The sequence below is a fragment of the Eschrichtius robustus genome, chromosome 5 (assembly GCF_028021215.1).
Source record: "Eschrichtius robustus isolate mEscRob2 chromosome 5, mEscRob2.pri, whole genome shotgun sequence".
In the NCBI taxonomy this organism is placed as follows: Eukaryota; Metazoa; Chordata; class Mammalia; order Artiodactyla; family Eschrichtiidae; genus Eschrichtius; species Eschrichtius robustus.
This window is the reverse complement of record NC_090828.1, coordinates 145,263,855-145,385,258: the sequence shown is the minus strand read 5'-3', so window position 1 is coordinate 145,385,258 and position 121,404 is coordinate 145,263,855. Positions and strand designations below refer to the sequence as shown.

Here is a 121,404-nt window from a genome sequence, read left to right as displayed (position 1 = left end):
AATCTCTTATCAACATGAAGCCATAAATAACATCAAGCAAGTGCCAAGTCATACAAGGAGGGAGCAAGACATGGACAGCTCCAAGGAAGAGAGACCTGAGCCGTCTGTGTAAGGAAAAATGTCCATGCGTGAGCAGGGTGGAGTAAACAGGGCAAGAGGTCTGGGGAGCTGGCCCAGTTTCATGGTTTATAACCCCTAAATACCATTATTAAACAGAAACACTTTCTTCAATGAATAAATTGCAACAACAACAAAAAGACATGGAGAGAGAATCTATTGATGAAGAGACCTAAAGGACATGTCAATCTATTGTAATGTGTGGATTCTATTTGAATTGTGATTCAAAGTGTCAAACTAAAAAAACATTTTATGACGTTTATGAGACAATTGAGTACCCAGTATTTGAAGATGTTAAGAAATTATTGTAATGTTTTAGGTACTGATTGTGGTTATATTTTTAAAACGAGGCCTTTTCTTTTGGAGGTATATTCTGAAATATTTATGGTTGATACGATGTCTGGGATTTCAGACATCAAAAAAATACAGGGAGTAGAGGAAAGGTAAAGATGAAACAAGATTGGCCATGATTTGATAATTGTTGCGGGTTGGTGTTGAAGGTTCATCATACTATTCTGCCTGTATATGTTTGAAATTTGTCATAATAGAAAGTGTATTATGTTTGAAATTTGTATATGTTTGAAATTAGTCATAATAGAAAGTGTATATGTTTAAAATTTGTATATGTTTGAAATTTGTCATAATAGAAAGTGTAAAGTGAACTATATTACAGTAGGATGTCTAGGACTGAATGTCCCTCGGGGAAGCTCCACCCACTGAGCCTGGTAAGCCCCGCCCCTTCGGCCCCGCCCCGTCAGCTTCAGCACCACCCCCTTAAGCCCCGCCCATTTCAGCCCAACTCTCCCGCCGTCTGCTCTCAGGGTATCCAGTTTATGGTGTGTTCCGACTTCCTCGTGTCCGCTCGGGAATTCATTGTCCTCAGACCCTATAAGTCGCTCTCTTTGTTCTTCCCCAGGCCGCAGAGACTGCTCCGAGTCCCCAGAACTGACCCACGGCCTCCAAACCTCCAGCAGCGGCCGCCCGGGTCCCCCCACGTCCCAGGGGAGTTTGGTCGCGTCCGGTCGTGACCCAGGGAGCGCGTCCGCGTCGTCATGGCGACGCTCGGGGAAGGTGGCGGCGCCCGCGGAATCCCGCCCAGGAACCCGCTCCGGGGTGAGCGGCCTGGGACCTGGGGCCGTGGAGGCAGCCTGAACCCCGGACGGGTGTCCAGCCGCAAGTCAGCCTGGGTGGGGGGCGGAGGAGAGCCCGGGCCCAAAGGGTTAAATGAGGATGCGGGTGGCGCGTGGGTCTGGGTTCGACCCTGCTCTGGAGTAAAGGGGTGCTGAGGGGAGCAGGCGTTTGTCAAGGGTGAGAGGGCCTGCCCCGTAGAGCATGGGGCCGCGAAACCGAGGATGCCTGGGGGTGTGGGGAGGTGGGGGGAAGGGGGACAGCTCACCTTGGGGGTGAGAGACCTGGGATGAGAGCTTGGGTGACAACGGTTTAGCTATTGTGTCTCCCTGAAGTACAGGCAGGGAATGTGAGGGGAGGGGGCTGGAGAGTGAACCGGGGTGGGTGTTGAAGGCGTGGAGGGGAAGGAGTTGGGCGAGGTGAATCTTCAGCCATGCTGGCGAGAGGGGATGGGCCGAGAGTGGAAAGGAGAACGTTCCTTCAGAAAGTGATTGTTAAGCACCTCTTCAGTGTGGTCAGTGTATTTTGCTTGATGCTGTACTCTTTGGGGAATCTAAAGCTATGAGCCTTCTCAAAACAAAAACCAAAAGAACACACGTAAAGATCCACACGTGACTTTACGTGAATCTCAGGGGCTTCACAGAGCAGCCCCCAAGCTTAGAGACGCAGCTGTGGGAGATATAAAGATGCGTGGGATTTGTAAAGTGCCATCACAAGGCAATACATTATTAATGCCAGAAGTAGTGTAGGCAGCAATTGCTAAAGAACGTTAAGGGGCATTGGGATCGGTGTGAACTTTATGAAGGCAAGCCTGGCAAAGGGTGTGACGGAACCGGGGCCCTCGGTCCTAGGACAGAGCTCCTAGGAAGGCGCCCAGTGGCAGGGGAGGAGGTCTATGGCTCTCCACCTCCTCTCCCCAGAGAGGGGCCCAGGAAGGTGGCTCAAAAATGCCAGTGTCTCCCAATGTTGAAGGGTTTCATGGTCATATCCATCTAAGAAACTGATTCGGAGAAATCTCAGAAAGAAAAGCCCTGTTTAACTGCTGACTTCAACATTTGCCAAACTTCATCAACTGTGAGAGCCTCAGGAAGCATCAGGGCTACATTTTGGGAAAAGCTCTTGGGGAGAATTAAGGACCACGGAAGGGTTTTGAGCAATGGCACGGTACTGGGTGCAGCGTGTGACGTGTGACGCAAGATGAGTGGGACGGCCTGCGTGGGGACGGAGCGGCGGGAGAGAGGAGAGGCGGGGGGGCCCTGAGCCGCAGTAAACCACGCAGTGACAAGAAGTACATTTGTCAAGGGTTGAGAAAAAACAGTGTGTGGTTTCCTGTGGATGATTATACGACTACTGTTTTCTTCCCAGGAAATGACCTTTGGCTCTAAAAAGAAGGCTCCATTTTTCATGATAAAATGGCAGCGGTGAAAACCCCCAGCAGAGAAGTAAAGAATGCTGAAGAACCATTTCGTGATGTATCGCCCCTCCTTTTAAGGAGCCTAGTGGAGGAACCCAGGAAACCAAAAGAAGTACCTAATCACCTCCTGGAATCAAGTAGGTGGTTAGGAAACAGATACGCTTTACAACTCACGTCTTCCCAGAGGATCCAAAGTCCAGAAAGCATAATGGAATGTTGGGTGCTGATTTCTCTGTATGGTTTTACAGGCTGGTAATAGTGTTCATCATTAAGAACAATGGTTCCATTTAGATCCATCCACTTCACTGGTAGACTTTATTTTTTTAATATTTATTTATTTTACTTATTCATTTTTTTGGCTGCGTCAGGTCTTAGTTGCAGCACATGGGATCTTCCGTTGCAGCACGGGCTCTTCGTTGTGGTGCTCTGGCTTCTCTCTAGTTGTGGAGCTTGGGCTCCAGAGCGTGTGAGGTCTGTAGTTTGCGACACGCGGGCTCTCTCGTTGAGGCGCGTGAGCTCTGTAGTTGTGGCGCGTGGGCTTAGTTGCCCGGCTACATGGGGGATCTTGGTTCCCTCGACCAGAGATCAAACCCGCTTCCCCTGCGTGGGAGCGTGGAGTCTTATCCACTGGATGGCCAGGGAAGTCCTGTAACTGGTAGACTTTTGTGGTGGAAATTGGTCGCCAAGTTCTGCCACCTCCACTTCCTCAAATATCTTTCCTCTCTGTCCCCACTTCATGCTCAGCAGGTCACCAGGACTATTGCAGGGCCCTCCTCCCTGGCCACACTCTTCACAGCCCTGGCATTGTCCTTCCTAGAATCCATGCTGGCTCCTGCCCCCGTCCTGTTTGGATGCTCTCAGGGGATCCCCTTGTGGGCAGTTCCTTTGCTTGGCATTTGGCCCCCTTTGCCGTCGATCTGAACCTGCCCACCCAGGGCCCCTCCAGTCCCCCAGCTCTGGCCACGCCTGTTACTCCTGCTCCTTCAAGAACACTTGCATTTTACACCTTCTTGCCTTTGCCCATGCACATCCCTTAGCCTGGAAAGCCTGTTAAATCCTATAGCTGTTATGCAGAAGGCTACTCATTTTGCCTACAGTCTTCTCACTGAATCCATCATATCACCATGATACCATCTATTTCCATTTTACTGCTGGGGAAGCTGAGGTGGCCCAGCTAAGCGGAGAGGTGGTGTTCAGCTGTTGCAGCCCGGTATCCAGCTCCCTACGTCCCACTAGCTTGCTTCCCACTTGGCATTCAAGGCCCATCATGAATGCTGGAGATGCAGCATTTGCTGTGGCTCTGTTGTCACTGAAGAACACAGTGCGAGTTAGTATACTTGACTATTTCTGGGCATTAACAGAAAAATGCCCGTTTTACATCTATTTTGTGGCCCTACAAACAAAATCTTCAGTATTAAAAAAAATTACCACGGGACTTCCCTGGTGGTCCAGTGGGTAAGACTGCACGCTCCCAATGCAGGGGGCCCGGGTTTGATCCCTGGTCGGGGAACTAGATCCTGCATGCATGCCGCAACTAAGAAGCCCACATGCCACATGTAAGACCTGGTGCAGCCAAAATAAATATAAATAAATAAATTTTTAAAAAGTTACCAAGTAATGTTCAATACTTAAAGGTAATTACCAATACTTAAAAATTTACCAAATAAACTACGGAGATCATAATCCCCCTGAGACACCACCCTCACCCCAGTCCAGCCCTTCAGTTTGGCCCACAGTTGATGACAGTGACCATTCACCCGCGGAGGAGAAAAACACCAAACGTTTCACACCCACTGTAGATGGGTACAAAACACGACAGGCGAAGGGTGGGGTCAGGGTGTCTGTGACTCTCAAGATTTAGCTATAGCCAAAGGGGAAAGGTTGTCATTTGTAGGAAACTGGACAGGGCATTCATACTGCAGGAGGCAGTTTACTGGTCGGAACCAGGCCTGGGCTTGATTTTTACAAAATGGAAAGAATGGAGGGTTATAAACAAATGCCTGGCATGAAGCACGGAAGGCATGGAAAGGCTTGTGACCCAGTGTCTTCTCCACACATCTCAGTTCCTGCTGCATGAAAAGCCGGGACAAGTTTTGTAGACCTGGACTCTTCTGTGAGCTCAGCTGTCCTAACCTTGTTCTCAAAACTGGGAGCAAAAAAAGACACTCACATGACAAGAGCAGTTTGAGACTTTACCGTCCAGAGGCATAATTTTTCAGAGCCTTAGGATTACTCTGTATTGCACTGTAATTCAGTTCAGAGGAAGTCAAATAATAGCAGTTAAATACACAGTAATAAAATTAAATCCTTGGTGTTTGGATTCTTTGAAGTGGATATTCATTACATAATAAGCAATTGCAGTGTTATACAGAGAAAACACAGGGTGTGTGCTCTTCACAAGCTTGTGTTATTATGAAGACTTGTATAAAATGTGTATAGAGCAAGTTATTTTAATAGATAATAAACAATAAATGTGAATTTGTATTATGATGATAATATCTCCCAAGTGATGTGAAATATAGAGGGAGAAGCAGTCCAGTTCATGTGGAACAATCATTAATCTTGTTGACAGCTGTATCCTCTGTATGAAACTTTCGTATGCTTAAAATACCCTAGATTAAAGGGAGCTCATGTTGATAGGATCTTCTTTCATTTAATATACGTTTTTATGTCTCAACTCATGATATACTTATCTGCATTGTTTCTATAGAGGTTTATGCAAATCTTCTGAATAATAAGGTCATACAGGCAAAACCTGGCATATTGCATTTTGGAGGCTATCAAGTAGAAAAACAACACCAGCAGATACTGGTAGGTACTTTAAAAAAAATTTTTTTTTAAAAATTTCATTGAAATATAGTTGATTTACAATGTTGTGATAGTTTCTGCTGTACAACAACGTGATTCAGTTATACATATATATACATTCTTTTTCATATTCTTTTCCATTATGGTTTATCACAGGATACTGAATATAGTTCCCTGTGCTATACAGTAGGACCTTGCTGTTTCTCTATATAATAGTTTGCATCTGCTAACCCCAAACTCCCAATCTATCCCTCCCCCACCCCTGGGTAGGTACTTTCTAAGTGGGATAATTAATCACAATAATGAAATGACATGCATGTTCTGCATTTATATTAGTCACTCATCTGAAGAGCAGCAAAATCAGCAGAAGTGCAGATGTAAACTGGACCAGAAAGGTAGTTCTAGGATGAGAAATTTTAAAGTTGCGTCAGCGTCCTTGGACAGCTTTCCTCCCCCTGCCAAAGGCTCCTCCCAACACTCTCTCCAAACTGGTGCCGTTGCTGAGTGACCGCAGGGGCCAGGAACTGTGCTTTGCGTCTCACGTGGTCCAGTTTAGTCTTTACACTAGCTTTGTGGAGGTTGTATTGTGGCTCTCTTTGTAGAGATGAGGAAACCGTGATTCCAGAAGGTTAAATACAATACTTGCCTCAGGAACACAGGGACGGAGACAGAGTGACTCTTAGGCTGCCTGCCTCCCAACCAGTGAACTTTTTCTTTTTTTGTTTTTTAGATTTATGTTATTTATTTATTTTTTGGCTGTGTCGGGTCTTTGTTGCTGTGTACAGGCTTTCTCTAGTTGCGGCGAGCGGGGGCTACTCTGTTGCGGCGTGCAGGCTTCTCATTGCAGTCGCTTCTCTTGTTGCAGAGCACAGGCTCTAGGCGCGCAGGCTCAGTAGCTGTGGCGCACGGACTTAGTTGCTCCGCGGCATGTGGGATCTTCCCAGTCCAGGGCTCAAACCCGTGTCCCCTGCATTGGCAGGCGGGTTCTTAACCACTGCGCCACCAGGGAAGTCCCAACCAGTGCACTTTTGCTCCACGCCTCCACCACCAGGGGAGGGGGTGTCCCTTTCTTAGAAGGGCCCAGCAAAGGTTCCGTTTCGCCTGCTCAGGTCAGATGCCCAGGCCTAAATCAGTCACTGTGGCCAGAGACACTCTGGCGTGATCTGGGGCAGCAGCTCCGCTGAAAGGGCTCCGGAAGGGACAGGTGAAAGGGCGCACTGAGGAGTGGCTGAAGCTGTGGGGACAGCAGTCCACCGCAGAGCCACCTGAGTCCTGGCCTTCCTGGCCCCCCTTCCTTGACCCGGATGTCCAGACTGGGGAGGGCTCGGGGTGGCTACAGCACCCCTAATCCGCCACGAAAAGGGGGCCTGAACATTAAAGCAGCTGCACCACCTCAGCGACCCCACCGTGACCCTCCAAAGTCACACTGAGCGGGACGTCAGGACTACGGCAGCCGGCCGTGGAGCCGAGCTAGAGCGGGCTGTGGACATGTGTTGGAGTGGGGCCGATAGGCGTGGGCCCTCTCGCGTGGGCCCTGAGGCTCCGGCTTTGTGGGTGGCGTCCCCTCCCACCGCAGGCGTCTGCGTTTACATGTAGTGCGTTCTTATAAGCCATGTCTTTCACTTATTTATTTTTGTTTTCACATAGCATCTTTTCTAAAATTTTTTTAATTTAAGTTTTATTTTATATTGGAGTATAGTTGATTTACAATGTATTCGTTTCAGGCGCACAGCGAAGTGATTCAGTTATACACGTACGTGTATCCACTCTTTTTTAGATTCTGTTCCCATATAGGTCATTACAGAGTATTGAGTACAGTTCCCTGTGCTGTACAGTAGGTCCTTGTTGATTATTTTATATATATAATGTGTATATGTCAATCCCAAACTCCTCATTTATCCCTCCCGCCGAAACCGTGTCTTAAAGTGGATCATTTAGAGGGAGAATTCCAACTATCGTGTTAGACTCATTCTCAGAGTGAGGAAAATCGCTGGAGGAAACTGACAAGTGGTAAAGCTGTCCGGAAGTGAGGTCAGGTTCTATCGGGCAGACCCCTGCCGACAGAGAATGCAGCTTCCAGAGAAGAGTCCTTACACACCTAACAGGGTGGAGAGAGAAGGGATCAGGAGAGGAACCTGTTAGGTGCCCAATGCTTCCTCTTAGGAAAAGGGTCAGGATTTAAAACTGTGATTAGGAACTTTACCCCTCAATCTATAAGGGCACATTCCTTAGGACACAGCATCAAAGACCAAGGTTAATCATTCATTTTGGAACTTGCTTTTCCTGGTTATTAGGTTTGCTATCTAGATGATGGTAGGGTAAATCTAAAATAATTATTGTTCATAATTACTCATTGTTTGCAATGAGTGAACAATTCACCACCCGTCGTTCCCACCCGCCTCACTCTCCTCATTCCTTTACCCACCCACCCCCACCTAGGCAGCCACTGATCCACCTTCTGTTGGTATAGATTTGCCTATTCTGGACATTTCACATAAGTGGAATCACGCAACATGTGGTCTTTTGCGACTGGCTTCTTTCATTCATCATGTTTTCCAGGCTTGTTCAATTTGTAGCATGAATCAGTACTTCATTCCTTTTTATGGCCAAATAATATTCTGTTGTATGGCTTTATTACATTTTGTTTTGTCTTTTTAATTTAAAAAAAATTTTTATTGAAATATAGTTGATTTACAATGCTGTGTTAGTTTCAGATGCACAGTAAAGTGATTCAATTATACATATCTATATAAATATATATATTCTTGTTTTACAGTCTCTTCCACTAAAGGTTATTGCAAGATATTGAGTATAGTTCCCTGTGCTATACAGTAGGTCCTTGTTGTTTATCTATTTTATATATAGTGGTGTGTATCTTTTAATCCCAAACTTCTAACTTATCCCTCCCCCACCTTTCCTGTTTGGTAACCATACGTTTGTTTTCTATGTCTGTGAGTCTATTTCTGTTTTGTAAATAAGTTCATTTGTGTCATGTTTAAATTCCACATATAAGTGATATCATATGATATTTGTCTTTCTTTTTCTGACTGACTTCACTTAGTATGATAATGTCTAGGTCCATCCATGTTGCTGCAAATGGCATTATTTCATTCCTTTTTATGGCTGAGTGCTATTCCATTGTATGTATGTACCACATCTTCATTATCCATTCTTCTGTCGATGGACATTTAGGTTGCTTCCATGTCTTGGCTATTGTAAATAGTGTTGCTATGAGCATTGGAGTGCACGTATCTTTTCAAATTATGGCTTTCTCTGGATATATGCCCAGGAATGGGATTGCTAGATGATATGGTAGCTCTATTTTTAGTTTTTTAAGGAACCTTCATACTGTTCACATTTCATCTATTCATCAGTTGATGGACATTTGGATTTTGTCTTTGGGGCTGCTAGGAATAATGTCATTGTGGACATTCGTGTCCATGTTTTTGTATGGATATATTTTTAATTCTCTCGGATATATATTAAGTGGGTTGTATGGTATGTTAGTTTTCTGTGGCTGCCATAACAAATTACTACAAATTTAGGGGCTTAGAAAACTAGAAACTTATTCTGGAGACCAGAGTCCAAAGTCAAGGTGTCAGCCGGGCCTCGCTCCTTCCACGGGCTCTTGGGAGGAATCTTTCCTTGCCTCTTCCAGATTGTAGTGGCTCTAGGTGTTCTTTGTTTTGAGGCTTCATGATCCTAAACCTTGGCCTCCATCTTCACATGGCTTCTCCTCCCACTCCCTTTTGTCTTCTCTTCTGTCTCTGAAAGGATACTTGTCATTGGACTTAGGGCCCATCCGGGTAATCCAGGATGATCTCATCTGAAGGTCCTTAACAGCATCTGCAATCACTCTTTTCCCAAATAAGGTCACATTCACAAGTTCCAGTTATTAGGGTGTGGCTGTATCTTTTTTGAGTTCGCCATTCAACTCACTGTTGTTCTATTTGCATTTCCTTAATCACTAATGATGTTGAGCATCTTTTCATGAGCTTACTGGTCACATTGCACCAAAGGCTTGTGGTGGAGAAGCCATTTGGGATAGCCCAAGAGCAAAGTGGGAAGTGGGGAGCGGACACCCAGGGCATAGAGGGAGACGTGGAGAGAGGCTCGGGGGGCAAGCATGTGGCATATTTGGAGACCAGCGTGAGGTCTGCTTTACCCGGATCGTAGGCTTTTTGGAGGGAGGTAAAAGCTTCATTCTGCGAAAGAACAGAGGCCGTCTCTGTCTTTTGTACGACACAATGCCTAACACACACAAGGCACTCAATAAACACTTGTCAAGATATTGAGCTCACTTTACTGGAAGAGAGTGACTTGGTAGAGACTCATGAATTCCAAGTAAATACAGGCTAGAGTCTAAATAATCACACTGCTTCTATCAGACATTGAAACAAACAGAAATGGATACAAGTACAAAATTATTTCATCTTAATAACATTCTGGGAGAGCCAGCCTCCTGTTTCTATCAGCAAAGTTAAGCAGAAGCCTAAGGGAATTACCTTGAGACGCTTGCCAAACAAGGGGGGAAATCCAACTCTGCCTTTATCTTGGTTTTGTTACAGGAAACTGTGTAAATTACCCAAGAATGGAATGATTGAATGTGTGTTTAAAACGACAATAAATTGTTCATTAACATTTGAGATTGATCCAGATCTGGTTAAAGGCTTTAAAGCCTTTTTTTTTAACTTGGATTCATATCAAAATCAATCTTTCGATTTAAAAGTTGAGATAATGGTTCCCACTTTTCTCAAAACCAAGACCTCTTAATTAAAATCCCTTTCCCTCTGCGGAAAGACTTTGTCTGGGAAACTATATTTATTGAGGAAATAATTAATCAGTTTTCCCATGAGACAACCAGTGTTACTGTGGCCGGCCCCAAACAAAGCTGTCAGCCTCTACAGCCTTATCTCATGCAGCGCAGCATTCCCTCCAGGCTCTCTGCAATAATTGTATTAGTTTTCAGGTCCCCGTTGCAGCGTTCAGAGACACCCCTGCCCCAGGATCTGGGTTCTCAAACTGGGGCCGTGAATCCCAATGTCTTCTAGTCAGTGTGCGAGGGGACTTGAAGCTACAGTGGAAACATGGTGCATCCTTCCGGAGCATCAATTTTACTCTCCCATTTTGGAGAAATGCAGTATCGAGCCAAATTTTAGAGTAAAATCCATTACCAACCCGCATTTTAAGGTAAAACTGTTACCGACCAGGGTTCTTGGACTCCGTAATCAATAGAAATTAACAGGAGGCCAGAGGAGACATTCAGGCAAGGCTTTCCTGGGGGCCCTGCTGCAGCGGGGGGAGCGAGAACACGTAGCACGTTCCCTGCTCCCCTTGCTGCTCCTCGAGGCGGGGCGAGCTGGTTCCTCATACGGGGTGAGGCTGGGGGCGGGTTCAGGGGTCGGGGTGGCCTAGGTGCTCTGCCCACCCCCTTGGTGGACTGTGTGCAGGCACCCTAGCAGGGCCCTTCTTTTGCTCCCGGCTCTTCAGAAGCGGCAGTTGCGTTTTTGGTCGTTTTGTGCCTTGTTGTCCATAATTTGGCCCAGCTGCGCATGCACGCAGTTATTTTTAGTCCCTTATAGTTTCTTTGTATCTGTTGCTGCAGGAGATGTCTGTCCAGGTGCCAGCACTGCAGCAAAGGGTCCCAGGTCCCAGCACTGCAGCAAAGGGTCCCAGGTCCCAGGTCCCAGCCTGTCTCAAAACACTTTAAAGAACTTACAGGGCTGCTTGCATTTTGTCCCCAGATCCCTGGCGTTGGGTATTAGCCTCTGAGAAGCCATGTCCCTGACGGGAGGGGTTGAAGGACCCCGACTTGGAGGCTGAACTGTGTTTGGAAAATACTCTGATTAGTGCTTGGGGTTGAAGGTTAGGCCCTACGCTCTGCTCTGCCCGGTGGAGGGGCTGGAAGGGAGGATCAGAGTGGGGAGGGAGGGGAGGGAGCTGTGAGCAGCCCCTGGGAGAGCCCTGTGACCCTTGAGTAAAAGCTGTTCAACGCATGACTGCCTAGTTGGTGGTTCCATGCTTGCTTGCCTGTGCAGGGGGCCGTTCTGAAACACTGAAGCGGGGGCTGTCAGTTGGGGCCCTGGGGGAGTCAGGGGAGGGAGTGTCAAGGTTGTGAGGACCCACGGGGCCAGGAGAAGGTCAGCTCCCAGGGGCGCAGAGAGCTTGGGGGTGGGGGGGAGTAAGGACATCTATTGACCCCAGAATTGCGGGACAGAATAGGGTTTTAGGTGAGTTTATCTTGTCTCGCCTCAAGGGCAATCCTGGGTTGCTCACGTTTTCAAATAAACTTTAAATGTTAATTTAACATACACTTTCTAAACACTTCATCTTACCAAGGCTTTTTTTCCCCTTTCAATGATGATTATTTCCCCCCCCCAGTTTTAGTTATAAATGAAAAGGCAGGAATGCCATTTTAGCCCTGAAAGCATAATATTTTTTAAAAAGAAATCAAACTGACCTGCTGACAAAGTGTGAAAAAAAAGATAGGGAATGCAGTTTGGGTACTGAGACATCCTGAACTCTGAGACGGGAAGAGCCCTAGGTTCCAGGCATCCTGGGCCCCAGCATACCAGTGTCTCCTGGAAGGACCATTCTCCTGGGTAGGAGACCCAGGAGCCCACACCTCACCAAGATTCCCCCATGCAGACCCCCTGGAGGTCGAGAGAGACCTGGGCAACTTTTATTTTTTCAGGCTTCTCACATATTAAAGAGATATACCAGACTTCCCCGGTGGCACAGTGGTTAAGAATCTGCCTGCCAATTCAGGGGACACGGGTTCAGTCCCTGGTCCGGGAAGATCCCACATGCTGCGGAGCAACGAAGCCCGTGCACCACAACTACTGAGCCTGTGCTCTAGAGCCCACGAGCCACAACTACTGAGCCTGCATGTTGCAACTACTGAAGCCCACGTGCCTAGAGCCCGTGCTCTGCAACAAGAGAAGCCACCGCAATGAGAAGCCTGCGCACCACAACAAAGAGTAGCCCCCGCTCGCCACAACTAGGGAAAGCCCACGCGCAACAACGAAGACCCAACGCAGCCAAAAATAAATTTTTTAAAAAAGTAACTTTAAAAAAAAAATTTAAAAATAAAGAGATATGCCATGTTGCTGCAAACGGCAATATTTCCTTCTTTTTTATAGCTGAGTAATATTCCATTATATGTGTGTACCACATCTTCTTTATCCATTCATCTGTTGATGGACATTTAGGTTTGCAGCAGCATGGATGGACCTAGAGATTATCATACTAAGTGAAGTAAGACAGAGAAAGACAGATATTATATCACTTATATATGGAATCTAAAAAAATAATATAAATCAACTTATTTACAAAACAAAAACAGACTCATAGACAAAGAAAACAACCTTATGGTTACCAGAGGGGAAAGGGGATGGGGGAGGGATAAATTAGGAGTTTGGGATTAACAGATACACACTACTATATATAAAATAGATAAATAACAGGCTTTTACTGTATAGCGTAGGGAACTATATTCAGTATCTTGTAATAATCTATAATGGAAAAGAATCTGAAGCTTGAATTTGACACTTGAAACTAACACAGTATTGTAAATCAACTATAGTTTAAAAAAAAAAAAAAAAAAGATATGCCAAAACAGGGTCACAAAAATTGTGGTCCTTTAAGAATATTCACAGGTGAATAGATAACTAATAAGAATCTTCTATATAAAAAAATAAGATAAAATTTAAAAAAAATATTCACAGGCGACAAATGAGAACTTTTAACAAATGCAAGCATCAGTATAATCTCATCAAGAGATTATGCCTTAAGTCTGATTTAGGGCCTCAGTGAACTCGAGGCCTTGGGCAGTGGCCATGTGACAGGCCCAGCCTCTGGCCTGGACTTTGGAGACCAAAGGCCTCTTAGCTGTCCTCTGGCCCAGGTGAAGGCCAGATCCCAGAACCCAAGGTCCTTGCTCTCCTTTCATGTAGAGGAAGGAAAAACCCCTCTACTCAGAGGCCCAGTTAACTGACCCGCCAGGTTGTCCTGCCTTGAACGAGGGCCTCCTCCCGACCCCATCCGAGAACTCCTGACTTTGTGTTCTTTGTTATCAGCCCTCGTGATGGATTGGAGGCTGTCCTCTCCACACTCCTTTTCCTGATTTTTTGACTGCCTTAGTGTCACCAGGTCCCCAGGACAAGTGGCATGTAATTAGAGAAACTGGGAGTGGGTGGGTGGCGGGCTTCTTAGCTCAGCTGAATCACAGGACTAAGTTGAGTTCAACAAAAAGGTGCACAGGTAACCAGTCAGGGCAGGAGGAGGGGAGTGTGCAAGGCCATGCCGGGGGGAACCTGGGGCTGTAGCTCTGGAGAAGTCTTAGGTTGGGCAGAGACACATGGACATATTTCATTACTCTTTAAGTGGTGTTGTGTTTATTTTATTATTCGTTAAGTGGTGTATGATAGATTTTGAATCTCTTGAAGCGTTTAAACGTGCACTGAAGCCAAAGCAATCTTGAGAAAGAAAAAATGGAGCTAGAGGAATCAGGCTCCCTGACTTCAGGCTATACTAGAAAGCCACAGTAATCAAAACAGTATGGGACTGGCACAAAAACAGACACACAAATCAATGGAATGGGATCGAAAGCTCAGAGATAAACCCACACACGTATGGTCACCTTATTTTTGATAAAGGAGTCAAGAATATATAATGGAGAAAGGACAGCCTCTTGGATAAGTGGTTCTGGGAAAACTGGACAGCTACATGTAAAAGAATGAAATTGGAACACTCCCTAACACCATACACAAAAATATACTCCAAATGGATTAAAGACCTAAATGTAAGACCAGACACTATAAAACTCTTAGAGGAAAACATAGGCAGAACACTCTCTGACATAAATCACAGCAAGATCTTTTTGGATCCACCTCCTAGAGTAATAATGAAATAATGCCATTTGCAGTAACATGGATGGACCTAGAGATTATCATACTTAGTGAAGAAAGTCAGACGGAGGAAGACAAATACCATATGATATCACTTATATGTGGAATCTTAAAAAATGATACAAATGAACTTATTTATGTACAAAACAGAAATAGAGACATAGAAAACAAACTTATGGGGACTTCCCTGGTGGCGCAGTGGTTAAGAATCTGCCTGCCATTGCAGGGGACACAGGTTCGATTCCTGGTCCAGGAAGACCCCACACGCCGTGGAGCAGCTAAGCCCGTGCGCCACAACTGCTGAAGCCCACGCGCCTAGAGCCCATGCTCCGCAACAAGAGAAGCCACCGCAATGAGAAGCCTGCGCACCAATGAAGAGTAGCCCCCGCTGGCTGCAACTAGAGAAAGCCCACGTGCAGCAACGAAGACCCAATACAGCCAAAAAAAATTAAAAAAAAAAAAAAAAAACCCTTATGGTTACCAAGGGGAAAAGTTGGGGGAAGAAATAAATTAGGAGTTTGGGGGCTTCCCTGGTGGCGCAGTGGTTGAGAATCTGCCTGCCAATGCAGGGAACACGGGTTCGAGCCCTGGTCTGGGAAGATCCCACATGCCGCGGAGCGACTAGGCCAATGAGCCACAATTGCTGAGCCTGCGCGTCTGGAGCCTGTGCTCCGCAACAAGAGAGGCAGCGATAGTGAGAGGCCCGTGCACCGCGATGAAGAGTGGCCCCCACTTGGCCGCAACTAGGGAAAGCCCTCGCACAGAAACGAAGACCCAACACAGCCATAAATTAATTAATTAATTAATTAATTAATTAATTATTAAAAAAATAAAAATATTAGGAGTTTGGGATTAACATATACACACTCCTATAGATAAAATAAACAGCAAGGATCTACCATATAGCACAGGGAACTCTACTCGATATCCTGTAATAACCTAAATGGGAAAAGAATCTGAAAAAGAATATATATATGTATATGTATAACTGAATCACTTTGCTGTACACCTGAAATTAAGGCAACATTGTAAATCAACTATACATCAATATAGAATAAAAATTTTAAAAATAATAAAAGTGCACCGTATCTCCTCACATCCCTTCAGGAGCAAGGTGAGGTGAAGGTAAATGAGGCGGTTCATGTGCAGGAGGTAGGTAAAGCAGTGGATTCACGTGAATGCTTCTTTTTCTCTCCAGCATGTGGTCAATATTTGCAATGAAGATTTACGCGTTCATATTTTACCCCCCCAAACCAAACACTTTCAGATCAAGTATGTGAAGAAGGTAAGTGTCCCTGGGGGGCGTGTTCTCCCAGGGTGTTCACTGGCGGGCGTGGCTTTCCGTGCCGCAGGTCTGCCCGGGGCGGCATGTAGCGTGTTGTCCCGGTGGTCCTGCTTCCGTGGGCCCTGGGGCTCGTCCGGACAGGAACCCCCGTGTCTTCTAGGAGCCCCGCCTTGTCCCTGGCTTGTCCCTCACGGTCACCGTTACATTTACTCCAGATGAGTGGCGATACTACTATGATTGCATCCGCATTCACTGTCAGGTATGTCCCTTAATATCAGGGGTTTTTGGGGGCTTGGGGGTGGCATCAAACCTCACATCTTCAAGGGAAGAAGAGAGACGGAGTGACAAGTATGAAGTTTCTCAGCCTGATGCCTTGGGCAGCCGGTCTGAGTGGCTTGAGGGTCCTGGTCCGGTGACGTGGGTCCCAGCTGGGGAAGCTCCAGGCTGCCAAGAACTGGGGCAGAGCTAGAGACACTGCTTGCTGCAGGTTCCCACCTGCCCTGGCCTAAAAATCTCATTTATCTTGTGGTGCTGGGAGTTGAGGAAGGCTTTTCAAATAACTTAAACACCCTCCTTTAAGAGCTAGGTGAGAAGATCAGCAACAACCCCGAGTTGTCACTGGGCACCAGCAGCAAATGTCCTCCGAGGCAGCCCTGGGGGTCTGCAGGGAGGATACTTGTGTGGTCTGACCCCAGACGCTGTGCTGTAGGAGTTCTCGCCGGCCTTTTCCAGGTCACCTAATTCATCCCCGGCCTCAGGCCTCCAGCCCCACATGCTGTCAGTCCTTCCCTTAAAACTGGCACCTCCACACCCCTCTGCTCTGGGTTCCACGCCCAGCCCTTACAAGTTGAGAAGCCTTAAGGTTAAGCAAAGTTACCTTTAAAAAATTAAAGTGGAAGAGTGTGCTTTAGTAACGAATGAGTCTCAGTTTTTAAAAAGAGGGGGAAAAAAACTAAAAATGAAAGCAGAATAGTGCTTTCAGGAGGAATATTCTGTACCAAGAACACAAATCCCTAGGACAGGCATTGCATAGAGCACCAGGGAAGGTGTCCCGCTACTTCATAGCAATGCTGTTAGTACCTTGTATTTATGTGGTGCTTTAAACTTTTTAAGGCCAGTGTCTGCTTTAATTCTCAAAAATACCTTTAAAGAAAGGTGGACGTATCCCCACTTGAAAGCAAAGGAAGAAAGGAGCTGTGGAGAGGTCAGAGGCCTTACTCAAGGTCACGTACGGTGCAGGTCTAGAAGCAGGCCTCTGCGCCTCTGGCTGGTCCAGCGTTTACTGTTTGGCGCTGTCTGGGTCAGCTGATTCTGTGCTGGTTTCTGTTTATCTCAGGCCGCTCACGGTTGTGTTTCCCTATAACTTTCTGAAGTCGAAACAGGTGACTGTTTTCACCTCTACGTGAAGGCATCATTAGCTTTCCTGGATAATATTGAATGTCATTTCAGTGAAATAACACTAAAAATTTTCTATACTTTGTTTATAACTAAGAAAACTCATTATTTCAACTGTTATATTTAAGCACTCAGTTGTTTTTTTTTTTTTTTAAGGAAATGTTTTCCCTTTTTTTCTGGAAGTAATTTTTAATGATAGAAAACAAGATAAGAAATAAAGGATCTACAAATTCATCTTTGAAAATTATAGTCTTGGGACTTCCCTGGCGGTCCAGTTGTTCCAAAGCAGGGGGCGTGGGTTTGACCCCTGGTCGGGGAACTAAATTCCCACATGCTGTGAGGTGCAGCCAAAAACAAAGAAAAAGAAAAAAGAAAATTATAGTCTTAAGCATGGTAAACTTGACTTTTTTCCCATTAATTTTAGGGAGGTGAGACTTTGCTTGTCCCCATCCATGCCTATCCTGTCATGAATAGACTGGACTTTCCCTCATTTATAAATCTATCAAATGTTCTACTTGGTGAAAGGTAAGTTATCAAAATGAATTACCAAACTGTCATGGGATGTGAAAAGTTAAGAGAGACTCACATAGATAAAAACTTAGATTTCTGTTTTTCCTAATGGAAAGTTTTCCTTCTAGCTGAGTTAGACTGGACTTGTAGTTGCAAAGGCAAAGCAAACAACCAACAAACAAACCCAACCGAGTCAAAATATCGTTAAGCAAGAAAGGAATTTATTGGGTCATCAACCTGAAAGGAGCAAGATGGCACGCACCTTCAGGCATGGCTGGGTCTAAGGGTTTAACAGGGGTTGCAGGGACCTGACCCTTCCCAGATCTTGGTTTTGCTGCCCTGTGCAGGCTTCTTTCTCCACAGGCTTCCCTTCACAGGGCAGGGTAGCTGCCAGAAGGTCCAAATACTGTTGGCGGTAGTTGGAGGGCCTGCAGGGTTGGGAGTATTGGTGTCGGAGCCCCAGGGAGGCATCTCATGCCTGTACATTAACCAGCATCTGTTTTTGGACGGAATGGCTGCAGGGAAGGCCAAGACCCTGGACAGTCACCATGGAAGCCAAATCTCAAATCCTCCCTCCTTGTTGGGAAAATAGTTGATGACTCTAGTTGTACTTCAAGATGTGTCTTGTTTTAGCAGTAAATATTTACTAAATATCTACTACCAGGCACAGTGCTGTCTGTCCCTAGGGACATAAAGAAGGTAGCTATTGAGCTGTTAGACACCGAGATACAATGGCCATGCCCGTTGTTAAAATCCTGTTAAACGCTGAAAAATTTCTGTACTGGTTGGGAAATATATACTGTCCTGAGCCCCCGATCCCTCCCTGCCAGCTGCCTGGCCCCCCTCCTGCCGCCCCTCCCCTCCAGTGATTCCGTAACTAAGTTGTGAATACCTAGCCATCTGGCGGGGGGTGGGGGGGGGACCTGCAGGACCTGGCTCCAGCTTTGTATCCACGCTAGTGGCGCACTGCCTGTGAAGTCCTGTTTGGGTGATATTTTGAATATCACCTATGGTAAAAAGATGAATAGACAAAAGTTCTCATTCTGAAGGTCTTCAAGTCTGATGGGGACAGAACCACGTCACTGATTAATTACACCGCGTGCTAAGCGTTGTAATCAGGGCCCACACAGGGTCTTGTGCAGGCCCAGAAGAGCGAGCACGGAGCTGATTGGCGGGATGGGGAAAGTCCTCACGCCTAAGCAGGGGACGTCCGGTTATCCTATCCGGTTGTCCACCGTGGGGTGGGCTGTGAGGGTGGCGGTCCAGGCAGGGAAACAGCACGTACAAAAGCACGGTGGCGGCGAAGAGTGTGCACGACGTCTTGCAGGTGATGAAGCCACGCAGTAGCTGGTAGATACTAGATGCCTTGTGGTCTAGGCCCAGACGGTGAGCAAAGACTGTGGGCTTCAGCCTGTGTTTGGGGGTGAAAGCAAGTTCAGGTGCCTGCGGGCAGCTCTGAGCAGGGCATACAAGTTGCTAGTGACTGGGTAGTAGAGGTAGAGAGGGGGCAACTGAAGCTTTCTGGTGGTGGCGGGCGACCAAGGTGTATGAGCTTCAGAGCCCTTGAATGAAACTCACCATCTAGATCTGAACAATCGCGTTGGTTCAGCTGACGTGAGATCCCATCCCCCGCCCAGCGGCTTCGCATGAGCTTCTGATGCACCATCTCTCTTTACTTATTTTTTTAAAAACAACTCTTTAAGAATTGTCAATAAGGGACCTCCTTGGTGGTCCAGTGGTTAAGACTCTGCACTTCAAATGCAGGGGATGTGGGTTCGATCCCTGGTCAGGGAACTAAGATCCCTGCACGGCGCAGCCAAAAACTAAAATAAAAATAAAATAAAATAAAATAAAAATTCTCAAAAAAAAGAATTGTCAATAAATTATACATACAAAAGAATATGTAATAATACATACAGTTTAAAGAATGATAGTATAATGAACATTGGTTTTAAGACATTAAGACATAAAGCATTGCCAGTAATTTTACAACTACTATTCTGAATTTAGTGGGAATCCTTTCTTTCATTTATTTCAATAGTTTCAAGACGTAGGTGGGCACCCCTAAATAACACATGGTTTGGCTCTGCCAGTGTTTGATCTTTATATAAATGGAATCATACTGTATGTCGATTCTTTTGTAACTTGCTTTTTTTCTGCAACATTGTGTTTCCGTGGCCCAGCTGTGTTAACACAGAGCCGTAGTTCACTGCTGTGGGGTCTGCTGCGTGGATTTACCGCAGTTTTAAAACTCTGCTCTGCTGCTAATGGACCCATGGCATTATTGCCACTGTTTTTTTTGCTGCGACCGGCACTGCTGTTGTATATCCTTGTGCATGGCCTGGGGCACATATTCCAGAGTTTTCCAGGTTGTACACCTCGAAGTGGAATTGCAGGTCCACACAGCTTCATTGTCACTATTTAATGCCAAATCGTTTTCCAAAATCGGTGAACCCATCACACACCCACCGGAGACGCATGAGAATTCCTGCTTCCCCTGCATCGTTGCCGACAGTGGGTATTATCAGACTGTTACACTTTGGATGACGTATATTCTCGGCCCCTTGCTCTCCTTTTCTCTACTTTTCCCAAAATGTTCTGCCAGAACGCTTTCCCAGCACTTCTTCACTCCCCTCAACAACCCAGTCTTCACTGGGTCCTTCTCAGCACTAAGTGGGCTGAGAAGGGACGCCAAGGGGCTAATAGAGGTGAATCCCTCCTGGCAGCACCCACTCACTCTATGCATTTTGAGGCCAAACATAGCTATTTCCTTTAAATGGGTAAATAAGCAATTTTTAACCAAAATTGAACTGGCAGGAAACAACTAACTTCCTAGTTCATCTGTCTCCCTCCCTCCCTCCCTCCCTTCCTCTCTCTCTCTCTCCCTCTTTTTCGTTCTTTCCCTCCACAAATCACTCCTTGTTTGGACCATAAGCCAAGCTGTCGAGGTTGAGAGCATGGTCCATAGGCAGGAGGAAATGATGCAGACATCAGCCTTGGTTCTTCTTCTTATTTTTTTTTCAGTGGAGTATAATTGCTTTACAATGTTGTGTTAGTTTCTGCTGTACAACAAAGTGATTCAGCCATACGTATACATATATCCCCTCCCTCTTGGACCTTCTTTTTTTTTTTTTTAACATATTTATTGGAGTATAATTGCTTTACAATGTTGTGTTAGTTTCTGCTGTACAACAAAGTGATTCAGCCATACGTATACATATATCCCCTCCCTCTTGGACCTTCTTTTTTTTTTTTTAACACCTTTATTGGAGTATAATTGCTTTACAATGTTGTGTTAGTTTCTGCTGTACAACAAAGTGATTCAGCCATACGTATACATATATCCCCTCCCTCTTGGACCTTCTTTTTTTTTTTTTTAACATCTTTATCGGAGTATAATTGCTTTACAATGTTGTGTTAGTTTCTGCTGTACAACAAAGTGATTCAGCCATACGTATGCATATATCCCCTCCCTCTTGGACCTTCTTTTTTTTTTTTTTAACATCTTTATCGGAGTATAATTGCTTTACAATGTTGTGTTAGTTTCTGCTGTACAACAAAGTGATTCAGCCATACGTATGCATATATCCCCTCCCTCTTGGACCTTCTTTTTTTTTTTTTAACATCTTTATCGGAGTATAATTGCTTTACAATGTTGTGTTAGTTTCTGCTGTACAACAAAGTGATTCAGCCATACGTATACATATATCCCCTCCCTCTTGGACCTTCTTTTTTTTTTTTTTAACATCTTTATTGGAGTATAATTGCTTTACAATGTTGTGTTAGTTTCTGCTGTACAACAAAGTGATTCAGCCATACGTATACATATATCCCCTCCCTCTTGGACCTTCTTTTTTTTTTTTAACATCTTTATTGGAGTATAATTGCTTTACAATGTTGTGTTAGTTTCTGCTGTACAACAAAGTGATTCAGCCATACGTATACATATATCCCCTCCCTCTTGGACCTTCTTTTTTTTTTTTTTAACATCTTTATTGGAGTATAATTGCTTTACAATGTTGTGTTAGTTTCTGCTGTACAACAAAGTGATTCAGCCATACGTATACATATATCCCCTCCCTCTTGGACCTTCTTTTTTTTTTTAACACCTTTATTGGAGTATAATTGCTTTACAATGTTGTGTTAGTTTCTGCTGTACAACAAAGTGATTCAGCCATACGTATACATATATCCCCTCCCTCTTGGACCTTCTTTTTTTTTTTTTTAACATCTTTATCGGAGTATAATTGCTTTACAATGGTGTGTTAGTTTCTGCTTTATAACGAAGTGAATCAGTTATACATATATATATGTTCCCATATCTCTTCTCTCTTGCGTCTCCCTCCCTCCCACCCTCCCAATCCCAGCCCTCTAGGTGGTCACAAAGCACCGAGCTGATCTCCCTGTGCTATGCGGCTGCTTCCCACTAGCTATCTATTTCACATTTGGTAGTGTATATATGTCCATGCCACTCTCTCACTTTGTCACAGCTTACCCTTTCCCCTCCCCATATCCTCAAGTCCATTCTCTAGTAGGTCTGTGTCTTTATTGCCGTCTTACCCCTAGGTTCTTCATGACCTTTTTTTTTTTCTTTTTCTTAGATTCCATATATATGTGTTAGCATACTGTATTTGTTTTTCTCTTTCTGACTTACTTCACTCTGTATGACAGACTCTCGGTCCATCCACCTCACTACAAATATCTCAATTTCGTTTCTTTTTATGGCTGAGTAATATTCTATTGTATATATGTGCCACATCTTCTTTATCCATTCATCCGATGATGGACACTTAGGTTGCTTCCATGTCCTGGCTATTGTAAATAGAGCTGCAATGAACATTGTGGTACATGACTCTTTTTGAATTATGGTTTTCTCAGGGTATATGCCCAGTAGTGGGATTGCTGGGTCGTATGGTAGTTCTATTTTTAGTTTTTTAAGGAACCTCCATACTGTTCTCCACAGTGGCTGTATCAATTTACATTCCCACCAACAGTGCAAGAGGGTTCCCTTTTCTCCACACCCTCTCCAGCATTTATTGTTTGCAGATTTTCTGGAACTTCTTAACAGATAAATCTGCCCACTTCCCTGGAGGCTCCTCCCAAGCTGTTTTATACATCATGCCCTTCATTTGTAATCAGAATGACAATTTCAGCTAAACAGTTTATGAAGCTGAGTTACTGTGTGTAACACTGTGATATTTTTAAAAATCTTTCAAAAGATAAGCGTGCTACTTTGTTTCTCCAAGCATTCTGGCAGCAGAGCCTTCCCAAGACTTGATGCACTTGACTTAATGGCTTTTCCCCAACTTTTAACTATGCAAACTGCCCAGCACTGCATTCCAGCCGGGCGTTGGGGGGAGGGGTGGTGGTGGTGGTGACTATTTGAAAGGGTTTTCACCTGAAGTCTCCTCTATTAATCCTAGGCTGCCTTGGGGGTTTGAAGGTATTATTTGGGTAGGTTCTTTATTCAACATTCATTCATTCATTCATTTAACAAACCTTTATTGAATGCCTACTATGTGCCAGGCACAATGGTAGGTACTAAGGATGTAGAGGTGATTAAACCCTCATCTCGTGATTAAATAGACAATTCTTTGTTTTTATTTTATTGAAGTATAGTTGATTTACAATGCTGTGTTAATTACTCTACTGTATAGCAAAGTGATTCATATATATATATATACACACACACACACACACACACACACATATTCTTTTTTTTTTTTTTCCCAGCTGCACCACATGATATGCGGGATCGTAGTTCCCCAACCAGGGATCAAACCCGTGCCCCCTGCAGTGGAAGTGTGGAGTCTTAACCACTGGACCGCCAGGGAAGCTCCCTACACACACATTCTTTTTCATAGTCTTTTCCATGATGGTTCATCACAGGATATTGAATAGAGTTCCCTGTGCTCTGCAGTAAGACCTTGTTGTTATCCATCCTCTATGTACTAGTTTGCACCTGCTGACCCCAAACTCCCACTCCTTCCCCCCACACCCCCCTCCTCAGCAACCACAAGTCTGTTCTCTACGTCTGCAAGTCTGTTTCTGTCTCGTAAGTTCATTTGTGTCATATTTTAGATTCCACGTATAAGCGATATCATATGGTATTTGTCTTTCTTTTTCTGACTTACTTCACTTAGTATGAGGATCTCTAGGTCCATCCGTGTTGCTGCAAATGGCATTATTTCATTATTTTTTATGGCTGAGTAGTATTCCATTGTATATGTACTACATATTCTTTATCCATTCCTCTGTCGATGGACACTTATGTTGCTTTCATGTCTTGTCTATTGTAAATAGTGCTGCTATGAACATAGGGGTGCCTGTATCTTTTTGAATTATAGTTTTGTCTGGATACATGCCCAGGAGTGGGATTGCTGGATCATATGGCGGCTCTATTTTTAGTTTTTTGAGGAACCTCCATACTGTTCTCCATAGTGGCTGCACCAATTTACATTCCCACCAACAGTGTAGGGGGTTTCCTGTTTCTCCACACCCTCTCCAGCATTTATTGTTTGTATACTTTTTGATGATGGCCATTCTGACCAGTGTGAGGTGGTACCTCACTGTAGTTTTGATCTGCATTTCTCTAGTAAGTAGTGACGATGAGCATCTTTTCACGGGCCTATTGTCCATCTGTATGTCTTCTTTTTTTTTTTTAAATAAATTTATTTATTTATTTTTGGCTGCATTGGGTCTTCGTTGCTGCACATGGGCTTTCTCTAGTTGCGGCGAGCGGGGGCTGCTCTTCGTTGCGGTGCACGGGCTTCTCATCGCGGTGGCTTCTCTTGTTACGGAGCACGGGCTCTAGGTGCGCGGGCTTCGGTAGTTGTGGCACGTGGGCTCAGTAGTTGTGGCTCGCGGGCTTGGTTGCTCTGCAGCATGTGAGATCTTCCCGGACCAGGGCTCGAACCCATGTCCCCTGCATTGGCAGGCATATTCTTAACCACTGTGCCACCAGGGAAGCCCTGTATGTCTTCTTTGGAGAAATGTCTATTTGGGTCTTCTGCCCATTTTTCGATTGGGATGTTTGCTTTTTTGTTGTTGAGTTGTTTGAGCTGTTTGTTAAATGGACGATTCTAATTTCTAATTCAGTGTGTTCTGAGGAAGGACACGTAACCCAGCTCAGTGTGAAGTGAGTTGGGTGCAGGTGGGAGGGCGGAGCTCAGACAAGACTTCCTAGAGGAGAATGCGCCCGCCCTGAGCTTTTGAAGGACGACTAGAAATCAGCCAGCAGAAGGGAGCAGGAGGGAAGAAGGGTGCTTCAGGCGTGTGGAGGCCTGGGCACAGGCAGAGATGTGGAGGGCACAGCACCCGTGGACTGGTCTGGAGCGTTCGTGAGCCTGGACCTGGGTTATCAGGGCTGTGGCAGGGAAAGGGCTGAGCGAGAAGGGCCTCAGAGGCTTTGCTGGCAAACGTGGATTTCACCGAGGCCACCACTGAACGAGGGAGGCAGAGAAATGCACGGTCGTGTGTACCTTGTAGAAACTGCACTCCGGGGTCTTCCCTGGTGGTCCAGCGGCTAAGGCTCGGTGCTCCCAATGAGGGGCCCAGGTTTGATCCCTGGTCAGGGAACGAGATCCCGCATGCATGCCGCAGCTGAGTCCACGTGCCGCAACTGAGACCAGTGCAGCCAAATAAATAAATAAATATTTTTTAAAAAGAAACCGCTTCTCTTTGAAATTTGGGGCATATTATATTGCATTTGATTGTCAGACTTTTAAGAGTTTGACTTTTCAAAGCTTACATTCACGTCATATTTGTGTGGGCTTATGTGACTATAGTAAAACTGTTTTGTACCTTTCTTTTTTTTTTTTTTTTAATTGATTTCTCTCGAGTGGGAGGCAAAACCCTTCAGATGCAAATGAAGAAAGGGGGAAAAATGCAAGCCAGGCAGGAGGATTTGGGGAGAGAACCACAGCCTTGCTTCGGTTTGGAACTGCGGGTAGAGAAAGGCTCAGGCGTCCATACCAGTTTGGCTGGGAAGGTGCTGCCTTTCTGCCCAGAATGCCAGCATCTCCCCCCTCCCCCACGGTTGCTGCCCGCGGGAGGGTGGCCCCCCCCCCAGACGTCCCCTCTAACCTCCCCAGGTCTGGAGGGCCGCGTGCCAGAGAGAAAAGGGGCGCTCTTTCTCCTTAGACAACGTGCCAGACTCCGCCAGTTCACGCTCCCCCTCCCCCCTCCCTCCGGCCCTGCCCTCCTGCCCGACCCCCCACCCCCGGGAGGACAGCCGCTTCCCGGTGACCATCTCTCACCCCACTCCCTTGGCTCTTGCATCCTGCGGAAGCCCAGGGGCGAATCCTCACTCCCCCTCCACTTGCGAGTCCTGTTCGCCACCCTCCCCTCGCCGCTCCCAGGAAGGCAGCAGCCCCCAGGTGCCCACCTCTCACCCCCTTTCCGGCCCCTCACCCAGTCCCTGCAGTCTCTTCCGGCTTTGGGGAGCGTTCTGCCCGCTCCCTCCACGTGCGAGCCCCGGGCAGTTAACCCCTCCTTCCCGGGACCCGCACCTCAAGCCCGGGCTCCTCCCACCTCGCCCAGGGCGCTCGCCCAGGGCACCTGGCCGCCCCTCCCCCGGCTCCGCTCCCTTACTCGCCCCCGCCCAGCGCGCCCGGCTCCGCGCCCCTGTACCTTTCTTCAAAATTTGCTTATAAGAGGTAAAAATACTACAACGATCATCAGAAGTATAATCATTTCACTGGCGTCTTTGATCTAATGAATTGTATCTGAAAGCTATGTGAAAGCCAGGTGTTGAATAGTAGAGATTGTGAATTGAAAGTGTTTTTATTTATTTATTATACAGCGGGTTCTTATTAGTTATCTATTTTATACATGTTAGTGTATATACGTCCATCCCAATCTCCCAATTTATTCCACCACCACCCCCCGCCCACTTTCCCCCCTTGGTGTCCATACGTTTGTTGTCTATATCTGAAACAGTGTTTTTGATTAATTATAAATGTTGCTGACATATTGTTTATTTTAAAATTTGGATCTTTTTATACTCTTTACCTACCTCAGTTATCAGTGAGTTTCAGAAGGGGGCTTTGAAATATAATCTTATGTTCTACTTGATACCGTAGCAATTTCTATATATAGTATAACAACTCTATTGAATAAATACATCATGTACTTAACACTGCTGTGGAGAGGGGCCTGGAACACCTCAAAAACAGGCACTGATTGCAAGTATTTAAATGTAGTAGTGGGGCCTTAGGTTCGTTAGAAGCAGAAACAAGGGTTCATTGCGCCTGACTTATTAAAGCATAACCCATAAAGGAGTGCAGGACAGGGATGGGGGTGCCCAGCCCCTCAGCCAAGGGCACTTCTCTGGAGAAGGGCAAGGGGAGAGTCCTCAGTGCCAGCCCTCCCAGAGCTGGGCGATGGGTCCGCCAGCTGGCCAAGGGGAGGGCACACAGCGTCACCACGAATCCGCAGCCGGCGGGCAGGCCCTCGCTTCACACACCCGTCTGTCCGCCCCCCGTCCGGCTTCATCGGGCGCTGGCATCGTCCTTCTCTGGAGTGATGGTGTGGATGTGTGCGAGGGTGAGCTGATGTGAGCTGCTGCCTGGCAGAGGTGACGGTCTCCCGGTGGACGATGTCACGATGGAGAGTGTGGGGTGACTATGTGGCGGTCCATCTCTGGGCTGCCTTCCCTCCCTGGGACAGAGGGGCGTTTGAATGTGACCACGCACTGTTCAAGGGTTATTTATTGTTTTAGCTGGTACGACACTTGGGTAGTTGCTGCATTATTCATGTAGATTTTTCTTTTTTACATTACATGTCAACGTACACTATTCCGATACATATAGTACATAAAATAAGATTCTTTAGAACAGTTATGCACAAGACATGCAATACTGGATTTATACATTAGGTCCCAGGATGTGATTAATAGGAGGAAAAAAACGTTGGACTAGGCATTTTGACTAAAGGAACCAGAAGTTACATAACAGAGTAGACACACATCTGGTTTGAAGGGCAGCTACTAAGTATTATCCGTGAGAAAACACTCCTCCCACAAGGGCGGGCTGGCTGCAGCCACCGCTGGGTGCATAAGAAGCGGCGATGCCTCGTCTGTGACCTCCAGTCTCACTGTGGTCCCAAGGTCCCAAGCGTGCCACTCGCCTGGGAGCCCATCAGCCCTCGCCCTCGAGGCTGCATTGCAGTCCGGCTCCTGCTGTTTCTCTGCCTCAGGCCCGCAGCCCCCAGTCCCACGTGCACACGAATACCCCCGCTCTGTTCCATCACTTCTTCAGGGGCTGCTTGTGAGGTCCGGCTGCAGGACCAGGAACGACGCACCTGCAGGCGCTGCCTCTCTGCGCTTGTCCCAGCTGCTCGGCAGCTTCTGCGCCCAACCTCACCCACTGTCCCCCCCCACCCCGCCCACCCAGAGGACCAGCACGCCCTCCAGCTGCACCGCCAGCCTGTCACTGTGTCTTACGAGGTGGGCGCCTGGCTGCTGGCAGCTGTACCTCTGGCTCCTTCTCCCATCTCATCCCCTCAACCTCAGTCTTTCCCGTTGTAGCTCCCTGTGGGGAGTAAAGCCCACGATGGTTCTCTGAGGAGTTTTTGGATTGTTGGGGAGAGTGGGGAGCGTCCCACCAATCCTCCTGTCTTGTCTGGTGCCAACAGTTTATCCCTCAGCCTGCCACCCATCCATCCGTTCTGAATTTGTGGCTCTGATTTCATTACACTGCTGACCTGCTCCATTTGGTCCACATGGTTGGGGCCCACATGATTTATTTTTTGTAAACATTTCAGGCTTGTGGTTGCCAAAGGGGAGAGGTGGGTGTCGGGGGGGGGGGGATGGACTGGGAGTTTGGGATTGGCAGATGCAAACTATTATGTATAGAGAATAGATACACAACAAGGTCCTACTGCAGAGCACAGGGAACTACATCCAATCTCCTGGGATAAACCATCATGGAAAAGAGTATGCAAAAGAATGTATACATATGTATAACTGAGTCACTTTGCTTACAGCAGAAATTAACACAACATTGGAAATCAACTAGACTCCAATAAAATAAATTTTAAAAATTCCAGTTAGTTGCCAACATTTAGAAATCAGAAGATTGCACATGAAAATTTAGATTTCCACTTTTTGTTAAAAAAAAAAAAAAAAAAAGAGGAAGATCCAGCAGTACTAGGCACACATTCCTGCATGACCACAATCAGTTCCTCAGGGACAGACTGGAAACTGCCCCTTCAGAGGGCAGTGCCTTTGCCAGGCCGCCGCAGTCCCCACCGCTCCCTGTTACCTCACACGTAGCCCTCTCCTCTCACTGTTACCTGCCTGGCCTGTGAAGACCCTCAATAAAGAATCTAAAAAGGAGACGAGGCAGTGCAGTGTCTAGATTGCAATCCAGGCTCTGCTTCGTGATGGCTGTACGACCCTGAAAGTGACCCAAAAAATTAAGTTTTTTTTTTTCAAGTTTTTCTCACAGAATGTTGAATCCCAGACTTTTGACTCCTGGAGAAAGCCATCAAAAGGCTGAAAAACTGAAATCTGGGGAAGCAATACTGACCTTATTAGAGCCTAGCTTGAAAATTGTAATACTCTGCTTTTCTCCCTTCGATTTTGTGCAAAATTTTTTTAAATTTCATTTGTTTATTTATTTATTTATTTATTATTTTTGGCTGCGTTGGGTCTTCTCACTCAAAATTCTTACAGACTGCAATTTCAGAACCGAAAGTATTTGAAAATACGCTGCTTTGCTTTAAAAGTTCATTTCTTATTCCACTGCCAAGTGAGTTTTTGTCCTTATAATTTCTGGTGGGTGAGCGGCAGGGACTTGGAGCTGCAGCCGGGCGCCCGGCCGGCAGGACAGGTCATTCATCTCCAGCCGAGTGTGTTTTAATACCTTCAGTGTGGGCTTGCTTCTCCCTTGTCTCCTAAAAGAGGAAAAGGCCGTCAGTAGTTCTTAGTGTATCCTCTTATCTTCTCCCAATAAGTGCTATATTTTTCTCAACTAAAAAGGAAATCGATCTGCAGGAGGCTTTTCAAGCCTTTTCAAGGCCTTTTTGGTGATGGTTGCATAACAGTGTGAATGCACCTAATTCCACTAAAGTGTACCTTAGAAATGGGTAAAATGGTAAATTTTATGTTATGTACATTTTACCACATTTTTTAAAAAGGTGTTTAACCAGTATGAATAGGGTACGTACTGTCTCTGCGGACGACATGTCATCTGGTCACCTCTAACTTTTCCAGAATTCAGTTCCCTTCCACCCCCCAGAGAAACACCGTAACTTCCTTTACCAAGTATGCAAAGGGGACCTCATTTAATTCCCATTGTTCCCTAGTGTTTTCAGCAGAACTCCACCTTTTCCTAAACTACTGGGGTGTGGGTGAGGGTGAGGTTTTACCAGTAGGGAGAACTAAGTAGGGTTGGGGAAGGAATTGAAGTAAGGGCAAGAAAGGAGCTTGAAGGCCAGGCCAGCAAGAGAAAAAACATCAAACCTCCCTGACACTTTGATTCTTTATCAGTCTTTGCCTCTAACACTGGTCTAAGCCTAGTCTAAAAAGAGTGTGGCGTTTAATTCTATAAGGGCAAAAGAATAATTAGACGCCTATTCCCTGAACGTTTCTTTATGTGAATTTGTGCTTGTCTTTATTTGACTATATCATTACGGATCATGGGTCCACTGTGCTTCTGGATTCAGGCCCCAATCCCAGTGAAGTGAATTGTGTCTTTGAAAACAAGATAAGCAGCCTATGAAAGTTCACAAGAACATAAATCATCTGAGATAAAAGAGCATACTTTGAAATTTGAAACATAATTTACTCTCCACTCTTTGTATCTTTTCAAATTGTGGCCCATTCGTTTGGGGGTTTGGGGGTCTGGCTTATCCGGCAACTAATCATTATGTCTGATTTCTTTCTGTTTTTGTTGGTCACATTCTGAATACAGCAATGTACATCTCAAGCTTAAAGGAAAATAACTGGCCAGGCCCCAGATTCCCCCCTTTCTCTCTACATGCATGCCAGGACTTGAGGGGAGGTGGGTAACATCTGAGAAAAGGTCTTGGGACTTTATAAGCCTTTGTTGCTGATGGGCTAATTAAAGGACACGTCTTTCAAAAACCTCAAGAAATAAAGCACAGAGGGATCAGGGTTTTTTGTTTGTTTTTTGTTTTGAATTTTATTTTATTTATTTTTTTATACAGCAGGTTCTTATTAGTTATCCATTTTTTACATATTAGTGTATATATGCCAATCCCAATCTCCCAATTCATCACACCACCACCCCTCCCCCCCTCCCCCCCGCCACTTTCCCCCCTTGGTGTCCATATGTTTGTTCTGTACATCTGTGTCTCAATTTCTGCCCTGCAAACCGGTTCATCTGTACCATTTTTCTAGGTTCCACATATATGCGTTAATATACGATATTTGTTTTTCTCTTTCTGACTTACTTCACTCTGTATGACAGTCTCTAGATCCATCCACTTCTCTACAAATGACTCAATTTCGTTCCTTTTTATGGCTGAGTAATACTCCATTGTATATATGTACCACATCTTCTTTATCCATTCTTCTGTCGATGGGCATTTAGGTTGCTTCCATGACCTGGCTATTGTAAATAGTGCTGAAGTGAACATTGGGGTGCATGTGTCTTTTTGAATTATGGTTTTCTCTGGGTATACGCCCAGTAGTGGGATTGCTGGGCCATATGGTAATTCTATTTTTAGTTTTTTAAGGAACCTCCATACTGTTCTCCATAGTGGCTGTATCAATTTACATTTCCTCCAACAGTCCAAGAGGGTTCCCTTTTCTCCACACCCTCTCCAGCACTTATTGTTTGTAGATTTTCTGATGATGCCCATTCTAACTGGTATGAGGTGATACCTCATTGTAGTTTTGATTTGCATTTCTCTAATAATTAGTGATGTTGAGCAGCTTTTCATGTGCTTCTTGGCCATCTGGATGTCTTCTTTGGAGAAATGTCTATTTAGGTCTTCTGCCCATTTTTGGATTGGGTTGTTTGTTTTTTTAATATTGAGCTGCAACAGCTGTTTATATATTTTGGAGGTTAATCCTTTGTCCGCTGATTCGTTTGCAAATATTTTCTCCCATTCTGAGGGTTGTCTTTTCGTCTTGTTTGTAGTTTCCTTTGCTTTGCAAAAGCTTTTGTTTCATTAGGTCCTATTTGCTATTTTTGTTTTTATTTCCATTACTCTAGGAGGTGGATCAAAAAAGATCTTGCTGTGATTTATGTCAAAGAGTGTTCTTCCTATGTTTTCCTCTAAGAGTTTTACAGTGTCCAGTCTTACATTTAGGTCTCTAATCCATTTTGAGTTTATTTTTGTGTATGGTGTTAGGGAGTGTTCTAATTTCATTCTTTTACATGTAGCTGTCCAGTTTTCCCAGCACCACTTATTGAAGAGACTGTCTTTTCTCCGTTGTATATCCTTGCTTCCTTTGTCATAGATTAGTTGACCATAGGTGCGTGGGTTTATCTCTGGGCTTTCTATCCTGTTCCATTGATGTATATTTCTGTTTTTGTGCCAGTACCATATTGTCTTGATTACTGTAGCTTTGTAGTATAGTCTGAAGTCAGGGAGTCTGATTTCTCCAGCTCCGTTTTTTTCCCTCAAGACCGCTTTGGCTACTCAGGGTCCATTGTGTCTCCACACAAATTTTAAAATTTTTTTGTTCTAGTTCTGTAAAAAATGCCATTGGTAATTTGATAGGGATTGCATTGAATCTGTAGATTGCTTTGGGTAGTATACTCATTTTCACAATGTTGATTCTTCCAATCCAAGAACATGATATATCTCTCCATCTGTTGGTATCATCTTTAATTTCTTTCATCAGTATCTTATAGTTTTCTGCATACAGGTCTTTTGTCCCCCCTGGTAGGTTTATTCCTAGGTATTTTATTCTTTTTGTTGCAATGGTAAATGGGAGTGTTTCCTTAATTTCTCTTTCAGATTTTTCATCATTAGTGTATAGGAATGCAAGAGATTTCTGTGCATTAATTTTGTATCCTGCAACTTTACCAAATTCATTGTTTAGCTCTAGTACTTTTCTGGTAGCATCTTTAGGATTCTCTATGTATAGTATCGTGTCATCTGCAAACACTGACAGTTTTACTTCTTCTTTTCCAATTTGTATTCCTTTTATTTCTTTTTCTTCTGATTGCCGTGGTTAGGACTTCCAAAACTATGTTGAATAATAGTGGTGAGAGTGGACATCCTTGTCTCGTTCCTGATCTTAGAGGAAATGCTTTCAGTTTTTCACCATTGAGAATGATGTTTGCTGTGGGTTTGTCATATATGGCCTTTATTATGTTGAGGTAGGTTCCCTCTATGCCCACTTTCTGGAGAGTTTTTATCATAAATGGGTGTTGAATTTTGTCAAAAGTTTTTTCTGCATCTATTGAGATGATCATATGCTTTTTCCTCTTCAGTTTGTTAATATGGTGTATCACATTGATTGATTTGTGTATATTGAAGAATCCTTGCATCACTGAGATAAATCCCACTTGAACATGGTGTATGATCCTTTTAATGTGTTTTTGGATGCTGTTTGCTAGTACTTTGTTGAGGATTTTTGCATCTATATTCATCAGTGATATTGGTTTGTAATTTTTTTTTTTGTAGTATCTTTGTCTGGTTTTGGTATCAGGGTGATGGTGGCCTCATAGAATGAGTTTGGGAGTGTTCCTTCCTCTGCAATTTTTTGGAAGAGTTTGAGAAGGATGGGTGTTAGCTCTTCTCTAAGTGTTTGATAGAATTCACCTGTGAAGCCATCTGGTCCTGGACTTTTGTTTGTTGGAAGATTTTTAATCACAGTTTCAATTTCATTACTTGTGATTGGTCTGTACATATTTTCTATTTCTTCCTGGTTCAGTCTCAGAAAGTTATACCTTTCTAAGAATTTGTCCATTTCTTCCAGGTGTCCATTTTATTGGCATAGAGTTGCTTGTAGTAGTCTCTTACGATGCTTTGTATTTCTGTGGTGTCTATTGTCACTTCTCCTTTTTCATTTCTAATTTCATTGATTTGAGTCCTCTTCCTCTTTTTCTTGATGAGTCTGGCTAATGGTTTATCAATTTTGTTTATCTTCTTAAAGAACCAGCTCTTAGTTTTATTGATCTTCTTTGTTTCTATTTCATTTATTTCTGCTCTGATCTTTATGATTTCTTTCCTTCTACTAACTTTGGGTTTTGTTTGTTCTTCCTTCTCTAGTTCCTTTAGGTGTAAGGTTAGGTTGTTTATTTGAGGTGTTTGTTGTTTCTTGAGGTAGGATTGTATTGCTATAAACTTCTCTCTTAGAACTGCTTTTACTGCATCCCATAGGTTTTGGATCGTCGTGTTTTCTTTGTCATTTGTCTCTAGGTATTTTTTTATTTCCTCAGTGATCTCTTGGTTATTTAGTAATGTATTGTTTAGCCTCCATGTGTTTGTGTTTTTTACGTTTTTTTCCATGTAATTGATTTCTAATCTCATAGCGTTGTGGTCAGAAAAGATGCTTGATATGATTTCAATTTTCTTAGATTTACTGAGGCTTGATCTGTGCCCCAAGATGTGATCTATCCTGGAGAATGTTCTGTGCGCACTTGAGAAGAAAGTGTAATCTGCTGTTTTTGGATAGAATGTCTTATAAATATCAATTAAATCTATCTGGTCTATTGTGTCATTTAAAGCTTGTGTTTCCTTATTATGGATGATCTGTCCATTGGTGCAAGTGAGGTATTAAAGTCCCCCACTATTATTGTGTTACTGTCGATTTCCCTTTTTATAGCTGTTAGCAGTTGCCTTATGTATTGAGGTGCTCCTATGTTGGGTGCATATATATTTACAATTGTTATATCTTCTTCTTGGATCGATCCCTTGATCATTATGTAGTGTCCTTCCTTGTCTCTGGCAACATTCTTCATTTTGAAGTCTATTTTATCTAATATGAGTATTGCTACTCCAGCTTTCTTTTGATTTCCATTTGCATGGAATATCTTTTTCCATCCCCTCACTTTCAGTCTGTATGTGTCCCTAGGTCTGAAGTGGGTCCCTTGTAGACAGCATATATATAGGTCTTTTTTGTATCCATTTAGTGAGCCTGTGTCTTTTGGTTGGAGCATTTAATCCATTCACGTTTAAGGTAATTATTGATATGTATGTTCCTATGACCATTTTCTTAATTGTTTTGGGTTTGTTTTTGTAGGTCCTTTTCTTCTCTTGTGTTTCCCACTTAGAAAAGTTCCTTTAGCGTTTGTTGTAGAGGTGGTTTGGTGGTGCTGAATTCTCTTAGCTTTTGCTTGTCTGTAAAGCTTCTGATTTCTCCATAGACTCTGAATGAGATCTTTGCCAGGTAGAGTAATCTTGATTGTAGGTCCTTCCCTTTCATCACTTTAAATATGTAATGCCACTCGCGTCTGGCTTGTAGAGTTTCTGCTTAGAAATCAGCTATTAACCTTATGGGAGTTCCCTTGTATGTTATTTGTCGTTTTTCCCTTGCTGCTTTCAATAATTTTTCTTTGTCTTTCATTTTTGCCAATTTGATTACTATGTGTCTCAGTGTGTTTCTCCTTGGGTTTATCCTGTATGGGACTCTCTGCGCTTCCTGGACTTGGGTGGCTATTTCCTTTCCCATGTTAGGGAAGTTTTCAACTATAATCTCTTCAAATATTTTCTGAGGTCCTTTCTCTCTCTCTTCTCCTTCTGGGACCCCTGTAATGCGAATGTTGTTGCGTTTAATGTTTTCCCAGAGGTCTCTTAGGCTGTCTTCATTTCTTTTTATTCTTTTTTCTTTATTCTGTTCTGCAGCAGTGAATTCCAACATTCTGTCTTCCAGGTCACTTAGCCGTTCTTCTGCCTCAGTTATTCTGCTATTGATTCCTTCTAGTGTAGTTTTCATTTCAATTATTGTATTGGTCATCTCTGTTTGTTTGTTCTTTAATTCTTCTAGGTCTTTGTTAAACATTTCTTGCATCTTCTCGATCTTTGCCTCCATTCTTTTTCCAAAGTCCTGGATCATCTTCACTATCGTTATTCTGAATTCTTTTTCTGGAAGGTTGCCTATCTCCACTTCATTTAGTTGTTTTTCTGGAGTTTTATCTTGTTCCTTCATCTGGTACATCTGCCTTTTCATTTTGTCTATCTTTCTGTGAATGTGGTTTTTGTTCCACAGGCTGCAGGATTGTAGTTCTTCTTGCTTCTGCTGTCTGCCCTCTGGTGGATGAGGCTATCTAAGAGGCTTGTGCAAGTTTCCTGATGGGAGGGACTGGTGGTGGGTAGAGCTGGCTGTTGCTCTGGTGGGCAGAGCTCAGTAAAACTTTAATCCGCTTGTCTGCTGATGGGTGGGGCTGGGTTCCCTCCCTGTTGGTTGTTTGGCCTGAGGCGACCCAACACTGGAGCCTACCGGGGCTCTTTGGTGGGGCTAGTGGCGGACTCTGGGAGGGCTCACGCCAAGGAGTACTTCCCAGAACTTCTGCTGCCAGTGTCCTTGTCCTCACAGTGAGACACAGCCACCCCCCGCCTCTGCAAGGGACCCTCCAACACTAGCAGGTAGGTCTGGTTCAGTCTCCTACAGGGTCACTGCTCCTTCCCCTGGGTCCCGATGTGCACACTACTTTGTGTGTGCCCTCCAAGAGTGGAGTCTCTGTTTCCCCCAGTCCTGTCGAAGTCCTGCAATCAAATCCCGCTAGCCTTCAAAGTCTGATTCTCTAGGAATTCCTCCTCCCGTTGCCACAGCCCCAGGTTGGGAAGCCTGACGTGGGGCTCAGAACCTTCACTCCAGTGGGTGGACTTCTGTGGTATAAGTGTTCTCCAGTTTGTGACTCGCCCGCCCAGCAGTAATGGGATTTGATTTTATTGTGATTGCGCCCCTCCTACCATCTCATTGCGGCTCCTCCAGTGTCTTTGGATGTGGGGTATCTTTTTTCGTGAGTTCCAGTGTCTTCCTGTCGATGATTGTTCAGCAGTTAGTTGTGATTCTGGTGCTCTCGCAAGAGGGAGTGAGAGCACGTCCTTCTACTCCGCCATCTTGAACCAATCCTCAATAGAGTTTTAAATCGAGGGATCAGTTTTAAAGAGAAAGTCAATAGGGAAGAAGACGGCCGTGCTAACAGTGAGATGTTCTTAGCTCTTGGCTGCTATTAGAGACCGAGAAGAGAGGTATAGTATTGCAGTTAAGGGTCCTGGGGTCCTGGCTTTAATTTCCACCTCATCTCTTATTAACTGCATGTCCTTGGATGGCCCTACAGGTCAGTTTATTTGTCCATGAAATGGGCATAGTAATAGTACTCACCTCACAGGGTTGTTAAGAGGGTTAGCTGAGGGGCAAGCACAGTGTGACCGGGACATATGAAGGGCTACTACCAAAAAGAGAAAAAAGACTTAAAAATTGCCAAATTATTATTCCAACCAGAAATGGGGTAAGGTAATCATTCACTAAAGGAGAAATGAGACGAGGAAGAGAGAATGCTGTTTGGGTCTGTTTTTTCCTTACTGCTGTGTAACAAAACACCCTACAAGTAGTGGCTTAGAGTAACAGCAGTCGTTTGTTTTGCTCCTGGATCTACTATTTGAACATGGCCTGATGGAGAAGCCTGCTTTGCTTCGTGCAGAGTTAGCTGGGGGCTCAGAAATCCACTTCCTGAGATGGTCCACTCACACTCTGGCCATTTTCTGGGCTCAGCTGGGTGGAGGGCGGGAGCCTTGGTTCTCTCCACGTGGGCCTCTCCACAGGCTGCTTGGGCTTCCTGAGGGCATGGCAACGAGGTGAGTATCCAGGAGGAGCGAGAGATGGCAGTTTCCCGGGCGTGGCCTTTAGAAAGCAGTACGGCATCATTCCACTGCATTCTAGTAGCTGAGTGGCCAGAGAGCCCAGATTCCAGGGAAGGAAACCTCTCAATAGAAGAAATGTTGAAGAGTCCCTAGACTTTTTTGTTGTCGTTTGTTTGTTTTTTAATATTTATTTATTTATTTATTTGGCTGTGCTGGGTCTTAGTTGCCACGTGCGGGCTCTTAGTTGTGGCATGCAGGATCTAGTTCCCTGACCAGGGATTGAACCCGGGCCCCCTGCATTGAGAGCACAGAGTATTAACCACTGGACCACCAGGGAAGTCCCAATAGATGTGTTTTTAAACTGCCATAATATGTAGTCCCAAAGCTTGCTCAGACTTGATTTTCCCATGAGTCTTCTGTACATTTGGAAGGGAATGGATGTCACACCAACATCATTGCTGTCCACATCTTCTGATCTATAAATGGTTCCTGTATCAGTGAGTAGTTGACAAAGGAGAAGTCCTGCTAAATTGACATGTTATAGTCTATGTTATAGTTTAAAGTATACATATGTCTCTGTGGGAAGGCTTCCCTTTATCTTGATGGTGTTTCTCTCAAAGATTTGTACATGTGTAATAGCTAATGATTAATTTATTGTGCTGTCTGAATCCAGCATCTTGTAATAAGTTAGCATTTGTCATGCTTATTATTGTTACCGAACCAAACTTGGGTCTGCTCACCCATGTGCAGCAAAGCCAATCTACTGACACCGGGTCGTGGTGAAGGAAAGTGCAGCATTTATTGCAGGTGCCAAGCAAGGAGTCCAGGCAGCTAGTGCTTAAAAGGGCCAAACCCCTTGAAAGCTTTCAGGGAAAGTTTTTTTAAAGACAGGGTGAGGGAGGGGGGTTGTGGGGTGTGTGATCAGCTCGTGGGCATTCTTCTGCTCGGCTGGTGGTGCGGTGATTGGGAGTCAGCGTCATCAACCTTCCAGTTCCAGTGAGTCTGGGGTCTATGTGCTTGTGGGCAGCGTGTAGTTAACTTCTCCCACCTGGCGGGGGTTTCAGTATCTGCAAAACAGCTCAAAGGACATGGCTCAGAATATTCTCTACAGCCCTTGAGGAGGAACTAAAGGTCCTTGAGATTGTATAATGGCTAAACTATTATTGTTTTGTGTTGCTTGACGGTTTTCCTTTCTTTCTGCATTTTCTCACTTCTCTTATTAAATTTACTCTTTGGAACTCAGGGAAGGCCTAGGAGGCTACAGGTTTTCTACAGCAAAGAGGCAGGTAGAGGACGTGAGTGGGGGGGGGGGGTGTCTGTTCTGGGAAGGCCCCACGGTGTCCTGCTCACTTACATTATCAGTTATGACCATAATTCTCTAAGAAGGAGTCCAGCGCTATTGATGGCAAGATGGTTCACTCATTCCACTCTCTAAACATTGAGACTTTTTAATTAGGGAGGAAATTTGATTTTATGTTATATACAATAAGTTCACAAGATCATTCATTCTCTCAAGAAATCCTTGATTACTCCTGAGACAAACACAATGTGAGATTTTAGGATAAATGATAAAATAAGATCAGAGTAAAGTAAAAACAAATGTTATATAATTTACTAGAAATTACTATGGTGTCTGGCCCTCTACTTGCATTTATTTAGAGAAGGGACAAGAAAGAAATTTGAGTTTATATTAAGTTATTTTATAATATTTACTTTCTATGAGGCAAATTTATACTCTTTTCTTCTAATAGGCACAGAGTTTGTACATGACCATAATATAAGTCTAGTATTTAAAAGGTGTGGGTTGGATTTTACTAAAAATAAGGAATAATTCTTTAAAAATACTTAATATATTTTTATACATAGCCTTAGCATGTTTGATTAAATGTTTAAATACTAAAGTAGCAGGGGACTTCCCTGGTGGTCCACTGGTTAAGACTCTGCACTTCCACTGCAGGGGGCGCAGGTTCAATCCCTGGTCAGAGAAGTTCCGCATGCCTCGCAGTGCGGCAAAAAAAAAACCACATAAAGTATCAGGGATAAAAGTTGTCATTACCTCCGAAAGGACTAACTTCTGTCTGCTTTCCTATTTTAATTGACTGCTTTCTATAAGTTATGGAAGAACTCTTAATTCAGGCTCCAATTTGCATCTGAAGATTAATAGGCATAAGATATGTATATTTATTCACGTTTCTTCACTGCAGATCAGTTTTAATTGTATTTAGCAATGGGGATTCAGTTGATAATTTTTAAGTTCCCCCAGAATTTAACGGTATTCTGTTTCCTGACATATGGAAAACTTCTAAAAAAAATAAACTTCATATTTGCCAAAAGTGCTCTTGACCCAAATTAATCTAGACTGTCCTTGATTTATGGTGAAGGAAGCCAGCCACACTAATTTGACATCCGTGATGTGAACAGCAGCAATGAAAGCAAAGGTCAGTGCTTCCACTGAATTTGCCTTCCTTGCCCTGCTGTGTCTCTTTCTGAATCAAGGCCCTTGGAATTTTGCGCCCTTAAGGAACTGTTTGTTTTTCCAACTGATTAATGCATCAGGAACTTGGCTTCATGTAATCATCATTAAACAAATGCTCTGACACTTTTTCTATGGGGATTATCAGAGCTCTGAAATTAGCTACAGATTAGGCATACATAAAAAGCCCTAGCAGTTTTTGTTTGTTTGTTTTAGTTCAGGAACATGCAAGCATTCAGCTTCTAGCAGGAGACCCCTGAGCAGCTGCTGGGGCAGCTCTGAGCAGACCCCCGGGGGTACTAACTGGAGGGGCAGCTCTGAGCAGACCCCGGGGGTACTAACTGGAGGGCCACGTAGCCCAGGTGGCCTGGGAGTCACTGGTCTATCTTCAGGGACCAGGTTCGGGCAGCTTCATGCTTCACGTTGACCATTACCCAAAGCTGCTTACATCTTGAGAGGCATGTGCAATTTGTAATGTTAGTTTTATCTACCCAGTGCTGTAAAGGACCTGATGCTTAGTGGGGCCTGAGTGTCTGTTAGGCTGAATTGCCTTGAAAATGTAACGACTTTTATGTACCCTGTATTTCCGAATTAGAAAGCATCTCAGAGTGTTAAGATGGATGAACTGATACTTCTAGTAGAGCCTGATTTAGGACAGAGTCTATGAGTTTGGTAAGACAAAACAAAACAAACAAACAAAAAAAACTATGAAGTATTCATCTCACTGTTGGCTGAAGTGAGTACTCTGTATAATGACCCTTATCTAGAATTTATATCAGTGGATGTAATTGCCAAAATGAATATCTAGAATTTCCAAATTAATAAGAGAACAGAACAACCCAATAGAAAAATGGGCAAAGAATATGCACAGGCAGTTCATAGGAGAGGAAACCCAAATGGGTACCCATGAGTAGAAGCTCAACCTCAAAGAAATGAAAATGAAAATAAAATGAGATACCATTTCACCCCCATCAGGTTGGAAGAAGTTAAAATGTCTGAGAATGCTGTGCTGGTAATCAGATGCTGCTTGTGGAAGGATAAATTGGTCCAAGTGTTTTGGAGGGTGTTTTGGCTGTATGTAGTAAAGCTGATATTTTCACTTTGCTGCTAACCAGTAATTCCACTTCTTGGTTATAGCTAGAGCAGCTCTGGTCCAGATGCATAAGGAGCCCCACCCAAGGACTGTCCTCACCACATTGCAGTAGTGAAAGGGTGCAAACAACCTAAACGCTTTCAGCACGAGAGTAGAGAAACAAGGATGATGTCGTCATACAATGGACTACTCGTCACTGGTTAAATCGAAAGAACAGAACTTCATGGGTCAACCTCAAAAGCATAGTGCTGGGCAAAACTAGCACGTTTTAGAACCATATTGTTGGAAACAAATAATAACTATTATACATTTTATGGGTACATACATATGCGGTGATACTATAAAAATCCATGGATTGATGGTGAATCCAGGTGCGGTCACCCCTGGGAAGGCAGGAAGGAGCAGAGGTCCAGGGAGAGGTGGGCAGGGAGCTTCAGCTGTTCCGCGGTGTTTTATTTCTCTAAGAATATGACATGGATTTACCCAAAGCAGAAGATTTAATAGAGGTTGGTAGTGGATAAAGGGATCTTTATTTTATTCTTCTCAATATTTTTCTTTATATTTGGAATATTTCAGAAATGTTTAAAAGATAATGAGTTTAAAGCCAAATAAAAACGCTCTTGGCATCGTTTTTCAAACCATGTTTGCACTATTACTGTATCCCCCAAATTCCTCCTGACAAGGGGTGATTTCACTTTGCTCCAGCAAATACTCGTTGGGTTCCTCTGTGCAGGACTCTGGGGCTTGGCTGAGGCTGTGCAGGAGAAGCCAGTGGACTCGGCTGTGCCTTCATGGGACTTGGAGCTCCCAGGCAGCCGGGCGCTGGCCGCTGAGGGTGTGGGCCGTGATGGGAAAGCCCACAGCCAGCCCGGCGGGGACGGGCACCTCCCAGAAGGCAGCACGAGGGCTGCCCAAACCCCCTGCGATCTCGCTCTCCCGGAGTTGGAGCCGGGCGCGAGGGGCAGCGCAGCGGGCAGGGGGTCCTCGGAAGGCGGACAGGTGGGGGCCGGCGGCCGGGCGGGCTGGGCGTGCAGAAGGGCGCGCGCAGCCCCGAGAAGAGGGAGGAGCTGCTGGAAGGGGCCCAGGTGACCTGCCCCCGCCCCTCGCGGGATGCCACCGATCGCCTGGAGGGTTCTGTTCTCCCGCAGACTCGGGCCGCCCGGCGCGCCCCGCAGGAGGAGGGGCCGTCAGGGGAAGCGCAGGGCTCTCCAAGAAGAGCAGGTGGCCTTGTCCCCGTGAGAGCATTTCTCTCCAGCTCCTCTGCTGGTTTGCAGCTTCTAACCAAATAGCCTCCAGCATATTTCGGCCAACGAAACCCACCGTGTGGTTTCTTCAACACGGGCCAGTTCCAGGCGCTGCCGGGGCCAGGGCTTCCCAGGCTGTCCATGACGCCTGCTTCTGCGGCGTCCCCAGGCTCCCCGGGGCCCGTCGTGTGGCAGAGACGCCCTTTGCCTGGGACTGAGCACCTGCAGGTTAAAGCTGCCCGGCTCGACAGGTGGCAGACAGAGCTGTCGTCGGGACAGTGGACCTGCACTGAATCCTGGTTCTGCCGCTAGCCAGCTGTGTCCCCTTGGGCAGGACAGGAGCCTGCGCTGCGCCTTGGTTTCCTCTTCTGTCAGTGGAGAAATCATCTTACCACCTGATAGGATTAGACTAGTTTACTGTCGGCTAGCTGGCACCCGGGAATTATTGTGTGAGCGTTGACTGTCCTCATGGTTGTGATTGTTTATTACATAACCTGAGTTTCTTTTCCTTGATACCAGAAGATCTAGTTAAAAAGAAAAATAATATTTTCCGTTTTTCTTTCCTTTTCTTTTTTTTTTTTTTTTGCAGCAAAAGCTATGTGATTCCTTTGCAATGCAGTTGCCCTGTAGATTTTGAGTTTCATGTTGCTTTGGTTCGGTCTCATCAAGCCTTTACTGTTGAGCCAACATCAGGTAAGGAGAATTAATTCTCAAGTTGCCAGAGTTCTCAGATCGAAGATGATTTGGAAAGTAGCTCTCAAGTTATGGAAAAGAATAAGCCACATTTGAATATATTATTTTCAAATGTGTAAGAGTAACAGACTTTTTACATGTCTGACATAATGTATATTGGAACTGGAAATTTGGGAGTAAAAACAGTTTGGGATAATCTGTGTCATGCAGATAATTTATAATAATGTCCAGGTAAATTTCTCCCAGAGTCAAAACTGGGAAATCAGAAGTTAATCCATTCTAATTCTAGTATTGACTCTTGGTACATCCTTGGTTTTGTAGTCACCTTTAATTCAGGTTCAAATAAAATGAGAATATTATTTCTTTCCAAGCCTTCAGAATCTTAGTGAAGGGTCTAAGGAATTTGTCTCACAGGTGGCGTGGACCATCTGTCTTTGCACACCCCAAAGGATATAGATCCCAAAGATGCTCTGGACCTCTGAGAGTGAAATCTCCACCTGAACTGATTTCTGCTTCCCAGTTTCTGTCTCTTGACGTTTAGGTTTCAGATTTAAATATCTGCCCACTGTGATCTGCTGTGAATGCTAAAATAGTTTTGTGTTTATTTTGTATTTTTTTCTTATTTTTGAAGTATAGTTGACACATAAAATTATTATCTTTTTAAAGTGTACAATGTGATGATTTGACGTATATACACATTGTGAAAGGATTCCTTCATTGAGTTAATTAATGTATCCATCACATCACATAGTTACTTTTTTTTTTTTTGGTGAAACATTTAAGTTCTACTCTACTCTTAGCAAATTTCAATTATACAGTATGATGTTACCAACTATAGTCACCGTGTTTTACATTAGGTCCTCAGACCTTATTCACCCTGCAGTTGGAAGTCTACACCCTTTTACCAACCTCTCCTTTTTCCCTCACCCCTCAGCCCCTGGAAATCACTTTTCTACTCTCTGTTTCTAAGAATTGGACTTTTTTTCTTTTAGATATGCATATAAGCGATACCATGCAGTCTTTGTCTCTGTCTGGCTTATCTTACTCAGCATAATGCCCTCCAGGTTCATACATATTGTCGTAAACGGCGGGGTTTCCTTCTTTTTTAAGGCTGAATAATATTCCATTGTATATGTGTACCACATCTTTTCCATTCAACTGTTGATGGACACAGATTGTTTCCATACCTTGGATATTGTGAATAATGCTGCAATGAACATAGGAGTACAGCTATCTTTTCAAAATAATGATTTCATTTCCTTTGCATATTATACCCAGATGTGGGATTGCTGGACCATATGGTAGTTCTATTTTTTTAACGTTTTGAGGAACCTCCATACTGTTCTCCGTAGTGGCTGTGCCAGCTTGTATTTCCAACAGTGAACAGGGCTCCCTTTTCTCCACACCCTCACCAGGATTTGTTATCTCTTCTTTTTGATAATAGCCATTCTAATAGGTGTGAGGTGATATCTCATTATGTTTTTTATTTGCATTTCCCTGATGATTAGTGTTGTTGAACACGTACCTATTGGCCATTTGTATATCTTCTTTGGAAAAATGTCTATGCAGGTCCTTTGCTCATTGAAAAAATTGGGTTATTTGGGTTTTTCTGCTATTGGGTTATATGAGATCCTTGTATATCTGGGGTATTAATGCCTTATTGGATATGTAGTTCACAAATATTTCCTTCCATTTCATAGGTTGCCTTTTCATTTTGTTGATGGTTTCCTTTACTGTGCAGAAGCTTTTGAATTTGATATAGTCTCACTTGTTTATTTTTGCTTTCGTTGCTTTTGCTTTTGGTATCAAATCCCCAAAATCATTGCCAAGACCAGTGTCAGGGAGCTTTTTTCTGTGTTTTGTTCTAGGAGTTTTATGGTCAGGTCTTACATTCAAGTCTTTAATCCACTTTGAAATCATTTTTTTAAATGTTTTAAATTTTTATTGAAATATAGTTGATTTACAATGTTGTGTTAGGGTAGGGTGTACAGCAAAGTGATTCAGTTATACATTCATATATATATTCTTTTTTAGATTATTTTCCCTTATAGGTTATTACCAACTATTGAGTAGAGTTCCCTGTGATATACAGTAGGTCCTTGTTGGTTGTCTGTTTTATATACAGTAGTGTGTACATGTCAATCCCAAACTCCTAAGTAATCTGCTTCCCACATTCACTTTTGTATGTGGTATAAGATAGTGGTTCAGTTTTGTTCTCTTACATGTGGCTGTTCAGTTTTCCCAACACTATTTATTGAAGAGACTGTCCTTTCCCCTGTGCATGTTCTGGGATCCTTTGTTGCCAATTAATTGACCACGTATGCATGGGTTTATTCCTGGGCTCTCTATTCTTTTCCATGAATCTATTTATATATTTTTATGTCAATATCATTCCATTTTGATTACTGTAGCTTTGTGATAGGATTTGAAATCACAAAGCATGATGCTTTAGCTCTGTTCTCTCCCAAGATTGTTTTAGCTATTCTGAGTCTTTTGTGATTCCATACAAACTTTAGGATTGTTTGTTCTATTTCTATGAAAAGTACCGTTAGAAGTCTGATAAGGTTGCATTGAATTTGTATATCTCTTTGGATAGCATGGACATTTTAACGATATTAATTCTTCCAATCCATGAACATGGAATATCTTTCCATTTATTTGTGTCTTCTTCAATTTCTTTCATCAATGTCTTATAGTTTTCAGTGTACAGGTCTTTCACTTCCTTAGTTAAATTTATGCCTCATCACAAGAAGAATTTTTTCTTTTCTTTTTATTGTATCTATTTGAGATAATAAACGTTAATTAAACCTATTGTGGTCATCGTTTCACAAATATGTAAATCAAACCATCATGCTGTGTACCTTAAACTTATACAGAAATGTATGTCAATTATTTTTCAATAAAACTGGAAAAAATTTATTCCTAGGTATTTTATTCTTTTTGTTGCTATTGTAAGTGGGATTTTTTTTTTTGGTTTTTGTTTTTAATTTTTATTTTAGTTTTGGCTGTGTTGGGTCTTTGTTGCTGCACGTGGGCTTTCTCTAGTTGCGGCGAGCGGGGGCTACTCTTCATTGCGGTGTGCGGGCTTCTCATTGCAGTGGCTTCTCTTGTTGCGGAGCACGGGCTCAAGGGCGCGCGGGCTTCAGCAGTTGTGGCATGCGGGCTCAGTAGTCGTGGCTCGCGGGCTCCAGAGCGCAGGCTCAGTAGTTGTGGCGCACGGGCCCAGCTGCTCTGCAGCATGTGGGATCCTCCCGGACCAGGGATCGAACCCATGTTCCCCGCATTGGCAGGCGGATTCTTAACCACTGTGCCACCAGGGAAGTCCCCAGTGGGATTGTTTTCTTAATTTCACTTTCTGATGGTTTGTTGTTGGTGTATAGAAACACAACTGATTTTTCTATATTGATTTGTATCCTGCAACTTTACTGACTTTTTAAATTAATTCTAACAGGTGTTTTTGGCAGAGTCTTTAGGGTTTTCTGTAGTTTTCTGAAGCACCGTGCCTGGGATCTGGGAAGATAAAAGAGCTCTGGGGCCTGTTGTCTGCCTTAGGGGCTTGCAGTCTAGTTGGGAGACTGGTAGACATAGCAGGGTGACAGCTGGGGTGGCACCCGAGGACCGCAGGGTGATGGAGTGTCGGGGGTGGAGGCTCTTGGGGGTGGAGCGTCAGGAGGAGTTTGCTGTAACACGTAGGCTGACGCAGGCTTTGAAGTTTTATTTATTGAGCTGGGAACACCTGTAATGAGCAGGCGCTTGCTTTGGTGAGACTTAGTAGGGGAGACAGACGGCAGAGAGATGGTTTCAGGGGTGGGAATCAGCAGCTGAAAGAAGACTTGGAGGAAGGGCTTTCCAGGCTGGGGAACGGCGATGCCAAGGCCCTGGGGTGCCGGAGCCCGTGTCTGGGGATTGGAGCAGAGGCCGCTCTCCTCCACGTGAGCCCGATGTCCCCGTCGCTCAGACAGCTCCTTGTGCTTCACTTGCCTCCCCAAGGCTTGCTCTGTATTCATGCCACGACTTGAGAGTTTATCTTCACTTGCTTATTTCTTTTTGTTTGCTATCCCGACTAGCATGTAAACCCTGGGAACTCCGGGACTTTGCTTTGTTTATTGCTGTATCTCAAGTGCCTAAAAGAGTGCCTGGCACCCAGCAGTGCTCAGTGAATGCTTGGATGGCTGAATGAAAGGGCTGTGCGGTTGGCACAGAGAGCAAGGCAGAGGGTGGGCCAAGATTCAGAGGCCATGGATGGGAAGGGGGTATGCCAGGCATTTATGAGGGTGTGTACAAGGCCTCTGCAGGGACCATAGAAAGACCCGATGCACCGGGACAGAGGGAACCACCTAGAAAGCAAACCAGAGAGCCTTCAGTGGAAGTCAGAAACATTAGCCCCTCTCACACTTAGGGCATTGACCCACCCTCCCTCCCTGCCTTTTATTTTCCTTTCCATGTTTGTTGAACACTTACTGGGTTCCAAGTGCTGCTGGCACCAGAGATACAAAGGAGAAATAAACATCGTGTGATATCTGACTTTGGAGAGAACAGTCATCCATCCTGAAGATTTGAAAGGAGAGAATCAAATTACACAAAAATATAGGGAACTGAATAATTTGGACACAAACTTTTATGTGTGTTCCTTGCTTTTCCTTGTGGCTTACAGCATGAACATTGACATGTGGGAATGAGCTTAAAGATTATGGTTTTGGGAATTCACTTCTGAGTTAGCAACGCTGATTGATAAGTATATGTTTATATAACTGACACAATCGAGTTATTATTATAAAGGATTAAGGTAGTAGTTGGATAAATAAGATCAATGTAAACGTGCAGAAGTTGATTCACGTGTATTTAATGAAAAGACTATATAAAGATAATAGAAATACTGGTGTTTCTCATGGGAACAGTGTATTTGTGTGTGTGTGTGGTGTGTGTATGGTGTGTATATGGTGTGTGTGTTTGTATGGGGTGTGTGTGTGTGGTGTGTGTGTGGTGTGTGTGAGTGTATGGGGTGTGTGTGGTGTATGGTGTATGTGTGTGTATGGTGTGTGTGTGTGGTATGTGTGTGTGGTGTGTGTGTATGGGGTGTGTGTGTATGGTGTGTGTGTGTGTGGTGTGTGTGTGGTGTGTGTGAGTGTATGGGGTGTGTGTGGTGTATGTATGGTGTGGGTGTGTGTGTATGGTGTGTGTGGTGTGTGTGTGGTGTGTGTGAGTGTATGGGGTGTGTGTGGTGTGTGTATGGTGTGTGTGGGGGGTGTGTGTGAGTGTATGAGGTGTGTGTGGTGTGTGTATGGTGTGTGTGTGTGTGGTGTGTGTGTGGTGTGTGTGTGGTGTGTGTGTGTGGTGTGTGTGTGGTGTGTGTGAGTGTATGGGGTGTGTGTGGTGTGTGTGTGGGGGTGTGTGTGAGTGTATGGGGTGTGTGTGTGGTGTGTGTGTGGTGTGTGTGTGTGGTGTGTGTGAGTGTATGGGGTGTGTGTGGGAGTGTATGGGGTGTGTGTGTGAGTGTATGGGGGTGTGTGGTGTGTGTGTGTGGTGTGTGTGAGTGTATGGGGTATGTGTGGTGCGTGTGTATGGGGTGTGTGTGTATGGTGTGTGTGTGGTATGTGTGTGTGGTGTGTATGGTGTGTGTGTGTGGTGTGTGTATGGTGTGTGAGTATGGTGTGTGTGTGGTGTGTGTGTGTGTGGTGTGTGGTGTGTGTGTATGGTGTGTGTATGGTGTGTGTGTGTATGGTGTGTGTGGTGTGTGGTGTGTGTATGGTGTGTGTGTGTGTATGGTGTGTGTGGTGTGTGTGTGTGTATGGTGTGTGTGGTGTGTGTGTATGGTGTGTGTGTGTATGGTGTGTGTATGGTGTGTGTATGGTGTGTATGGTGTGTGTGTGTGTATGGGGTGTGTGAGTGTATGGGGTGTGTGTGTGTGTGTGTATGGGGTGTGTGTGTATGGGGTGTGTGTGAGTGTATGGGTGTGTGTGTGGTGTGTGTGTGGTGTGTGTGTGGTGTGTGTATGGGGTGTGTGTGAGTGTATGGGGGGTGTGTGGTGTGTGTATGGGGTGTGTGTGAGTGTATGGGGTGTGTGTGAGTGTATGGGGGTGTGTTTGTGTGGTGTGTGTGTGGTGTGTGTGAGTGTGTGGGTGGGTGGGTGTGTGTGTGGTGTGTGTGGTGTGTGTGTGTGTGTGTGTGTGTGTGTGTGTGTCAGCCTCTTTGCCGGGACTTGGCAGGAAGAGAACGCATCACGTTTTCTCATGTCTTTCCTCCCAGGAATAATACCAGCGAACGGGAAGATGGATGTGACAGTGACGTTTACCCCCTTTCAGTGTGGGATCGCACAGATAAAAGTGCAGCTGTGGATTTCACAGTTCAACTCTCAGCCGTACGAGTGTGTCTTCACTGGCACGTGCTACCCCAACATGGCTTTAAAGTACGGCCGCCTCGGGGGGCTTCTGTGTATTCTTCAAACTTTTTCAAAACCCCAGGTCTTCCTTCCTTTCATTCTGTGTTTCTTGTAGCAGAATGCCATCAAAAGCGTACTTAATATGCCTGAAACTAATATACTGTTTTATGTCAATTCTATGTCAGTTTTAAAAACTTATTTAAATGATGAACCTTCATAAAATACACTTAAGATACAACAGCAATGCAGAGGATATCTCTGCACTTGTAGCAGTAGTTGCTTCTGGCAAGAGGGGAAGAGATGACTGAGGAAAGGAAAATGGCACAGTATAAACCCCAACCTTGGAAAACCCTTACAAATATTTTGAAAATGATAAAGAAAAAGTTTGATTTTCTCCTCTCCCCTTCATGCACAGGTACACATCACACAGTAACATCATTAGGCATATTAAATAAAGTGGAGTAACAATCTAGTATCAGAATAAGAACTAGCTCCATGGTTTATTATATATTTATGTTATTATTTTTTTTCTAAAAAGCCAAAGCAGCTTAAGTCAACTATAGAATATTCGTGTGGCCCGCTGAGCCCAAATCTTGCAAGTTCCCACGGTGGAACTAAATGAGTCAGCCGATGAAGGAGTAGCGTTGGATGTAAATGGAAACCAGCGCTCATTCTCCTGGCGTCAGTTACTGGCCGAGCAGAACGCCACTGGCCAGCTCGCGTCACGCGCTGCGACACTCAGACCGCCTCCTCGGCGCCATCGCCTGAGGGGGATGTTGACTTGTCCCTCTTTGACTCTGACTTCCACAGACGTGTTCATACATACGATGGCGCATTGCGCGGCCCGAGTTCCGTGCAGGAGCGGGAGCAGACCTTTTCTAACTGATGTTTTGGTTTCCCAACTGGAGTTTAATATCTTGTTTAGAGCACTCTTGATGTTTTCAAGGACTGTGTCTCCCCAGGCTGCAGGTGGGGCTAGAACAGACATTCCACCAGCAAGGAGAAAAATGACCCAGCTGCAGTGTGTTCTGGAGGCGTCATAGGTTGCTTTTTTGTTTCAGAGTTGGGTGCATGATGGATGCACTCACATATGTCCTGACTTTGGCACTGCCAATCCCACATAACTCTTTAGTTTCTCGTTTTCTCATTTCCATCCTTAACACTAGCAATTAGACTTCCTAAGGAGACTGGGTTTTTTGCCGTTGCTGTTAATTTTCATTGGAGTGTGGTTGCTTTAGGAGACTGGTTTTTAACACCCTCAGAAATTTGGGGTTGTTTCCCAGATATTTACGGCAGAGGTGGTATCAGAGCTCTGTTGAGATGCAGATGCTGGGCCACAGCTCACTCGTCCCTGCACCTCACAGCGCGTCAGTCAGTGTGGACAGGTTCTCCCGTGCCGTGACCTTTCAGGACCCTCACAAAGGCCACGTTAAGTTTGGGATCGCAGGCCTATGGCCCGTGTTGTGCAGTGGGGCCGGGTCAGTAGGCGCTAGGCCAATGCACCTGGCATGTCAGAATGCATGAATGGTCGCAATCTCTCCTCTTACCTCTGTAACGTCATGGACACATGTCATCCCACCAAACACGTGTTCACACATTCTTGCTTAAGGAAATGCTTTCATGGGTAGCATTTATAAACATACGTGATTCTACTACATCTCATGATAAATGAGCAGTTTCTGCAGACATGGAAGCAGCCATGTCTATACCTGCCTATGTTTAAAGCAGTTTTCATTCACAGTAAAGATCTCAAACGTTAACCTGAATCACTTTATTTTAAAGATCTTGCTACAAACGGGGCAAAATTATTCTTTTACTAGGAACATAAATCAATGTAAGAGTTTTTAAATGTGGTAAGTAAATATAGCTGTGGAAAACCAACAGGCCAGAAATGAATTATGCTGGACGCTGAGAGCATTTTTCAGCCTGTCCTGTTTTCCACTTGCTATGTTCTTTGAGAACATAAGGAAAACAGCCATCGAACAGCTGTTTGTATATGATTATGCTCTGGTATCCTGACCTTGCGTTTATTTTAGTAAACCACTGTTTTAGCATTCAGATTGATTTTTAGTTTAGATATAGTATTGATATTTAATGGAGTGTAAGTCATGGTATTATTGGAAAGAACTAAAATTAGGAGCCTTGAGTTGTTGCATTACATACTAATTTAATAATCTGTTTTCAACTCTAGCTTAGAAGAATTTGAAAGATTAAATACTCTTTCTAGGAAAGTAGTTGTTCCTCCAGAAAAGGCAAGGACACATGTACATTTTCACCGACTGCCAGCAAAGGCAAAGCCTCCCAAGATTAAGGTAAAGTGGGCGTTATGTGAACCACGATGGAAGAAATGACAGAGAAGGCAAATAATGACTTTTCCCTCCTGTTTTGGTCTCAGGAAATCGAATATCAGAACTTGAGATTTCCAGTAGATTTATCGAATCCATTTGCTGTGGCAACTGTTCTAAACCAAGAACCAGGAAAATTGAAGATTAAAGAATTAAGAGAAGGTAAGCAGTTGGTCCTCCATAAGTCAGCCCCTGGGCAGAATCTGCAGCAGCAGCAAAACTCAGTTAGATCGCTGTTATGTTTTGCCATTAGAAATGTGTTTTTCTCTCAGCCAGTGATTCTGATTTGATTACTGGTATAATCGTGTTTGCTCCCTCCCTCAGTTTTTTTGTTTTTTTTTTGTTTGTTTGTTTGTTTTGATTTTTTAAATTTTTTCTTTGTTTTATTTTTTTTGTTTTTTTTTTAAATTTATTTTATTTTTTCCTCCCTCAGTTTTGGACCAAGGCACTGAGGTTTCAAAAACAAGACAGATGAAGGAAGCACTGTTTGAACAGAAGGTCAGACAGGACACTTACGAAGAGCTCAAAAATCACCTTAAGTGGTAAATATTGCGCAATTATTTGCATCAAGTGACGGTGTTTTTGGTAATGGCTTTTTATCCATGAGACACAATGAAATGTAATACCTTTTTATGCCCTCTGAAAAATTTGATTATTCTCTCCCTTTAATGGACCTTCTGTTTCAGAGTAAAGTTTCTATTGGGAATAAACTAATGTGACCAAACCATGCTGCTTCCTAAGCATGACCAGTGGCAGAGCCAGAGTGCACCCCGCTTGCTCAGGACCGATCGGGGTGACAGGCACCCCGGGTCTCGCCCCGTCACCGCTCCCCCCACCCCGAGCCCCCTGTGTCCTGGGCTGTGTGCCCCAGAGGCCGTCCGGGGACCCCGGCAGTGCAGGCTGGGGTCGGGGAGGCACCCGGCGGAGGTTTTCAAACTCAGACGCGGGGCTTCTTCTTTGTGCTCCTGCAAACAAGATGGAACCCTTTTTACAAATTTTTACCATATCACACCAGGCATATCTACGTGTACAGATTCAGCTGAAGTAACTTTAGAAACTCTTAAACTGAGTTCAAACAGAGACTCCTGGAGGGACTTCCCTGGCGGTCCAGTGGTTAAGACTCTACGCTTCCACTGCAGAGGGTACGGGTCCGATCCCTGGTCGGGGAACTAAGAGCCCACATGCCGCCCAGACAGGCCACGCGCCCTGAGCTCTGGGGCCGGCCCAGGTGTCCCCACCCTGCCACCCCCTCAGGAGAAACAGCCCCTTCTGTGAATTCACAGAATCCTGTGTGAGTCTGTACTCGGGGTCTGGCCTCAGTTGAATAGGGTGTATGCCAGGTTACCCAGGACCATTTAAAAAAAACACTCTTTCCCTGTTGTAAAAAAAGTGGACACGTTGTCATTTTAGAAACTTGAAGGTTTTTTTTTGAGTGTAGAAGAGGAAAAAAAAATCACTGTTAGTCCAGTGACCACTGTTAACCCTCGTGTTTTCCCTTCCACCTATGCTTCTTTGTAACAGACTCGAAATCACATCCTAAATTTTGTTTTTTGTTTATTTATTTATCTATCTATTTATTTATTTATTTTGGGCTGTGCTGGGTCTTCGTTGCGGTGCACGGGCTTCTCATTGCGGTGGCTTCTCTTTGTTGTGGAGCACGGCCTCTAGTAGTTGTGGCTCAGTAGTTGTGGCACACGGGCTCAGTAGTTGTGGCACGCGGGCTCAGTAGTTGTGGCGCATGGGCTCTAGAGCACAGGCTCAGTGGTTGTGGCGCACGGGCTTAGTTGCTCTGCGGCATGTGGGATCTTCCCGGGCCAGGGCTCGAACCCGTGTCCCCTGCATTGACAGGCGGGTTCTTAACCACTGTGCCACCCCAGAAGTCCCTAAATTCACTTTTGATCATGTGTTGTTCACTTAATACTTTCTCCCTACTTTTTTGTTAAAAGATTTTAACCCTGCCAGTAAGAGGCACACACACTGATGTAGGGTCAGTGGTTAACGCCACACGCATGCACACGCGCACAAATGCACACGTGCAGACACACCTTTTATCCCCCTGAGCCCTTTGTATAAATTTATTTATTTATTTTTGGCTGTGTTGGGTCTTCGTTTCTGTGCTAGGGTTCTCTCCAGATGCGGTAAGTGGGGGCCACTCTTCATCGTGGTGCGCGGGCCTCTCACTATCGCGGCCTCTCTTGTTGCAAAGCACAGGCTCCAGACGCGCAGGCTCAGTAGTTGTGGCTCACGGGCCCAGTTGCTCCGCGGCCTGTGGGATCTTCCCAGACCAGGGCTCAAACCCGTGTACCCTGCACTGGCAGGCAGATTCTTAACCACTGTGCCACCAGGGAAGCCCCCCCTGAGCCCTTTGAAAGCAAGTTGCAGGTACAGGTGCCATGAAGCCTCACCCCTAAAGGTTTTAGCACGTAGCTCCTAAAAGCAGGGACGTTCTCCAACATCACCATAATCACTTCCAAGAGGTTTACCATTGATGAAGCACCAAATAATCAGCCTATGTGCAGATTTACCTTGTTGTCCCAGTAATGACTCTTATACCAGGGGGTTTTGGTTTTTGGAGTGGGGAATCCAAGGTCCAATCAAAGATCATACAATTTGTGTGTAGTTTTCATGTCTTTTTAGTTTCCTTTCATCTAAGACAGTTCTCCAGAACTTTAAAAACCACAGCTACTGTACTTTTTTTTTTTTTTTTGGCCGAGCCGTGCAGCTTTCGGGATCTTAGTTCCCTGACCAGGGATCGAACCCGCGTCCTCGGCAGTGAAAGCCGAGAATCCTAACCACTGGACCGCCGGGGAACTCTGCTATTATATACTTTGAACACGTATTGGACTCCATGATGGGTACATTACATACCAGAGGTGTTTTAAGTGTGATAAAATTCACATCACATAAAATGAACCATTTTAAAGTGTAGAAGCCAGAAGTTCTTAGTACGTTCACGGTGTTGTGCAACCATCACCACTTATTTCCAGAACATTTGCATCCCTCCAGAAAGGAAGCCCGTCGTAAGCATGAAGCAGTCACGCCCCGTCCTCTTTCCCCAGCCCCTGGCGACCACTAACCCACTTTCTGTCTCTGTGGCATTGCCCCTTATTTCATATGAATGCAGCCGTAGAACACGTGGCCTTCAGTAACTGGCTTCTTTCACTGATCGTGTTTCCAAGCTTCATCCACGTCACAGCACCTGTCCGTACTTCATTCATTTTTATGGCTGAATAAGATTCTATTTTGTGGACATACTACATTGTGTTTATTCATTCATCAGTTGATGGACACTTGGGTGGTTTCCACCTTTGGGCTATTTTAAATAATGCTGCTACGAACATTTATATACAAGTTTTTGTGTGAACTTATCTTTTCAGGTCTCTTGGGTGTATGCGTAGGAGAGGAATCGCTGGGTCGTACGGTAATTCTATGTTTAACTTTTTGAGAACGGCCCAGCTGTGCTCTACGTGGCTGCAGCATTTTACATTCCCGTCCGCAACGTACGAAGCTTCCAGTTTCCCACCTCCTTGGCAATTCCTGTTATTTCCCTCCGTTACGATTGTTGTCACCAGCATCATCATGAATCGTCATAGCCACCCGAGTGGGTGAGCCGTGGTCCGTCGCTGTGGTTTTGATTTGCATTTCCCTAATGATGACTAAGGTTGAGGATCCAGGTTTTTTTATTCATAAATATTTTAGTGTGTGTCCCTAGAAGATGAGCTTCGTCTTGTGGAACACATTATTCACCCTCGTTGTGTCGCTGTGGTCTCTGCAGCTTCTCTACCCCACGGTGCGTCCTCCCTCTTCAGCTGTGCAGTACAGCTAAGACGCTCCATCCTGAAGTTGACTATGGTATTCTGATGGGTTCTGGAAGCTGGTTTTTTTCTCCCCAGGCAGGTACACCTCGGTCAAGATCACATGTCCTTTAAATTTAAAAAAGACCTTACTGAGGAGCGGCAGAGAGTAAACAACAAATACAAGGTCAGAAACACTGCTAATTCGATGTCATTTATTTCACTAAATATTGTGAATTCCTGCTGTATGCAAGATGTCACATAAGGAGAAAAAACCTTACACTTAAGTAGGGAGGGGAGGCTGATAGCCAGCCCACGGTTAACTGTAAATCGAGGCTGCCTGTGACTGTCACCGAGACCGCTGCTATGCAGTGTGGGGCTTCCGAGTCCAGCTAGCAGAGGACTCGTCTAGCTGGAAAGCTTCCCAGAAGACACGGTATAAGTTTGAAAAGTAGTAAAGAGGAGAAAGGCGTCCAACTTAGAGGCAGGGAATGGCTCCAGTTCGGGCTGGAATGCTGGGCATGAGCTGCAGAGCACGAAGGTAAGAGAGACCCAGAGACGGTGCCCAGGAGCGAAGCCAGAGCCAGGTCCAGACCAAAGGCGGAGGCCGAGCCCTGTGGCAGGAAACCGAGCAAAAGCGAGAGGGAGGGAGGGTGCAGAGCAAGTGGGCACGAGAGCGGCACGGCCCAGACCCTCGGGGGCGGCGACTTCTTGCTCAAGGGAGACGGCCAGTAATGCTAAATTCTGAAATGTTCATCGTAAATGAGTAGAGTCTAAATAAAGGTACAAGAAGTTTCCCTCCTCTTTCATCTAACAACGCATTTGCCAATCCCTTCTTTAAATTCCCTCTATTTTATTTGACTTTTAGTCGTCATGGAGGTCTGGGTCTCTCCCCACGGAATCTGTATTTTGAACCTAAGGTCCCCAAGTCTCACACTCAACCTCCGGCTGCATGCAAATCGGACCGGACAGCTCACCGCCCTGGTGACAATCATAGACATCTGTTCTTTCTTGTTTTCTTTGACTGCAGTAGAGTTGATTTACAATATTGTGTTAGTTTCATGTATACAGCTCAGTGATTCAGTTACACACACACACACACTCACACACACACGCACACACATCTATTCTTTTTCAGATTCTTCTCCCTTAGAGGTTATTACAAAATATTGAGTGTAGTTCCCTGTGCTCTCCAGTATGTCCTCTCATTTTCGAGTAGGGTGTTAATGTGGTGGTCGGATTTCTTCCAATTTAGTCTATAAAAATGTTTGTGAACAGCATACCTGAAAGCCAAGCTAGTTTTAGAAGTTACCTAACACACAAATAATAAAAACCACAGAGAGGCAAAAGCTAACGCAGGTTTGCAGGTGCACGGCCCTCCCGCCGTGGAGGCAGGTGTGGGGAGACACTGCCAAGCCCGGCGGCCTTCCTGGGGGCCACCAGGCAGTGCCAGTGGCTCCGGGGTAGGGAAGATGGCTCGGGGGCCAGGGAGAAGGCGGCGGGGGACACCTAGCCACGGAAGGGACAGACCCCCCACTTCCACCGCCCGGGAAAGCGAAGGGATCACGTGCCTTTGTTAAAACCTGATACTTGGATCATCGGCTCTGAGGAGCTTAAAGCTTCCCTGGGAGGTTAAATTTCTTTTAAAAGAAATCTCTCTACTCCCGTGTCACACGGTTTCTTTCCTAAGATCCATTCTGTGAATTTTAAATGGCTCAGAAATAATGTCCAGAGACTATCCTCTAATTGTAAGAAGAAGGTATTGGGTTTGTGCTTCTGTAGAAACTTTCCATGTTTAAACAGTAAGTGTACTTAAAACAATCATTTTAACCACCACTCCCAGCGGAACTTCATGGGTGGATTGGACCAATGGCTTAATGGGTTTCTACCAGTTTCAACGAGAAATACAGTTGTGTGCCTTTGTATTCCATTTTAACATTTTTGATGATTGAAAACCCCAGCTAGATAGAGGAGATCCTGTTTTGGATGACGAATTCCAGCGACTCAAGACAGAAGTTCACCCGAAACGGGTTGTACGCGACCTGGAAGAGGTAAGTAACTTTCTTTTTTGGAATCTAATTATCAGCAGCTCTTTATATGCTTATTTTTTAAGCATATAAACAATTTTATAGAAATCTTTTTACCAAGAGATTTTTAATAGTTTTTAATTTGCTTACCTTTCGGAGTGTTTTTTCTTACGACGTATCCACAAGTCAGGCATCAACTTGTAATTAATGTTTCCCTTGAAATTAACAGCCTTGTATATGGGCCCCTGCTTCCCACACCTCCGATTTCTCCTCTTGGTCTCCTTTGTTCTTCCCCTTTGCTGCCCATGCCCCTGTCCGCAGGTCCTCGGGGTGGGTCCCTTGGTGGGTTCCTTGCCCCCTCCCCTCCCTTTGTAAGAAGACAGCAAGTCAGACGCCAGAGCTCTGGCCCCAGCTCCACCTCGGATTTGGGACCCGGGAAGAGCCCTCTGAGCCCTCGTGCCTCGTGCTCAAACGTGAAGTGGGGACAGCAGCCCCCCCCCCACCGGAGTTTCCTCTGTCATGTGATAGTTTCTGGTTAAAACCCCAATTTTTAATTTTTTTTACTTAAAAATTTTTTTTGAAGCATAGCTGATTTACAATGTGTTCATTTCTGCTGTACAGAAGTGATTCACTTATACATATATATACATTCTTTTTCATATTCTTTTCCATGATGGTTTATCACAGGATATTGAATATAGTTCCCTGTGTTCTACAGCAGGACCTTGTTGTTTATCCCAATTTTTAATTTTAACAACGAAGAAATGCTTCCCAGTCTCCCCACCTCCACCATTCTCAGCTTCCTCTTCTGGGTCTGCACGTCTGCACTGTTTTTACCTCTTTCTCCCCCCACCCCGTCGCATCTGGCCCCACAGTCGTGCTAGGCGCCCTTCCACGAGGCCACCCCCTGGTCCCCCTTCACGGCTCACCCTCAGCTCATCCCGCAGGTGAACCGTTTGTGTTCCACCCCTCCGCCCTCTCCTCCGCGGCCCACTGCCCGGGCCAACGCAGGATGGACTCACTTCCGATGACTTTGTCTTCACGTTGCTCCCCTGTTCAGTGCCCTGCAGCGCCCAAGGCTCTGGCCGGCGTCGCGACACCCCCAGACACTCTTTCCTTCCCAGTCATTACTGATCCACACACGCTTGTGCCCCCGGTGCGCGGGCTCCACGGGGGACCACGCGGTCTGGCCTCCTGCTTCTGCAGCATCCCAGTGCCCGACGCAGGGTTCTGATTTCTGTGTGACTTCATTCTTCCTCTCTAGACTGTACATTTCTTTCTTTCTTTTTTTTTCTTGATGTAATATTCACAGTTTTCTAAAAAGAAAACTCTTAACAAATGAGGGAAACAGAAGCTTTTGTAAACTCATAAATTGTTTTTTCAAAAAAATTGCAGTAAAAGTCATTCTAATTGGCGAAAAATTAGAAGTACTGTATATACAAACAAGTACAAACTCTTTTATTCAACATTGTGTTAGAGGTTCTGGACAGTACAGTATGATAAGAGAAAGATACAAGAAAAGTTATAAGTATTGGAGAGAAAGAAATAAAAAGATCATTGATTTTATATGATATAATTAACTATGATTGTAGAAAATCTAAAAGCATCTATTGCCAGATTAATTAAACCTACTGAATTTGTAAGAGAATTTGGCAATTGCATATAAAATCATTATACAAGAATATCTACTGTATTTTCATATACAAGAAATAAAACGTTAACATATAATTTAATAGACATGTAATTTATAATAGCAAGCAAGTACCTAAAAGCAAATCTAGCAATTACAAAACTTTACATTAAAACAATAACAAAGATCTAAATAAATTGAAAGATATTTATAGACGTTTCATAGAAGAGAATAAGCATTGTAAAGATGTTACCTTTTTCCAAATTGATCTACAGATTAAATGCAATCCCAATTAATATCTCAATAGGCTTTGTCATGGAATTTTATAACTCTTTAAGTACATATATATGTATATATACACAACATGAACATGAATATTATGTATATATACGTATATATATGAAAGAGCAAAGACTCAATAATTTTTTTAACTTAAAATGAATAAACCAGGGGAGAGGACTTTCTCTGAAGGAGACAAAGCTTTATGACCAAGTTAGATCATTAAGGCAGTGTGGTATTATTGGCATACGGATAGACAAAAGATAAATGAAACCAAATAGAAAGACAGAAACAGATCCACATATATATCGAGTCTTGATATATGATAGATGTGGCATTGTAAGTCACTTGAAAAATGAGATTAGATTGTACGTTTCTTGAAACCCAAATCTTGTCTTTCACTTTTGGTCCCCAACCCAAGAAGTGTTCCCTATAATGCTATGTACACCAAAAGTGCTTAATAAGTGCTCATTAGGTGGAAGAACAAATAATAACTTGGTTTGGGATCCAACTCTGAAACATTTTTATTAAATGCTTTTATGCCAGGAGTTAAAATTTAAATCTAACATGCGCCTATATTTTGTGTTCACAGAAAACCAGGGAATTTCATCCTAATTTTGATCCGCTCATAAATAACACTTGGGTCAACAGGTTCTGGGCGCAGAGACGGTTTCAGCAAGCAGCACACAAGGTAAGTCTCAGCATCAGGTTGAAAATTTAATTTCTTTAGTTATCAGCACAGGGAAATTGAATGGTGAGGTTTTTTTTTATAGCAGCTTTATTGAGATGCAATTCACATGCCTTAAAATTCACTCCTGTAAAGTGTACAGTTCAGTCGTTTTTAGTAGAGTACGGCCATCACCACTATCTGATTTTAGGGCGTTTTTTATCACTGCTTAAAGAAGCCTGGTCCCCAGCAGCAGTCGCTCTCCATCCCCCACCCCCTTCCCTGTTCACTTTCTGCCTCTGTGAATTTGCCTATTCTGGACGTTTCGTATACACGGAATCCTACAATACATGGCCTTTTGTAACTGACTTCTCTCACTTAACATGTTTTCAAGGTTCATCCACGGCGTAGCATGTTTCAGTACCTCATTCCTTTTTCAGGATGAATAGCATTCCATTGAACGGAGATACCACACTCTTTATCTAGTCATTGGTTGAAACATTTGGGCTGTTCTCAGCTTTTGGCTGTCATGGTGAGAACGTCGGTGCTACAGACATTTATGTGCAAGTCTGTGGACGTGTTTTCAGCTCTCTGGGGTGCGCACACCCAGGAGTAGCACTGCTGGGCCGTATGGAAGGGTGCTGGCTAGTGATTTCTCGAGAGGACAGCAGGGCATGGTGAGAACATCGGTGCTACAGACATTTATGTGCAAGTCTGTGGACGTGTTTTCAGCTCTCTGGGGCACGCACACCCAGGAGTAGCACTGCTGGGCCGTATGGAAGGGTGCTGGCTAGTGATTTCTAGAGAGGCCAGCGGGGCATGGTGAGAACATTGGTGCTACAGACATTTATGTGCAAGTCTGTGGACGTGTTTACAGCTCTCTGGGGCGCGCACACCCAGGAGTAGCACTGCTGGGCCGTATGGAAGGGTGCTGGCTAGTGATTTCTCGAGAGGACAGCAGGGCATGGTGAGAACATCGGTGCTACAGACATTTATGTGCAAGTCTGTGGACGTGTTTTCAGCTCTCTGGGGCACGCACACCCAGGAGTAGCACTGCTGGGCCGTATGGAAGGGTGCTGGCTAGTGATTTCTAGAGAGGCCAGCGGGGCATGGTGAGAACATTGGTGCTACAGACATTTATGTGCAAGTCTGTGGACGTGTTTACAGCTCTCTGGGGCGCGCACACCCAGGAGTAGCATTGCTGGGCCATATGGAAGGGTGCTGGCTAGTGATTTCTCGAGAGGACAGCGGGGAGCTCCTGTGCCCCTTAGCCTCCACGGCCCATAACGGGTGTGAGGCGGCCCGCTGGCCTGGCTCCGCCTCCCCTCCCCAGCTGCCCGCCCTCACCTTCTCCCAGCACACCAGCTCGTTCCCCGCGCCTCACTGCTCCCCTGAAATCCATCCCCTCTCCCTTCCCTCCGCCCACACGTGTCCTCAGGCCAGCTCAGCCTACCCCTCCTCCAACAAGCAGTCCCGTAAGCATCAGCGCTTGGCCGTCTTGCGGTGCCTCTCGCGTCTTATGCTGCCCGTCGACCTCTCGTCCCAGCCACTGGAGCGTGGCTGCCTGGGGGGCAGAACCCCTCCCGCCCCCGCCCAGCACGGAGACCAGTGGTGGAGACACGGACTCTGCAGACAGGCTGCTTGCCCTTCAGTCTTTTTTCTTTTTTTAAAATAAATTCTTTCATTTTTATTTTAGATAATCATTTTACTCTTTTTTTCCACTAGTAAATGTGTTTGATTTATTGATGGATTGATGGATTGATTTTTGGTCACGCCGTGCAGCATGTGGGATCTAGTTCCCCAACCAGGGATCAAACCTGTGCCCCCTGCAGTGGAAGCGCAGAGTCCTAACCACTGGACCGCCAGGGAAGTCTCTTGCCCTTCATTCTGGGTGCTACTTCTTTTTTTATGGTTTTTAAAAGTTTTTTATTCAAGTATAGCTGATTTACAATGTTGTGTGAATTTCTGGTGTACAGCAAAGTGATTCAGTTATACATATATATTCTTTTTTTATTCTTTTCCATATGGTGTATCACAGGGTATTGAATAGAGTTCCCTGTGCTCTGCAGTAGGACCTTGTTGTTTATCCATCCTATATATAGTAGTTTGCGTCTGCTAAACCCAAACTCCCGATCCACCCCTCCCCCACACCCCCTCCCCCTTGGCAACCACAAGTCTGTTCTCTATGGCTATCAGTCTGTTTCTGTTTTGTAGATAGGTTCCTTTGTGTCATATTTTAGATTCCACATATAAGTGATACCATGTGGTATTTGTCTTTCTCTGTCTGACTTACTTCACTTAGTATGAGACTCTCTAGGTCCATCCATGTTGCTGCAGATGGCATTATTTCATTCTCTCTGATGGCTGAGTCATATTCCATCGTATATATGGACCACATCTTCTTTATCCATTCCTCTGTTGGTGGACATTTAAGTTGTTTCCATGTCTTGGCTATTGTGAATATTGCTGCTATGAACATAGGGGTGCATGTATCTTTTCAAATTAGACTTTTGTCCGGATGTATGCCCAGGAGTGGGAATGCTGGATCATATTGCAGCTCTATTTGTAGTTCTTTGAGGAACCTCCGTACTATTCTCCATAGTGGCTGCACCAACTTACATTCCCATCTTGGTGCTACTTCTCATGAGGTTTCCAATCTTGGACAAGTTCCATGACCTCTGTGCCTTCATTTCCTCATCTGTCACCGAGGAGACCAGTAAGGCCTATCTCAGGGCTGTCATGAAGGTCAGGTGAGTCAACACATAGAAGACTCCAAGAGTTTACGTTACAGGTGATCTCTCAAGCAGTGCTTGCAGCCTAGGCTGATGCCTGTAAACCAGTGTCCCTGCTGGGGCTTTGTCTGGGTGGGCTGTGCGCGTGTGCAGGACAGAGGTGGCCACGAGACACTTGCTGCTCGTGGGACAGCCCCGGCCACTCTGGAGCCAGTCCTCCTGGGTCAGCAGCTGTGCGTCTGGCTCTGAGTGGAGGCTCCGTCTTTCCCGCACACTCCCCAGCAGATGCTGCCAGTTAGATGTGCCAACACGGCCCCAGCCCGACGGCCCCTGCCATCCCCCCGGCGCAGTCACAGCCCCGTCCTCTCTGCCTGGACCACCGCAGCCAGAAGAGGCCTCCCAGAGCTTGGACGTGATTGGACGTTGCCCCTGGGAAAACCTTCCAAAGGCCCCCCGTTGCAATTGGAATAAAAGGCGCGATTTTTGTCGCGGCGACAAGGCCATACTGGGTTTCACTCCGCCCTTTAAGCGTGTCTCCTCTGTTCCTGCATCAGGATCTTTGCACCTGCCGCTTCCTCTGCTCTGCACTCTTTCTAAGGCCAGCGTCTCCTCATCGTTGAAGTCTCAGATCAAACCTCACCTTCCAGAAAGGCCTTCCTCACGTCGCCCCTGCGGGAGTGGCCAGACCCCCGCCCGGCCCCTCAGTCATGCCCCCGTGTGTTTAGTCTTCCTCATTTTCTTCATGGTGTTCAGCTTGTGCACTCGCTTGTCTCCTGCCGTCCCACGCCACACGCACGCACGTAGAGGACGTCAGCTCTGTGCGGGCTGGACCCTTGTCCGCTCCCCACTGTGTCTGCGGTACCTGAACAGGACTGTGTACGGGGCGGCCACCTCATCGTATCGGAGAAGTGGCAGGTCCGTGGGCAGATATGGGAAGGAGTGGGAACCGTGAAAGGAGCGGCCGCAGCTCTGGGCGCAGGGAGCGCTCACCTCCAGCAGCGCCTGCTCTGGACGCAGAGCGTGGGGTGTGCAGCCAGCGCCGCCCAGCCCACTGCCCGACGTCTGTGGAATTGTCTGCTTAGTTTGTCCTTCAGCTCTGAAAATAACATGGCAGCAGTGTCACGACTCAGATGTACCGAGAAGAAAGACCGTAGAACTAGCCACTCTTTCCCCTCTGGAAATACGAGAAAACGGGGGCTCATAAACTGGGAGGGTCAAGGCCTGACGACAGCCGGGTCTCTGTTTGCATTCAGGCGGGTCCGCACTGCCCAGACCTCGATGCCCGTGGCCTTGTCCAGGGCGCTGTGACCCTCCCTGGGAATCCCACGTAGATCGGTGGCCTCAGCCCCTGGCTGTGGTTGAGGAAACTGAGCTAAACGGGATGCCAAAGTGAGCACCGATGAACAGTGTGAAATCGTTCTTCTTTCTAATTCCAGGTCATGATTCATCGCCGCTTGCTGAGCACGCTGAGTGCGATCCGTAACATGCACAGAGACGCCGTCGTGAAAAGGTCCACGCACGGAAGACAGTCCATGGCACAAGGTAGAGCCGGCTGCGAACAGCTGTACTTCCATCCACACGTGCCCTGAGCAGCAGGAAGTTCGCTGGGTACAAACACGTGGTTTCATAAATCACATATACTGGATGTAAAAAAAACTTCATTGAAGTATAGTTGATTTACAGTGTTGCATTAATTTCTGCTGTACATCACAGTGATTCAGTCAGTTATACACATATATTCATATTCTTTCCCATGATGGTTTATCACAGGATATTGAATGTAGTTCCCTGTGCTATACAGTAGGTCCTTGTTGTTTAGCCATCCTGTATATACTAGTTTGCATCTGCTAACCCCAAACTCCCAATCCTTTCCTCCCCCATCCCCCACCCCTTGGCAACCGCAAGTCTGTTCTCTGTGTCTGTGAGTCTGTTTCTGTTTTGTAGATAAGTTCATTTGTGTCATATTTCAGATTCCACATATAAGTGATACCATATGATATTTGTCTTTCTTTTTCTGACTTACTTCACTTAGTATGATCATCTCTAGGTCCATCCATGTTGCTACAAATTGCATTCTTTCATTCTTTTTTATGGCCGAGTAATATTCCATTGTATATATGTACCACATCTTCTTTATCCATTCTCCTGTCGATGGACATTTAGGTTGCTTCCATGTCTTGGCTATTGTGAATATTGCTGCTATGAACATAGGACATTTTATTACATTTTAATTATCCTTTTTCCTCCTGTATTATTTTATCTCTGATGCTGACGTTTCTAATAAAGAAACTCTTAAAAAACATTGTAAAATTTACCTGTGAGTTACATATGGACACCTGTAAAATGTCTTTACATGCTTCTTTAATTTGATCTTTTTCTTTGCTGACAAGGGCAAAGAATATTCATCAGAGAGACTTTCACTACGAATTATAGTTTTTTGGAAGTAAAAACAAAATTTTTTAAAAATTGGTGAAGGGGTTGAGGTAAAGAACAAAAGAGAAACTAAAAACGAGACTACACACATACATACATACGCATACACATTCTTTCTGAAACGGCGTGTGCCGAGGACCCAGTAACTGGTGCGTGGCAAACGCACACACGCACACAACCAAAGACGGTGGTTTCGCACAAATACCTTACGATTCTCCCAAAGCGCTGTTTTGTTTTTCACCCGCAGACAAGAATTCCTCCAGACACCTTCGGGCGCGGGTCAGTCAGGACGGTTACTGCAGCTGCTTCTCTGTGTCACCCCAGCAAGTGCTGCCCTTCGCCTTCCCGGCCTACAGCGCCCCCCAGGGCTCCAACGAGCTGGTGGGTGTGCAGGGCTGCGGTGGCCCAGGCGCCATCAGGGTCGCAGGCAGGTGCCGAGGGGAGCCCCGCCCTGTGTCTGCCCCTGCGCTGCCTCCTGAGGGGCTCCCAAGGCAGACCTGCGTCCAGGTTATTGTGGTGAACGGGAAACCGAGTGGCCCCCGCTGCTCCCTGCCTGGCCCCCGGGATGCCCGTGCTCGGGCCCTGCCCAGCCTGGAGGCCGCCGAGCCCTGCCACACGGCCGGGGAATGGGGCCTGAGGGCTGTGGCAGACGGAGGGCCAAGAGGGCCTGGCCTGGCCCGGAGAGGCAGGCCCAGCCCAGCCGAGCCCTCCGGGTGCGTGGGATCTGCGGGGGCCGGGGACGGGCGGCCACAGCCTCTAACAGGCCAACCTCGGGCCCACAGGTCCATCCCTCTCTCCCTCTCGGCGGCAAGAAGTGTGACAGTTAGCCAAATGGTGCAGTGTCATGATTCAGATCGTGGCTAGACCACGAGTCAGGCAGTTTCTTAAGCGCTCCAGTTCTGTCAATTCATTTAACCTTCGACAAGTCTACGTGGTAGGTTTATCCTCTTACAGCTGAGAAGGAGCCTGGGACACAAGGTCACAGAGCCAGTGATGAAATGTTGCCCGCGTTCCCCAAGTTCACGTAGTTAGCAATAAAAAGTGTGTTTTAATGGACAGTGAAAGGGCACAAGCAAAACGGTGTTTTGGTTTCAAAGAACGAACTTGCCATTCGCATCCTGTAAAATGTGTTAAGCCTTGCAGGTTAATCTACTCAAGAATTACAGGGCTGACTTTAGAAGTTCCATGTGTTTTCCGCACTAGAAAATCAAATGACTTGAAAGATGAGAGTGTTTAGTTCCTAGGAAATGATAAACCTGAGATTTTCAAGCACTAAGAATTATCTGATACTCAATAATTACTGGGTGGAAAGAGTGATGGGGATGGAAAGAGGTTATCCCTGTGCTGTGGAGCCCGGCTTTTTTCTTTTTTTTTTCTAATAATTCAAAGCTTATCATTTCACTTGGTACTTGAGTTAGTGCTGCAGGAACTTCTGTGCTGCTCAGGGTTGATGAAAAACACAATGCTCAGCATTCCTGTCCGTAGAGAATTCTGTAATTCATTCCGGAAGTACTGTATTTCACCTCTTCTAAGATCATGTTTTAAAATATACAGCACCTTTGAGATTGGGAAATGTCTTATAATTGGTGGCACATTCGCACTGCATCGTATCAGTCTAACGACGGTGTCTCAGCTCGGTGAGACGTAGTATTTACTGAGGGCCTGTCACAGGTGGGGCGCTGTTGCAGGCTCTGGGTGATGCAGCAGATCCGCGTGCAGGACGTCTGTGAGGTGGTGCTTCGGGATTAGCATCCGTGGAAGGGAAGCAGCCGCAGTGGGCAGAGGAGAAGTTAGGCTGCATCCGTTGACAGAGGCCTCAGATGCCGTCCTGAGAATCACATCCTAAGAGACAAGGGGGGCGGGGGCCCACGCTGCCTCCAAGCCACTCGTGGGAAGCAGCAGCTGTGGTCACGGGAAGGGTCACTTAGAGGGAGGGGCTCTTCGTGTAACGTGCAAAACGTAGAGAAACAGAAGCATAGCTGCTCTCGCTCTGTGATGATCACGTGTCACTTTTTGGAATTTTCACATTTTAGGCTCCTGATGGCCTTGGACCTGTTCCAATTAAACCTTCAGAAATTCAAATCAAGCAGACCTATTCCTTCTTCAATCTGCAGGTTAGACCTGTCATGTGGTTTTGTTAATTGGGTTTCTTATGAAGTGAACAGAATATTCTTGAATTTGAATTGTGCTATTTTTATTAGTTTTGTTCTATGACGGATTGTACCGCGTAGCCTACTGTGTGTATTTCTCTGCTGTTATTTTATGCGATGGGCGAGGTGTAGCAGATTCTCTTTTCCTAATGTGGCTTATGGAAACCAGGATCTTTATTCTGTGGGTATACCATATAGTGTGCATATCTGAAGCTGTCTGAACTACATATGTTAGAAACTTGAAGAAAAGACACAAGTGAACAAAAGTGAGTCAGCCTTTGTGTATGACCACTTCTGTTTTTGAAAATATGCATGCTTTATTTCTTTTTTCTTTTCTTTCTTTTCTTTTTTTTAATTGAAGTGTAGTCGAATCCCAATATCTTGTTAGTTTCAGGCATGCAGCACAGTGATTCAGTTATACACACACACGTATGTACATTCTTTTTCAGATCCTTTTCCCTTTTAGGTTATTATAAAATATTGAGTATAATTCCCCGTGCTGTCCAGTAGGTCCTTGTAAAATATGCATGTTTTAAACTGACAAACCAGTGTTCAGTGTATTGCAGCGTTAAGCCCTAAGACAGGGGGGAGGAACTGTGAACACCACTGTGTGCTGGGACGCGGAACAGGGCCCGCGCTGACACAGCTGCTGGTTAAGCGCGGCGCTCGTTTTCCTTCTGCCCCCAGGCGGCGGGGAAGTGCCTCCCGAGGGCTTCGAGCGCCTGCCTTCTCTCCCCCAGGTTCCTCAGCTGTACCAGATCAAGAGGTACCAGCCGGTCTCTGTGCAGATGTCCTCCACCAGCTACTGGCCTCAGAAGCTTGCCCGGGCCCTGAAGCCAGGAGCTGAGGTAACGGGTCCCCACCCTCGGGCACCGCCCCACCTTCCCGCCGCCCTGGCGCGTGGACTAACGCACTGTCCTTGGTCCTGGCCCAGGACGAAGCCACCGCTGTCACAGCCCTGCCCAAGCAGGACTCCTCGGCACCCCAGCTCCCCGGCGAGACCTCCGTCCTGAGCATAAGACTCCCTGAGGCCTTGGCCCGGGCTCCGGAGTACGACCCGCTTTATATCTTTGTAAGTGACATCAGCAGAAGTCATTGTTCCCTGTCCCTTCATCCAGCAGTTACTTCATAACAAATAGAAAACAATCTTATTTTTGGTTACCAAAGGGGAAAGGGGGGAGGGGTAAACTAGGGGTGTGGGATTAGCAGACACACACTACTGCACGTAAAAAGGATAAGCAGCAAGGACTGAGTGTGTAGCACAGGGAAATGTACTCACGATCTTGTAATAACCTATAGGGGAAAAGAATCTGGAAAAAAAATATATATATATAACTGAATCACTTTGCTGTACACCTGAAACTGACACAATATTGTACATCAACTATACTTCAGTTTTTTTTAAAAAAACTGAGAAAAAGAAGACAGGGGCTTCCCTGGTGGCGCCGTGGTTGAGAATCTGCCTGCCAATGCAGGGGACACGGGTTCGAGCCCTGGTCTGGGAAGATCCCACATGCCGCAGAGCAACTAGGCCCGTGAGCCACAACTACTGAGCCTGCGCGTCTGGAGTCTGTGCTCTGCAACAAGAGAGGCCGCGATAGTGAGAGGCCCGCGCACCGCGATGATGAGTGGCCCCCGCTTGCCGCAACTGTAGAAAGCCCTCGCACAGAAACGAAGACCCAACACAGCCAAAAATAAATAAATAAATTAATTAATTAATTAAAATATTAAAAAAAAAAAAAGACAGAAGCACTAATTGGGAATATTTTTCTCTCTTTGGAATTTCAAGGGTTAAACCACATCTCACCTTTGAAATTGCTGGCCAGCCTTTATCATTTGGAGAATATCAATGTTTTTGTCTTTTAACAACTCCAGCATTTATTTTTTTATGACAATAGCTTTATGATCTTTTCTAATTATCTATAATATGCACATGTGTATTTTTGTGTTTCTTTTAAGTATAGTTGCTGTGCAATATTATGTAAATTACAGGTGTACAATACAGTGATTCACAATTTTTAAAGGTAGTATATATGTATATATATTTTAAGAAGAAAATACAACAGAAAAAAAGTAAAGTCACCCCAGCCCCGTCCCGCAGCGCTTAGTTGATTCTTTATCCCATCTTCGGGCACCGTGTCCCTGCCACACTGACGCCTGAGTCCCTGTCTTCTACCAAATTGAGTCCAGTCTCCCAACGATGTGGGGTCCAGCCGGTTCTTCCCCCTCCCCTGCGTGTGTCCTCCTGTCACCTGCCCTCGGGCATCCCCCTTCCCCCTTCTACTTCTAGGCACCCAAGCCCTAAGTGACTGAAGGCCAGACAGGAAATCTGAGGAGGTCCTATGTAAGAACAGAATCGTCGGTGAAATGCCGCAGTAGTTGCCCTAGTTACGGTCTGTTTTGTAAGGACACGCGCACACACACGTACACACACACACGCAGGATGAGGAAGGTCCTCAGACACTACCTGAGAGAGTCTCCTCTGGGAGAATCTGCACGTGAGCCTCTGAATCTCTGACAGGGCAGAGATGCTGGTGGTCACGCCCACGGGCAGAGCTGGGACAGACGCCTGCCCGTCTCCTGGCTGGCTGCCTCGGGGCTCCTCCTCTGAGCTCTGCTGCTCTCCCCCAGGGAGCTGTGAGGCTTGTGTGGCGTGCTCTGGTAGTCTCATTGGGGGCGGGGGGGGGGCTGTCCCTCAGAGACATAGCGTCAGGGCTGGGATGGCCTCACGGGACATCTAACTCAGTGATTTCAGACTTCACTTAGCACCAGCACCCTACCACCAGCTGAAATTTTACATAGAAGGGCAATATGTAAAAGGGGGTCCCGGCTGCTGGGCTGGCAGTGGGTAAGGGGCTTTCCTGAGGAGGGTATCCCTGCAAAACCCCGGGGTCCTCACAGTCTCCCCCAGACCCACCCTCTACCACCCCTCACCACCCTGCAAGTGAGAAAGCTGGTCTAGAGACCGGTTTTGCAGATGTAACATACATCAACATTTACCAAATTACATACTTTTCACATGGGCAGTTTATTGCATATCACTTATACATCAGTATGGCTATAAAAGAAAGAATTCGGAAAGCCTAAGAAAAGAAACAAAAATAAAAGGCAAGCAATGCTGGTCGCAACGAGTAGAGCATTGCAGTGGAGCCTTCGGGTGACATCTGTGCGCTGTCTGCAGGAGATGGGGTAGAGGGCTCTGGGGAGGAGACCCTGGGGCAGGGTGGCCTGCACGCACCGACGGTGCAGCTGAGGCCATGGAAGCGCTGGAGGGTTTTATAGAGGCGCATTACGAAAGCAAAACGCAAGGCCCTTATAAACTCCAGGGGGGAGAGTCAACTAACAATCGATGTATGTTCCCAATAGGAAGCCAAACTGAAATCTGGCATGATTTTTAAGACTTGATGGAAAATTGAAAAATAGAATCCATCTGGCCTTGACACTAGAACTTCCCTCTGTCACTGACCCAGAGGTCGTGATAGTGAACCTTCACCAAAAAGCTATAATCCAGGCCTCTGCTTGGCCTGGCAGAGGGACATACTTACACAGTTAAGACAAAATAAATGCTGTTTACTAGTTTCCAGCTTTCAGAGACAACTTATGAACGAAGCATACAGGTCTTGGTGTGGTTCCAGAACGCAGATGTTGACGATCTCAATAATACAAAAGTAAAATTGTGGAAGAGAGGAAGAAAGGAACAAGAAAGCATGGGAGTGGGAATGCCTTCATTTCACCTGAGGGGGAGTTGAAATACTCAACCAAAGATGATGAAACAGGAAATAGGTGGATCAGTGCATCATTTCAAGTCGCAGCAAAACTAGCAATAACCGTGTGATTTTCAAAGTCCGGAAGGAGCCTTTGTGTACATGAGCAAGAGCCTTACCTCACCTGGCAATGCGTCAGCAGGTGCTGTGAGGCCAGGAGTCCAGAGACGGAAGAAGCGGCACGATGTTTAGGGTTAGTGACCATCCCAGGCACAAACCCAGACCCGAGCCTGGGGCAGGAGGCGCCCGCATGAGTCCCCTGGCTTTGCACCACGAGTCCTTCCAGCCCGGGTGAGCCGCTCCCATGTGCACGCAGTGGCCTGAGGGAAATTAAAATTAAAGTAGTCACCGGCTGACCACTCAGACCTCCTGCTCTGGTAGCGATGGCCACCCTGGGGGAGGTGAGGTGTGACAACTATTAGAGACGGTGGCGTGGCCATTTCCAGAAAGATTTCACCCACTGCACTTGACCCAAGGCAGGTCCAGAGAGTTGCCCACACGGCGGGTGACCCCCCCCCCCCCCCCCCCGGTGCTGTGCACCTTTGCCCCCGGCCCCGGCCCCATGGGACTGCCAGCCCCTCCCCCATCGGTGACTCCACCTCTTGGTCACACTGTGACCAGGCCCAGCTGGGGTCTCTGTCATCCTGCCCCGAATCCCTGAGGCTTCCCTTCCCACGGGCTGTCCTGATTGTCCTTTGTCACCACAGGGGTGACTCCTGGTGACGGAGGTCAGCAGCCTCCAGATTCGGGTCCTCGCCCTATTTCTGGGGAAGTAATTGTGCCGAGAGCACCTGGGCGGCTCAGGCTGGGTGCTTGCCCTGTCTCCTGTCCTTTGCTCCTCCTTCCGGCACGTCCTCGCACGCTGGGGGATTTAAGGGGCCCTGCACGGCAGCAGGACGCGTCCCCCACTTGCCCACCCACACCCGCCTTCCTCTGCATCCTCAGCCTCCCCGGCTTTGTCTCGCCAGGCCCCACCTTTCCCCTTGTTCCCTCCCAGCCCCCCAGCCCCGACCTGGGTCAGGGTGGGGACCCAATGTCTGCCTTCACCTCTGTCCGTGTCCCCATCCCGTGTGGCACGGGAGGAGAGCTGCTGTGCACACACAGATACTCCACTCCTGACTCCCTCGGGGGTCATCGCCTCCCTGCCGGCCTGCTGCCTTTACATCCATGAGTTCGTGCAAGAGCTTTTCTGCAGCCCTGGCTGCAAATCAGCCTCCCTGCGTGACCGGAGCACAGGCGGCCCAGCGTTCGTGGCCGGGACGCCTTCATCACACCCACGATAGCCGGGCCCTCCTCTGGGTGCTGTCACGTCGCCTTCAAGTTGTTGGGGACATTTGTTTCTTGGCGGTGAGACTGGGTTCCCGTCAGTCGTGTGGAGTTCGGTGGGTTTTTTAAAAAATATTTTTTAAAATTATTCAAACAAAAAGAACAGAATCTCAACTTAGTGGTTCCTAAACATCTGCAATTAAACAACCCCAAGGGAGCTAAAAGCTATGTTGTTTGGGACGAGAGCCGGGTTTTTGTTGGACAGGCCCCAGAAGGAGCATTAAAAGGCTCCACATTTTCGTATATTTTGATATAATTGCTCTGTGCCTCCGTTAGTTCTGCTGGAAAATTAGTAAAAAACAGGAACTCCCTTAAAGCCAGATACTTCATCCAAATGGAGCCTTCCTGAATTAAAAACATCACCAAAACAGTGTTAAACGCTGATGTTTCCTGATATATCACATGCCACCCTCTCCTTTGTCTTCTCTTTAAAGTTACTTTTTAGAAGCTATTCTTTTGTTTCCAAAACCAGAAGCTCATTGCTTTTTAAAACCAGTTTCCTTATTTAATAAATCCCCCTAATTGATCAAATTTAGAAACAAATACTTTAAGCTGTTTAAGCTGCAATTTCATTTGTACTCGTTTCCATGGGAGCTCAGTGAATCCGCGTGGTAGGTAATGAAGCGCTTCAACCAGAAAAGTGACATTTGTGAATGGCCGTGACCACTGCCCATGTGAAGCCACCTCTGCTCTCCTGCTTCTCTTTCCCAGACGGGCTGACAGAGGTGGGGTCAGAGCGCGCGGGCCGGGGGCGCCGAAGGGAGCCTTAGCTGACGCCTGTCCTGTGGCGGAGGAGGAAACCGGTCCACAAAAGAGACCCCGTGTTCCGTCTCTCCCGCAGAACCCCAGCCCAGGGTTATTTGCCGTGAAGCACCCGCTGACCTACGCGGAAACCTCGATCGATTACCATCTGTGCACCCACCCCAAGTACAAGTTCACCAAGGAGTCCCACTGCAGCTCCAGCGTCCTCCTCACTCAGAAGCAGTTTCTCCATCACACGGTAAAGCCATCCCGGCTCAGCGGCAGAGCTGGCCCTGGGCTGCGGGGACGGGCAGGGGACAAGGAGGGAGGGTCACCGCTGGGACCGAGGAATAGAGGCTTTGCCGCCACGGCTGCAGGACAAGGACGGTAAGCGTGGCGCTGTGCACCCTGTCATGCCCCAGCCCTGAAGGGGGGCAAGTGGGGACTCAGCGTCACCCCCGTCCGCCCGTACCCAGCTCCCGGCTTCACGGTGCCCCCTTTTCAACATTCTTACTCTCTTTTTCCCTTGAAGGTCATGCCTAATATTCATCTTATCCCCACTGCAACCGTGGAAAAACAGTCACGTGGCGGCCATAACCCCGTGGCCTGACCATCCCCCCTTTGTTTGGTCCCCAACAAGGACAGAAAGGTCCTAATGGACAAGGTGGCGATGCGACAAACGCACAGTGAGGAAGAGGCTCCCGAGAGCTCCTTCTCCCCCAGAATAACCAGCCTGACCTCAGCCTCCAGGCACCTCCCACTCGGGCTGGAACCCTAACTTAGGTCGCGTCTCAGCCCCGCCCCGCCAGTGCCGCCTCACACCTCTTCCCGCAAAACCTTCCTGCCTCCGGGTTCTGGGACTCAAGCGCCGATCCCTGTGGGCCGTGCTCCCTCCCTCTCCCCCAGCCCTGCATCCAGCCGCCCCTGGATCCTCCCTGGCTCCCACCGGTCGGCCTCACACACCATGTGACCCCCTGTCCCGCACCCCAGGGCCCAGCAGCGCGCCGTCACCCTCCGGAGAAGCCTTCCTTCCACACAAATCCGATCCGGTCGTTTTCCGGTTTGGAAACCCTCCGTGGTCCCTGCTGCCCCTGGGAGCAGCTCCAGGCTCATTAGCTTGGCCCACGAGGCCCTTCACGGCCAGCCTGCCTCTCCAGCCTCATTTCCTGTCACCCGCCCTGCACTCGGTGCTCTCCTGACCGCACCCTCCTCGCATTTTCCACGCATTTGCGCGCGCTTACCCCTGCCTGGAAAGCCCTCTGATGAACTGGCCCGTCCTCTGAATGTTGCGTTAGCATCACATGCACAGTAGTCAGAACGGATGGAAAGGCCAGACCTGTCCTCCACCAGCAGGACCGTTGCTCCTGTGCCTCATAAGTCAGGGGCGGGAGCCTCTCCGTCCTCCCTGCCTTAATGCCTGTTGCAGCAGTTGCAGCAGTTGCTGGAGCAGTTGTCTTTTTTAGCCTCAGAAAAGTTCTACTAAACTTAATGACATGATACATTTTAGAGCTCAACTTGGATTGAAAAATACTGAGTTTAATGAAGTGGAAGTCCTTCCTAAACTTTACACGTGGTCCCCCTGTGCCGGCTCTGTTACAGGATGTCATTCCTGGAGTGATGAGCTGGAAGAGGTTCCAGTGCCTGGTCCTCTCGACCCTGCCCGAAACCTCTCAGACAGAGATGGCGCAGAGGTGAGCCCAGCTCCCCGTCGCCTCGCAGAGGCGTGTGTGCCCCGCAGAGCGCAGAGGCTGCAACCCCAAAAGTTACCTGCCAGTAGTATGTCAGAGCATACTTGTAGTGCATCGTGAGGGAAGTCTGCTAGCCAGAGGAATATGATGGTGTGTATAAAGTCATATCTTGACTTTATCTTAATTGAGATATACTTTATTTTTTTAACCTTTACTGAAATATAGTTGATTTACAATGTTATGTTAGTTTCGGATGTACAGCAAAGTGACTCAGTTATATGTGTGTGTGTATATATATATGTATATATATACATATATTCTTTTTTACATTCTCTTCTGTTATAGGCTATTACAATATATCGAATATAGTTCCCTGTGCTATGCAGTAGGTCCTTGTTGTTTACTTTATATAAATTAGTGGGGTGTATCTGTTGATCCCAAACTCCTGATTCATCCCCACCCACCTCCTCCACCCCCTTTCCCCCCTGGTAACCACAAGTTTGCTTTCTATGTCTGTGAGTCTAATTCTGTTTTGTAAATAAGTTCATTAGTATCATTTTTTTAGATTCCACATATAAGTGATATCATATGACATTTGTCTTTTTCTTTCTGACTTACTTCACTTAGTATGATAGTCTCTAGGTCCATCCATGTTGCTGCAAATGGCACTATTTTGTTCTTTTTTATGGCTGCCATTGTATATATGTACCGCATCTTTTTTTTTTTAACATCTTTATTGAGTATAACTGCTTTACAATGGTGTGTTAGTTTCTGCTTTATAACAAAGTGAATCAGTTATACATATACATATATCCCCACATGTCTTCCCTCTTGCGTCTCCCTCCCACCCTCCCTATCCCACCCCTCTAGGTGGTCACAAAGCACCGAGCTGATCTCCCTGTGCTATGCAGCTGCTTCCCACTAGCTATCTATTTTACATTTGGTAGTGTGTATATGTCCACGCCACTCTCTCACTTTGTCCCAGCTTACCCTTCCCCCTCCCCATGTCCTCAAGTCCATTCTCTACGTCTGCATCTTTATTCCTGTCCTGCCCCTAGGTTCTTCAGAACCTTTTTTTTTTTTTTTAGATTCTATATATATGTGTTAGCATACAGTATTTGTTTTTCTTTTTCTGACTTACTTCACTCTGTATTACAGACTCTAGGTCCATCCACCTCACTACAAATGACCCAATTTCGTTTCATTTTACGGCTGAGTAATATTCCACTGTATATATGTGCCACATCTTCTTTATCCATTCCTCTGTCGATGGACATTTAGGTTGCTTCCACGTCGTGGCTGTTGTAGATAGTGTTGCTATGAACATAGGGATACAAGAGTTTTACTCAGATACACGCCCAGGAGTGGGATTGCTGGATCATATGGTAGCTCTTGAGATATACTTGAAAAAAGTCAACGTCACAGGTGGCTAGTTGGCCATACTTCAATAAAAGCAGACAACCAATCCATGTAATTCAGCCGAAATAGTCGTGGTCCATTTTTAACATTTCAGAGTTGCCAAGATTAGCCGTCCACACCCTCCATATCCACTCCCAAAGCATCCATCTCTCTCCATGCCCCAGCCTGGCCGTTCACCGGGCGGCCCCGCAGCTGTCAGCACAGAGACGGAGCAGGCAGATGAGAGTACCGTTAGACCAAAGAAGGAGGAAATTTAGAGCGAGCACATTTTTGCTAATTTGCTCATTTAACACCTCTTCAGAGCCCGAAGACCTCAAACAAGTAGACGGATGCCTTTTCTTTAAGACGCGGCCTGGTCAGTGACCTGCTCCTGAGCCTGGAGTTTGCTTCTTTGGTCCACTGTCCTTATAAACGCAGTGAAATGAGTCGCTGGTGAGCAAACGTGACAAGTGTCCCAACACGATGATCATCAGCAGTGACCTTTTGTTCAAATCCTTCGATCCAGGGTGAGGCCCACCCCAAGGGGCAGAGCCCTGCCACGGCCCAGGAGTGGTCAGCTCTGCCAGAGCACTGCCACCAACCAGGGTCAGCAGGGACTTACACCCTCGGCTGCCACCAGCGTGTCCCGGCTCCCCCGCGTCACCAGAAGGCCCCGCGGCCTCCCGGAGCTGTGTGACCCCGGCCACGCTCCGCGGCCACTCTCTGGGCCCAGTCCTCTCGTGCAGAACACAAGCCGAGCGGACTTGCTGGGAAGACCCCGCTCAGCCGTGACATTTTCGTTTTAGCAGAGGTAGGAAGGCGCACCCCGAAGTGCACCTACCCCGTATGTACTACCCGTCACCTGCCCCTCCCCAGGGATTGGAGGCAGTCGTTGAAATCCAGTTTGTGACCCTGGAACACTTACCTTTACTTCTTCCCGCACTGCCAGCCAAAAAGCTCCTCCTGAATGAAGCAGAATCGAGGCTGGTCCACATGCTGTTCCCTTTGGGTTATTTCCTCAGTGCTTCTCAGCTGCCCCCCTTTACCTGGAGATTAACATGAGACCAAGATGTGGCCCATGGTAGGGGCTCGAAAATATAGTTCCTTTTCTGTGAGTTCATGTTACTGAACCAAACTTGGGTCCACTCGCCTGTGCACAGCAAAGCCAATCTACGGACACCGGCTTGTGGTGGAGGCAAGCGCAGCCTTTGTTGCAGGTGCCAAGCAAAGAGTCAGGGACAGTTACAGCTCAGGAAGCCCCAACTCCCCGATGGCTTCCAGGGAAGCATTTTTAAAGGCCAGGTGATGGAGGGGTGTCGCAGGGTGTGTGATCAGCTCGTGCACAATTCTCTGATTGGTTGGTGGTGAGGTTACAGGGTGGTGTCTCATCGTCAGTCCTCAGGTCTGGGGGCTACGTGCTCGTGGTCATCAAGTAGTTAACGTCTTCCGTTTGACAGGGGTTTTGGCATCCGTAAGACAACTGAGAAATGTGCGTCAGACACTGTTATCTGGGTACCCCTCAGAGAGGAGCAAGGGCAGAGGACATGGGGAGGGGTCTGTACCTCCCCACCAGCCGGACAGAGACGGTCACACACCCTGCAGCCCTCACCCCAAAGTGTGCCTTTAAAAACGCCTGCCTGAAAGCCACTGGGCAGTTCTGGGGTTTTGGGGCACAAGCCACCTCGTCTCCTTGCTGGCCCTGCACCTTCCTCTGCTCCAGACGCCGACGTTTCGGGTTGCTTGGCCTTGCTGTGCGTCAGGCACACGAAATTGTGTTTGGTAACATTAGCATATTTCTAAAATCTGAAATCTCCAGAATCGAGGGCTGGATGGAACAGTGACCTTGTAGGGAGAAGGAACGCTTTGGCGTCTGAGAGACCTGCCTCGTAACCCACTAGCCCTGTCACCCACTCTGTGTCCCTGGGCCACCATTACCTATTACTGAAGCCCGTTGAGCAATCATTTCCTCGTCTGTGAAACAGGGACGGTGAAGGGGTCCTCACGGACCACATGAGTTGTAAGGACTCAAGTGGTGCATCTAGCACCATCCTTAGTAACCCTTCCCACTTCTGCCCTCCCCCACCCACTAAACCTTGTGGTAACTCTGCTGCCACCATACGGCGATGACCCGCCACCACCTGGACACACGGCCTCGTTTTGCTGTGGGGTGAGGGCACTTCTGAATGGACCGCGGTCATCAGTAGACCAAACACAGCTGGGTGTGGGTACCATCCAGAGACTGAATACGCAAATCGAGCAACGGTGGGCAGTGGACACGCCGGGGTCCACCAGCTGTCGGCAAGCACCAGTCTCAGGAATTAAGAAAAAAAATCCTGTTTTTTTTTTCCAAAGCAATGTTCTTGGAAAAATCTCCCGAGGCTCTTCTTTCAAAAGGCACTCAGAATGCAGTCACCTTGGGCTTGAACTAGCCATGAATTAAACAAGAAAACTCCCCAACTAGGACTTGTTACCTCCAGCTTCTGTGCCCAAGTGCTCTGTTGGCCAATTTGTTTCAAAATAAACCATAACTGCACCACAGATTATAAAATCAAGAGAGGATTCTTTATTTCTTTATCATGGATTTCTATGATGTAAGACCGTAGATAATGTTTTTATTTTTAAAAGAGTTACAGAATTATAATAGTATTCCTTTTGAAACTTCCTACACATCTGCTAATGATACTTCAACTTTGCAGTCATTTTTCTTGAATAGATTACCTATTTCTTAGCTGCTATTTCCCCTGTATTTCTGCCCCTGAGAGTTTTTGTTAAACCATGCAGTATCCTTAGTTAATGTTTATTCACTCCAAGTCATTTTTGCATTCGTAATGATCAAAACAGCTCACTTGGGTTCTTTGCTCGTTAATAAATTCAGAGAGAATTTACTGAGTCTCTGTGACTTCCATGAAATCTGAGTAAGCAGCGACAAAGAAGTCATCTAATCCAGTGGTGCCCAGACTTTGGGGTTTTACAGACAACTGAAATTTCCAGAAGAATCTTAGGAACTGACTTAGAGTTGTTGGCGTTTTACTTTTCCAAGAAAGGCATGAAACAAAACAAAGCAAAACAAAACACCCAACCTCCATCCACTGCCACCACCCTTTCAATTCCAGAGGAACATATTAACACATGGAAAAGTAAGCAGGACATGGTCTCAGAATTTTAAAATTAGGTAAGTTTGGTCTCATGAAAAACCCTTGGTTGTTGCCATTCTGTCTTCCAGACCACGCTGGCCCCTGGGGAGTGGTCCAGGCTTCCACCGTCTCCCACCCTCCTCTCGGCTACACGCGCTCTGAGGTCTCAGTGGGATTGTCCGTTAGAACCTGCATTCTCTGTCACCAAGTCAGTAAATAGGACTGATCTCTGGGTGGTGGAGGCCAGGTCCCTTTTCAGTGAGGAATGGTATTAGAGACCAAAATCTGGGTTCCTGGTGCACACATCGTTACTGGGGGTGGAGCGAGGGGCTCGTCTCTTGGCCTCCTCAGCAGACAAGCCAGAGTGTGTACGTGGGGAAATGCATACATATATATGCACACACATACACATGTATGTACACATTCATACAAAAGTACACGACCACCTACATCTACATACGTATGCACATGTCCATGTGCACGTAAGCACACATATACACACCTACACCCATCTCAGGCATCATGAACCCACGCCAGTGCTTGTAATCCAAGTCCACATTCATGGCGTTGCTGCTTGCTTCTCCCCGTTCCGTAGTTGTCTGTCTCTTCTTTCCCCGTGAGAACCCCGGTCTCCTAACACACTCACCCCCTCAGCTTTACAGAACGTCAAAAATAGTTTCAGAATGGCTTCACCTATAACCACTTTAATAGACAAGCATTTTTGCTTATTCAACAAGGAGAAGAAGCTTATCTCCACGACGTATCTGCACACACCAAGGAGGCTTCAGTTAACCTCCTGGTTTTCCATTCCTGCCGCCTGCCTTACCCTCTGCCTGCAGCCTTTCTAGAGCCTGCGAGGAGGTCAGCTTCCTGCCATGGGTCACTCTTCACTCTCTTCTATGAGACAACACTCCTCTCAGCTTCTAGAAACTTATTCCAGAAAATTATTTTAAAAGTTTATCCATTTGTGACTCTTTTCCTATTCTCTTTGCTGTTGTGGGTTCAGTTTTTATTCCTCTAATATCATTTGAGAGGCATGTTAAGAAGGAGTTGAGACCAAAAAAAGGGGAAATTTTTTTAAAAGGTGAGTGTTTGCTCCACCAACTTGAAACAGAAGTCTGCCGCCGACTTTAAAAACAACAAAATGTTTTTTCTCCCCATCTCAATTCTTTTAATGTCCTCAACACCCAGTAATTTGTATATGAAGCTGTAAAATCATGATACCAAACAATATATAAGGGGGTGGGGAGGGGATTGAAACTGAATAAACAGCTAAGGAAGAGTATAAACATGGGAAAAAATATTAAGAACAAAAAGCGAACTAACTGCCCCACGCCAGCCCGACCCCCAGGAAATAGTGTAAGTTTAGACACCACAAGTTTGACAGTTCTGTTTCTAAACTCTGGGAAATGTCTTTTTTTAAAACTGAAGTATAGTTGATTTACAGTAACACTGGGAAGTGTCTTCTTTGGCCCCGTTCTCTTGGGTTTGACTGGTACCTATCGCAGCCCCGCCTTTACCTCTAGGGAGACATGAGTGGGTTTGCAGGAACGAAGGAGGGCAGAACGGTAGCGTAAAACACCAGTGGTGGAAAGAAAAGTGCTTTAGGAAATTGTGTAAAGACCCCGAGACTAGTAATGTGTGATTTTTCCACAGCTGTGATTCCTTCAATTTAGCCATGCTTCCTATAGACGTCCCTGCCGTTCTTGACGCCTTACCAGAAGAAGACAGAATGGAGACCATCGAACGGTACTCTTTTACTTTTGGTATCTTGTGTTGTCTATTTTCCAGAAATAGTCCCGGTGCTATGAGAGATTTCCAAGGAGCACACAGTGCCCGAGCTTGCACCCCAGCCGAGACACGGCTAACACCCAGCCATGCCCCCAACTAGATAGGATGCTGGATTCGTGGTGGAGAACAGTCTAAGGTCTCAACGCTGGCTGGTCTTTCCGTGCTGCAGGCGCTCAGGGGAGGGGCGAGCGCAGGGGGTGCTGAGTGGGCTTCCAAGGCTGCAGAGTCGCGTGGGCTTGGGTTAGTGCTCGAAGGGTGGGTGGGATTTGGAGGGGCATAAAGAAATATAGCGCCCCCAGGTAAATAAAAAATTTAAAAAAGAAAAAAACAAAAAGAAAGGAAATTTTAAAAGAAAGAGTGAAAACAAACAAAAAAAAAAAGGAAAAAAATAAAAGAACTATCAGCCCCAAACTAGGCTGCTTAAACTTGATTTTACTGCCGAGCACCCAGCATCCCGTGGGAACGCGTCCTTGACGCGCCTGTGGCTGTACCCACGTGACCAGTTTTCCCTGTGGATAATCAGTGAGTGAAGTCCTGAATATCCGAGGCGTGTGTCGGTTTTTGTGAGACCTGCCCACACACAAGTGTGATACTTGAGCGCCTGAAGCTTGGAACCCAGGTGTGGACGGGGAGGTGGAGTGTCCGCCACTCAAAGCCCAGAGCACGAGGGCGTTTCCTGAGGACGCTGCGGCCGGGCGGGCGGGGGTGACACACGGTTCCTTGAGGTTCAGCGTTGGGAGCAGCCGGGGAGACGCTCTGCAGACCCCTCCCCCATTCAGCACCGATGCGCGGACCCCTGGGGCTCAGTTTCCCCATCTCTGAAATGGGAATAGTAGTACCTGCTTCCCGGGGGTTGTCACCCAGGACGATGAGGAGGAGGGGGGGGTGGCCGACATCTACTGAGCACTAAACGGGCGTCAGGCCAAAGCCTCCCTCACCCACAACGAGGTCGTGTTATTTTCCACTCTCGGGGGATGAGGAAGGCGCTAACGGGAAGGCGCTCTCTGCACAGCGCCAGCATCACGCGGGACTGGCCCAGAGCAGCTGCTCCGCGAAGCTCACGGGGTCGGAACGACTCTGTGCGGTTTCCACGGTGTTTAAACCCAACAGAAAACTGCTCTGCCCGCCTCTGTTTACGTACCGCTGTCAGGAGAGTGTTCCTCTTGCTAACTCTAAATTTGGAAGCCTCCGTTGATCTCGGGAGCATTTCTCTGAGTGTAGCAGAGACGGGCTCTCTCAAAAAAACTGTCCCCTCTTCCCCATGTGGAAACCGGAGGCTCATGGTCCCAGCCTCCCCTGCAGTTACGTCATCCATGTCGCTCGGCCTCTGCCAAAGGGACAGGAGCAGACGTGAGATCTTCTCCCGAGGGCAGGACCAGGATGGGGTGGGCTCCTGCACCCTCCCTCTCGCTGCTTCGTGGAGCTGGAACCCACACGTGCAAGGACCCAGCTGTGACCGTCCAACAACCAAGCTCGAGGCCAGGGGTCCGCAAGCGGCCGAATCTGGCCTGCCGCCTGCTTTTGCAAACCGTTTTACTGAAATGCAGCCACACTCATTCATTTGTGTATTTTTCCATGATTCCTTTCATGCTGCAACAGCAGAGCTGAGTAGTTGTAAAAGAGACCCTACGACCCGCAGAGGCCTTTACGGGAAAAGTTTGCTGACCCCTGCTCTAGGGGATCACGGAGCCCAAGAGAAAAATAACCTTGGTCCCTGTGATGTCTTCTCTCACCCATAGGTTATTTAGAAATATACTGTTTCATTTTTAAAGCAGTCGTGGATTTTTTTACTCTTTGCTATTGATTTCTATTCGAATTCCATGTGGCCATAGAACATCCTCTGAATGATTTCAATCTTTCGAAACATTCATGCTTTCCTTATGGTCCAAGATATGGTCAATATTGGTAAATGTTCCACGTGCACCTGAAGAGAATATGAATTCTGTAACTGCATTTCTAAACCGCTTTTTATTCTCTGCTTATAAATAACCATTCCCACTACTGTGGGTTGGTAGAAAGCTGTCAGCCTTATGCTTTTTCTTAACGTAGATTCCAGAAGAGTAGGTGGGAGGAATGTTGAAGGAATTGCATAAGTCTTAAATGATGACAATATTTCTCGATTTTATTCCTTCTCAGCGAGCTCTGTGAGCAGAGTATAGACATCATGCTGACTCCAGAAATGATGGAGGTGGAATTCCCTATGTTGGGCTACAAGGACACCAAGAAGGAGAAGTAAGTGGACGCTCTGATGGCCTAGGAAGAGGCAGCCGGGATAAAGCTCATCCTGCAGGACGCACAGAACTGCCGTGCTGTTTGGGTCTAAGAACGTGTCACAAGGGGCACGTTTCCAATGCTTCAGATGTTTAGATGTGTATTTTATGCATAGCGACGCTCCCTCAAATGTTGTTGGCAAATAAACCTTTACAACAGAGTCCAGCATTCCCATTTGCTTATCGTGTAATTTCAGAGCTGTGTTTGCTTCTTATGAGTAGCTGGATGAGCTTCATGCAGTATAAGAGGCCCAGGCTCTGGAGCCTGGCGAGACCCTGGGCCGCATCCCATTTAGCACCCGTGCCACCTCCAGCGGCATCGCTCGTCTTCAGCAACTGGGCAGTTGTGAGGGTTAAATGAGATGCTGGTGCGAAGACACCTCTCCAGCTGCTCGACGTGAACTTGCTTGGCACACGTGAATTCTTCTCTTTGCCTCTCCCTCAGGGGCCAAGTAGCCGAGCAAACCGTCACCCTTCAAGAATTGGTTTTGAAGAATACTTTGGTAAAGTAAATAACCACCAGAGTTCATATGGTTTGTAAGTTTGAAATTCCAGTTATCCTTTTTAGAATTCTTTTTCTCTTTAAAACAAAAAGTCTTTTTTGGGACTTCCCTGGCGGTCCAGTGGTTAAGACTCCGCGCTGCCACTGCAGGGGGTGCGGGTTCAATCCCTGGTCGGGGAACTAAGATCCTGCATGCCGCGTGGCCAAAAAATAAACAAAAATAGAAATAAACAAATCAATGTTTTTTTAAAAATTGTACTGAAAAAATAAAAATAAAAAAAGCCTTTTTTTACTATTAAAATGTTAGAAAATACAGAAAAATATAAAGAATAAAATAAAAACAATAATCCTACCACACAGAGGCAGTAACTTGTACATTTTGATGTGTGGTCTTCCAAGGATTTGTTTGTTTGTTTGTTTAAATAAACCATAAACACCTATTATATTTTGTTAAACCATACATACAGTCATCACTCGGTATCCACAGGGGATTGGCTCCAGGACACCCCCATCCCGGGTACCAAAATCTGCGGATGCTCAAGTCCCTATATAAAATGCTGTAGAATTTGCATATAACCTACGCACATCTTCCCACATACTTTAAATCATCTCTAGATTACTTATAATACCTCATACAATGTAGATGATTTGTAAATAGTTGCCAGCGCACAGCAAATTCAAGTTTTGCTTTTTGGAACTTTCTGAATTTTTTTTTCATCCGGGGTTGGTTGAATCTGAAGATGCAGGACGTACGGATACAGAGGGCCAACTGTATGTGTTGATATATATTCATACGTGCATACCTTATATATATATGAATTCAATCATATTGTTCATATTGTTTTATCTTCTAGACTTTTATCTAGCAGTATATCATAAACATAGATGTATAGACACAGATACACATCTCTGTATCTCATTGGTGGATGTGCCATCGTGTGTTCACACATCCTTCTACTGATGATCATATCAACTCTTTTCAATGTTTTGCTGTTGCCAGTAGCGCTGCAACAAACCTTGTGCCATAATTCCTTGCAAACTTATCAGACTGTCTCCTTGGGATAAATTCCTAGAAACATAAATGCTAGATCCATGTTCATTTTAAGGTTTTAATATATAGTGCTTCACCGCCATCCAGAAAGTTCATCAACAAACCTCCTACCAGCAGAGGTCAGGATGCCCACATTCAAATGCCCTGAACAACGTGTTATAGTATCAGGCTTTTTTTCTTTACCAATATGATAGGTTTTTAAATGACCAAATCACTGTTTTAATTTTAAACTTCTTTGTTTACAAGTGATGGTAAAAAATTTCCTATGTTTATCAATTGTTTTTCTTCTTTTATGAAGGGATTTTTTGCCTATATTGTAGAAAGTGTTTATCTTTTTCTTACTTATTTGTAAGAGTGCCTCATATTTTAGGGATAATTACCCTTCCTGTGTATACTGTAAATTTCTTAGTTTGTCTTCCTTGTTTGGGGTGTTTTGGGGAGGCCCTGCCTTTTCAGAAGGGAATACCCACGTATCTTAGAGGAGCATGGGGTTCCTTTGGTTTGTTTGTGATAGTAGCAGAGGCCTACAGCAAACCAACACTTCTCAGAAAGTAGACTGGCAGTTTCTCGTAAAAGAAAATTCAGGAAATAAAAATTTTAAATAGAATTTCAGTGAGCATCTGATTTAAGCAGCTAATTAACAATAAAATATCATGTTACACTACATAGCACATAGAACCTGACACCTCAACAAAGAGATGTACTTTGCATTTTGTTTCAGGTTTCAAACAGTTGACTTAAGACGGTTTTTTTCAATTAATTTTTTTTAAAATTATTTTATTTATTTACTTTTGGCTGCATTGGGTCTTTGTTGCTGCGTGTGGGTTTTCTCTAGTTGCGGCGAGTGGGGGCTACTCTTCATCGCAGTGCGCAGGCTTCTCGTTGCGGTGGCTTCTCTTGTTGCAGAGCACGGGCTCTAGGCGCGCAGGCTCAGTAGTTGTGGCTCGCAGGCTCAGTAGTTGTGGCTCGCAGGCTTAGTAGTTGTGGCTCACAGGCTCTAGGCGTGCAGGCTCAGTAGTTGTGGCGCACGGGCTTAGTTGCTCCGCGGCATGTGGGATCTTCCCGGACCAGGGCTCGAACTCGTGTCCCCTGCATTGGCAGGCAGATTCTTAACCACTGCGCCACCAGGGAAGTCCCTGACTAAGAGTCTTAAATAAAAACCCTTTTTTTTTTTCAATTTCAAAAATTACCCCTGGACTTAGAATGGTTTGCTCCATGCGTGGGGCAATATCTAATACCTCTTTGCTTACTTGGTATTTAACTTGGTTTTTCACCATTTTCACTACAGAAGCTAACATTGAATGCCATGTTAGCATTCAATGATTATTCATTTGATTACATCAAATGATTATTAAATGAAGTAGAATTTATTACTTTATATATTCACCCAAAGTGGAAGATCTTTTCTTGTTTAATGTATTTCAGCTACTTTACCAAAAAAAACAAAAAACAAAAAAACCAACAATGAACTCTAAACATTTTCTGCACAACAACTTAGCTTCCAATTTTGTTTTCAAAATACACATACATTTCACACATTTTCAATAAATAGATCCATGGCCTTTTGAATTCATCTATTTTGCAATTTAAATTATTTTTTGTACGTTTTTTCATGTGTCAAAATTGTCAATGTAATTATCAGTTTATTGGCTGCATAGTATTACAACTGATTGATATCCCACAGATGATTTTTTTCATTTTTTTCAAATTTTTATTGAAATATAATTGATTTACAGTTGTGTTAGTTTCAGGTGTACAGCAAAGTGATTCAGTTATACATATATCTATCTATTCTTTTTCAGATTCTTTTCCCTTATAGGTTATTACAAGATACGAGTAGAGTTCCCTGTGCTGTACAGCAGGTATTTGGTTCTGAAATTCTCTCCAGCACACAGCAAGCATGACCCAACGCTCAGTTCTGTCTTCTCTGTCCTTGTGCCTTTTCCTCACCTCCTTCAGCCTCAGCCAGAAGCGGGCAGAGTCAGACACACACACCAGAGCTTGGTCAGACAGGGACAGAAATAAAGAACCCATCAGTGGGACTTAATGTCCCCATGAAGACTGCTGTCTATTGGGTTTGTGGCAAATATTTATTTTCATGGATGCAAAGAATCATCTGCTCTCCCTCGATGGCTGTAATCAACCCGAGAGATTCTTTGCTGCCTTGATGGTGATCTCACCCTCTCAAGACCCACTAAGGAGAATCATATTGCAAAACGTCCAAGAAACTGTGAGAGTGACTTTAGTTGCCAACATATCATTCAACTCCCCTTAGATTATCATATCAATCATTAATATCTTTAAGGGCTGACATGATCTATATATTTTTACACTGATTCCATAAGGTGGTGCCAATTAGTCTTTTTTTTAAATTATACACATTAGGGAACATTTTAGTTCTTCATTTTCTGGTATTTCTGCTTTTTCAAAACTTTTGGGTATTTGCCAAAACTTCACATTTCACCCTCTTTAGAAAATGTTTGAGAAGCACTTAATTTTATTTTTTTGATTTTACTGAAGTATAGTTGATTTACAGTGTTGTGTTAGTTTGTGCTGTACAGCAAAGTGATTCAGTTATACATATATATATTCTTTTTCATATTCTTTTCCATTATGGTTTATCACAGGACACTGAATATCTCTCCCTGTGCTATACAGTAGGACCTTGTTGGTTATCCATCCTATAGATAATAGTTTGCATCTGCCAATTCACTCCTCCCCCACTTTGGCAACCACCAGTCTGTTCACTATGTCTGTGAGTCTGTTTCTGTTTTGTAGATAAGTTCATTTGTGTCATATTTTAGATTCCACATATAAGTGATATTATATGGTATTTGTCTTTCTCTTTCTGACTTACTTCACTTAGTATGAGAATCTCTGGGTCCATCCATGTTGCTGCAAATGGCATTATTTCATTCTTTTTTATGGCTAATATTCCATTGTATACATGTACCACATCTCCCTTATCCATTCCTCTGTCGATGGACATTTAGGTGGCTTCCATGTCTTGGCTATTGTCAATAGTGCTGCTGTGAATATAGGGGAGAAGCACTTAATTCTGTATTGAATTCTTCTATCTGGGCAGATCGTATAGCTGAGCTCACAGCCCTTAGACATCTGTGCTTCCAACCAAATACACTCATCACGTCCTCCCAGATATTTGGAAAGTTCTGCCCCTCGCCACACCGGCGACATCTGGCCTCCACATCAGCCACTCTTCCACCCAGGTGCAGAGCCCTCCCTCTTGATTCCCACCTTCTGGAGCTATTACCAAAGTCAGAGATACTGTGCGTCCACTTGACTCATAAACATGAAGAACCAGCTCCTGCCAACTGAGCCTTTAGAAGCCATCACGCCGGGATGTGTACGAATAAGTTCTCGTTTCCCCTTTGCAACAGTCCTGGGGGACGGGATGCACACGAGGTGTGCGTCTGGAAACGGCAGCTGAGAGCTTAGGTCACGTGGCTCTGCTGAGAAACTGGTGCGGCTCAGACTGGAAACCAGGCTTGAGCCACTTACCAGTCGGGTGTTTCCACTGGTAAGTAAGGGATCGCTAAGCGTGGTTTCAACTGTGTATGCGGACAAACAGCCCTCCGACCTTCGCAAGGCATCTCTCGCAACGCTGGGCCCGGCGGCAGGTTGGTGGTGCTTCTTTAGGGCCCTGATGCGCCTTGCCGGGTCTGTGTTTGATGTATATGCTTAGAGAGGCGAGAGACCAAGCACAGCCACTGGAGAAGGCAGGAGAAAAGGTGTTTTGAGGAGATGAAGACCCTGCGGGGCAAAGCCCTCAACTCGTTGACTCTAGAATAACAGTCACCGGGAGGTCAGTTCCGCTCACTTGCTTTCTGCAGGTCACCGTGGTCCTCTTGGTCTGTTTATGTTCCAGCCATGTGGGGAATTAAGTTTCCAGAGAGAAAAAAATTGAAATGTGGATGATGTATACATTTTAAAATTACTTTTCTCTGTAACAATAAAATGTCATCAGTATGATGGCAGTGTTTGGAGCTCCTCGCCGCAAGCTTTAGCATGGGCGAAAAGGCTTCCAGAGTGCGAGAGGCTGAGCGCCCTCTGGGGGGCGGGGGGGGGCTGCTCCCCCCGCCGCGACCCCCAGCTCCCGCGGCCCCCGAGCCCCCGACCCTGGTGAGGGCGACACTGGCTCCCCAGCGGCTGTGCCGGGGGCAGACCCAGGTGGGGGGCGGGGGCCAGAAACGGAGGGGACAGTGTGGGGCGGCCGGAGCTCGCAGACTGGCTTGGGAGAAGAGGGTAACGCCTCTGTGAGGGCTCTCGGGGCAGCTGGGGCGCGAGGGCGTTGCCTCGGGCCCCGGCGTCCCTGCGAAGGGTCAGTGAAAAGCAGGCCTCGTGACCGTGTGTGACAACGTGACGGCAGTTCTCATCACAGCCTGGCTGCACGTCAGCATCGCTTGGAGAGCTTCAAAAACAACAGCTGCATCACTGCTATACTTAAGCTGGACAACCACCAAGGACCTTCTCTACAGCCCGGGGAACTCTGCTCAATATCCTGCAATGACCTAAATGGGAAAAGAATCTGAAAAAGATTAGATACATGTATATGTATAACTGAACCACTTTGCTGTACTCCTGAAACTGACACAGCACTGTTAATCAACTCTACTCCAATATAAAAAACAAAACAAAACAAAACCAAAAATACAGCCGAGTCAGACTTCCTGGGGTAGGACCCAGGCAGTAGTCATCCTTAGAGCTCTCCGGAGGATCCGATGTGCAGCCAGGATTGAGACCCACTGGCCTCCAGGATAAAGTCCAAATTCCTCACCGGGGGCTGCAAGCCCTTGCCTCCCTGGGTTCTGCCTCTAGCTTTCTTCTGCCCTGGCCCAGGCTCTCCTGGTGGGGCGGCGGGGGATCTGGCCTGGGTGGCCATCTGGTCCTCTTCTCATCAACCACACGGCTTCCTTAGTGTCTCTGAGCTTCCATTTTCCCCGTACGACAGGCTCCAGGGCTCGCCTCCCCTGGGGCTGTGAGGATTACATTAGGAAACGCGAAAAGTGTACCTGGCATTAAACAAGAGTTCAAAACTCTGAGCTCCCCTTAACTCACAGGGCAGGACCGAGGCAGCAGTAATTTAAAAATTTTTTTTCATTTTGAAATAACTTTAGACCTAAGGAAAAGTTGCAAAACCAGGACGGAGAGCTCGCATATATAGTACTCAGCTTCCCCTGACGTTAACCTCTACTGTGGCACAACCACCAAAAACCGGAAATGAAAACTGGCTCAGCACTGTCGACTCAGGTGCTTTCACTGTTCAGGAGCCACGTGGCGTTTCGCCTCAAGTCTCCTTACTTCCTTCCCACCTGTGGCGGCCTCTCAGGTCCCTGAGCCAAGCAGCTCCCAGCCAGCCCGGTACCAGGGCCCCGCCCCACAACAGCCCCTCTTTTCTTGAAGAAGTTTGAAGGCGTCTGTGTCTTACCGCCAAGGAGCTGAATCAGATCTCAGGCCTCAGCCAAGACATGGACCGGGGGTCTGGTGACACATTCTCCAACAGTGGTGTCTTCAACAAATATTTCTTTTCAGATACTCTGTTTGCGGGAAGTTTGTTAAAGCCCTTGTGAAAAGAGGGGAAGCGATGCAAAGGAAAGAGCTAGAAGCATATACAGAAGATCAACAGACAATACTTACACTCCCCAAGCCCCTGTGCATGCACACACACATGCCCGTCCCAGGTCCAGCTCAATGTCTCGCCAGCTAGAGGCCCACAGAAGGTGGGCCCTTTTTTATGCACTTCCTCTCTCTGATGGTAGAGTTGACCTGAACCTGAGGACAGGCTACTCTTCAGGTCCCCACTTCCTGGAGCTCGACCGGCCACCCCTGGGGCACCAGTGGCCCTGCAGCTACCCCTCCCACCCCGGCCTTCCAGAAGCTCTCCCCTCTGCGTCAGGCTGATGCGTCTGAATTGCAAGCCTGCACAGGATGCCCAGGGCCTATCCTGTAATTACTATCCAGCGAACTACTCTGGACCTTTCCCTGGATTCCACGTCTAGAGGACTTACCAAGACTAATCTCCTCTTGCCTCGCAGTGCCGTTTAACCTCCAGCACTGCCAGAAGTCCGGCTGGATTAGCCGAGACGGGTACAGCAGAGACAGGAAGGTGGTTACTACCAGCCTCGGCTGTTCACATCATGACCTGCAGGAAGGAGGGCCGCCAGTGAGCAGTCATGGAAAGAAACATCGTTCTTCCTCTTTCTGTCTTTCCCACCAGTTGAAGAATCCCTCGGACAAGAGCCGCGGGCGAGAGTGCAGAGCCTCTGCGCCCACCCGGGCCAGTGGAGCCACATGTCGAGTCTTTACCGGGGAGGGCGCTGACATGATGGGGGCAGTTTTGGGGGAAAGATGAGACTGAAGTTGCAAAACAGACAACGAGACTCAACCAAAATGATACTGTCCCAGTAACTGATACTGACTGACAAATTATAGATTTGGACTGTGCGTCCTTAAGGGAGCCTGTCAGTAAGCAGGAAATCAGTAAGAGTGCAGCTGGTAGCCGTCACTGGAAAAATAAAGTCATTCCATTTACCCCTCAATGAGCTGATATCACTCAGTCAGACTGACCCCACTATAGTCACCACCAAAAGTCCCAGCTTCTGACGTCAAAAAGATACCAAGGAGTGACAGTCGGTGGAAAACTAGGATCTCGGAAGTGAGAGGGGGCTGTGCAGTGCAGCCTAGCCAAGGGACCCAGGGTCTAATTTAGTCTCCGTGGGTCGGTATTATAATAGACAGCACTCACATTAAAGTTAGTAAAAAAATGTTGTATTTGTGGCAATAGGAAAGCTGGTATTCAAGAAGAGACAAAAAATATTTTATATTAGAAGGTTTAAGTAGTCCATTAAATTGGAGTTAAATTTAAAATGATATGATTTCATGACATGTTAAAAATATATCTTTTCGGGGCCTGCCTCTAAAGTGGCCTCTGTGCTATCGCCCACTCCCAGGGTCAAGCAGAGTGGTCTAACATATGCCCAAAGCGCCTGGATTTTTGGTCTCAAGTACAGTTCCCCAAAAGGAAGCAAGGAACCTTGGAAAGTGTCTGATCCTATGTCTTAGGGCAAGGATAATTAAGATGGGCCTGGAGCACCAGTGTGGTGCCAGAAAGAAAGTATGCTTTCAAAATGATCCAGGGCAGTTTTAAAGGATAAAGGAGCCAGTTGAAAGGGGCTCCCACTGAGCAGCTTGTGACAATTTGGGGACTAGAAAGAAAGCAGTAGTTCTCTGCAGAGCCATATCAGGTATGCTAGAAAAACAAAAGAAAAGGCATGTACAAGTTTATAATGATGTTTACAGTATGTTGACAAAGCCAGACTGTGTGTATACTATATACTATGTTCAAGTTTTGGTCAACATCAAAATTTCATCATTACAAATCAAACAGCTAAAATATTCATTGCACCCCTGGTAGGGGATTGTAGAATCTTATCAGCTCTACTCAGGCAATGAAGAATTATGGAAGATTTTACTATTACAAAAAAAGACACAGGCTTGCGAAGTCCAATTATCTCCATAGTGACTCAGCCTAATAAATACCGACTCATGACAAATCATCCTGGAAATCATTCTGGACCCGGGTCCTGGGCAAGAATATCCCATCAAGAGTTAAGCCTCCAGCACCTCAGTGTGAAGTGGCCCGAGAGGATGGCTCTGTGCCCCTGGGTTAGGAAAGTACATTTGTGGTGTCTGGATGAATAAAAGAATCTGCCTGGGTTGATATTTGGGTGCTGGGTAGGCTATCTGTAATAATTAGTTTTATTCTACTGTTTTATATGTATTTCATTTAAAATGTTTAAAACAGGTAAGAGAATCTGTTAGATTTATGTCTCTTTTATTAGATTTATAAGAGTTGCTTAACGGTTTAGTAAGATTTTGCTTATTAGATTTGACTCGGGAATAAGACTACTTGGGACGGGGTGGCTATTGGTGTATTTAAGAGAGTCGGCTAAATCAAATTTGAAAGTATAGTTTGAGATGCCCAAGGGAGTTTGATCAATTAAGTACAGAAGTGTGGGGTAAAATTAAGGAAGATTTAATCTGTAGAGCCCATGGTTAACTGAAGGCTAACCAAAGAATAGGGAGAAACAAAATCTTATTTTCATACGAAGATCACTGAATTTATTAAGATAACAATATTTGTAAACTGACGTTTTAGGCTTTTAGGCTTAAGAGATATGAGATATTTAAACTTGATACTTTAATCAACTGAACAGTAATTAAAACATAAGTGGGCTTCCCTGGTGTCTCAGTGGTTAAGAATCCGCCTGCTGCCAATGCAGGGGACACGGGTTCGAGCCCTGGTCCGGGAAGATCCCACATGCCGCGGAGCAACTAAGCCCGTGCGCCACAACTACTGAGTCTGTGCTCTAGAGCCCGTGAGCCACAGCTACTGCGCCCGCGTGCCACAACTACTGAGCCTGTGCCCCTAGAGCCCGTGCTCCACAACAAGAGAAGCCACCACAATGAGAAGCTCGCGTACCGCAACGAAGAGTAGCCCGTGCTCGCCACAACTAGAGAAAGCCTGCGCACAGCAACAAAGACCCAACGCAGCCAAAAGTAAATAAATAAAATAAATAAATAAATTTATAAAACATAAGTAACTCTTTAAGTATTCCTTTCATGCCCAAAAGCCCCCTCAGAAAAATTTTCAGGAAAAAATAGAAAATCTGAAAAGCCCCATAACAAGTAAGGAGATTGAATCAGTAATCAAAAATCTCCCAACAAAGAGAAGCCCTGAAGCCTACAGCTTCACTGGTGAAGTCTACTAAATATTTAAAGAACTAATACCAATCCTTCTCAAGCTTTTCCAAAAAACTGAAGAGGCAGGAATGCCTCCTGATTCATTCTAGAAGCCAGCATCACCCTGATACCAAAGTCAGATAAAGACACTACAAGAAAAGAAAACTTCAGGCCAATATCCCTTATGAACATTGATGCAAACGTTCTCAACAAAATAGGAATTCAGCAGCATATTAAAGAGATTATACATCATGACCAAGTGGGATTCATTCCTGCAAAGCAAGGATGGTTCAACATATGAAAATCAATTAATATAATACACCACATTAACAGAATGAAGTACAAAAACCACATGATCATCTCAACTGATGCAGCAAAAGCATTTGAGGGACTTCTCTGGTGGCACAGTGGCTAAAACTCCGTGCTCCCACTGCAGGGAGCCCGGGTTCAATCCCTGGTCAGGGAACTAGATCCCACATGCATGCTGCCACTGAGAGTTTGCATGCCACAACTAAGGAGCCCGCCTGCCGCAACTAAGACCCGGCGCAACCAAATAAATAAAAATAAATATTAAAAAATAAAAGTATTTTAAAAAAGCATTTGAAAAGTTCAACACCTTTTCATGAATAAACACTCTACAAACTAGGAATAGACGGAAACTGCCGCAACATAATAAAAGCCATATTTGAAAAATCCACAGCAATGGTGAAAGACTGATTCTTCACTAAGATCGGGAACACGACAAGGATGCTTACTTCCACCAATTCCATTCAACACAGTACTAGACGTTCCAGCCAGAGCAGTTAGGCAAGGAAAAGAAATAAAAGGCATCCAAATTGCAAAGGAAGAAGCAAAATTACCTCTGTTCATAGATGATATGAAATTATGTTTAAAAAACCCTGAAGATTGCACGAAAACCTGTTAGAGCTAATAAATGAATTCAGCAGGATACAAAGTCAACATACAAAAGTCAGTTGCTGTATACTAACAATAAGCAATCTGAAAAGGAAATTATGAAAACAATTCCATTCACAACAGCAACAAAAAGGAAAAATACTTAGGAATGACCTTAACCAAAGAGGTGAAAGACTTGTACACTGAAAACTACAAAACATTGCTGAAAGAAATTAAAGAAAACATAAATAATGGAAATATATCCCATGTTCGTAAATTGTGGACTTAATATTATTAAGATGGCAATACTACCCAAAGTGATCTAAAGATTCAATATAATCCCTGTCATTTTTTTTTTGTAGAAATAGCAAAACCCATCCTAAAATTCATATAAAATCTCAAGGGATCCTGAATAGCCAAGATAATCTTGAAAAAGAAGAACAAAGCTGAAGGATTCATACTTCCTGATTTCAAAACTTACTACAAAGCTACAGTATCAAAACACTGTGATTACCAGCATAAAGACATACATATATAACTGAATCACTTTGCTGTACACCTGAAACTAACACAACATTGTAAATCAACTATGCTCCAATAAAAATTACCAAAAAAAAAAAAAAAAAAAGGCATACATATAGACCAATGGAACAGAATAGAGAGTCCAGAAATAAACTCTGGCATATATGATCAAATGATTTTTTTTTTTTTGACCAAATGATTTTTGACAAAGGTGCCAAGACCATTCAATGAGGAAAAGACAGTCTTTCAGCAAGTGCTGGTGGGAAAACTGCATACCCACATGCAAAAGAATGAATTTGGACCCTTACCTAACACCATGTTTACAAATTAACTCAAAATGGATCGAAGACCTAAATGTAAGACCTAAAATTATACAACTCTTAGAAGAAAACATAGGGCAAAAACCTCACAACACTGGATTTGGCAATAATTTTTTGGATATGACACCAAAGACATGGGCAACAAAAGAAAAACAATTTGGACTTCATGAAAATTTAAAATTTTGTGCATCAAAAGACAATATCCTCAGAGTAAAAAGGCAACCCAAGAATGGGTGAAAATATTTGCATCATATATCTGATAAGGTATTAATATCTAGAGTATACTGAGAACTCCTAAAACTCAACCACACACAATAAAAACCCAACCCAATTCAAAAATGGACAAAGGTTTTGAATAGACATTTCTCCAAAGAAGATATACAAATGTCCAATAAGCACATGAAAAGGTGCTCAGAATCGCTAATCAATAGGGAAATGCATATCAAAACTACAAAATACCACTACACACACATTAGAATGGCTACTATAAAAAAAAACAGAAAATTAATGTTGGTAAAGATGTGAAGAAATTGGAACCTTGAGCACTGTTGGTGAGAATATAAAATGGTACAGCCCCTGTGTAATACAGGATGCCAGATCCTCAAAAAATTTTAAAATGAAATTAACACATTATGCAACAAGTCTACTTCTGGTTATATACACAAAAGAATTGAAAGCAGGGTCTTGAAGAGATATTTGCACACTCATGTTCATAGCAGCATGATCATAGTAGCAGAAATGTGGAAGCAACACAAGTGCCCGTCAACAGGTGAATGGATAAGCCAGATCCCCCATATTCATGCAATGGAATATTATTCAGCCTTAAAAAGGAAGGAAATTCTGACACATGCTACAACATGGATGAACCTTGAGGATATTATGCTAAGTGAAATAATCCAATCACCAAAAGATAAATACTGTATGATTCCACTCACATGAGATACTTAGTGGTCAAAATTATAGAGACAATGTAGAATGGTGGTTGCCAGAGAGTAGAGGGAGGGGGAATGGGAGTTACTGTCTGATGGATGTAGAACTTCAGCTTTATAAGATGAGTTATGGAGAGAGACAGTGGTGATGGTTGCACAATGTATTTAATACCACTGAACCATACGCTTTAAAATAATCAAGATGGTAAATATTATGTGTACTTTACCACAATGGAAAAAAAAAACAAAACCATCATCAGATGCCCTGTAATCCATCATTCCCCAGGTTCTTATCCCTATATTTATTTCCTGTTTATCCCCTAATCTAGTCCCAATCACCCATCCCTTGCAGGCGTCCCAAACTTCGCTGTGACTTTACAATGTTTGGTCCATCGCCAGCAAATTGCCCACACCTTCACCTGTACGTCAGGGGTCCACAGACCTTTTCTGCAAGGGGCCGGAGAGTAAATGTTTTAGGTTCTCTGGGCAGACTGTGTCCTCGGGGAAAGCAGCCACAGACAGCGCGAAAAGGAAAGGCCTAGGAGCAGGCAGGGCTGACCCCTGACCCTCTCCCAGAGCAGCTGGGAAAGTGAGCTGACAGGTGTGACGCTGCTTCGTGGAGTGTACAGTGCGGATCACCTGGGAGGAGCCGGGGGCAGAGGCCATGGTAATAAAAATCCAGCTCAGAGCCCCCGCCAGCAGAGAGTGCTTCCCGACGGGAAAGGACGGGACCCGGCGGTAGGACGGGGCCTCCGCCAATGGCTGCCTCCTAACCCACGCGGAGACGCTGGTCCTTCCAGAGCGAGACGGAGCGGTCCAGGCCACCGGTGTGGAAGGACGCTCAGCCCCGCCCCCGAGCGTCCCACCCCTTCGTCTCTGCCCTCGGGGCCCGGGCCCCGCCCCCAGAGCCGGGCGGGCGTGCCTTGCGCCCCGGCCCAGTCCCCGTCCCCAAGGGTCCCGCCCTTTTGTCTCCCTCCCGGGGCCCCGCCCCCAGAGCCGGGCCGGCGTGCTTTGCGTCCCGGCCCCGCCCCCAAGAGTCCCGCCCTTTTGCCTCCGCTGCCGGGGCCCCGCCCCCAGAGCTGGGCCGGCGTGCTTTGCGTCCCGGCCCCGCCCCCAAGAGTCCCGCCCTTTTGCCTCCGCTCCCGGGGCCCCGCCCCCAGAGCCGGGCCGGCGTGCTTTGCGTCCCGGCCCCGCCCCCAAGAGTCCATCCCTTTTGCCTCCGCCCTCGGAGCCCCGACCCCAGAACTGGCCGGTGCGCACGTGCTCGGCGTCCCGGGCTGCGGCGGAGGCGGAGGTGAGCGCGCGGAGCGGGCCGGGCCGACGTGCGGCTGCGGGCGGGCTCCCTCGGAGGTGTGTTCCAGACGCGGGGCGTAGCCTAGGGGTTGGGCGTGGAGCGAGGGTCCTGCGACCCCTTCTCGCCCGGCTGCCCGCAGGATGGGCGGCACCACCCCCCGGGCCACCGTGGAGCGCGCGGCCTTGGCGCTGGTGGTCCTGGGGGCGTTGGGACCTTCGCCTGGCCCCTTTCTTTCCCGGCCTCAGTTTCCTCGTTGGCGAAAAGGCCCAAGTGATGTGACTCCTCTGCTGCCCCCTTGTTTGCAGCAATTAGTTTGCTAATTAAACATTTCTCGGACAGGAGGACAGTAAGCTTCAGCCAAAGTTAAATAATTGTGAATTTTTACTGAAATATTTTCGGATGAAATAATAGGATGCCCCGAATGTGTTTCAAAATAAACCAGTTGGAGGGGAGTATGTGTGGGATTAGAGGCAAAGCAAGACTGGCCATGACTTGATAGATTGAAGTTAGTTTATGATATACTATTTTGTCCACCTTTCTGTGTGTTTGTAATTTATCATCAAAAATACTCTATAGTGAAAAATCTGCTGTGGACGCCTGTGTTCAAATACTGGGCCTGTATTAGTCTGCTAGGGCTGCAGTGACAAGAACTGGGTGAGCGACGTGTCTTTCAAGGTGTCAGCAGGGCTCATTTCCTCTGAGGCCTCTCCCACTGGCTTGTAGATGGTCACCTTCTGGCTCGTGTCCTCATGGTCCTTCCTCTGCGTCTGTGTCCTAGTGTCCTGTTCTCATGAGGGTACCAGTTATATTGGATTAGGGCCCATCCCAATGACCTAGTTTTAACTTAATTGTCTCTTTAAAGATCCTATGTCTAAATACAGTCAGATTCTGAGGTCCTGGGGGTTAGGGCTTCAGCATATGAATTTGGAGGGACACAATTCCGCCCACAGCACGGCCCCTTTACTAGTTTGGGATTTTGACCAATTAGCCTGTCTGTGCCTCGGTGTTCCCTGCTTTAAAAGAGGGACGATAGTAATAATGAGTCACAGAGGTGTAAGGAGCCGGTCATTAAATAATGTCTGCAGAGCTCTCAGAAGTGTGTCGAGCATGTAGCAAGTACTGAGTGAGCGGAACGTGCTTCATGTGTCAGTCAGTGACCGTGCTCGGTAGGGGTGGGTGGTGGAGTGAGGGGTTGGTTGCTTGGTGCTGTGCCCAAAGGGCATCAAAGTTGTAATGACAGCCATTCCCTCAAGGGTGTCTGCTCCTTGCCGGGCACCGATTGTTGCGTGTGTGTTCACTGAGAGCACAGACACCCTCTGGTGGGCCGCTGTCACATGCCCATCTGACCCGTGGGGAAGGCGATGCAGAGACAGAGCTGGAGCCTGTGCTCTGACTACCGTGCGTGCATATGGCTTCAGTTAAAGAGGATGTGGCCCTGGGGGTGTTCAGTCTGCAGGCAGACCCGGGGAGATGTTGGCTCACTTCTCTTTCTCTTGGCCCAGGTTTACAGAGGTGGCAGGCCTCATGGCAGGTCCCCTGTGGCGGGCCACAGCCTTTGTGCAGAGACACAGGACGGCCCTGTTGGTGGGTTCCTGTGCAGGCCTGCTTGGGGCTCAGCTCTCGTACCACCTCTTCCCGGATCCTGTGGTCCCGTGGCTGTACCAGTACTGGCCTCAGGGCCAGCCAGCCCCCCTGTCCCCAGAGCTGCAGAGCCTGTTCCAGGAGGTGCAGCAGGACATCGGGGTCCCCTCGGGCCACCGCTTCGAGGCCTTCACCACCTTCACCTTCCAGCCTGTGAGCGCCGGCTTCCCAAGACTCCCTGCTGGGGCCGTGGTGGGCATCCCCGCCAGCTTCCTGGGTGGCCCAGTGACCAACGCTGACCGGCCTGTGGTCGTCCACGGGCAGCGAGTGGACTGGCAGAGCCCAGCGGGCGCCCGGCTGAGAGATGCCCTGACCCTGTCCCACGACGCCCAGAAGTTCGCCTTGGCCAGGGAGGTGGTGTACCTGGAGAGCGGGGCGACCGCCCTGCAGGCCCTGCCGGCCCCCGCCTGCGTGGCGGGCACCTGGGCGCTGGGCGTGGGGGCCAAGCACGCCCTGGGGCTCTACGGAGGCCCCATGAACTTGCGGGCCGCCTTCAACTTGGTGGCGGCAGTGGCGGGCTTCGTGGCCTATGCGTTGTCCACGGACTCTCTCACTCACGCCCTGGAAGCCTGGCTGGACCGCCGCACGGCCTCGCTGTCTGCAGCCTATGCCCGGGGCGGGGTGGAGTTCTACGAGAAGGTTCTGTCGGGCAACCTGGCCCTGCGCGGCCTCCTGGGCCGGCCCGGGGAGAAGCTGTACACGCCCAGCGGGAACGTGGTTCCCAGACACTGGTTCCGCATCAAACACCTGCCCTACACGGCCCGCCGGGACTCGGTGCTGCAGGCGTGGAGGGCGGCGCTCGGCCCCGGCAGCCCCTGAGGGCCTCGTGGCAGGGGCGGTTCCAGCTGGAGCAGGTACCACCCCGCCCTGGACTGGGGGGGAGGGGGAGGGGGAGGGGGGCGGGGGGCGCTCCTGGGGCCTCTGCGCCCGCAGCCCGGTGTCAGCAGACCCGCCGGCTGCGGAGCTCAGCAGCCCAGATTGTCCCCCAGCCACCGCTTTTGAGCTCAGTGACCTCGGACACGTCCCTTTATGAATCTGAGCCTTGGTTTCCTGCACTGTAAAAGGGGGGTGATGTGGACTCCCCGGCGGGATCGCGGGGTTGCGTGGGGGCCATTACGGAAGGGCCTGCGGGTGTGCCATAGACAAGCGGAAGGCTGTCTTCTGGCTTTTTCCAGACGGCGTTGCGGGTCATGCCGCACGTCACCGCCAGAGGTGTTTGCAGGAGGCGACGGCCTCTCACGGCAGGAGTCACCCCGTAGTTTGCCTGGTGGTCACATCCCGACCTCCTCCCCCTGTGGTAGAGATTAAAGGCTCTGAGAGGCCAAGATGAGGAGCCGCTGCGGGCCCAGGGCTGGGAGATGGAGCTCGCGGGTGGGGCTGTGAGGGACGCGTACCCAGTGCAGGCGGCAGCTCGCAGAGGGCCGGGCGCCCCGCAGGCCTGGTGGTCGGGGCCCCAGGAGAGCCCTTGGGCCGGACGGGGAGAGAAGGTGTTGCTGGAGCCCGGCGAGACCTCCTGGTAGGAGCTCTGGCCAAGGGAGGGGAAGGAACAGGCCTGCCAAGCCGAGGCTATGGACGCCAGCGCACACAGCGGGCTTGGGGAGGAGAGGGCTGTGAGGGGAGATGGGGGGGGGCGAACTTGGCTCGCCGGGCGGTGAGGAGAGCGGAGCGGGGCAGGTGGGCAGGCCTGGGGTGCCACTCGGGACCCAGCGGGGGCTGCGGCCTTGCCCGCTTGTCTGCCTCTAGCCCTCTGGTGGTGGATAAAGCAGACCCTACTTTTTTTTTTTTTTAACATCTTTATTGGAGTATAATTGCTTTACAATGGTGTGTTAGTTTCTGCTTTATAACAAAGTGAATCAGTTATACATACACATATGTCCCCATATCTCTTCCCTCTTGCGTCTCCCTCCCTCCCTATCCCACCCCTCTAGGTGGTCACAAAGCACCGAGCTGATTTCCCTGTGCTGTGCAGCTGCTTCCCACTAGCTATCTGTTTTACATTTGGTAGTGTGTATATGTCCATGCCACTCTCTCACTTTGTCACAGCTTACCCTTCCCCCTCCCCATATCCTCAAGTCCATTCTCTAGTAGGTCTGCGTCTTTATTCCTGTCCTGCACCTAGGTTCATATCCTTTTTTTTTTCTTTTTTAGATTCCATATATATGTGTTAGCATACGGTATTTGTTTTTCTCTTTCTGACTTACTTCACTCTGTATGACAGACTCTAGGTCCATCCACCTCACTACAAAATAACTCAATTTTGTTTCTTTTTATGGCTGAGTAATATTCCATTGTATATATGTGCCACATCTTCTTTATCCATTCATCTGTCCATGGACATTTAGGTTGGTTCCATGACCTGGCTATTGTAAATAGTGCTGCAATGAACATTGTGGTACATGACTCTTTGTGAATTATGGTTTTCTCAGCGTATATGCCCAGTAGTGGGATTGCTGGGTCTTATGGTAGCTCTATTTTTAGTTTTTTAAGGAACCTCCATACTGTTCTCCATAGTGGCTGTATCAATTTACATTCCCACCAACAGGGCAAGAGGGTTCCTTTTTCTCCACACCCTCTCCAGCATTTATTGTTTGTAGATTTTTTGATGATGGCCATTCTGACTGCAGACCCCACTTTTGATCCTTGGGCAGGAGACCCCAGCAGCAAAGGTGAGGAGGGTTGTGATGAGCAAGCCAGGCTCACTTGGTCATTTATGTGTTCTTTTTTTTTTTTTAATATTTATTTATTTATTTGGTTGCACCAGGTCTTAGTTGTGGCAGGTGGGCTCCTTAGTTGCAGCACGTGGGCTCCTTAGTTGTGGCACACAAACTCTTAGTTGCAGCATGCATGTGGGATCTAGTTCCCTGACCAGGGATCGAACCCGGGCCCCCTGCATTGGGAACACGGAGCCCCATCCACTGTGCCACCAGGGAAGTCCCTCATGTGTGCTTTTTTTTTTAAATTTATTTTATTGAAGTATAGTTGATTTACAATGTTGTGTTAATTTCTGCTGTACAGCAAAGTGACTCAGTTATACATATATACATTCTTTTTTTATATTCTTTTCCATGATGGTTTATCATAGGATACTGAATATAGTTCCCTGTGCTCTGCAGTAGGACCTTGTTGTTTATCCATCCTATATGTTTAATAGTTTACATCTGCTAATCCCAAGCTCCCAGCCCCTCCCCCTTGGCAACCACAAGTCTTTTCTCTATGTCTGTATGTTTCTGTTTTGTAAATAAGTTCACTTGTATCATTTTTTTAGACTCCACATATAAGTGATATCATATGGTATTTGTCTTTCTCTGTCTGACTTACTTCACTTAGTATGATATTCTCTAGGTCCATCCATGTTGCTGCAAATGGCATTATTTCGTTCTTTTTTGTGGCTGAGTGGTATTCCATTGTATACATGGACCACATCTTCTTTGTCCATTCCTCTGTCGATGGACATTTAGGTTTCTTCCACGTCTTGGTTATGGTGAATAGTGCTGCTGTGAATATTGGGGTGCATGTAATCTTTTCAAATCAGAATTTTCTCAGGGTATATGCCCAGGAGTGGGATTGCTGGATCATATGGTGACTCTTATTTTTAGTTTTTTGAGGAACCTCCATACTGTTCTCCACAGTGGCTGCACCAATTTACATTCCCACCAATAGTGTAGGAGGGTTCCCTTTTCTCCACACTCTCTCCAGCATTTGTTATTTGTAGACTTTTTAATGATGGCCATTCTGACCAGCATGAGGTGATACCTCATTGTAGTTTTGATTTGCATTTCTCTAATAACGAACCACGATGGGCATCTTTTCAAACCATTCATGTATTCTTTTTGTTGGTGGTTATGTTTTCCCTGGAAGAGTTGAATAATTCAGGCCTGGTGCCAGTGTAACTCGGGACAAAGGGATTAAGCCACACCCAGGAAGGGCACAAAGCCAGCCCGGGAGGCCCACTCGGAGGCCGGCGGTCCCTGCAGAAGACTGTGGATGGAGAGAGCAGGCAGGGGTGGCCTGATTCCTGCTGGGTCCTTGACCGTGGTCTGGGCTCAGCACTCCGGCCCCATTCTGGGTGAGCTGGGGGTCCCCGCCCTGGGCCCCGGCAGACGGGTTTCTGAGGGCAGAGCACCCGCTCTCCCAGGGCCCCAGGCGGCACGGGGCCCCACCTGGCTGCTCTCAGTAACGCAGGAGCTGGGAGGCCGGCGTTCGTGCTGCTCCGTCCAGGTGGGAGGGTAAGGGGCCCCAGCGTGGGTGGGGCTGGGAGGCGACCCCCTGAGACGGCCTCTTAGTTGGCTCCGTCTACCCCAAGTCACCAACTTTGTGTCCACTCCGGGGCTGTTCCCAGACCTCACACGCTTCCCGCAGCCCAGCCCCAAACCTGGGCTGGCCGCGAGCCCTGACTGCCGGGCATCCCCGCATCCCCGCATCCCCACATCCCCTCATCCCCGCCATCCGGCTCAGGCCCGTCCACTCCCAGGCAGAGCTCCCCCGCCGCAGCCCTGGCAGGCAGCTGTTGCTGAGAACTTGCTCTGGGCTGGACCTCCCCCCACCCACCCCTCCATCCCACCTCGTGTCTAAACCAGGGCCCGGCCTCGTGATGTCCCTGCCCAGCGGCTGTCGGCTCCATCCCTGCCTTCCCCAAGCGGTTCCTCACGTGGGCTTCCTGGCCATTCTCCCCACCTCTCCCAGCTCTTAGAAGCTCAGGTCTGACTGGCTTCTCTCCTGCTTAAAACCCTTTGCAGGCATCCCTTTGTTTTCGGCCAAAGCCGAGCCTCCAAGCCTGGGCCCGCTCTGTGGAATCCGGCCCTACAAGCATGTGGGTTCCTCGACTGCCCTCCCCCTCCCCACATGGGCCTCCGTCTGGACCCTCTCTGCTGGCCTGCCCTGTGCTGGATTTTTAGGTGCTCCCTCTGCAGGAACCCTCAGGGACCGAGCCCACCGCGCCCTGCACCTCTTCCTAGCCTCTGCTGCCAACGGTAATTAAGTAATTAAGGGGGCGTGGCTGAGCATCTCCTCTGCTGAAATGTACTGTCTGCAAGGGCAGCGTTGTGTGTCCCGTTGACAGCTCTGGACTGAGGCTCTCCACGTTTTTGAATAAATGAACAAGGCTCCTAAGCTCCGACACACACGGGCCCAGCTCCTTAGGGTCTCTGAGCAATTAGAGTACGGCTGGCTGGATGCCCCGGGCAAGGCCATTATGAATCCTGTGACCCTGTCCTAAAGAGGCTTTAGGGGAGGCTGACCCCCCCAAATTCTGTGATATTTTGTGCCCCTACAAGCAGTTCAGGGTTGATCCCAGAAAGGCTTTGCAGCTGGGCCAGGTGGCAGGAAGTTACCCTGTAAACGCTGCCCTGCATGTTTCCTTCTCAGATGCCTGCTGCGGACCGTAGTCACCACTGCTCTGCGTGGGGCCCCAGAGAACGCTGTTCTAGTGTGCTACGTCCCACACACGTTCATGGTTCTCAGAGCTACATCAGCACGCAGGCACTCCCCCCTTCCCCCGACACGGTCAGAATACGGGGAAGGGAGTCCCAGGGTCCCGGTGCTGGCACTGGCCCTGCCCCTCCCTGACCCTAGCAGGCTCCACTGCCTCTGTCCCCACCAGCCAGTGTCCACGATACAGGGCCGCGTGCAGCACGCCTGGAGCTGGGCGCATGCATGTGGGCTCCTGGTCTCCACGTGTGCACGTGTCAGAGGCTAGGTCCCAGATGGGTGCGTGGTCCTCACCCCGTGAGACCTCCTGCCTGCTGCATCCCCGGAGCCATGTTTATGGGGCCTTTATTGGGCACCAGCCACTGTGCTAGGTTCTTAGAGGTATTTTTTTTAATTTACGCCCAAATTGGAACACTGTGCTAGGTTCTTAGAGGTATTTTTTTAAATTTACGCCCAAGTTGGTAACATCCTTTTGATTTTGCAGGCAAGCAAATAGCACAGAAAGGTGAAGAAATTTGCCCCAAACCTCAAAGCTTTGTAAGTGGCAGAACCAGGATTTGAAGCTGGCAGTCTGGCCCCAGATCCCTTTCTCAAAGCCCTGGACTTACACTGTCCTGTTGACCCTGAGGGCTCCATGGTGCAGACTTGTACTGTGGCCTCTCTAGCCTTTCTCCCCATGCCACTGAGAGGTGACTTTGCAGCCTCCCCTCTTTTATCAGGAAAAAATGGTCCCGAGCCGAGCCTTCTGGAACTTCCAGGGGAGACCCTTCCAGCTAGCTGAAGAGGGGGCTGCCCAGTCCGTCATGCTTAGGGCTGTGGTGGGGATGGGGCGGAGGGGAGGGCTGTTACAGAGCCTTAGGAGGCCCCAGCTGAGGAACAGGGGTGCTTAGGAGGTAGAGAACACGGGGGCCGCAGCCAGGGTGGGCTCGAGTCCTGGTCCTGCCGCTTTCGCTGAGTGACCCCGAGCAAGGGACTTCACACCTCTGGTCCTGAGTTTCCTGTCTGTACAATGTGGACATTAATGTGTATCGTGCAGCATTCTTCTGACAAGGAAGGTAAAATAAAACTTGCAAAATGTGAATCCCAGACAAGGTTTACAGTAAGCTTTAAAAGAAGATTGGTTCCTAAATGTTAGTGCTTTTAAGCGGTCCAGGTAGCAGGGTGCTCAGGTCTTGCAGTTGTGCCCAAATACCAGCAGTTTCTTGTGGCTGGAACCCTCCCAGGGAGCCCTCACCACCTCACACAGGGCTCCACTTCAAGCTCTCAGAGCCCCAGTGGGGGCAGGTCCCTACCTTGCCCTCAGCTGATGCCTTTTGGGAAATTACTCAGCAGCAGCTGAGAGCAAAGGACCCACGGGGCCCTGGGGAGACAGCGAACTGGAGAAGAGGGCATTAAAATAGGAGATAGTGGGGTTTCTTTAATTGAAGTCCAGTTCATTTACAATGTTGTCTTAATTTGCGCTGTACAGCAAAGTGATTCCCTTTTTTATATATATACATTCTTTTTCATGTTCTTTTCCACTGTGGTTTATCACAGGATATTGAGTATAGTTCCCTGTGCTCTGCAGTAGGACCTTGTTGTTATCCATTCTCTGTGTAATAGTTTGCATCTGCTAACCCCAAACCCCCAGTCCAAGCTTCCCCCACCCCCTCCCCCTTGGCAAACACAAGTCTGTTCTCTATGTCTGTGAGTCTGTTTCTGTTTCATAGATAAGTTCATTTGTATCATAGTTTAGATTCCACATATAAGTGATATCATATTTGTCTTTCTCTGTCTGACTTACTTCACTTAGTATGAGAGTCTCTAGGTCCATCCATGTAGCTGCAAATGGCATTATTTCATTCTTTTTTATGGCTGAGTGGTATTCCATTGTATACATGCACCACATCTTCTTTATAAAATGGGAGATGGTCTTTTACACCTACTGTGCAGGTAATGTTTAAATCCTAGAACTTTCTGGATGAGTGAGGGTGTGGTAAAGTCGGTACAGCGTGTGCCCTTGGGGACACTGTAGGAAGCAGCCTGCAGGGTGGCCCCCAGTGGTCTCTGCTCCTGCTGTTCTCAGCCTGTGTCATCCTTTCCTCTTGCTCCTCTTGGTTCAAAACAACAGAATAAGGCAAGTGTGATTATGTTACAAAAGACCGTGGCTTCCGTCTTACTAGCAGACTGTTATCTTCTCAGATACGTGCTTTGATGAAGCGTCTTGCCGTGCTGGACAGGCCCACGTGGCACGGAAGTAAGGGCGGCCTCTGAGCCACAGCTGGCGGAGCAGTGAGGCACTCAGTCCAGCAGCCCACAGGGAGCTGAATCCTGACAACAGCCGTGTGAGCTTGGAAGAAAATCCCTCCCCAGTCAGGTCTCAGATGAGACCCCAGCCTTGGCCGGCACCTTCACTGCAGCCCGTGACACCCCGAAGCAGAGGACACAGCTAAGCTATGCCTGGATCCCCAACCCACAGAAGTACTGACACGGTCTGGTGGGTTATATTAAGCCTTCGTTTTATGGTAATGTTTCATGCACAGTAGGTAACTGATGCACATGGTTAATTGACATACTATGTTTAGGAAGCAATTTAGCAAAAGTTGACACGGCCACATGGGTAACTTCAAACCTAGAAATTCATTCTAGAGCCATCGTCCAGCAGAGACTAAATCATATATGCCCAAAGATGTGCGTAAGAGCACTACCTATAATATAAAAAAAATAGGGATAATGGAAATACTGAAAAATAATGACTTAGGAAACTTTGGTATATTAATTTGTTGAATATTGTTCAGTCACTAAAAAGCATAGGTATGAAGACTATGGTAGAAACATGTAGAAATAGTCTAAATATCAAATGTTCTTAAAAATATGAAGTACAACATGCAAGAGGATTACAATAATGTAAATATGGTAAGACCTGGAAGGAAATTCGCAAAATTTCTGAAATTCAAAACTTCATAAGAGAAAGTAATTCTGTAATGGTGGAATTTTGAATGACTTTATTCATCAGTATATATATAAGGACTTACCCCTATAGATGTATTAATATAAATGTGTATGAAGGCTCCCCCAGAGGCATCCAAGGACCCACCGCCTCTCTCTGCATCAAGGTGACAGATCCTGGCATCACTGCTTTTGGCCTATATCCTTGGGGTGTGGCCAAGCTTCTGCCTGTCAGTTACCATGGCGATCAGGAAATGTGCTGCTGAGATCTGCTGTGGGAGCAGAATTGACTGACAGTCCCAGCTGCTGTTTCTCTAGATCCACCACCACGCTTTCACTGAGGCCGTGCCTCTCGCGGGCTGCTTTCAGGCAGGGGTTGATCCTGGTGCAGTACTCACGCAAGCCCATTCTGATGAATTGTGGGACTCCTCCAGTGGTGGGCTGTGGCTCAAGGACACCGCAGTGGCCTGGGCAGATCTTTCTTAGAACTGCTCTGAGGTCTGAGACCCTTCTACCCAGGCCTCCTTCCTTCCCCACCTCCTTCACAGATGTCAGCCCTGCTTTGTGGTTTGACGGCTCTCCCCACAATTCTGTTCCCCCCAACTCTGTCCTCACAGGCATGTCCCCCAGCACACCTCTTACTCAGGTAATCCCGTCTCGGTGTCTCTTTCCCAGAGGGTCTGAACTAACAGTTAACCCCTCCCTCAGTCGGGTGCTCTGTGAGGCCCGGGGGGCGCACCCTGCCCTGTCTGCCCCTGGGTTCGCAGACCTGCAGAAGTAAACCTGCAGTGACAACACGGTGCAGTGAAGGTTAGTGTGGAAGCACAGGGGAGGGTGCCTAACTCAGCCTGGGCTGGAAGTGGCCAGAAAGGACTCCCCAGAGGAGGGGCCCCTGTTGCTGAAACCCTCAGTGTGAGTCGAAAGAACCCAATGCTGATAGTAAATATTAAATATGTATGTAACACAGATGTGCCAAACCCTTTACGTGTGTTCACGTAATCCCTGCAACAGTCCTCTTCTCTCCATTTTACAGATGGGGAGATCCAGGCATAGACAGGTGAAGCGGTTTTCCTCCAGCCAGTGCTAGACTTGGGGTCCGAGCCCAGGTGGTCTGGCCCTAGAGGTTGTGCTCTTAGCCACTGGACCATGTTAGCCAGAGACAGGCTATGGGAATAGCTTGTACAAAAGCTAGAAACGAGACAGTTTGTGTGGTTTTTGTGTCAGCCAGGGCCCAACTGGGAGACTGAAAGCCCACAGTAATTTGAACAGGAAAGCTTAATATGAAGAATTATTATTGTTGACAGTGGGTTGAGGGGCCCAGGCAGGAGCAGAGAGACCAGTTTGGGGGGAGGGGGCACTGCGATACCAGAGGAGACATGAGGCTGCCCTGAACTTGGCAGTGGAGATGGAAAAAGGCAAGACTCAGACTACATTCAAGAGGCAGTATGGGTGAAATTCGGTGATAGACTGGGTCTGGAGGTGTGGCAGAGGAAGGTCAGAGGTCAAGGGTCAGGAATGTCTCCTGGGTTCCGGGTTGATAGCTGGGTGACTGGGGTCTGCCCTTCCTTCTCGCTGCTGCAGAGCTCACAAACACTGGATCCCATTCTCTTCCTGTCTCCTGGACATCCCTCCTTCCTTATTGATTATGCCTCCTTGGAAATGCAGTTTTGTTGTTAATGATGATGGTGATGATGATGGTGGTGGTGATGATGATGGTGATGATGGTGGTGGTGGTGATGGTGGTGATGGTGATGATGGTGGTGACGATGATGATGGTGACGGTGATGGTGGTGACGATGGTGGTGACGATGATGGTGGTGATGATGATGATGGTGATGATGATGATGGAGATGATGATGGTGGTGATGATGATGATGGTGGTGGTGATGATGGTGATGATGATGATGGAGATGATGGTGGTGATGATGATGGTGGTGATGATGGTGGTGATGATGATGGTGGTGGTGATGATGGTGATGATGATGATGGAGATGATGATGGTGGTGATGATGATGATGGTGGTGGTGATGATGGTAATGATGATGGTGGTGATGATGATGGTGATATGATGGTGATGGTGATGATAGTGATGATGATGGTGATGGTGATTGAAGCCTTTCAATGCACTGGGAGCTTGAGAGTTCCCAGATTGAGGCAGCACCCACAGATTGTTCAGAGCAAAGGCCAATGGGGGTGAGTAGCTGTGCCCACAGGCTTGATCCTGCCGATCCAGCAGGCCTGGGGGACACAAGCTTATCTTTTGCAGCTCCTGGGGCCACCTGGACTCAAAACCATCCTGACTCTGGGCTTCTTCCAGTCCCACCCCTGTAGAGCCTTTGTTCCCCAGAGGGCCCTCTACAAGTCAGAGGTAAACTGCATCAGTGGATCAACTCATGCTGTCACCCACCTGCACATACCCCTCCCCTGACCTGCTACAGAGACAGTTGCCCCTGCTGGGCACTGCCGGCCTTGTCAAGGGCTGGAGGGCGCTCAGCTGGGGCCAGAGCCTACGTGGAGGGAGGGAGGGGGCCGGGCATCCACACACTGCACAGACAGCAATATCATTGCTTTATAGTCAGACCCTCTGTATTGATAGACTTTACTGCTGTCACCAAACAAGACCAACCTGAGTCTGATACCTTGACACTGACCCCTTGACCGGCTAGTTCAACACAGACATTCCCAGCGTGACTGTAATTATGCTCTTAGGCGGCACAATCCGGTGGACGCTCTGTATCCGCTTTCTGGCTTGGTTTTCCAAGCGCTCAAATATCAGTTTTAAATTTTCCCTAACATTATCCACACGTGGATCCTAGGCCTTTTCCCCAACAGAGGGTCTCCCTCACTTTCCTGGGGCGCTGAGCTTGCGTGCCCTGAGCTGGTCCCCTTCAGAGCTGAGCACACCGCCTGGAGGCCCCTTCTGGTTTCCACTGCTTGTGCACAGCCCTGCGGCCTGAAATAAGTATGTCTTTGTCGATGCGCTTAGGTAAGAAAACACGGGAATCAGGGTCCTGGGAGACGGGGGTCGACTGGGGGGCCCTCGGCCAGGGGCTGACTCTGCAGGTGCATCTCCAGGAAGCCTTTGGCCTCGGGACCAGCCCAGAACCTGGTTGTGCAGCTCACTACCCCGGGCACATTACTTACCTTCTCTGTACCTCGGTTTCCCGTCTGTAAATGGGAATAATGGCAACGCCCGTCTCCTGGAGTTGTTTTAAGAGATTAATAAGTTGATACTTGTAGAGCGCTTCAAACAGTGCCTGGCACAGAGTTAAAGCTGAGGAAGTGGAGGGTAACTTGTATTCCCCGAGACGCGGTTTCCGCGTGGCGCCTTTGGAAACGTCTCCGGTGGTTGTGATGGGGGTCGGGCTGGCAGTACTGCCCTGCACGGTGCTCTCACCCCCCGGCAGAGCCTCATTCATGTGTCTGACGCCTCCACCAGCCCCGGGCCTCTCGAGGGGCAGCCACCGGGCCACCCCAGCCTTTATTCCCAGGACCTGACACCGTCTTCGGGGTTCAGGAAGTGTCGGCTGAATCCAGGACTGAGTCGTGACTGGCGGGAAGGCCTGCGACAGACGGGCAGACAGACCCCAGTGGTGCTGGCCTGTGAGGGTCGGCTCAGCCCGCGTTTCTCAGGGGTGCACGGGGGAGAGGCTGCTGAGCAAGGCATCTAAACCCCAGTCTTGTCCCCTCTGGATAAGGCACCTCCAAAGCGGCCCCAGTGCCTTCTGACGCGGCTGCCAGCGGCAGCTGGAGGCTTCCTCGGCATCAGCCCGCAGGTCTGGACCGCTGACTGCCCTGTGCGGGCCCCTGCGGAGGAAGCTTGTCGACGCCCCGGGCGGCAGAGGGGCACATCTCAGAGCCCCAGTGGGAATCAGGCCGCAGCTCCCCCCCCCCCCGCCCCCCGCCACTCCTGCAGACCCAGTGCTTCCCCGCCTCCAGCTCCTGTGCAGCCCGCTTTGGATCTGGGCCCTAAGGCTCTCCCGCAGGCCAAGTGAGTGTCGGCAGCCATCTGCTGCCTAAGCCTGCGGGCTTGCGTGCACACGAACAGATTTTGCTTTGCCTCCTGATAAGGTCTTCAGTTGAGCCAAGGTATCAGAGGCTATGTTAACCTGAGGAAGGCAGGGGAAGGGCGGAGGCAAGAAGCCCAGGGACAGCTGAGGCAGCCCGGCAGGCAGGAGGCCTGTGAGACCACGAGGCCCACGGCCCCCCCGCCCCTGCCTGGGCTGACGCTGGGCCGGCCCCCCGCAAAGCTGGCAGAGCCCCCTGGCTTCCCCAGGGCCTGGCGGGGAGTCGTCCCCTAGGCCTGCCCTGTCCAGTCCCCTGTGGAGCTCCCTCCGCAGACCAGTATCACCCCCGCACGTAGGAAGCAGCAGCTCCACTCCGGCTGTTTCCTCACATTATCTACTTAAATGACCACAACCCCTTAAAGAGATGCAGGATTATGCCCCTGGTCCAGTTGGGAAGCAGCGGCTCGGAGAAGCTAGGTAACTTGCCCATGGACACACAGCTGTTGCTGGTGCGGCCACGACGGGCCCCCCGGAGCCCTGACGTGATGCCTGTGCTGTTGCCTCTGTCAAGGCTGCAGCCTCACCGGGGAAGCAGGGATCACCCTGGGTTTCCACAGCTGGGACAGCAGCACCCTTTTGTGAAGCAGCAAAGCCTCCTGCAGACCCCAGGGAGCCCCAACCCCTCCTGGGACATCTGTGGTGAACAGATTTGGAGCGGTAGCGAGGGGGGCACCCAGGAGCCCCGACTGGAGCGTGTCAGTCGCCGGGTCACTGCTGTGTCCTCTGGGGACATGACGCTGGCCTGAGGTCTCCCACCAGTCCCCCTGAAACCGGGTTCCCCTGCCGAGCTTGCGAGCGATCTCTCAGTCCCGGACCTCATTCCCTTGCTCGTCTCCTCTGACCTCAATCCTGTGCTCACTGAACACCGAGCAGCCAGAGTCAGATGAGGGCAGTTGCTGTTGTCTGCAGTGTGATAACATCGTTAGTGAACTCAAATTGCTGGCGTAGACCTCACCGCTGATGGACACACGCAGGGTGTCTCCAGCACAAGATGAGCTCACACACCCGTCACCGCTGGGAGTGGGTTGTGCTGTGTGCATTTGTGTAACGCTGTGGCCAAGGTGCTGTCCCCACCTGCTCCCTCCCCCTTTGAGGGCGGCTGTGAGCCATGAGGGGTCGCTTCCCTGGGAAAGCGTCTGACAGCCAGGGGTCTCCATCCCCCCTTTACCCAACCCGTGTGGCTTTACAGCCCAGATTTGGGGGTTACCTCTTACCCCTGAATTAGGTCCTCCTTCCTGCCACTAGACCACACGGAAGAGCCCGACTACAAGAGTCACACTCTCTCGGCTTAGACAGGTCACGTCACTGGGGGTGTGAGGGGCTCATGAGTAGGAGGTGAGGCTTCTGCTGACCGGAAGCAGCCCTGCAAATCCTGCAAATTCTTGCCGCTCGGACCCTCACAGCCTGGTGTCAGCCGATGCCGCAGAGCCTTTCTGAAAACAAATGTCAAGAAATGATTGTGCAAGACAGAGCCACTAGAAATGCCTCGTTTATGGGTGTGTGAGAAGGTCTTTGTGTCTTTCTTCTTTTTTTCCCATTGGAAGAGCGTGAGCTCAACTAAGGTGACAGCCCTGGAATGCGAACAGAACCGGCCGGGTCCCCCCCACCCCCCCTTCACACCCGGCTCTGAAACGCTGAAAGCAGACTTCAGGGGCTGTCTTCCTGCTCACGGTTCGAGCACCACCCCCGCCCCGTTCCCATGGCAGCCTGGCATGTCCCACCGCACTCTTCACACCGCACCCCGTCTGGTCCCTTGTCAGTCTGTCCCAACTGGGTTGTGAACACCCGGCGCCTGGCGGGCGGGGCGCCCCTCCTGCCTCTCGGCCACCTGGCTGAGCACCCGGCAGGCTCTAGGTGGGAGCGGGGGGTGGGCGAGAGCGGAGAGGCCGGAGGAAGCCCCACGAGGGGAGGACCCCCTGTGGGCCTGAGGGCCACCGCACCCCAAAGCATTTACTGAGCACCCCTGGGTACCGTCGCAGTGCGTGGCTCTGGGGAAGAGTCCAGGTTCGTAAGATGCGGTCATCAGCTTGCAAACACTTTCACGTGTTTTGAACTTGACACACTCATGCGTGAGTTGTACACAGCCTGTTTACCCGAGAAGAGAGTGGTTCTGCAGGGTTCACGTGAGGTGTAACAGAAGGGGCAGTGGCCTTGGGCCACGCAGCCGTTTTGAGTCCCCAGCCAGCCTCGGACCTGGCAGAGCTTCATCGCCCTGGTTTATGGGGGTGGGAGCTCTGCCACCGCACCCTTCTCACGGTGCCCCAGCCTGGCCCGGGACCTAGGACCGCAGGACTTGCCAGACGAGACGTGCACGGGCGCCCTGAGCCTGAGGGCTGGCTCAGGCCTGCACCACCTCACCCCCAGGTCCACAGAGCACCCCCCAGGGCCCAGCCGAGGAGGCAGGCGGCGAGTAAGTGCAGGAGCCGGGCAGCCTGGATGGGGCGTGTCTGGAAATCCCAGGGCCCAGAGGCGAGATCTGACCCGAGGGGCTGTGCCCTGGGAGCCGGGGCTGGGTGGACAGCGGCCGAGTTCGTTGCTGAGAGCCCTGTATGTCCCAGGACTGACCCGGGGAACCGTCAGTTGCCAGTATTGTCACCCGCCTCACGGTGACCACAGGGGCAGCCTGACCCTCCATCCATCAGCACACAATTCTCTATCCCTGCCTATGCACCAGGCTGTGTTCTAGGCCCTGCAACCATGGCGATGGAGAAACATCCCTGCCTTTATATTCCCGTGAGGGGCACAGACAGTAAGCAAGGAATAAGTCATCGTGGAGCACGTGAGACAACACTCAGGGCTGCTGTGGGACAAGGAGGCAGAGATGCTGGCTCGGGGGACAAGAGTGGCCGAGAGAGGCCCACGCGGAGGAGGGGACCTTGGGGCAGAGCTGAACGGAGTGAGGGAGCCAAGTGGACACGGTGGGTGGGGGGCATCCCCGGCAGAGGGAAGGGCAGGGGCCAAGGCCCTGGGGCAGGAGCGAGCCTGGCACATCTGGGGTAGCAGCAGGGGCAGGAGATGACACAAGAGCCGAGGGGGAAGGGGAGCTCAGCCTCCCCGGGGCGCCTTCGTTTCTCTTCACTCTGCGATTGGAATCAGCTGTCTCTGTGGCCAGGGAAGCAGCCTGCCTGGACAAAACTCACGGTTGCCTGTGGCCTGAAGTGGTCACCTGCAGGCTGGTGCTGAGCGCCCAGCCCACCTTGGGGACATCCAAAGACGCGGCCCTCAGGGGTGCCCGTCTCCCCCAGCTTGCCCTTGAACAGAACTGCCGCAAACCAGGGAGACCACAGGTTTGGAGGGATGGAGGGCTTCTGCCCCTGCTCTGTCCGCCGCCTGCCTTGGTCACCCAGCTCCATGTAACCCCGGGCTATCTTCCTCACCTGCAGGCGTTCCTCTGCAGCCTTCAGGCCTGCTCTCCGGTCCCCTGTCTGTGCGCTGCAGCCCCTCCCCTTCCTGCCAGCCTGGGGGCTCCTCTGCGGGCGGCCTCCCGGTCTCTCTCCTTCTCCTGAGGTGCCCGTTTCATCCCCTTGTACGCAAGCACCTGGCGTTGCTGCCGCTGCAGGAGAAAATCTCTAGAAATTCTGGTTGAACAGCAGGGAAAAGAAGCTGGCTGTTGGCTCGCTGGTTCTGGTGACCGGACCTCAGGGTGGACGGAACCGGGAGGTGGGGACACAGGCCATGGAAGGAGGGCGGGGACAGGAGGGGGCCGTGCAGGAGTCTGCGGGCTTCCGAGGTGATGCATCCCTGAGTCTGCAGTTTCCTTGTGCTGGGCTGGGAGCCTGGGGGTCCCGCGGCGCTGGCCGAGGCATCCCCAGACACTCAAACCAGGCTTGTCCACCTGGCGGGCATGCACGTCTGCATCTGCCAGCAAGTAGCCTGTGGCCCCTGGTCATCTGTGCTCACTTATCCTCGCAGCAACACACAATGCGGAAATTCTGATCTTTGCTTTGCAGATGAGGAAACGAGATTTCTCGGAGGTTACATGCCAGCCCACGTCACACCCGCCGTGGAGCCACGGCTCTTGGGGCAACGTCAGCTGCAAAGACCAGAATTTCTTCTGGCTCCCCTCCCGGACTCAGTGTGGTCTTGGCTGGCCTCGGCCTGCAGCGGCTTGAAGCAGGGTTTCGGTTCACGGCCAGAGATTGAGGTTGGGTCGTGGAGGTGAGAGCACCGAATCCAAGCTGCTGGACCAGTGGTCAGTGACGAGGGCCTGGCCCTTCGGCTTTGCAGAAAAGAATTGCCACAACGGCGGAAGGTAGAGAAACAGAGTGTTTGTTAGGAGAAAAGAAGAGTACAGTACGTGTGGATAGACACACAGGTGGGCTCAGAGAGAGAGTCGCGCCCTCGTGGTGGTTGGAATCACTTTTATGGGGCATTTCTTCTGGGTTTTCTCTGGCCAGTCATCTCGCTCTGCCTGCCTCCGTGTCCGTATTTGTTTATCTCGGGGTCCTGCGCTGTGCGTGCACATGTCTCAGCCAAGGTGGATTCCACCACAGCGGCCTATGGGGAGTTGCCGTCACCTACTGTGGGGCGGTACCCCTCCCTTTTTGACCTCCAAGGAGCTTCCTAGCCGGGAATGTCTCCTTGACTTCGAGAATGAGAAATATGTGGTCTCTTATCTTCTCTCCGGGCAGGACCCAGCCTCCTCTCTCGATTGTCCTGCTTTTCTCATCTTGGAATATCGGTCCACAGGGAACGAATCTCCAATTGCTTACCCTGGGGGGGCCCGTTTACCTCCTGCCTCAAGTGGTCAGACCTGGCTCCACGCGAGACTGAAGCACATGTTCAAGGTCTCACCGAACGTAGGGCCCCAGCTCCCAGCAGATCTCTCTCCCTGTGCTTTTCTCTCTGCCGCTCACCATCTCGGTCTCTCTCTTTCATGAGTGGATTCACTCCTTGCTCTTCCTGGTCGTCTGAAGATGGCTCCTGACAGCAGGCATGGCCCCCGCAGCTCAGAGCTCTAAGAGGGCAAGTCCCCTCTGCAGCCCCGACCCCCACAGGAGGGGTGAGGACGGGCAAAGCCAGCCCGAGGGCAGGGACGCGGGGGGCAGGCCTTAGGAAACAGAGAGGCTTTCTCTTCCACCCCCTCCTTTACTCTCCTTCCGTTCTTCTCCCCATTTAGCCACTGTGCCCCGGCCCTCTGGAAAGACAGCCAGATATACAGAGCAGAAAGCAGAATAAAAGCAGTCGCTTCCTCCCAGACCGTTAGGGGAAGAGAGTCACTGGGAGCGGACGAAAGATCTGGGAGGAAACCACCAGGGAGTGAGAGCTGATTCCCTTCGGGAGGAACTGGAGCGGAGGTGAGAGGCGGACCTTGGGCCCTGGGGTGTGGCAGGACCAGGTTGGGCGGTGGGATGTGAGAGCAGAGTGGACCTGGCCCTCATCAACCTGCGAGGCACTGGGTGTGGGAAGGGAAGAAGTTGAAAAGAGCTGAGCTTTTTCTTTTCCTTAGCTGTCCTTTCAGAAAACCGGGTGCCCCTGTGAAGTGATGGAGCCACAGACGGATTCCCGGGAATCCAGAGGTAACCAGCGAAGGAGTCCGCTAGCGGGAACGTGGGCCCTCGCAGTGGGGACACCCTGGGTGCTGCCTGCAAGGACAGATGACTGGGAGGCGGCCTGGTGGTCGCACACCACCTGTCTTGGCTTCATGAGCACTCCCTCTTCCCTCTACCCGCCTCGAGGACGTAACCCCAAGGAGAGGACAGACAGAAACCCTGAAATGATTGAAATCAAGTTACTACAAATACTTGGTGAAACTGGAGTTCAAAAACAGGGCAAAATAAATTTACTTTTCTTGACCTGGGTCAGAGGCAAGCAAAAACACTACAGGGAAAAGGGGCATAGGGCTTCCCTGGTGGCGCAGTGGTTGAGAGTCTGCCTGCTAATGCAGGGGACACGGGTTCGAGCCCTGGTCGGGGAGGATCCCACATGCCGCGGAGCAGCTGGGCCCGTGAGCCACAACTACTGAGCATGCGCATCTGGAGCCTGTGCCCCGCAACGGGAGGGGCCGCGATAGTGAAAGGCCCGCGCACCGCGATGAAGAGCGGTCCCCGCACCGCGATGAAGAGCGGTCCCCACTTGCCGCAACTAGAGAAAGCCCTCGCACGAACCGAAGACCCAACACAGCCAAAAATAAATAAATAAATAAATAAAGTAGCTATAAAATTAAAAAAAAAAAAGAAAAGGGGCATAGATTACACTGGGGTGTTGGGGGTATGTGGTCATGGAAGGCTTCCTGGAGGAGGTGAGGCTGGATCAAAAATTGAAGGTTCTTGGGACTTGAAGAACCTGGTGGTGCAGTGGTTAAGACTCACGTTCCCAATGCAGGGGGCCAGGGTTCAATCCCTGCTGAGGGAACTGGATCCCACGTGCATGCTGCAACTAAGAGTTCGCATGCCACAACTAAGGAGCCAGTGAGCCGCAACTAAGACCCGGTACAACCAAATAAATTAATTAATTAGTATTTAAAACATTTTGAAGGTTCTTGATATGTATGCACATTTACATTTCCACCAGTGTCCAAGAGATCCTGCTCTAATCAAGACAGTTCCCTACCCCAGGGATGTGAATCCAAGCATCCCTCAGGTGCTCAGAGCCCTGTGGGAGCGCTTCAGGGGGCTAGTTCCAGAGCCTGCGCTCATGCCAGGGACTGTGCTCAAGGTGGCTGGTGCTTGGCGCCTGCAGGACCCGCGCTGGCAATGTTTCTCGCAGACGCCTGGCTGGCCGGCAGGGGGCGCAAGCTCGCCACAGCCCGGGGCCCAGGAGCCCCCGGGAGCAGCCGGGTGGGTGGAAGCCGGGATGCCGAGTCTCCTGGCATTTAATAGTCTTCGAGGGCCCAACCCCGGGCATCCCCCCGCCCTCCCCCAGCCCTGAATCCAGCCCTGCGTTTTCTGAAGAACAGTTCCTTCAGGGGCCGCCCAAGCCTCCTCCTGACTCGGCTAAGAAAGGTAAGAGGTGATGGCCCAGAGTGGTTTCCAGGGATCCCGGGATGGCTGGGGAGTGTTCTCACCTGGGCTCTCCAAGCCTGCAGACTGTGGAGAGACCTCCATGAACTGAGTCACTTAACATGGCAGGTGTAGAAAAATAATTACGGGCAAAGATGCTGGTTGTAGTAATTGAGCAGAGACCAATCTAAGTATCCTCTAATATTACTACTGCTGCTGTTACTACTACTAATAAATCATAGACCGACCAAATGATGAAATAATTCTTAGCCATTGAGAACCCTGTCTTCCATGGAAGCAACCTAAGTGTCCATCGACAGATGAATGGACAAAGATGTTGTTCATATGTACAATGGAATATTAGCCATAAAAAGGAATGAAATAATGCCATTTGCAGCAACATGGATGGACCTAGAGATTATCATACTAAGTGAAGTAAGTCAGACAGAGAAAGACAAATACCATATGATATCACTTATATATGGAATCTAAAATATGACACAAATGAACTTATTTAAGAAACAGAGGGCTTCCTTGGTTGTGCAGTGGTTAAGAACCCGCCTGCCAATGCAGGGGACACGGGTTCAATCCCTGGTCCGGGAAGATCCCACATGCCACGGAGCAACTAAGCCCGTGAGCCACAACTACTGAGCCCATGCACCACAACTACTGAGCCCGTGTGCCTAGAACCCATGCTTCGCAACAAGAGAAGCCACCGCAATGAGAAGCCCGCTCGCCGCAACTAGAGAAAGCCCGCGCGCAGCAGCGAAGACCCAACGCAGCCAAAAATAAATAAATTAAATAAATAAATTTATTTAAAAAATAAACAGAAACAGACTCAGACATAGAAAACAAACTTATGATTACCAAAGGGGAAAGGGGGTGGGGGAGGGATAAATTAGGAGTTTGAGATTAGCTGATGCAAACTACTATATATAAAATAAACACCACGGTCCTACTGTATAGCACAGGGAACTATATAAAATATTCTGTGATAAACCATAATGGAAAAGAATATGAAAAAGAATATATATATATATCTTAATCACTTTGCTGCACTCCTGAAACTAACACATTGTAAATCAACTATACTTTAAGAACACTGTCTTCAAGAAATCTCTAATGACATAGGATAATGCTCATAATATCATGTGCTAATTCTCCATGTGTCTTTCCAGAATCCGTTTCTGCTCTGCCCTGCACCCTAGCGCACTGCTTCATCCCAGTTCCCTTTGCTTCTGGCTGCAAGTCGGACACACCAGAGGGAGGCGTGGGAGGCGAGAGGCCGGGCAGCGTCTTCTCCACTCTCTCCTTGCCTCAGACGCCTCCAGGGCTACAGCTCCCGCTGGGCAGCCCCTCCACGTCTGCACCCTCTCTGGACTCTGATACTTCCATTTTCTTCTCTTGCCCTTTTGGCCCTGAGGGTGGTAAGAGCTCCCTGCTCTGGACAGCTCCTGGGTGCCTCAGCATCCTCCGCTGGTGCCCGTAAACTTGTCCACGTCTCTGCAAGTCGTCCTTCACTAAGCGGCTCTCCGTTTGGACCATCAGAGCGAATGCTTTTCCTGCCAGGGCTCTGAGTGACACACATGTTAAGTGAAGAGAGGAGAATGCAAAGCTTTGTACAGGAAAAAAAGGCCTGGTGCTTCAGCTGCATCATTTCACTGCACCCTCACAACCATGCAGCAGAATGCAGTCAAAAGGGATGTTGACAGCAGATTCAAATTTAGAAAGCGTTTGAAGGAACATTCTAATCATGCCTTTATGGAAGGGAAGAAGTTGCTGACAAAAGAAAAGTGAAAAAGGCACACTAGATATTTATTCCATTTTTATTTATTTATTTTTTAAGTTTATTTAATTATTTGTTTATTTATTTATTTATGGCTGCATTGGGTCTTGGTTGCTGCGTGCGGGCTTTCTCTAGTTGTGGCAAGTGGGGGCTACTCTTCATTGCAGTGCACGGGTTTCTCATTGTGGTGGCTTATCTTGTTGTGGAGCACGGGCTCTAGGCACGCAGGCTTCAGTAGTTGTGGCACGCGGGCTCAGTAGTTGCAGCGCACAGGCTTAGTTGCTCTGCGGCATGTGGGATCTTCCTGGACCAGGGCTCGAACCCGTGTCCCCTGCATTGGCAGGCGGATTCTTAACCACTGCACCACCAGGGAAGTCCCTATTCCATTTTTAAACTGCCATAAGTTACTACTAGATTGTAACTTTTAATGCATAATATTTTAACTCTTTTAAGAATGAGCCTCTGAGAAGAGGAGGAGGAGGCCACGTGAGCTCAGATGACCTGATTTTTCCCATCACGATATTCTAACCCCACTTAGAATGGGAGGGGCTGACTTAATTTCTTAGAATCCCAGCTCTACCACTATGTGACGTTAGTTATGTAGCTCTGTGCAGTGATGATATAAACACCTGCCTCCAGGGTCACTGTGATGGTTGATGAGTCTGCTGTAAAGCGTCCGGCCCTGTGTCAGGTCGCGGTGGGGACTCGGCCGCCTTGCCTGGAGTGGACTTGCTGCTGCAGCTGCGTGGTAAAGAAGAAATGGGGTGTGAGAGGCAACGCTTCGTGCCGTGACCTACGGCTGGCACATAGCGGTGGCCCCTAATAAGCGGTTGACAAGTCAGTGGTGAACAGATGGATGCTGTGCCCAGGTCTGCCCTCCCCAGGCTGGGTCCCAGCAACACGTGCAGCCGCCTCTGTTTCACAGAAGGGCCTTCATTCTCTAGGCCACTGTATTAGCTTTTATTGCCGCGTAAGGAATTTCCTCAGGCGG

General features: G+C 47.6%; 2 protein-coding genes across 8 annotated transcripts; both read left to right on the top strand.

Annotated features, from left to right (window-relative positions):
• The first annotated feature begins 1,170 nt into the window (after nucleotides 1-1,170).
• On the top strand, nucleotides 1,171-88,754 carry CFAP221 (cilia and flagella associated protein 221). The gene is made up of 24 exons (XM_068544023.1): nucleotides 1,171-1,230; nucleotides 2,611-2,796; nucleotides 5,370-5,470; nucleotides 15,575-15,661; nucleotides 15,822-15,920; nucleotides 17,481-17,581; nucleotides 42,700-42,803; nucleotides 49,050-49,209; nucleotides 51,374-51,494; nucleotides 51,578-51,689; nucleotides 51,961-52,069; nucleotides 55,421-55,508; nucleotides 57,283-57,372; nucleotides 59,850-59,948; nucleotides 64,093-64,198; nucleotides 65,337-65,470; nucleotides 67,123-67,203; nucleotides 67,980-68,087; nucleotides 68,174-68,311; nucleotides 73,171-73,329; nucleotides 74,670-74,761; nucleotides 80,947-81,039; nucleotides 83,218-83,313; nucleotides 88,608-88,754. The coding sequence occupies exons 2-24, from the start codon at nucleotides 2,658-2,660 to the stop codon at nucleotides 88,660-88,662; spliced, it is 2,472 nt and encodes an 823-aa protein (XP_068400124.1). The 5' UTR covers nucleotides 1,171-1,230; nucleotides 2,611-2,657; the 3' UTR covers nucleotides 88,663-88,754.
• An 8,807-nt stretch (nucleotides 88,755-97,561) lies between these two features.
• On the top strand, nucleotides 97,562-121,119 carry TMEM177 (transmembrane protein 177). Of its 7 annotated transcripts, none has more exons than XM_068545392.1 (6): nucleotides 97,562-97,623; nucleotides 99,126-100,118; nucleotides 106,873-107,167; nucleotides 116,806-116,983; nucleotides 117,136-117,205; nucleotides 121,053-121,119. In XM_068545392.1, exon 2 carries the CDS (start codon nucleotides 99,148-99,150, stop codon nucleotides 100,081-100,083), a length of 936 nt encoding a protein of 311 aa, XP_068401493.1. In that variant the 5' UTR covers nucleotides 97,562-97,623; nucleotides 99,126-99,147; the 3' UTR covers nucleotides 100,084-100,118; nucleotides 106,873-107,167; nucleotides 116,806-116,983; nucleotides 117,136-117,205; nucleotides 121,053-121,119. The 7 variants fall into 7 exon arrangements, with proteins under 7 accessions (XP_068401493.1, XP_068401492.1, XP_068401495.1 ...); XM_068545391.1 differs by lacking the exon at nucleotides 121,053-121,119 and adding an exon at nucleotides 117,574-118,110; XM_068545394.1 differs by lacking the exons at nucleotides 106,873-107,167; nucleotides 121,053-121,119 and adding an exon at nucleotides 115,637-116,001 and having other exon boundaries at nucleotides 117,136-117,481.
• The last annotated feature ends 285 nt before the right edge of the window (nucleotides 121,120-121,404 follow it).

Bases quoted from the DNA above. Each gene is read 5' to 3' on its own strand.
- CFAP221 (XM_068544023.1), top strand. From the start codon at position 2,658: ATGGCAGCGGTGAAAACCCCCAGCAGAGAAGTAAAGAATGCTGAAGAA. The intron at 52,070-55,420 runs GTAAATATTGCG...TTTTCTCCCCAG, and splicing joins CTCAAAAATCACCTTAAGTG to GCAGGTACACCTCGGTCAAG. The intron at 73,330-74,669 runs GTAAAGCCATCC...GCTCTGTTACAG, and splicing joins AGCAGTTTCTCCATCACACG to GATGTCATTCCTGGAGTGAT.
- TMEM177 (XM_068545392.1), top strand. From the start codon at position 99,148: ATGGCAGGTCCCCTGTGGCGGGCCACAGCCTTTGTGCAGAGACACAGG.